Genomic DNA, 120,112 nt, shown 5'->3' on the forward strand with positions numbered 1-120,112 from the left:
TAGACCAAAACACCAACCACAACCACCACCACCACCACAACAACCAACTTGACTGCTGGTTCAGTAACATATTCACAGACATGTCAGGATGCATTCTGGAATACCAGGTTCATTTCTTGATTGGAATGCCAATCACCATAAAGTCTTCAGCTAGAGTCACTTCTTGGAGATCTAACACTGATTCAGCTTGCTTTTTTAGTTCTATAATCCCATCTGTTTCTCCTTCTCTGGCCAAGGCAACTGGTTTGTACCTCTGACTGAAGTGAGTCAGAACTAGCCTCTTCGCTTGGCACAACTTTGCAAACGTGGCTGCCATCTGTGGTGTGCTGTGGCCGTGCTCCTTCGCTTTGTCCATCTGCGTGTCATCTAAGGTTGCTTCGTGGATCAACAGGTCTGCCTCGAAGCACAGCTTCACTCCTCCATCACCCACAACCCCAGAACAGTCACCCAAAATGCAGATTTTTCTTCCAACAATAGGCTTTTTTAAGACATCTTGGGGAGAAATTGTAACTCCATTTTCCAGAACAACAGAAATTCCATTTTTCAGCTTCCCATAGGCAGGACCTGGCGGCACACCTAATGATGGAGGGAGATAACATCACATCATGGGAATGGAATTTATGACTTGTTAAGAGAGTCTGTTTTAACAGCACAGCAAATGGAAAAGGCATCCAATTCTTTTCATAATTGTTATAAATATTTTACTACTCGTGGAAAGCTGGAATATTTATACATTATTAAAAGTTCGGTGTTGGCTGTTGATATTAGTGATGCCTTAGTACTTAAAACATCTCTCAAGCACACGTGTCAGATGAGCTTTAAGCTTTAAGTCCCACTAAGACTAAGACCTTCTTACAATCAAGCTACCAGCTTTGATTCTCTGCTGTGAATGGAGTAACAGTTTCTGAGACTGCTTTATTGAACAAGCTCATGTTTGAGTAAATTTAATGAGTCCATTTAAATAATGACAAAGTACCTACAAACTGACTTAACTTAATAAAAAAATGGTTTGAGAGGATCATTTGGATCACAACATCAAGGAACATTTCTGACAATCATACATAATCAATCTTCTTTGTGGAGAGAGGCAGTTCCTCTTGTATTAATTATCTTATAGTCATCTAGAACGACATGTGACCATCACTTTGAGCAACACCTAACAAACAAACAGAAAGTGCTCACTAATTCCAGCATGCGCCCTGTTTAAAGTTTCCCAATACAATAGTATTTCCACAGGCTTTTAGATAAGAAAAAATACCTTTGGCATAAGTCACTTCTCGTCATTATTTAGTATTTTGTTTTAGTTGGGGAAGAAGGAAGAGATTCTATAAAGAGACAAATATACAAAAGACACCATCATGCTTTTTAGGGGCTCTGCTGTGGCCATGAAAAGGCAGGCAGTGATGCTGCGGGTAGAAGGGACCTGGGCGCTGCTTTGAGAGGACTGAAGACCCCCTCATGCAAGAGAACCTGGCCTAGAGGAGGTACAAAGCCTCAGAGGGGACCCAAGTCTGTCTCTGTGCGCTAGCTCCCACCTATGAGGAACCCAGGCATGTGAAACAGTTGAGGCACGGTGTTCTGAACACCAGATTAACTTAATCAAGGTTGAATGAGCAGGCAAGGTTGACAAAGAAGGAAAATCCTAAAAGTAGCTGGTTGCAGTTGCACGGGTACCAACTACAGTAAAAAGACTCGGGCCAAAGCGGTCACCGAAAACATACTTTAGAAAGAAGACCTGAAAACATAAAAGCCTAGACCTAAGACAACCATCACCACCCTGCCAACCGAGCTAGCTAGCTGAAGCTAAGACAGACTAAAATGTGGATCCAGGGAGCTGAAGAGAAAAGGATTCACATATATATGTGAGTTTTGGTCTGAATAGCATCTTTGGGCCCCACATATTTCCCTTAATAAACAAACTTTGGGCAAAAGACCTAAGTGGAGAAAATGTCAGTTTTAGGCCTGGGAGACAGGAAACGAAGGTTATTATGACACTTCTAGCAGCTTCAGCTAACAACAGCTTAATTGATGAGGAGGAGAGGGAAACAAAACAAGACAAAAAAAACCCATCACTTACCGAGGTCTTTTAGTTTCTGTGCATTGAGTTTACCTGGGCGTTTCTTCTCCACAACTGAAAACCCAAAGGAGGGAATTCGGTGAAAGAGGCGAAATGCTTTTACAACAAACTGTTCGTCATCAACCAAAAGGTATGAGTTTTCTTCTGAGTCTAAAAGGATAGTTCTTCCTTGTCCCTCTTTGGGATGGCTGTCTGTTTTATTCACATGCATAAATTCTTTTAGTTCTTCTGGAGGACACTGATCTGCTGTAGGCACCAGCTCGTGGACCACATAGGGGAAGACCAACTCTGTGTGAGAGAGTTCCATGGTTCTCCAGATAAAGTCTCGAAGCCCAGCAGGGCCATAGATTTCAATAGGCTGTTTGGTGACCACAGAGCCACTCTGCAAGCTGATTGTGCAAAGGAGGCCAGGAAGGCCAAAGAAATGGTCTCCATGAAGATGTGTGATGAAGATCTTGGTAATTCTCCCTTTTGATTGAGGCAGAGAAATAAAATTTGGAATTTTTCCAGAAGTAAAAACCCATGCAATGCTACTTAAAACACCGAAAGCCGCAAAATGAATTTGGAGTTCTATTTATCACCATAAACTTATTTCTTTATATTTTGCTACATGAGTCTAGAAGCAAGAAAGACAGCCTTTATGGTTTTAATAAGATATAACTTTTTTAATGAAACATCTTCAAATTACATAGTACTGTAGTTTTAAGAGTATTTTCCTACATTATCTTCTTGCTGAAAGAAAGGAAAGAAGGGAAGAAGGCAGGCAGGCAGGCAGGCTGAAAGAAAACGAAAGGAAAGGAAAAGAAGGGAGGGGAGGGGAGGGGAAGGGAGGAGAGGGTAGAGGAGAGGAGAAAAGAGGAGAAGAGAAAAGAATAGGAAGTAATAGAGAAAAATAAGAAAGTGTACTAAAATAGTTCACTTAAACTAGACAGGCCTCAAATGTCAAAAGCATCTGACAGTTACAATGCCCTCTACTGCCTCCTCTGAGAATAACAAACACATACTTCCAGCAAAACAAACGCTCCCCTGGCTCCGAACTGACCAATGCTTGAACCCCAAACTACCATTTAAGGACTCTCCACACTGGACGAGAGATTAACTAACCAAGAAAAAGCCTGCCTGTCTGAGTGAGTCTGAAGAGGGAGGAGAAAAAGGAAGATGATGAGGCAGGAGGGAGAGAGGAGGAGGTGGGAGAGGAAAGGGGTGAAGAACCCAGAGGGGAGGTGGGCAACAGAAGCCAGAATGTAGATCAGAGGGCGGATCCCCTATGGTGTTATATAAAGGTATGTGGGCCCAACCCTCCTCTTCAGTGTGAGCTAACACAATGTCTTTTTCAGGGCATACTGGCTTAGGTTGTAACTTGACTTAGCCAATGGTAAACTGAATTTACAGTTGGTATATGCAGGATGCCACATTAGCATTTTTCTGAGATGCACCAAGGCATTTTAAAATTAACAATCACGGAGGGGCACCTATTTCAAACATTTGATACCATAAGAGAACAGGACCAGTATACTGATACCATAAAAGAATAGGAATAGTTTATTGCAAAGTGATTTGTCCAGCAACATCAAGGCAAAAAAGTGTTCTCCAGGTAAGCCTTCCAGAGTTAATACACCAAACCCAGGCCCCGGTGGCAGCAACAGTAGATTGGGCAGAGGCTGATTTGATATCTAGAGAATCCTGACACACTCTAGAACTTTCCTCAGTATGCTCCCTTTAGTTTTCTCTTTTAAGGCCTTGCTTTTACTGTCTTTAGACTTCTTGTAACCCTTTCATTTCCCCCTTCCTGCTGTCCGGGCAGCTGAAGCACCCGTAAGTGTGACCTGAGTCCTCTGCAGACAGAATTATGATGGTTACTGAGTCATGACCTCATGCTGACCTTACAACTGCAGAGTCCTCTCCCTATATAGTGCACAACAAAGCCAACACTGAAAACCAAAACAATCTGTGAGCCCAAAGTAAGTGAGACAAATTAAGTCAAAAATTTCTTCCCACAGTTATCACAGTTTCAGGGAAGACAAACATTTCATTTCTCAAGAAACTTGATTTCAGAGGGAGAAGGAATGGCAATCGTAACAATCAAAGTTAGAAGATGCTATCAAATGAAGAAAGCAGAGTACATGAATTCCCTTGAGGACAAGGAAGTTACAGGGGTATATGTCATCCACAGAGAAGTGGAATACTAAACGTCCCTTAAGTGAGGACATGGCTATATTTACAGTGTAGGAAAATGCCTGCAATATAATTGTTCAGTCGAAAAAAAAGCAGGTTACGCCTGGTATGGTACCATTTATGCAAACTGTACACACACACAAACATACCTATAGCATTAACATATCTACGTCTATAAAAAAATTTACCTGTAAGGGGAATTCAGGCTTATTTTATGTTTCTGCTTTGTTTGAATTTTTACAATGAGCATGTATACTTTTCCTTTTTAAGTTTCTATTTATTTATTTATTTAACCTCTCCACCTAACATGGGGTTCAAACTCACCACCCTAAGATCAATACTTATATTCGCCTCTGAGTGAGCCAGCCAGGTGCCCTGCACACATACTTTTTATAATCATTTCATTACACTTTTGTAATACTTTTAATAATCATTTTTAAGGGGAGAAAAAGGAAGGCTTAAGCTCACTCTTTAAAATTATGAAAGAGGGCACCTGGGTGGCTAAGTTGGTTGAGCAACTGCCTTCGGCTCAGGTCATGATCCTGGAGTCCCAGGATAGAGCCCCACATCAGGCTCCCTGCTCGGCGGGGAGTCTGCTTCTCCCTCTGACCTCTCCCCTCTCCTGGTCTCTCTCTCTCTCAAATAAATAAATAAAATCTTTAAAAAATTAAAAAATAAAATAATGAAAGAAATAGACATGACAAACCCATACTTGTTGATCAGATGCTTGCACATGAGGACCAAGGAAGCTTAAAAGAAGTATGTTTAGATAAATAAAAAGTAATCCCTTATGAAACTCATAAAATATTATTACCCCAGGAGGACTACAAGCTGAAAGGGTTTCAACGGATCAAATAACGGTAGGTCCGTATTGCGTTGAGAGTACCGGATGAACTGAGAGTACTCCATTCCAGTCTGAGAATGGGGGCTTTTGGAATGCTATAGAGTCATAGTTAAGATTCTGTGATTACCGTCTTTCCCTCTTCTCTGAGGCCAGGAATTTTTTTAGCCAGTAAGAATTTAGCAAACTAAAGGTTCCCTTAGGCTTTATTTTATTTATTCTTTGTGAGGCTTAGCTTTGCAAAAAGGTTTACTTAAGACATATATAGGGGCGCCTGGGTAGGCTCAGTGGGTTAAGCCTCTGCCTTCGGCTCAGGTCATGATCTCAGGGTCCTGGGATCGAGCCCCACATCGGGCTCTCTGCTCGTCAGGGAGCCTGCTTCCCGCTCTCTCTCTGCCTGCCTTTCTGCCTACTTGTGATCTCTCTGTCAGATAAAGAAATAAAAGCTTAAAAAAATTTAAAAAAAAACCATATATATAATATAAAATATTGGAGAAAGGTATTGTAGCAAATAAGTGTGAGGTGGCAGTCCATAGCCCCTACCTCTTGATGTTCATGTCTCTCTACAATTCCTTCTTCTTCGGTGTGGGTGGGACCTGTGACTTTTCTAACCAGGCAAATACGGCACAGGGATACGGTGTGATTACATTAGAAGACTCCATCCTGCTAGCAGGCTTGCTCTTGAGTTTCTTTCACCCTGGCTGGCAGTAAGGGACCAAACTACCATGAAGCAAAACGAACATGATCAAGAACCAGAGGCCTCTAGGAGCTGTGCAAGTCTTGGTCCTACAACTGTATGGATTCTGCCAACAACTCTAGTGAGCTCTAAAGCAGATTCTCCCCCAGTGGAGCCTCTGATGAGATCTCAACCCTGGCCAAACATGGACTGCAACCCAGTGGGACCCTGAAGCAGAGAAACCAGCCAACCCAGGTTCAAACTCCCTGACCCACAGAAACTATGGATAATAAATGCAAATAAGACACTAACTTTGTAATCTGATATGCAGCACTGATAAGTGGTACAGGTATTAAATAAAAAGACTATCCCCACACCCAAACCTCTGGCACCCACACTTAACAGTTTCTTGTTTCTGTTTTCATCACCCCACCCCCTCAATCGCTATTGTCTAAAATGTGAACGATTACAGCCTCCACTCTTATAGGTAAATTTTTTTGTAGATGTAGAGATGTTAATGGTATAGGTATATTTGCGTGCGTGTGTGTGTGTACAATGCGCATCCCTACTTTTCTCACCAGAGGAGACTTCTAATCATCAGTTAGATCCTAGCTCTACTATTACAATTTCTGGGATGCTTTCTCTGAACACACAGCTGATGCCCCCATCCTTTGTGCTCCAACAGTATTTAGAATATAGTTCCACTGTTCTCTTTATCACATTACACTATGTCTATTCACATACCAATTTCCACCACTAGACTATGAGATCCTTAGATGTTAGAACTAACTTTATTTCAGTCATCAATGCCACACATTGTAACGAATCACAGGAATAATTTCAATAACTATCATTTATCAAGACCTAGTGAGAAGCACATACTAAGTGCTGAATACCTTACACATGCATCACCTGAAGAGTTGTTTATTAGACATCTACTAGGTATACACACAATCCTTGAGCTTACATACACAATAAACACAGAAACAACTATTTAAATAACAATCTTAGATACTGATGCTAAGAAATCAATAAAAATAGCACAAAGAAATAGAATACCTGGGATGAACAAGGAATAACTTAACCCCAGAGGTTCAGGAGATGGTCTTTGAACTAAGTTTTACTGATGAGAGACAAGCACACAGAGAAGGGATTATTAGATATAACTCTTACAACATCCCTTCTAAGTTGAGTTTTTACCTTCATTTTCACGGTTAAGAAAATAAAGCTTAAGTTTGTTTATCTGCTAAGGCTATAAGCCAAGACACAGCTGGGACTGCAACCCAGGTTGTTCTGACTCTGAGCCAAGGCTTTGTACCACTGCATTCCCTGGCCTGGTGGAGTACTCTGGTGGGCCTCTGCTCACACCATTGCCTCTGGCTGGCAAGCTCATCTTCTCCCCAGCCCAGCGAATCCCTCCTCCTCCGATAACTCAAGGGTCACCTTCTTTGAGATACTTACCCTGATAACCACAAATGAAAAAGAACATCTCACTCTCCTGAGCATCTACAACTCTTTATACCCTCTTGTGATACTTACAACTATCTCCTGGTGGAAATAAATGTGTACACTGCTCCTTTGCTTCTGGAGTATCTTTGTAATATGCCTCATGTATCCCACTCCATCCTCCACCCCCAAGCTTATATAAAATCCTTGCTCTCAACATTTACAGGAAGAACAAAAAATAAATAAAGTTCAGTGGATGTGGCTGGATGCCTGAGGGCTTTGCAAATCTGGCCAGGGCTCTAGCACTGAGGTGGGAATGCAACTCTTGGGGCTGTTTCTGAGCAAAAGGCCCAAGGAGAGCCAAGACAATGAGTAACAAATAGTCTTAATGAGAGAGCTGAAAGCACACTAACCTGCTTTAAGTTGGCTTTTCATAAGCTGTGTCTGCGTCCCCTCCCCACAGTCAAAGAGCCAGCACTCGCCCTCACACCGAAGGACCAGAGCAGAGGCACCCCGGGTTGGGGAAGGGTATGCTGCACCCGTACCCAGAAATGTCACATCCATAGACATCTTCCACCCTGCAATGAAAAGATCATCCAGGGATGATTACACATCACTGCTCAAAATCACCAAAAACATGTTCTTTTGAGATTTACTGTTATTTATGTTATCTGTAAGTATTATTTATAAATTATTCAGAAAAGACTGGATTCTTGCTCTCTTATAGTTTCCCAAAGAAACACCAAGTAAGATTCTAAGAACTCTAAGTGAGTTAAAACCACAAGTTACCACACCTTATGACTGCACACACACACACACACACACACACACACATAAGTTAAAAAACTGCCAAATCCAGTCAATTAAAAACTATAGTTGAACCACAACTATTTAATATTCTGGAAAAGGTAAAACTACGGAGGTAATAAAAACACCAATGGTTGACAGTGGTTTGGGGAGGAGGGAAGAATGAGTAGGTGAAGCACAGGTGAAAAGGTATTCTCGTATTACTAGTGGTGGAGGTATACACTGCTTTTGTGTTTTGAGAGAGTAAGCTGGCAATATACATTACCAAAAATAATGATGCTGCTAATATCAACACGTTTTAACCCACAAACCCATTTTTATACCCTACAGAACCCTATACAACCCCTTTATACCCTACAGAAATAAAGGACCTATGTACAGTGATGTTTCTGGTGGTACTTTTAAGGTGGCTAAAATTTGGAAGCCAGCTGAATATATTTCAACAGGGAAATGACTGAATATTTTATTGTACATTCAGAACTATTTGTTCTGCACTTTAAGTCAGGTCTATAACTCTTGTCTTGGAGGGATGACAATGATAAAAGGTATAGATGGCTATGGCATTATCTCATTTTTAAAATGCCCTGAACTGCTGCATTTACATAAGACAGAGAAGGTCTGTGGGGAAGAATATACACCATACTGTTAATATTGGTTATCTCAGGGGTGATTAAAATGGTGATGGTGTGAAGTGGTTAAGTTTTCTTTTAAATCTTTGGATTGATTTTGGTTGCAATGAAAAGCATTTGATGTCTTTATTTTCAATGTATTTTATATTTTATTTATTTAATATTGATTATTCAAAAGAAATGTCATAAGGCTGAACATACTTTTCTAGCTACACATCACCTAATCTTTCTTACCATTTGGAGATACAATCAGCCCTCCTACCCCCTCGCCCCACACACACCTCACACATACAGAAGGTATATCTCTCCAACCCATACACAGGTTTTAGGTAATTGCCAGTGTCCCTTCCATGTGTTACTCCACACTTTCACTTCCAAGATCAAGCCTTCCTCTGATAATTAGGTAATTTAATTTGCAGAGGCTTTCCTGTTGGATTGCAGTTTTCAACAGAGGTGAGAATAACAGAATGTAGAAAGTTAAACATTTTAAAAGCTAATAAATGCAGAAGGAATAATAAAATATAATCACTTTGCAATCCTTAACAAATAATGGATCTAGGCCACTGGTACAGAACCCTTGAGCGTATTAGAATTACCTGGAGAGCTTTTAAACCATATCAATAATTGGGTTCCATCCCAGAACAATTAAAAAGGAATTCTGCAAGTAAGACGTGTTGTAGTATTAAAAAAAAATTCTTCCCCTGTGATTCTAACGTGCAGTCAGGTTTGAGAATCACTAAGTGAAAGGCTAATGGAGAACTACAAAGAAGAGATCAGGCTGACCTAAATTCACTAGTCAAGTAGTCAATCTTAAAAAAAAATTTTTTTTATTATGAAAAATTTCAAACACAAAAGTAGAGAGATTAGCGTAATGCATTCCCATAAAACCATCACCACGCTTCAACAATGATCAGCTCATGGGGCACCTGGGTGGCTCAGTGGGTTAAAGCCTCTGCCTTCAGCTCAGGTCATGATCTCAGGATCATTGGATGGAGCCCCCCACCCCCTCACTAGGCTCTCTGCTCCGCAGGGGGCCTGCTTCCTCTCTCTCTGCCTGCCTCTCGGCCTACTTGTGATCTCTGTCTCTCAAATACATAAAATCTTTAAAAAAAAAAATTATCAACTCATGAGCAATCTTGTTTGGTCTACATCCCCCAGCAATTATCCAAGAATACCTGATTAAGTGGTATTTGGTACTTCCATTAGGAAGTTCATGCTGTCTGGCTGTCTCTCTCTTTCTGAGGTTAACAGCCACTAACGTTCATGGTCAGGATTCACTATTTCATTAGAGGCTGCCAAAAGTTGATATTCTCTCATTCATCTGAAGTTATTAGGGGCATCCTTCTGTAAATCCTGGGTAAATTATTTAGTTACCCTGCGGTGCAATCTGTACAGAAAAGGTCCAGTGACCAATATTAACACCACAAAGAAAAACAAGATCTTATCTAACTCCTGGTGTGCTGCAGTATGAGTACACAATAACCCGATGAGGTTTTCTTGCCAAAGAGTAGAACCTGAATCTGAAAAAAACTGTAATCCAAACACCAGTTTATTAAAGGACACCACAGGGATGGAAGAAGCAAAAACCAGCATGTAGGAAACGTCACAGAACAATGAATACGTTTTTTTAACAAGTAAAATACAAGGGGGGGGGATAAGAGCCATAAGATTAAATGAAATTGAAAAGATGTCAACCAAAAGTGGCATGGGTAGCTTGCCTGGACCTGGATTTGGACAAACTTAAAAAGAGAAAAATGGGATAAAAAGAGAATTGGCAGAAAAAGAGACAAGCGGGGAAACGTAAACACTGGCTGGATAAATGATAACATGATATGCTTATTAAATCGAGAATGGCTTTGTTTTTAAAAGGAGTTATTCTGTTTTACACACGTAAGCAAGTATTTCGCGAATAAAACGGTACACTCAGATCTGCTTTCAAATAATCCAGCGAGGTGAGGGTAACAGATGAAACAAGACTGATCTTATCTTCCTATGTTTGAAATTTTCCATAATAAAAAGTTTTAAAATGAGCCAAATAATAAAAACCCTTCCACCAGGTCGGGAAGGAATCAGAAGTTAATTTGCTTCATCAGTGGTCCATGTTTTGTGACATGCACCATTCGAGGCACCAGGAATTAAAAGCAACCAGACCAGACTGGGTCCCTGTCTTCTCGAACATAAAAGCAGCCGCTTGCTCTCCGGGCTATGATCCACCTTGGATCAAGTGCACATTCCGGCCGGCCCAGAAGAGAGCACACGTCCACAGCACTGTCACCTGACACTCCTCGGGCCAGTGCTTCTCGTCCCCGCTGCACACCACAATCACCTGGTGATTCTGGGGACTCAGCATCTGGAAGGCATCCCAAATGACTCTAAAGGTTGCCAAGCTGAGAACCAGTTTCCATAGAGGCGGCGCCAACCCTGCAATCACCCTGGGGTACCGGGAGGGCGGATACTGCCTTCCTCCATTTTAGAGATGAAAGAACCGTGGGCCGGGGAGAGACAAATGGAGAGGCCAAGGCCGAGTCCGGGCCAGAGGCTAGGTCTCCGACCACGTCCGAGCCCAGGCTCTCCCCCAAGTCAATGTCAGTCTCCCGAAGGAGGGGTGGGCGGCAGCAGGGGCGCGGGGCGACTGGGGGCTCCCGCCTCGGGGTCGGGGGTAGACGAGGCGCGTCCTCGCTCCCCGGCGCTCCCCGGGCCTGGGTGGTCCACGCCGGGCCCGGCCCGGGAGACTGGTGAAAGCGCGCCTGCCCGCGCGTATCGGCCCACTAGGCGGACGCCGGGCTGACGGCAGCTCAGACCCTGGCCCGCCCCTCTCCGGCGCGCCCTGTCCCACTCACCCACTCCCCGAGGCCCGCGGCAGGAGCCGAGGGAGGCGCAAGCCCGCGGCAAGGCCCAGCCGTCCACCGGGCGGCGCCGGCGCTGGCGGAAGTGCGCCGCGGGCTGTGACCGCGAGTGGCCGCTCTAGGACGAGGCGGAGGTCCGCGCTCGGTGGTGCCCGGCCAGGCCGGCCAGTGCGGTTGGGCTGGGCGCTGATTGCGGATACAGTGTTGGTGCCCTCTGGCCCCCCGTCCGCTTTCACTCGTCCGCACAATTCTCTGAGTAAGGTGGTAGTGGTCACCTGTGAGGACCAGAGCCCTCAAAGGGGAAACGTTTACTATTTATTACTTTTGTTTTCCGTGTTATGTTTTCCAGCGTGCTTCTCGAACAGTGTTGCCCCCGATACTTTGTTCCCGCATAGGTTTGTGTAATTTCTATTCTTTCGCTGGGATGAGTCTTTCAGTTTTTTAATCACTAAATCTAAACGTTTAAGCCTGCGATGCCTAAGAAAAAGCAATGTGCTTTTTTAAAAAAAATTATTAATTAAATTTATTTATTTTCAGCATAACAGTATTATTTTTTCACCACACCCAGTGCTCCATGCAATCCGTGCAATGTGCCTTTGAATCAGAGTCCATGGCAGCATTACTGTAGACCCCAAACCTCCCTTCTGTTCCACTTTATTTAGGGATTCGCCGCAAGCCTTGAAGGTGTGTTATCCTTGGGCACAGCATAGCCTGCTGGACGCTCGAGTGAAAAGCCCGGGCCTGCTCTGTGCAGAAACTGAACGTCTTGATTATCAGTAGGATAAAAAACTCGGTTTAAATTCCAACTTTAAAAAAAAAAAAAAAGCTATTTCAAGCTCCTATGCAGTGCCAAATGGCACAGATTTTTGCTGGACATACTTGAGGTGGCCAAAGCACCCAGCAGCTTCATAACAGGAATAGAGGTGCTGTGCCTATGGAGTCTTTGAAACCCCCGGAGAATGGAATCAAGAGCCATGTTGCCCCACCCCCTCTGCTTTGCCCAATAGACCATTAAGTATTTTACATTTTGGCCTCTTCAAAGTCTTCATTCAATTATTAATTGAGCTCTAGCTTTGTGGATCGTGTTGTTTTTGAGGCTGAAAGGGTTTTTTAAGTATGTCATAGTCCCTGGTTTTAGGAGTATACACTGAGGCTGGAAAAGTATGTATTGGGAAGCCACCAGCTAACAATATGAGGGAACAAATGAGAAGACAAAATGAATGATAAGAATATAGGCAAAGGGAGCTCAGTGGATATACAGTTAGTTAAGAAAAGGTGGGGCTTGAGCTAGGTCTGGTAGGGTGGGTTGAGATTTGGATTGGTGTTGCCAAAATGGAACAGTAAATTGGATTTGGTCACATGGGGTCTCACTTAGCCAGTATTAAACACCAGAACTGGAACTTTATTTATCCTGACACTTGCTTAGCTCAGAAGCACCTGGGAAGACACACATCATTCCACAGCTAGGTCCTGGTCACAACTGAGCTAGTATAGGGGTTACCCACAGCAGTACTCGCCACAGACTCCTCTACTCCAGGGCTTTCTGCCTACCCATCAAGGCTTCCTACAACTCCTCTCCTCAGGGCTGTTATATATTTATCACAAAACTTTTTGTTTATTTTTAAAACTTTCCATTATATGAGAAATTTTAAATATACATGAAACTTGAGAAAATGTCTAATGCACCTTTATGTGTAACAATCACTCGCCTTCAATAGTTAATAACATCTGGTTCATCTTGTTTCACCTGCAACCAAACCCTTCCCCTTCAAAGGCAACAAAAATGTGGATTATTTTAAAGCAAATTCCAGACACAATATCATTTTATCCATAAATACTTCTATAAGCATTTAAGACTCCTTTTTCTGGTAGTCTCAACACTGCATAATGATGGTGGGCAGTTTAGTATATAAATATAAATGATAAGTATTATTTATTTATTCATTTTTATTTAAGTAGGCACCATGCCCAGTGTAGACCCCACTGTGGGGCTTGAACTCATGGCCCTGAGATCAAGGCCTGAGCTGAGATTAAGAGTCATTGCCCAACCTACTGAGCCACCCAGGCACCTCAAGATAAGTTTTTTGTTCTATGCTTTAAAGATGTTACTTATTTATTTGAGAGAGAGACAGAGAGAGCATGAGTGGGAAGAGAGGCAGAGGGAGAGGGAACAGGAGAAGACACCCTGCTGAGTGGGGAGACAACAGGGGTTGGATCCCAGAACCCTGAGATCATGACCTGAGCTGAAGTCAGACTTTTAACTGACTGAGTCACCCAGGTGCCGCAAGGTAAGTATTTTTTTAAATACAACCATAATATTATCATAAAATGACAATAATCCTTAACATCAAATATTCATTCATTGTTTAAATTTTCCTGATCACATCTCATAACTTTTTTTTTTTAAGATTTTATTATTTATTTGACACAGAGAGAGGCAGAGAGAGAAGGGCAGGGGAAGCAGGCTCCTCGAGGAGCAGAGAGCCCGATGCAGGGCTCAATCCCAGGACCCCGGGATCATGACCTGAGCCGAAGGCAGAGGCTTAATCCACTAAGCCACCCAGGTGCCCCACATCTCATAACTTTTTGAGGCTCATTTATTCAAGTCAAAAAATAAAAATATATGATAAAAACATCAAAAGTCTCTTTTAAAAAACTTAACTACAATGCTATTATCTCACCTGATGATTTGTTGAAACACCCAATTCCTTATGAACATCATCTAATAACTGTTCAGTGTTCAGATTTCCCTAATTATTCCCAAAGAGTCTCATATGTAGGTGGTTTGTTTGAATCAGTATTCAAAAAGAGTTTACGCTGGGGGTGCCTGGGTGGCTCAGTGGGTTAAAGCCTCTGCCTTCAGCTCAGGTCGTGATCCCAGGGTCCCGAGCATTGGGCTCTCTGCTCAGCAGGGAGCCTGCTTCCTCCTCCTCTCTCTCTCTGCCTGCCTCTCTGCCTACCTGTGATCTCTGTCAAATAAAATAAACAAAATCTTTAAAAAAAAAAAAAAAAAGATTACACTGCTTACAGTATAAGTCTCTAAAGTTTCTTTCGAACATTTTAAAAAACATTTTTTAAAATTTACTCGAGAGAGAGTGAGATAGAGAGAGCAAGAGCCCAAGTGGGGAGAGGAGCAGAGGGAGAGGGAAAAGAGGGGAGAATCTCACGCGGACTATGCTGAGCGCAGAGCCCAACACGCAGCTCAATCTCAGGACCTTGAGATCATGACCTGAGCTGAAACCACGAATCAGATGCTTAACCAATGGAACCTCCCGGCTGCCCCTCTTTTAACTGTAATAGTTTCTTTTCCCTCTGCTTTTTTCTTGTAATTTATTTGTGGAAGAAATGGGGTCCCTTGTCCTCTAGAATTTCCCAAATTCTGGACTGGGCTGATTTTATCTCCATGGTATCATTTAACGTGTTTTTCTATCTCTTGCATTTCCTATCACAGGGAATTACATCTAGAGGGTTGTTCTAAGCCTTTTTAGCAGACTAATATTAGCAGAGCTTATATATATATATTTTTTTAAGTGAAGTAAGTCTTGAATTCATGCTGATTTTTTTTTTTAAGATTTTATTTATTTATTTATTTGACAGACAGAGATCACAAGTAGGCAGAGAGGCAGGCAGAGAGAGAGGAGGAAGCAGGCTCCCTGTCAAGCAGAGAGCCCGATGCGGGGCTTGATCCCAGGGTCCTGGGATCATGACCTGAGCCGAAGGCAGAGGCTTTAACCACCGAGCCACCCAGGCACCCCCATGCTGATTTTTTTCAACTCAAGTGTAAGATTATAGAGTTTTTACTTTTCTTTAATTGTATACTGATGTCACTTATATAAAAAAAAATCTTGGTTCCTAATAACATTAATGTAATTGGATTTAGCTCCAGTAAAGTAGCTCCAGCAAATCATGGATATATGACCATAGGTATGTATGGTCAAAAAACTATTTTTAGGTTACTTAAGAATTTTTTTTCCTCTGTTGTTATGCCACCAACCTGATACACAGGTAGATTCTTTTATTTATTTTACATTTTTAAGTTTTTTAGGTATTTAAAAAAATTTTTATTTAAATTATGTAAATTACTTACATGGGTTCCAAAGTCAAGATTATATTCAGGAAAGTATTACTTCCTTCTCTGCATGAATGACACTTGATTAAAAGTCAGTGTTAGAAGAACTTTGAAATGACAGCATGAAGTGCTCTATGGGCCCCTCCCCAGAAAAAACTGGTTAAAGTGATAAAAACAAAACAAAACAAAACCCACCACCAAAAACAAACAAACAAACAAACAAAAAAACCCAATCCCAAACCCTATAATCATTTAAAATCCCTGGAAATGGTCCTAAGGAAATTTAGCAATGAAGAAACTTTTTTTTTTCCCAAAAACTTTACCAAAATTTGGTAGGAACAGTGAGAGATAATAGTATTTGAACCAAGATCTGCTTCCCTCCATTCCCCTCTTAATCAGTGAGACCAAACCTCCACTCTAGGCTGGTGCGACTGACAACACAGTTCTCCCTGTCCTCCCAGCTCTCGGTCAGAGAGCTATCTTCTCGCAAGGGCTGGCACAGCAGTGTTTCTCCTGCTGCCCCCAGCTGCTGGTTGGTGAGGCTAAATTCCAGACAAGTGTTGCTAAGAGGTGGGATGGAGGCTTTAGTTTAGGCATGGCCTAGTGAGAATACAAGAGCCCTGATTACCTTGCCTTGGCTCATAAAGTGGTGGTTCCATGCAGGGAGAGGCCAGCCAAAAAGACCCGAAGTCTCTACCCCACTCCTCAAGTGCCCAGCTCCTAAATTGGTGGTGTCACTAAATCAGTAGCATGCCATTGTCTCCAGCTCCACAGCATTAGCTCAGAGATTTTGCCTGGAGGGAGAAGTCGACCAAAAATGTACCTTCCAAATGTACCTTCTCTTCCAAGATGTTGGCTTCACTTACAATAGACTGTGGAGACCTCAGGCTTAAGGGCACTCTTAAAATGAATGGCGATGGTGGTGAAAGGAAGATTGGTAGAATCATTAGACATTAAGGCTAAATTTACACATTCCATGCAATCCCTATCAAAATACCATCAACTTTTTTCACAGAGCTGGAACAAACAACTCTAAAATTTGTATGGAGCCAGAAAGACCCCGAATAGCCAAAGTGATGTTGAAAAAGAAAACCAAAGCTGGAGACATCACAATTCCAGACTTCAAGCTCTATTACAAAGCTGTAATCATCAAGACAGTACAGTACTGGCACAGAAACAGATACATAGATCAATGGGACAGAATAGAGAGCCCAGAAATGGACCCTCAATTCTATCATCAACTCATCTTCGACAAAGCAGGAAAGAACATCCAATAGAAAAAAGACAGTCTTTTCAACAAATGGTGTTGGAAAAATTGGACATGCAGAAGAATGAAACTGGACCACTTTCTTATACCATACACAAAAATAAACTCAAAATAGATGAGAGACCTAAATGAGAGACAGGAATTTATCCAAATCCTAGAGGAGAACACAGGCACAACCTCTTTGACTACAGCCACAGCAACTTCTTGCTAGACATGTCTCCAAAGGCAAGGGAAACAAGGGTAAACATTAACTATTGGGACTTCACCAATATAAAAAGCTTTTGCCCAGCAAAGGAAACAGTCAACAAAACCAAAAGGCAACCTATGGAATGGGAGAAGATATTTGCAAATGTCTTATCAGATGGGCTAGTATCCAAAATCTATGAGGAATTTATCAAATTCAACACCCAAAAAAACCCAAAAAATCTAGGCAAGAAGTGGGCAGAAGACATGAACAGACATTTTTCCAAAGAAGACATACAAATGGCTAACAGACAAATGAAAAACTGCTCTACCTCATTAGCCATCAGGGAAATACAAATCAAGACCACCATGAGATACCACCTCACACCAGTCAGAATAGCTAAAATTAACAAGTCAGGAAACAACAGATGTTGGTGAGGATGTGAAGAAAGGGGAACCCTCTTACACTATTGGTGGGAATACAAGCTGGTGCAGCCTCTCTGGAAAACAGTATGGAGGTTCCTCAAAAAGTTGAAAATAGAGCTAGCATATGACCCAGCAATTGCACTACTGTGTATTTGCTTCAAAGATACAAATGTAGTGCTCTGAATGGGCACGTGCACCCAAATGTTTATAGCAGCAATGTCCACAATAGCCAAACTAAAAAAGAAAGAGCCCAGATGTCCATCAACAGATGAATGGATAAAGAAGATGTGAGATAGATATGTGTGTGTGTGCCATTTGCAAAGATGTGGATGAAACTAGAGGGTATTATGCTAAGCGAAATAAGTCAGACAGAGAACGACAAATACCATATGATTTCACTCATGTGGAATTTAAGACTCAAAGCAGATGAACATAGGAAGGGAAGGAAAAATAAAATAAGATGAAAATTGAGAGGGAGACACACCATAAGAGACACTAAACTCTGGGAAACAAACAAGGTTGCTGGAGGGGAGGTGGGGGAGAGAACTGGCTGATGGGCATTAGGGAGAGCACTTGATGTAATGAGCCCTGGATGTTATTTCCAACTGATGAATCACTAAATTCTACTTCTGAAAGTAATAATAAAAAAAAAACCTTGAAATGATTAAAAAAGAAAGAAACAGTGGAAGTCAGAAGGCAGTGGTATAATATACTTAAAGTGCTCAAAGGAAAAACCTGTCAACCAAGAATCTTATTTCCATCAAAGCTATTTTTCAGTAATGAAGGCGAAATAAAAACATCCTCAAACGAGCAAAACTGAGAGAGTCTGTTGCTTGTAGACTTGCTTTATAAGAAATATTAAAGGAAGTTCTTTAAGCTGAAAGTAAGTCATCTTCAGATGGTGATTTAAAAACACAAAAAGCCGAAAAGCATCAGTAAAGGTGCATTCCTTGCAGCAGGTTATTTTGGGAAGGAAGTTCCAAGCAGCACATGGTCTAGGCTACCATGACATGTACCTGCGTACAAATTTCTTCCTCCTTACTTTTCACAGCTGTCTCATGCTGAATGACTATACCACAGTTTGTTTATTCCGTCAGTTCTCGGGGTTGTTTACAGTCTTTTGCTATCATAGTATGGTAACAAATAACCTTCTGCACAAGTTATTTTTTATTTCTGCAAGTATATCTTTGGCATAGATTCCTACAAGTGGGATTGATGACTCAACTGATAAATAAATATATAATTTTGCTGGATAATGCTTAAAGTACTGTTCTGGGGGTTATGTTATTTTTGCCTTTCTTTCTTTCTTTCTTTCTTTTTTTTTTTTAAGATTTTATTTATTTATTTCACAGAGAGGGAGCACAAGCAGGGGGAGCAGAAGGCAAATGGAGAGGGAAAAGCAGGTTCCCAGCTGACGTGGGAGCCCGGCCCCGGGCTTGATCCCAGGATTCTGGGATCATGACCTGAGCCAAAGGCAGACGCTTAACTGTCTGAGCCACCTAGGTGCCCCTCATTCTGTCTTTTGTTAGCAACTTACCAGAGGACATTTTTCTTCAGAGCCTCACTACCACTAATGTTGTCAAACTCTGGGATTTTTTATTTTCTTTCTTTTTTTTTTTTTTTTTTGCCAATCTACCATCTTAGTGGAGTTCAAACGTGCATTTATCTTTCATAACTGAACTATGTTGAGTATCTGTTCATAAGTTTAAGGATCATTTGACTTTCTTTCTGTGCACTTTTTGTGCATAACTTTTGCCCAATTTTTCATTGTAATGGTGGTCTTTTTCTTATGAATTCTTAGCTGCTTTATATATATTAGGGATAATAACTCTTTAACTATGATGGAAGGTGCAAATATTTTCCAGATTTGTCATTTTTCTTTTTACATTGCTTAACAACATAACTTTTGAGCCAAAGACTGTTTGAGTCCTGATTTTGCTCCTTTGTATTTGGGTGACCTTGGCCAGGTTATTTAACTTTCCTGAGCCCCTGTTTTTCCTTTGGTGAAATGAGTATAATAATTGCTCTTCTTGCCTCAAACTTTTGTTATAAAGACTAAATGGTGTTTGTTGAAAATGGTTTTTAAAGTGTTATTCAAATATGAGTCATTCCAGAGTGATAGTTGGCACATCTAATAATATAATTTATACAGGTATGAGAAAGCTGGCCTCTCTTTTCTCTCCCATTCTCATTTTAGATGTGACCTAGATATAATACACTGGTGGTCTTCTCAAATCAGTAAATGAACCAACCTATCATTACATCTACAATAGTAACCAACCTGGAATTAAGAGAGAAGGATAATGGCTCTAATCACAAATTAGTAAAACCGGTGGGTAAATTTCAGACCCCAAAAAGCAATAACAGGGCAGACTCCATGACTTTATTTTTCTCATTCAAATTATACTCAGAAACTTTTTTGTTAATCATTCAATTATTTGGAGTCATTCACTGCTTAAACCTATATAGGAAAGAGCGCTGAACGGGGTGAGGAAGAGATTTTGAAACTATACACAATAAACAAAAAACATGACCTAGTCCTTGATTTGCTCAAAGTATTGTTGGACAGGCTAATATTTACATACTTATAAGTAACTGACATCTTAATTCAATATCAATCAGAATTTTGGTTATAAGCCTAGAAATCAATTTTGGCTAATTTAAGTTGCAGACTGAAAGGAGATTAGAGAGCCCACAGAACTGACAGAAAACATGAACTAATGGTGGTAGCACAGCCAAGGTCTTGCCTCTGTATCTTCTTAGGGCACCATCTTTTTCAAACTACCACTTGATACTTGCCGTGGTTTAGGGCAGCCACGAAGTAGGGAGATAGAAGCTTTCCCCTCACTAGCTTGGGCTTCCACAAAGGAAAGGAGAACATTCTATCCCCTGCAACGCTCTACATAGAGGGGAGGTGATGAGTTCAATGGAGAAAAATAGGGAGGAGAGAGAATGCTGGGGATTCTGGGTCGCAGACTTGAAAAGGGGGAGTTAGAACCTCGCTGAGAAGTGACATCTGTGCCAAGACCTTAAAAAGGTGAAGCAAGCAGCAGAGATACTGGGAATGTCCCTACAGAGGGTCCCACAAATGCCAAGTCCTGTCTGGAGTTTGCCTGGGGTGCTCAGGACAAGAAGGGCTGAAATAGAGCAAGAGAGCAGCAGATGAAGGCAGAGAAGTAAGTGGTGGCAGTGGTGGCGGAGCATGTCAGGGCTTTTGCGGCCCTCTAAGGACATTGGCTCAGCTAGTTAGGGTTTTGAACAGAGGGACTTGCTCTGTTTTAGATGGAAAAGGATCGCTCTGGCTCCTCTGCTGAAAATAGCCTGTAGGTGGCCGGGAAGGGGGTGGGGGGAGACCAGGTGACCATGATCGTGGCTGGGTCTAGGGAGTCAGCAGGGGAGACGTGAGAAATAGTCATGTTCTCAATATACTTGAAGGTAGAGCCCACAAGAATTGCGGATGGATTTGATGTGAGGTGTCAGAGGAGATGGAGTCAAGGATAACTCCTCGGCTTTTGATTGGAGGTATTTATTTATGTACACTGGGATCCTAAAAGAGAAGACTTAGGGAGGAAGCACTGACGTTCGGAATGGCCCTGGTGGATGCTGGTGCTCTGCGAGATGGTTTCCATTCCACGGGAGAACCCCAAGGCCGAGCGGCGAGTTCCTGGTCCCCGCTAGGCTGGCCGGTGGTCAGGCCAGCTGCTCTAGTCGCTGCATCTCACTTTCCCACTTTCTCACGGAACCTGGGGGGATGGGGAGAGGGGAGCTTGAAGACATCCTCTTCTGACTGTTCTATTTCCCTATGAAACAGGAAGCAGGACTGTCTGCCCAAAGTGGGGATGCAGGAGGATGTCCGAAGTCTGATGCAGGGAAGGCGTCAGAGTCCTGGGGGCCCGCAATGCCGGCAGCGTTACAGGTTTCCTGCAAGTTAGTGATTGTGGCGAGTGAGATGGGCCGCAGCCACGCTCTGCTGCACAGGCTGTGCTCACTGTAGGGAGAGGGTAGTTTAAACAGCATCAGAGGCAAGAGGTCTGAATCCTCACTTTGCTGGTTTGGGTAGCTTCATGACTTTAAGGGCTCTGCACCTCACAATCTGCAAAATGGGGGAAATGTTAGCACGTACACCTTAGAAAGTCATTGTGAAGGTGAAATGAGAAATGAGCAAATAGATCTCAGGGCCTGAGAACAGAGCCTGGTTTGAAGCAAGCGCTCAGTAGGTATTAGCTGTTGTACCATTTTGTCCCTTTACCACAAACTCAACATACAGTCTTTCCTGACTTAGTGTTCTAGCATTCGGGTGGAATATGTATGTGGTGAGAAGAGGTGAGGAATAGCTCCTTTACTGCTAGGATTAAACTAAATGAGAAGAGAAATAAAGTAGGAAGCTGAACAAAAGGAAGGGAAAAGATGGGGAGCATGCGTAGTGCTGCACGGTGTTTCTTGGTCTAACCACAGAGCACTTCCAAGGGAGCAGGTGCTCTGGGCGGGGGCTGGGGGCTGGGCTGTTTTAAGGATTGAGATAATACTGAATTTTAAAAGTGCCCTTTATACAGCAGCCTCTAAAAACAAGGTCATAACACATTTTTATATGCATGGGAAATTTTACTAAGAAAATATACACATCTCATTACGATTTATATATCACAAGAGAAAAAACAATTCACATCATTATGGAGCATTTAGCCAGATTCCTGGAACTATCTATGGTAAGTTGATCTAGTATAATACACTCTATGCAAGGCACTTCCCCTTATACTGGCATTCCCATAAGCAATTATCACAAGTCTGTTTATTCCATCCTTTAATCTTAAATGCACAGGTAAGAAAGGCTAAGCAGCGATTTTGCAATGTGTGGTTTCCTCGAAGTTAATAATTACTGCTGGGATATTATCAAAAGGAACACAATATCCATTGCAAAAATATGGTTTTCATTTCAATTAATTTTAAAGGTCATTAGGCAGGAGTGCCTGGGTGGCTCAGTTGGTTAAGTGTCTGCCTTTGACTCAGGTCATGATCTCGGGGTCCTGGGATGGTGCACTGCATCAGGCTTCCTGCTCAGCGGGGAGCCTGCTTCCCCCTCTCCCTCTTCCTGATGCTCCCCCTGCTTGTGCTCGCTGTCAAAATGTGTCTCAGAAATTCCTTATACATATTCTATCTTTTTAACTATTCTCACCTTGTTTTGTTTTTTTTTGTTTTTTTTTTGTTTTTTTTTAAAATAAGCTCCAGACCCAACTTGGGACTTGAACTCACAATTTGAGATCAAGAATTGCATGCTCTACCACCAGCCAGCCAGGCACCCCAGCTCTTCTACTTTTTAATGGAAGAAGTTATATGTATGCATACAATACAAAAGCTATCATTGTATCAGAATATCATTGTATCAAGATAGGGAAATACATCTTACAATTCACATTGACATTGGCAGAGTCACAAAGTATACAAGCATTATTGAAACTGGTTTGGATAGAAGTGATAGCAGTTGGTAGTTCTGGAAAGATTACCAAATCTAAAGATGTTAGGCAGCTGGCTATTAAGAATCTTTGGTGGGGCGCCTGGGTGGCTCAGTGGGTTAAGCCACTGTCTTCGGCTCAGGTCATGATCTCGGGGTCCTGGGATCGAGTCCCGCATCGGGCTCTGTGCTTGGCAGGGAGCCTGCTTCCTCCTCTCTCTCTCTCTCTCTGCCTGCCTCTCTGCCTGCTTGTGATCTCTCTCTGTCGAATAAATAAATAAAATCTTAAAAAAAAAAAAATCTTTGGTGTAATTTACCAAATTCAAAACCAAGTCTTTTATGTTTACATCCAGCACTTGAAATGCTGAAGACTAATGAATAAAATACATTTATATTCTATTTGAATTACAAATGGGAACAAAGTAAAAAAAAAAAAAATCAAATAAACTGCTAAAACACATTAAAAAGGACCCAAGCCTTATCTTATAAGAATAGTTGAAGACTTTTCATCTGAAATAACCATTCTTTATTTAAGATCCAAGTAAAATCACCTTCACTGAGGTCCTTCTTCCTTGAGAGGGGCTAAGGTTATTGCTACTCACCAGCTAAGATCTTGGGCAAGGCATCTACCTCCCTGTGCCTGTGGTCTTCTGTAAAACAGGTGCAGTGACAGGAGGGGATCTGAGAATTAACTATGATGATGCATAAGAGGTGCTTAGAACAAGGCCTCGTGCTTGTCTATAAAGTTTACTTCAGCATCATTTGCTAACTGTACATACCTAGTATATTAGTGACCATTCAGTGACTCTCCAGGAATCCATTTGCTAGAATATACACTTAAAATTGGGAGAGGGAAAATAATTTTTCTAGGGCATAAAAGGACATATTGAAAACTGGGGAATAGATATCCACAAATTTTCCCTAGTCATAAAACTTTAAAAGGTGTTCTGAAGTAAGGATGACTTTCCACAGAAGTGGCAAATAAGCTTTTATTCGGGGAAAAAAAACCCCAAGATTAAATAGTCATATGAAAAAGTGTTTATTGGTAAAAACCAGTTACATATACAAACCATCCAAAGTCATCTGACTTAATTTGTATATTGTACACAACTAAACTATGAACATATTTCTATATTATAGCATATGTCTCTCTTTGAGAGACACAATTTTACTTTTCCAAGAAAGGGGGAAAATTATTATTTTAAAATCTAATCACCAGTTTACTAGAGAAGTTCCTGGCAATAATTATGCAATAAGGAAGTGTCTTGAATTTAGGCCCTGTTGAATTTATTCAAATTTGAAACAAAGCATTGAGCTTTTTCTCTGCTAATATTAAAACATCCTCATTTCAGATTTGGGGGGAAGGTGTCTGTAGTTAAATTATCTTGAATATTTTAAATATCAAATGTTACTTCATTCAGCTTGGTGTAGAGAATTCATTTCATTTTAACATTTAGATGCACATTAAAGTGCAAATCACACATCAGTTGAGAACCAAAATAGATAATGGATCTGTGTTTTCTATAAAGTCAGCAATATGCCTGCACATGAACATGTGTGGTCTTATTTTGAGTGGACATATGACATTGGTGCTATTTCATTTTTTACCGTAGTTTCTGCAAAGGGAATCCCAGTAAAGAGCTTTGTTACTTACACTAATGTTCTCAAGTGTCATTTGGGCTCAGCAGAGCTGATTCCATTTTGGTGAATCCAATAGAACCCTGGAACTGTTCAAGAATATAAATTTCTCTTTGAGGGACACTGAATGGGCTTGGGAAAAAAGCTACAGAACATCTGATGAAGGCAAAACTTTCCCACTCCCCTTACCCCATGGGCTCTGTTATCTGAGAGCAAGCAGTAAATAATGCTCCACACCCCTTAATAATTATGCTTTCATCTTAATTCATTAGCAACTCCTTTGCAAAGGAGAATGTAGAGTCTTCTTTCTCCAGAAGCTGGTAATTTTAGAGAAAGAAAAGACAAAAGATAGGGTAAGTCATATTAAAAGACAACCAATAGAGAAGAAACAAGTAACCATTTCATAGCTAACCTTTTCATAAATGAAAACTGGTTGCTAGTTTTTACTAATATGTAAATTTAAAAACAATACTTGAGAATTGAACAGTATTCTAGTTACATATTTTCAGAGAAATCTGTTTAAAAGCTCTGTATTTTTGTGCCTATGACCATCCCATAAAAACCAGACATAACAAAGGCAGATGAAACCAGTTCCATGTAAGAAGATACTTTGTTATCTTTTTCATATTAAAGAACATACTATATGAGCACTAAAAAGCTGCACACCATGCTCAGTCCTCGGTGCCTTCTCTGTGCAAGCAACCTGCGCATCACCCAGGAACAGGTAAGAAATACAGCCTCTGGGGCCTACCCCAGACCCACTGCTCTCCAGAGGAGTAATCACCTCTCCAGATGATTCGGATATCCACTTTAGGGCAGCCAGTGAGAGGCACGGGAAGTGTGCGTCAGAATCCCCTGGGAACCTACTGAAAATTCAGCTGCCAGTGCTCTGCCCCTGCTGGTCCAGGGGGCCTGGAAGGAGGAGGCAGAGGCATATGCGTGTTAAAGAAGCTTCAGGGGGATTCTGAAGCAACTTCTGGTTAAGAAACCATCCTTTAAAAAGATTTTAACCCAAATCTTTAACATGGTTGCCAAGTTAAAGTCAATAAACCTTACCCCACAATTCACCCAGTTTCTTTCACACCATGGGTGCTGGTGCCAGATTAGAACATGTGTTCTCACTTCTCCCTACTAAGCAATTTCTGACAGACTAAACCTACAGATTTTCTTCCCTATTCAAAAGAATGAAAATGACTCTCCATTCTGTCTTTAAAAATAATTACCTTCTTGCTCAGTAAAATTTCCATAGAAGATCTGAATGTTTCTTTTCCAGTCTGATACGGTCATGCCACCAACCTCTTCCCACCATGCTGGTAGCTCCTGCCTGTATTCCTGTTTTGTTTTGTTTTGTTTTCAATTTATATCCAACAGTCGTTTCTTGTTTGGTGAAATACTGGTTGGTAAATAGCACACGAGAGCAGGTGGATTTCAAGAAATACACATTATATATATATATTCTAATATATTTGTTATATATCTCATATAGTATGTGTAAATGTATCTTACTTCTCCAGATAAATATGTGCTCATTAAAACCACCTATTATCATGTGTTATTTACCGACCAGTACATTACTGGTTATATAAATAAGCAGGCTAAATGCCAGTTGGCTTTGTTTCTTTCTTTAAAGTATAATTTCCATGAAGACTGTACTAGGCATATTTACTAAGCAAACATCTTAGTAAAATTACATTAACTCAGCATGTGATTCTGCCTTCAGTAAGCACAAAGCAAAAAATAGGATTTGTAATTATTATACTTGTAATGTTTTTTTTTTTTTTAAAGATTTTTATTTATTTGACAGACAGACCACAAGTAGGCAGAGAGGCAGGCAGAGAGAGAGGAGGAGGAGGCAGGCTCCCTACGAGCAGAGAGCCCGATGTGAGGCTCAATCCCAGGACCCTGGGGTCATGACCTGAGCCGAAGGTAGAGGCTTTAACCACTGAGCCACCCAGACGCCCCTATACTTGTAATGTTAAACTAAAATCAAGAGAGTATTTTTGGGGGCTATTTTTGTCTTGACAAAGGTAACATGAAAAACATAAAACATTCATTTTTAATTAAAAGAAACAAATAGTGACCCGATTGCTTATATTATACAACAGGTTTATATAACAGACTTCTGACTTTACTCATCTGTTAAATGGATTAATCAATTGCATTTTAAAATACTCCAAATGGCAGTGCCATTTCAAGCATTCTTAAAATGTTAAATTATATCCCAAATTAGTATGAATCAATCTCTACCTATACATAGAAGGACATATGAACATACAAATGATGCCCTTTTCCCCCTATAGAATATCACATCTAACATATCAACTGTGGAGAGAAATATCAAATAATGTACACCCTTACATGTAGCTAAGAATAACTTTTTGTAGTTGATCTTCTAGAAGGAGCACTTAAAATAAGTTTTTGTTGCTTCGAAGCAATTATGTTAGGCACATAAAAAGTAATACTACTAACTCTCCAAAGGCTTTTGTGTTTTCCTTTAGAACCCTCCAATCCACAAGCCACATAAGAAAACCGGTCTTACTTGCCAATTGTTTCCCATTTTACTGGTATTAAAAATGGCATTTCCTGGTCTGTATACCTACCTCACTCATCCCCCTTAGCCCTAAATTAATTTTAGTGGTTTCAAAAAATTAAATCCATCTTCAGTGGGAAGAGTTATCACTAATGGTATTCAAAGGAATAAAGACATTCCAAAACTATCCAAACAATAAAGAGCACCACTATTGGAATAAGGGGTATAGCATCTCCAGTTAAATATGCTTCATTCAAATGTGCAACAGGACTCATTGGTTAAAAGTCACATGATGTCAGTTATAATTTATGCATTATATCTCCTCCTTCGAATTATCTAGAAATAAGTAAAATGAAAATAGGTGTTTTTCATAATAAGCAAACCTAAATTTCTAGTTGGGCAATAAAATCACATTAATTAAAGCAATTAAATTTAAGATAATACCTTTATTAAATAAAAAAGTTACACTATGATTTTTATACACTGTTGAAACAATGACTATTTTGTTTATCTCTCTAAAGACAGCGGTACTTCCCATTTCTCTCTCCTGATGTTATAGTTGGGCCTCAATTTAGGTCCAGAAAATAAATAACAGGGTAGATTTTTCACATTTCTCTAGATTTATCAGCTGGAAAGGAATTTCAGAGCATGAAGATAAAATAAGGCTGAAATAAAAGAAGTTTTAGACACTGACAGTTTGTCCTTATAATCTGGTTAAATTTAGCTTCTTAAAACTCTATACTCATATCCACAGAAGTAAATTTCTTAGTAGCCCTAAAAGAGCTGGGGAGAGAAGATGATTACTGTTAATAGTAAATAGAAAATACTCTGGCAAGCATGAACAATAGCACAAGTGAAGACATTTACAAATACATCTGTGACATCTCTTTGATGTGCTATGAGCAAGAATCAGAAGAAAAGCATCATGGTTATTTTGACTGCAGGGTGCTGATGGGCATTCACAATGTAGCCAACATGTTGATCCTCTAAGGAAATACAGATTCATGGAAAAAAATAAAAAGTCAAGCAAAGCAGTGGGGGAGAATAAAACACATGAAAAAAAACCCATAAATTTGAGATTATCTCTTTTTCTCTGGAAAAAGAAAAAAATAAGGGGGGGGTTCCCTGAAGCATGGAAAGTATTTTTCAGTGGGTGTGCTTCTCTTCCGTTATCAAGGGAGGGCTTAGTGGGGATTCTGGCCAGTCATAGACATCCGGCAGCAGGGAATCGTATTCACTTCGCCAGATTCTTTCTCTAATGTATTTGGCCTTGTCTTCAGGTTCTGGGTATCGGAAGGCCATTTTGTTAGCGTACAGGTATTCTGTGACCTGAAAAATAAATAAGATTGCTGTGTAGAGTCTGATAGTAACCGGAGAGAAAAAGTACTATTAAAACACAGTGGAATGAATGTATGACGTTTTTCTTTCTTCAAAATAAAAAAAAATAACATTACTTTGACTCATTTCAAAACATTTGGAAGCTATTAAAAACTTGAAAGATGAAATAAAAATAATCTGCCATCTCAATGTAAGTTTGATGTGTTTTAAAGTTACCTCCCCCCCAATTATTGACATTTCCTTAATACTTCAAGCTAACAAACAATTTTAAGCTCTGCTTTGTGTCAGTCAGGCAGTCCTACTTGGGTGACCCGCCTAGCCCCTGTCCTTCCCCCACTTTCTTTTCTTTTTTCTTTTTTTCTTTTTTTTTAACATTTTATTTATTTATTTGACAGACAGAGATCACAAGTAGGCCGAGAGGCAGGCAGAGAGACAGAGGAAGCAGGCTCCCTGCTAAGCAGAGAGCCCGATGTGGGGCTCGATCCCAGGACCCTGGGATCATGACCTGAGCCAAAGGCAGAGGCTTTAACCCACTGAACCACCCAGGCGCCCCCTTCCCCCACTTTCAAACAGCATGTAAGAGAGTCTACGTCCTATCCATAGCTGACAGGACTGGGGTGAAAACCTAACCTAATGCGAGCCAGGTGTTTGTGCTCTAGAATTCAGATTAAGAGATAGAGAGATTATTATAAATCAGGTGTTGGACACGAGAACTATAAGGTCAAGTAAAGTGAGGGCCGGGACCTACACATGGCAACTCACCACCACCATCATGGAGTGCCAGGCATGTTCCATGTGTTTTACATGTACAGCTCATTTAATCCTCACAACAATCCTATGAGGTTAAGTATTGGTAGTATTATCCTCATTTTACGTATGAGGACACTAAAGTATGAGGAGTAAGTGAATAATAATAGTAAGTAACAAGTTACGAGTAAGTAACTTGCCCAAGGTAGTTAAGTGAGAGCTGTGTCTCAAACCTAAAGCATTCAGACTACAAATCCCAGGCCCTACACAGTGAAGCTAGATTACATCCCACCTCATTTGGCTTGAATGGATTTCTGATATTTGTAACCAAGCTGATGAGGATAAGCCCTCTCTTAGTTTTGTTGTGAAATGAGGTAGTAGGAAAGTTTCCTCACAGGATAGCACAGTGCTTATTATATAGTAAATTCTCAAGTTATGGTTTCATTTTAACTTAAAAAAAATATTTTAACACATGATTTAAAAATTTCAATTTTGTCTTTCTCCTCCTACTCTAATTCCCATTTAAACGGTGACCACTATTCAAGTTTATTTCAGCTTTCTAAGAAAAAAATTTAACAAAGAAATGAAGGTTATTAAAAATAACACTCCATTCCAGGGGCTCAAGCTTACTGTATTTTGTGATGAACATGTATTTCAATTATTTTCTGGCCTATTATAAGAAACAGATTTTACCCACAGAAAAGGCTGAGGCAAAGCAAGAGAGATCGGAGATGCTCAGTGGCTGTGGGATGGGGTGAGGGACAGAAACAAAGCACTGCTAGTCTCCTGATCCCTTGCTCTTAAAAAGGCAAGTCTTAAGACAATTAAGGAGCAAATTCTCTACCCTGGGGAAGGGAGAAGAGGCATCAACCTGGGGCGACGCTCCTGTACCAGCCCATACGCACAGGTCTCTCTTTCATATGACCTTTCAGCTTGACACACCGGTAATCTGACTGATAAGTTCCAAAATACGTCCCAAATACAGTATCATTCTATAAATTCCAAAACCGAGCGCTGTTCATCCTAGTTCTGGGCTCTAAAATCCTTGGCTGTTTTGCAACAGTAAGGTATTTAGACCCCTTAGCCTGGCATTTGTGTATCTGGATAAGCTGGCCTCAAGAAAACTTGCAAATCCTCTCTTGTGCCATTTTCCTACTCATACTTTAGTCCAGCTCAAGTGGACTGGCTGTTATTTATTTTTTAAGATGTTATTTTATTTATTTTTCATTTTTTCTCAACTTTACTGAGATAGAATTGACAAATAATCCTGTACTTATGGAATACAAGGAGATGTTCTGATGTATGTGTACACTGTGAAATAATTCCCCCAACCAAGCCAATTGGCCTCTTCATCACTGCACATACTTCTTGTGTGTGTGGCAAGAATATTTAAAATCTACTCTGTTAGCAAATTTCATTAAGCCATGCTATACACTGAGATTTCTAGAACTTAATCCACTTATTATAGGAAGTTTGCACCCTTTGATCAGCATTTCCCCTTTTCCTCTAGTCCCGGCAAGCACCATTCTACTCTTTTTTGAGTTTCTTTTTTAGATTCCACTTATAAGTGAGATCAGACAGTATTTGTCTTTCTCTGACTGATTTATTTCATTTAGTCTTCCACGTTCATCCTTGTACAAGTGGCAGGATTTCCTTCTTTTTTAAGGCTGAATAATATTAGTGTGTGTACATGTATTTGTGTAGATATGACACTTTGAGTGTTGATGGACTTTGATTTGTTTCTGTGTCTTGGCTATTGTGGATAATGCTGCAGTGAACATAGGAGTGCTCTTCAAGATTATGATTTAATTTCTTTTGGATATATACCCAGAAATGGAATTACTGGATTATGTGGTAGTTCTAATTTTGGGGTTTTGAGGAACAGCCAGCCATACAGCTTTCCATAATGGCTGCACTAATTTATATTCCCACCAACCATGCACAAGGAGGAATCTGTTTACGTTTAATAGCTTAGTATAGCCCGTAATCGAAAAACCAACTTTGGGGCACCTGGGTGGCTCAGTCATTAAGTGCCTGCCTTCGGCCCCCAGGGTCCTGGAATGGAGCCCCACCCACATCAGGCTCCTTCCTCGGCAGGAAGCCTGCTTTCCCTCTCCCACTCCCCCTGCTCATGTTTCTGCTCTCGCTGTTTCTCTGTCAAATAAATAAATAAAATCTTAAAAAAACAAAAACAAAACCAACTTTGAAGCCAAAACTTAAAACTAAAGTAATCTCTACACTCATCATGGGGCTCGAACTCATTACTCCAAGAAGAGTCGTCACACCCTCCATTGACTGAGCCAGGCAGGTGCCCCTGGATTGGCTGTTCTTTATTTTTTTTTAAAGAATATTTTTAAAGATTATTTATGTGAGTGAGAGGGAGAGCACGTGAGAGCATGCATGCGTCGGGGGAGGGACAGAGGGAGAGATCTCAAGCAGATGCCTCACCAAGTGTGGATTCTGATGTGGAGCTTGATCTCATGACTTGAGCTGAAATTAAGAGTCTTGGATGCTCAAATGACTGAGCCACGTAGGCCCTCTGGGTGTTATTTCTTAAACACATCACCCTCTAATTTCCAATCTTCAGTTTATGAATGTTAAAATAATCCAATAACATTTATAGTCAGAGGAGTAAAAATTTTACGATCATCAGTATACAGTCAAAAGTATTATTAATAAATTCTAAATCTAATCCTGATGTTTACTAAGAAAATCTTAGTAAACTAGGGATGAAGATTATTTCTTTAAAAAGATAAAAGAATATTTATTTCAGCCAAAAGCTAGTATCACATTATTAAAATACAAGGATGCCCTTATCTACTAAGTTGCTTAAAACTGGTCTTAAGGGGGAAAAAAAGTAATACATAAAAAATGAAGAAAAAGGGACGCCTGGGTGGCTCAGTTAGTTAAGCCGCTGCCTTCGGCTCAGGTCATGATCCCAGCATCCTGGGATCGAGTCCCACATTGGGCTCCTTGCTCCGCAGGGAGCCTGCTTCTCCCTCTGACTCTGCCTGCCTCTCTGTCTGCCTGTGCTCGTGCTCTCTCTCTCTCTTTCTGACAAATAAATAAAATAAATAAAATCTTTAAAAAAAAAATGAAGAAAAAAATTACTTGCAAATGATTTAAAACTCAAAATTCCCAAAGAGTTAATTTAAAGAGTTAAGATTACTCAACAAATTAGTTATCAAGTAAATTCACAAAAATTAATACCTTCCCTATATGCCAGAAATGACAAGCGAGGATATGGAAAGAAAAATCTTCACTTATTTAAAAGAACAAAGATTGTAAAATCTAAGAAAATAAGTATAAGTGACATACCATGTTTAAAGAAGAAAACAAAAAACACTTATTTAAAAGAACAAAGATTGTAAAATCTAAGAAAATAAGTATAAGTGACATACCATGTTTAAAGAAGAAAACAAAAAAATTATATTGAAAGACTTAAGAAAAAAAAACAGACAGCTGAGTGGGAAGAGGTAGATAGGGAGGGAAGAGCCAGTACCAAAGACTCATTTTCACTAATTTAATTTATAAGTCTGATAGTTTCATTCATAGATGCAGGGTTTTCTTTGAATTCAAAAAATTGATAGAAAAATTCATCCAAAACAATACACAGTTTGAACAGATAAGAAAATACTGAAAAACCATAGTAATGGGAAACATAGTATCAAATAATATACATTATATATACCACAATAATTATTATGTAAGATTTTACTTTTAAGTAATTTTTACACCCAACTCATAACCCACAGATCAAATTGCACTCTCTGACTGAGCCAGCCAGGTACACCCATACCACAATAATTTTAACGGTACATGGGTGTCCCCAGGGGCACCTGGGTGGCTCAGTGGGTTAAGCCTCTGCCTTTCGCTCAGGTCATGATCTCAGAGTCCTGGGATCTAGCCCTACATGAGCCTCCCTGCTCAGCAGGGGAGTCTGCCTGAGATTCTCTCCCTCCCCCTGCTCTCTTTCTCTTTCAAATAAATAAATAAACCTTTAAAAAAATATAACGTGGGTTATATTCTGGTAGTAAGAAAATGTGTGATTTAAAATTTCTTCTTTGCACCCTTGAAATGTTTCAAACTTTTCTCTAATAAACTTGTGCTACTTAAGAAAAACATCATTAAGGGGCACCTGGATGGCTCAGTGGGTTAAAGCCTCTGCCTTCAGCTCAGGTCGTGGTCCCAGGGTCCTGGGATCTAGCCCCACATTGGGATCTCTGCTCAGCAGGGAGCCTGCTTCCCTTCCTCTCTCTCTGCCTGCCTCTCTACCTACGTGTGATCTCTGTCAAATGAATAAATAAAATCTTAAAAGGAAAAAAAAAATCACTAAAATTTATGTGAAGAGGTATACATTAATACTTACTTTAATAGCAATGTTAATAGAAACTTCCTGAATGTTAGCAAGTGGTGGGTAAAGTCTCCCTTGAGCCAGCTCTTTATCTGTCAGCTGATTTGTCAGAGCCTGAAGAGAAAAACAGCATTTTATTTTTAAGTAACACAGAATAAGGACCTAATAAAATGGAAAAGGAGTTTGGGGAGCAGAAAATAATATAGGTAAGATAATTCTCCTTATTTTTAGCAGGAATATGCACCGCAGAGATTAAAACTGTTCACCACTAAATAAGAAATAACCAGATTGAAAGGTTTATTGACATATTCTACTTAACACATACAACGTGTGGCATAATTACATTAGTTACTATGAAAATAAGCATGAAAATCTGTATTAATGTGAGTTCTTCAAAACTCATATTACAGTTTGGCACTCTAACAGGCCAGCACACTCCAAATAAGCCAGTATTTGTCCATTAAAAAATGAAGGTGTTACATTTTATCTATGCCGTCACAATATAGTACCTTCAGATACAGATACACAACAGGTACAGTATGTGTTATAAATATGAAAGGATTCATAGCTTAACATTCAAACATTTGAAAAATCATGATATGAAATTAATCTTTTGCAAAAGTAGAGAGCCAAATCAAAAAAGCAACAGATGAATAACTTCCTTTCCATTCATAAGGCAGATTTAACCCATTTTCTTTCTCTGCTTTTAATTAAGATCCATCCATCTTTATAATTCATCCTAATAAAAGAGCCAAACAATATTTAAAACATTTACCTTTGCAGCTTCTAGGAAAACATGATCACTGATATGCCGGGTGTTACAGAGAATAACAGCTAAAGCCACTCCTACAAAACATTTTAAATAGTTTATTTAGTAAGGTCACTTTTCAAATTATGAAAGGAACCAAACAAATTCCAGACTTGAAGCAAGTTAATGGTGACCACTAGCCCCCGATGGCCGCCCCCCCCAAATTAGCAGCCAAGAAAAAATAGAAACCTGAGAGTTAAAATCAAATCATCTTTGTTAAGTGTTAGAATTTTTACCTCCTAGAATAACTTGAGAAATATCAAATGGCTTTTCTCAATTTAGTTTTTTAAAATTAGCAAAATAACAATGCATACAATTCATCAACACTTGCTATAAGAAACATCAATTCCCAGCCCACCTCTAACCTTGCCACTTCTTGCCCTATAAAGGCAGCTACTTTCAATTCTTTTAGCTGATTATTTTTATATTTCTTTCTCTCAAACAGCTTGCTTGTATTTCTCCTGATTGACTTCTGAGTTTTAAATATCACCCACTCCTTCCTGTAGGAATTAAGTACTTGGCTTTCCTTCCCATTTCCAGCTTGTCCCTTTTGCCAGTATGGTTCGGACACCATTTTGGCTGAATCAATCAGTAGTCAACGATTAGATTATTATGACTTCATGAGTGTTACTTCCAGCAGAGCCATTATTAACACCGTGTCGTGTCGTGATTATTTCTCCTCTTCTGCAAAACTTTTGGTTTCCCCTGAAGTTACTATCCTATTCTCCTTATTTTACTTTTTCAGTACTTAAAATTATTTCACATTGGAACAGTCATTCGTTTGCCTGAATCATCCAGTAACTCAGTCACTTCATGTATTCTCTTCCTTCATCCTCTAAAAGAATCCTCTGCTGCTGCGACCATCTGCTTTCCGCCCAGATCCTGCTGTCCATCCCGGATCTGGAGCAGTCATCCTGCAAAATCCCTTATCTTCATAGGGATTCCCTTTCTTTCTTTCTGAGTTCACTTCCTAAATCCCACTTTTTCCTAGTTTTTTGTTACTCCCTCTTTTTGGTCAGACATGTTTTCCAAAAATTTTTTTTTTTTAAGATTTTATTTATCAGAGAGAGGGGGGGGGAGAGAGCGAGCACAGGCAGACAGAATGGCAGGCAGAGGCAGAGGGAGAAGCAGGTTCCCTGCTGAGCAAGGAGCCCGATGTGGGACTCAATCCCAGGACGCTGGGATCATGACCTGAGCCAAAGGCAGCTGCTTAACCAACTGAGCCACCCAGGCGTCCCTGTTTTCCAGATTGTTAAACTACTGTCCACTTATTTTTGATAGTTTGTTTGGGTTTAGAATTCTAGTTTGGAAATAATTTCCCTTCAAAATTGTGAGTTATGACTTCAATACCTTTTAGCTGCTGGCACTGTTGGTGAGAAACCAGTGCCAATTTGATTCCAGATCCTTTTTGGTGATTATCTTTTTACTGCATTTCTGGAAATATTAGGAACTTTTCTCACCCCGAATGTTCTGCAGTTTCCCAGGGATGGGCTTTGAGATGCATGACTTTCACATTTCATATCACATACGGCACTCAGTAGGAGCCCCTTCCTATCTAGAAACTTGGGTCTTTCAGTTTGGGGAAATGTTCATGAAATCTTTGATAGTACTCTTCCTTCCACTTACCTGTTCTCTCTCTCTCCAGTTCTTTTTTCTGATATTGTACTTTCTGGACTAGTCTCCTAATTTTCTTCTTTTGTTTTCCATCCCTTGTTCTCTGCTTGTTTTTTAGGTGATTTCCTCAGTTTTTTGTTTTTTTTTTTTTAAATCCTTCTGCTATCAAACTTTTCATTTTCAAGAGCTCATTTTTGTTTTCTAATTTAAAAAAAAATTCTTTCCTGTTTCTGGAACATATTATTTTCGTCTCCATGTGGTTACTGATAATTTTTAAACTTTCCTTTTCCCCACCTAATCAATCCCTGCTTCTTCCTAAACAGTTTTTTTATTTCCTGTCTATTTTAGACTCTCATGAGATAAAATGTTTATATAAGAAATTTCCTTAGTTAACGAGTAACATTTGAGTGTTTTTCATATGTAAGGGTTAGGAACCAAAAGAATGATTGGTAGCCATGAGGACGAGGATGGGGCTTGCCCACTCTGAACATCGCTGTGGTGACTTGGCTTTCAATGACCCTACTTTCTGACACCTCCTTCCTCAACTCTGTCTGGTGTCTTCCAGTCTAGAAATTCTGTTTTACAGTATTCAAAGAGTATCCCAATAGTCCTTGGCCAGAGTGGGGCACTACAATTATCCAATTAATCAAGGATGAGAAGAAAAACAGATGGTTAATAGATTCCTTATTTTAATCTAGCCTCTAGATAATAGATACATTTCAGAAAGTAGAGCATTTATTTGTTCCATCTATAGTTAATATAGTTGCTTAAATGATTGGAGCAAAATCTATTGTCCTCTTATATTTGTCTTGTCTATTCCATGTTCCTTCCGTTCCTCTTCATTCTTGACTGTCTATTTTTTTTTTTTTTAATCATTTCATTTCCTCCCTTAACAGTCTCTAACCATAGTTGGGAAGTTCTTCTAGCCTTCTAATGATTATCCTAAAATTTATAACCTGCACCCTATGAAAACTCCATGGCAATCTCTAATGTACTCTCCTGCCAGACAATGCATGTCCCTTTAACAGTTTCAATCTGCTTAACTGATAAACTATTATAGTTGCTCCTTTCAAGGAAATCCTTTTGCTCTGCCTGCATTTATAGTCTTCTCTTTGTTATTGTTTGCTGAAGCCTCACAACAATGTTCCTAGATGTGGCCTTTTATTTATCCCACAGAGGTCTCATTGGTTTCGTGTCAATATTGAGTATTGACTTCATCCATCAGGTTCTAAGACATTCTCAGCCATTGAGACACAAATATTGCCTCTGCTTCATTCTCATGTTCATCTTCTGGGACCATATAATAAAGTATATCAATTAAAGGTATGTATCTGTTTTTCTATATTTTTCTTTTTTTTTGGTGTCTTGATCATTTCTTCTGACTTTACAGTTTAATTCTCTTTAGTCTAATCTGCCATAAGCCTCATTCACTGAATTCTTAAATTTATTTTATTTTTCAATTCTACAATTTAGTGTTACTTGGCTGAATCTTTCAAGCTTGGCTTTCATCTCCATAAACACAACAAGCATATTTGTTTCATAGCACCTGTTTAATAGCCAGAAATCCAGTTTTCCTGTTGTTTCTGATACTTTTGGCTTCTGCTGTCTTGTCTCTGTACGTGTGTCTTTATCTTTAATTTTTTAACTGGAGGTTTATTTCAAAATTTGTGAAAGTAACCTGAAGAAAAGGATAGTGTCTATCTTGTTCCGTAGAAGATTTCTGTTTGCTTCTGCCAGTCACTTGTGGATGCTGGTAAGCCAGAACAAAGACTTGAGGTTTTCTAGATCATCCACACGACAGTGCAAACTAGACCCATATTCCATGGTACAGCCTTTAGGGCTACAGCACGAGAGGTTCACAAAGAATCCCACTCTTGGCAGATGCCAGACTCTGACGCTTGCCCTCCTTCCACCAAAAGCACTGTTGTTGGACTGCCCAGCCCCCTCTTGCTGATGAGAAAACACTTCATGGCGAAAGCCTTCACATACTGGTTTTTGAAGCTCCAGTTCTCCCCCTACTCTTGATCCGAATTCCCGAGTATTTTATTAGTCAATATCTTATTAGCCTTGTGACCCTGTTAAGATTTTACTTTTGTTGTTACTTCATCCAGTTATAACTGCTGGACCAGATAATTCAAACATTATCAGAGCCTTACCTTTTTTTATCAACAGACTTTGGTCTCCTGCTTTAAAGTCCATTTTTACCTCTACTATCAAGTCATTTTTACATCTGTATTTATAGACGTAAATACATCTATATTTACCACTGGTAATGGTTAATTACCATTAACCATTGGTAATGGTTACCAATTAATGGTAATGGTTAATAATAATGGTTAATAATAATGGTTAACCATTTAAACATTGGTAATGGTTACCATTATCAATGGTAATGGTTAATAATAAAGTTAGGATTCTGTGGTGTTGTATAAAAATAATCGATTGCCAAATTCCTTGTTAGTCAAATAAGATACAGAAGATGACTTTGTTAAAATGAGCAGAAAAGTATTCTTTTCCATACTCTTATGCCTTTATGCCACAGGAATACTGCTGGATAGAATGGATGGATTCTGAACATTATCAAGTTCTAGAAAGAGATCACTGGTGATGAGAGAGTTTCTATTACAGACACTAGGTCTCAAGAGCCAAGCATGGTACAATTCTAGACATGAAACAGCTACACAGGAGGAAAAGGAGGAAAATTCACACACAAAAGCACTGGGGTATTCACAGGCTAGAAGTCTTCTTTACTTTGACAACAGTTAAAATGCGCTTGTTTGATGCTAGCCTACGTACACTAAAAATCTACCTGTCATGAAATTGTAGCGCCTACTGTCAGCTCCTCAGGGAGAGGCCCACAAGAAGACAAAGGAAATTCAGGCCAAATCCAACAGTCTTTCATTAAAATGAATGAACAATTAAGGATCACCAGAAATTTATAGAAAATGAACAGCAAAAAGGAAGAAATATTTATTTATTTATTTATTTATTTTAAAGATTTTATTTATTTATTTGACAGAGAGAGATCACAAGTAGGCAGAGAGGCAGGCAGAGAGAGAGAGGAGGAAGCAGGCTCCCTTCCAAGCACAGAGCCCGATGCGGGACTCGATCCCAGGACCCTGAGATCATGACCTGAGCTGAAGGCATCGGCTTAACCCACTGAGCCACCCAGGCGCCCAGGAAGAAATATTTAAAAGAATCTTAGTTCTCAGAAGAAATTCAAAAAGATCCTGCCACCTTAAAAAAAAAAAAAGTGGCTATTAAAAAAAAGTAATTTTAGGATAAGATAAAGGTATTGGGAATAAAAAATATATTTGAGCCTACTGAACTGATGATATGTGATATCAAACAAATGTTCATTTTATGTGGTATGATGCGAGTTTTACATTTAATTAAAAAATTACTGAAAAAATTAAATTAAATTTTCTATCAACAGTAAAAAAAATTACTTTTTAAGAGATACATACTGTAGGAGTTATGAATGAAATTATATGATCGGTCTGATTATATGATCTGCTCTCCCATGAGAAAGGAATGGGTAGGGTTACATGTTAGTAACTGCTGAAATGCGGGAGACAGGAACATGGGCCTTCATTCTTTTCTCTGCTTTTGTGTATGTTTGAAAATTTTTATAATTAAAAAAAAAAAGACTTTTTTTGTTGTTGTTTTAGGTTTTATTTTAAGTAGGCTCCACACCCACACATGCGGCTTGAATTCACAGCCCTGAAATCAAGAGTTACATGAACAGAACTCCTCCACATTACAGAATTTAAAAAGGCAGAGTTGAAAATGTAAAATAAAAATTACAAGTCAAGGACAACAGAAGTATTTGACCATGGCCTAATATAAGTTCTGTAAGAGGAAAACAAATAATGGAAGGAAGGAAATAAGAAAGAAAAAAATAGTTTAAAAAATCATTTGGACTTATTAGAATATATAGTGACCTGGCCCCCACACAGATAGGCATAATAAATGGAAATAAGCCCAAAAATGGATGCATCCCAGTAACCCTCAGAAATCTAAAGATAAAGATAAAGATTTAAGTATTTTTAGAGAGGAAAAGCTAGTATGGATAAAGAAATGAGAATCTCAATGACATCAGATTTCTCACAGCAACACTAAAAGTGGAGAAGTATTTTCAAAGATCTGAGGGAATGGGCTTTCAATCTACAAACCTCTACCCCACCAAACTATCCAGTGAGAAGACAAAACAAAGACATTTTTAAGATATGTAAAAACTCAGGAGGTCTTCATCCATGCTTAATGAAAACATTTTTTCAAAAGATGTACTCCAGAAAAATGAGATCAAGATAGAGAGGAACAGTAGCAAGACAGAAACAGCACACGCGTGAGAGGGAGAACAGCACGGGTTACAAGAAGTAGTCTGCTGTGCGGAGCACCTGGGGGCTCAGTCGGTTGAGCATCTGATTCTTGGTTTCAGGTCACGATCTCAGGGTTGTAAGACTGAGCCCCCCATCAGGCTCCCTGCTCAGAGGGGAGTCTGCCTGGGATCCTCTCCCTCTGCCCCTCCCCTGATGCACATGCACACTCTCCCTTTCAAATAAATAAATCTTAAAAAAAGAAAAAGAGAAAGTAGTCTGCTGTGGAGCAGGATCCAGAAGAAATGAAGAAAGCTTGCAGGAAATGAAAGATTGATTCATGATACTTGATACTTGAAAGACTTTTACTTTGAGTTTCAAAAATTTTTTAATATAGAATTACATATTTTACTATATTTATCAAATCATACCGCTTAGACATAAATAGTCATGTAATTTCAGAATCAATCCACAAAGCACAGAAAATAACAGAGCACAACCTACATGTCCAAAAACCCTCTCTACAATGTAGAAATTTTTAAAAAAGATTTTATTTATTTATGACAGAGATAGCATGAGGGAACACAAGCATGGTGGAGCTGGAGAGGGAGAAGCAGGCTCCCCACTGACCAGGGAGCCCAATGCGGGGCTCGATCCCAGGACCCTGGGATCATGACCTGAACCAAAGACAGATGCTTAACCGACTGAGCCGCACAGGAGCCCTACAATGTAGAAACATTAACTAACCAAAATTGAGAGATGGAATAAGAACAGATACAGCTAAATACCAGATTTTTCAACAGTGGCAAACTAATAAAAACTGTTGTAAGTTGCTAACAAAAGTTTTTTAGATGCGTTATATAAAAATAAAGGTAACCTCTAGGAAAACTAAAAATAGTAACACAAATTGAAAGGTAGAGAAGCAAAGTATTAGGAGGTATGTGTACCCTATTATATTTAACAGTGGGAAGTTCATACGTACAGTCCATGGCTAGATTCAAGGTAAGGGAAGATAAGGGTATTAGTCATGATGGTAACCATCAGAAAAACTCAAAACAAACCACTCACAGTGGTTATAGCTGAGAAGTACAATAAGGAGGTACCAAGGGGACACGGGCTGCTTACACACTTTGGCTATTATATATAATGCTGCTATAAACATCAGAGTGCATGTATCCCTTTGCATTAAAATTTTTGTATTCTTTGGGTAAATACCTAGCAGTGCAATTGCTAGATCATAGGGTAGTTCTATTTTTAACATTTTGAGGACACTCCGTACTGTTCTCCAGACTGGCTGCACCAGCTTGCATTCTCACCAGCAGTGCAAGATGGTTCCCCTTTCTCTGCTTCCTCACTGACACCTGCTGTTTCTTGTGTTGTTGATTTTAGCCATTCTGATGGGTGTGAGGTGATTATCTCATTGTAGTTTTGACTTGTTTGTCCTTGATGACCAGTGAGAATGAGCAACTTTTCATGTATCTATTGGCCATCTGTATATCCTCTTTGGAAAAATGTCTACGCATGTCTTTTGCTGATATTTTAGTTGGATTATTTGGGTTTTGGGTGTTGAGTTTTATAAGTTCTTTATATATTTTGGATACTAACACTTTATCAGGTATGTAATTTGCAAATATCTTGTCCCATTACGTAGGCTGCCTATCAACTGGTGAATGGATAAAGAAGGTGTGAGCCAGGGGCGCCTGGGTGGCTCCATTGTTAAGTGTCTGCCTTCAGCTTGGGTCATGATCCCAGTACCCTGAGATTCAGCCCCGCTGAATTGGGCTCCCTGCTCAGTGGGGAGCCTGCTTCTCCCTCTCTAGCTCCCCCGTACTTGTGTTCCCTCTCTATCTCTGTCAAATAAATAAATAAAATCTTAAAAATAAATAAAAAGAAGATGTGGTATATATATACAATGTACTATTACTCAGCCCTTAAGAAAAAAAAAAAAAGGGAATGAAACCTTGCCAGTTAAAACAACATGGATGGAGCTAGAAAGTATTACCCTAAACAACATAAGTCAGTCAGAGAAAGACAAAGATTATTTGATTTCACTCATATGTGGAATTTATGAAATAAAGCAAACGAGCAATAGGAAAAAAGAGAGGCAAACAAAGAAACAAACTCTTTCTATAGCAAACAAACTGATGGTTCCCAGAGGAGGGGTGGGGGTGGGGGTGGGGGGTGGGTTAAACAGGCAGTGGGATTAAGGCGCACTTGTCCTGATGAGCACTGGGTGATGGATGGAAGTGCTGAATCACTATATTGTACACCTGAAACTAACATTGCACTGTATAACAAACTGGAATTTATTTTTGGGAATTTTTTTACTAACTGGAATTTAAATAAAAACTTAGGAAAAAAAGAGGTACTGAAGGCAGAGACTAAATAATTTTATAACATTCTGTTCCTTTTGCATTTTTATATACCACGTACTACATTATTTCTATAATAAGAACAAGCTTAATGGAAAAGATGAATAAATACATTTACAGGGAAAATAAAGCAAGCTGGATTTGCTGAATTCCTTGAGTCTCCCTATACATACGTAGCAAAATTCTATAAATACTATTATTCATTTTAATCTTAAATTCTACGTAATTTGGTTAAGTATTTTAATTTAATTACCTATTACTCTTGAATATAAATCATGGTGGCACTTACCTGGGAAAATATACACATTGTTGCCCTGGCCTGGTGTAAAGACTTGCCCATCATTGAGTTTCACTGGCTCAAATGGACTGCCACTGGCAAACAAACACCTTCCCTGGTAAGAAATGAAATAACCTCAATTTGTAACTTAATTTGGACCAACACTGAGGGAAGTCAAAACACAATTAAATGCTGTACTAAAACAGACCAATGTATTACTTGCAAACAGTCATAATTTACAATATAACATAATCTTTCATTGAAATTCTTATCAGAATGAGTTTTTATGCAGAGCACACATTCAAATAAAACTGAAAATTGTCCATCAGTAAACTAAAAAAACTCACACTTCTACTTCCTTTATTTTTTTTTTAAGATTTTTATTTATTTATTTGACAGAGATCACAAGTAGGCAGAGAGGCAGGCAGAGAGAGAGGAGGAAGCAGAATCCCTGTGGAGCAGAGAGCCCGATGTGGGGCTCAATCCCAGAACCCCGGGATCATGACCTGAGCTGAAAGCAGAGGCTTTAACCCACTGACCCACACAGGTGCCCCTTCTACTTCCTTTAAAAAGTTTAAAATGTAGATGGGCCAACAAATACCATCCTGAATAATAAAGATTGCTATAAACATCTGTGAATGAAGGGGAACATACCAAAGGTTAAACTGTGGTCACTGACCATACATCTATTAATTTTGGCTCTGTACCAGGTGTTTTGTATGTGTTCCCTCAGTTTAGCCTGCATAAAAAGCCTTATGAGATTATCATTATCTCCACCTCACTGATATAAAAAAAAAAGAATCTCAAAAAACTAGAGCTTAGATTTCCAAGTACTTTGTAAAAAGTCACGTTACAATTGTAGTAGTTAAACTTGAATCCAGATTTTTTTTTTTTTTTGTAACTCCAAAGCCCATGGTCTTTCTATTATGCTAACAATGCTCCTGTTGGACAGTTTACAAAACAGATGTATGATATAACCACAGTATTACCCCAGAAAAATACAGCATGTTGCCTTGTTAAAGAAAAATAAATCTCCAAATTTGTTGTACCAATTTTAGTACTGTGCTCAACAATGGAATATAATGTTACTAGCATACGCATTATTTCCTTTTTTTTTTTTTTTTTAAGATTTTATTTATTTATTTGAGAGAGAGCAAGCGAGTACACATGAGCAGGGCAGGGGCAGAGGGAGAAGCAGACTCCCCTACTGAGCATGACCATGCAGGGCTCATCCCAGGACCTTGAGATCATGACCTGAGCCAAAGGCAGATGCTTAACTGACTAAGCCACCCAGGTGTCCCCATGTTCAATATTTCTAGGAGAATTAGATACCTGTGAAATTGAAAAGTATCTGAAAGTAAATATTTGAATCTCTTCTTTTCTTTAAAGACTTTATTTGAGAGAGAAATAGAGAGAGAGAGAGAGTGAGAAAGAGAGAGCATAGCCCCGGGAGGTAGCAGAGGGAGAGGAAGGAGGCAGCTCCCGGCTAAGGAGGAACCTAGGGCTCAATCCCAGGACCTGGGATCATGACCTGAGCCCTGAGCCCAAGACAGACGCTTAACCAACTGAGCCACCCAGGTGCCCCCATAAATCCTTTAAATATCATCTCCCCACTACAAATCCCATCTGCTCCACTCCTCTTTGGCAAAAAACCACAAAGAGCAAGAAAACAGTAGTTCTCAAACAGGATAATCTATCTTGGAATGCTTGAGGTATGACTAAAGTAAGTCATGTTTATTTCTTTTATTTTTTAATTTTTTTTAAAGATTTATGTATTTTAGCAAAAAAAAATTTTTTTTAGAATTTTATTTATTTATTTGACAGAGATCACAAGTAGGCAGAGAGGCAGGCAGGTAGAGAGAGAGGAAGAAGTAGGCTCCCCACGGAGCAGAGAGCCCGATGTGAGGTTCGATCCCAGGACCCTGGGATCATGACCTAAGCCAAAGGCAGAGGCTTTAACCCACGGAGCCACCCAGGCGCCCCAGATTTATGTATTTTAGAGAGAGAAAGAGAGCAAGCGAGCGCACAGCGGGGAAGGGCAGAGGGAGAGGGAAAGCCAACCCTAAGCGGACTCCATACTAAGTACAGAGCCTGACACCGGGCTCGATCCCACAACCCCAAGATCATGAGCCAAACTGAAATCAAGCTTAACCGACTGAGCCAAAAGTCAGGCATGTTTGAACAGCTACCCGGATTAAGTAAGAGATGGTTTACAGAAAACCGAACTATCTCCACATAGAAGGATGGACAAACTGACATGGTACCTGAACACTGGACAGAATAATAAGTGTTTAGACATTATTTTGTCTTCTTTTCTCTAGATCTAAAAATGTGTATTCTATCAAGGGTGATTATTCTCTGAAGTACAGTGAATCCTTGGCATTGGTGGATTTAACACTCAACAGTTTGACCCTTTGGACCACCTGAAGGTCTACGATATATATGAATTTTTACTTTTACAAGACATACTTTCAGCTTCAAAATGACACAGAGTATAGAAGCTATCTAACTATGCTAGTGTTGGCCCCAGGTGACTACCCTGACGCTACAGTGTCGGGCGCTGGATCATTTTCTACAGAGAGCTATGATCATTCTCTACCTGTTCTAAGCACAGAGACTGTGATGAAACTGTGTTTCTTTGAAGATTAAAGTCAGTTCATGGTTAATGCCATCTAACATTACAATGATAATGCATATAATAATTACTTTTGTAATACCACTAATTTTAATAGCTTTATAAAATGGCCTATATAAGCTCTTTATAGGAAAAATGTTACATTCTCATCGTATTAGTAAATTTTTAGATTTAGAAAGATCTTGGGTATTTTCTCTAGAATGGCAAGATTCTACAGCAGTTCTTCTTCAGGTTTTTTTTTTCTTTCACGATCAATCAAAAATTTGGGTATTTTCTCTAGAATGGCAAGATTCTACAGCAGTTCTTCTTCAGGTTTTTTTTTTTTTCTATCACGATCTTAATGATAACCAAGTTGTTCTCATTCTGAAGTTCAAGAATTAAAAAGAAGTATTTTTCTCACTAAGCAGCAGAGGGGGTTAGAGTAACACTAAGACTTCTCTCTACTGAAAACAAAAGGACACTAAAAATTTAAGAGGTGACTGCAAATATGTAATTTATGCCATTATTTTATGTAAGACTAAGAAGGAATTTATGTAAAATTAAACTATGACACAATGCTTTTTTATCATTTTTAGGAGGTAATACAATATTGAGAAAAAATTTGCATCTCAGAACTGATAGACTACAATATATCAAACTAGCCTCCTTGTTGGATTTTTATTTTATTTTTTTTTAAAGATTTTATTTATTTATTTGACAGAGAGAGATCACAAGCAGGCAGAGAGGCAGGCAGAGAGAGAAGGAGGAGGAAGCAGGCTCCCCGCCGAGCAGAGAGCCCGATGCGGGACTCGATCCCAGGACCCCGAGATCATGACCTGAGCCGAAGGCAGCGGCTTAACCCACTGAGCCACCCAGGCGCCCCTGGATTTTTATTTTTATTCATTCTAGTAATACACAGCTCTCATGACAGTATTTATGCAAAAAATAAAATTCTTAAATGTTTGGGCCATCTTCCAGTGATATGCTACCACTGCCCGAAACATTGACGTATTTTATATTTCTAAAATGCCAAAACCTACTGACAAATTGAGTATATTCTTCAGTCATTGTATCAGACTAAGACTTAATCTTGGGGGCAAGACCATTAATTTTAAGTAGGAAAGACTGGTAAACAGGATACCATACTTTGGTAAAAAGATAAGGCAGTATACCTAAAGAGACTGATTTTCATTTATTTATTATTTTGGTATCTGGAGGCTGATTTTGTGGATGATTTCAAAGAAAAAGATTTCAATAACTATTAGAAGTTTCAGTGATTACTATAGCTTGGAAACCAGGAGTCAGAATTCATTTTGACTAAACTGAGCGGCAATATGAAGCAAAAGAAATTTAGAGGAGAAGTATGTATCAAAATAAATACTTTGGCAATGAGAATAAAAGAATGCTGAAGACTTAAGGAGCATGAATATTAAGTCTGGAAAGTTCTGAGAAGGTTCTGCTTTGGCAATGATCTAGGCTGTTTCACATCCAGTCTCCCTCTGATAACAATGAGAGAAACTGGATAAAATACATTAAAAATATCCGTTAAGAAAGCAGCAGTGCAGGGCACCTGGGTGACTTATTGGGTTAAGCCTCCGCCTTCAGCTCAGGTCATGATCCTGGGAGTCCTGGAATGGAGCCCTGCATCGGGCTCTCTGCTCAGCAGGAAGCCTGCTTCCCTTCCTCTCTCTCTGCCTGCCTCTCTGCCTACTTGTGATAAAATCTTAAAAAAAGAAAGAAAGAAAGCAAGCAAGCAAGCAGCAGTGCTATCGAAATCATGAGAGCTTGGGTGTGGGAGATGCGGAAGAGGAGGAAAACAAGATACATGTGATTCCAGCACTTGAAGCTTTCCCCCTTCGTGAGGATTGCGGATTTCAAAAGAAGCGGTATCTGTGGCTGAGAACCCGAGCAACAAAGCTATCAGGAGCCTCAAGATGACAGAGGGAGAAAAGTTCAGGGCCTGCTGGGGATGATGGCTGCTAATAAATAGCCCAGGACTTGTGATTCATGCGTGAAGGGGTACACGCTGGGAGAAAGGGTAAACCGTGGAAAGAGAGCAGGCACCCCATGGACCGCATCCGGATTAGATTAAGGTGAGCTGCTCCAGATCAACCCCCACCACAGGGAAAGGGAAGACCCCCTCCTCTAGAGCCTCAAATTAGCGCTACAGTAGTTCACCCACACCATCTAGCACTCAAGAAGGAAACAAAAAACAAAAATAAAACGAGGCTTACAAAAATACAAGACTGCATAACCAAAAAAAAAGAAAGAGGATAGAAATGGATTCACAGAGTAAGGTATTTCCTGCTATCAGACATTAACTTTCATCATGATTCATATATTTCAGAAATTAAATAACAAGATAGACTACTTTAGCAGAGAACTATAAGCTACGTAGAAAGATGAAATAAGTATTTGAAAAATACTGTTAAAAATTATGAGGTGTGGTAATGATCCCATGATTATATCTTTAGAAGAACTCTTAACTTTTGAGAGATTTACAATGAAGCGATGCAATGTCTTGAGATCTGATTAGGGTGGGAAGGACGTAGAAGAAACAAGATTGAGAAGGAGGTGGTATTTCCACAGCTGGTACTGGCATATGGGAGTTGACTAGACTATTCTACCTCTGTATATGTTTGAAATTTTCCGTAATAAAAGACATTTTTAATAGAGCGCAGAAAAAAGCATTCGTCACAGATTGGTTACCTATTCTGAAGTATATGACCTAATAATTTCCTGTTGGGTGTCACTGTAAACAAACCTTTAAATACTACTTCCTGGGGCGCCTGGGTGGCTCAGTGGGTTAAAACCTCTGCTTCCCAGGGTCCTGGGATGAACCCCACATCAGGCTCTCTGCTCCACAGGGAGCCTGCTTCCTCCCCTCTCTCTGTCTGCCTGCCTCTCTGCCTACTTGTGATCTCTCTCTCTCTGTCAAATAAATAAAATCTTTAAAAAATAAACAAACAAATAAATAAATAAATAAATACTACTTCCTGGGGTCACTTAAAGACCACTTACAAGAACAATACAGAACATGATTACATTGTGGAGATTAAAAATATATCACTACAGAACAGTGGGGAAAATCTAACTGTCCTAATGGTATATGAGCAGACACCTGTAACTGGGATATAGTCCTGGGGCAGTGTCAAAGAATTCAGAAGTACTAAACCTTAAATGATTTGGATGAAAGTAAAAACTTCCTGACAGCTGTCAGATGACTGAAAACAATGGCTTTCATGAAGACAAATACCAACAGTGAAGCTATGTTGGAAGAGTAAAAAGAATTGTTTTATTAGATGTGACGGCAAGGAAGTAGAATTTATTTATGAATTGATTATTTCTATAATATGCCATTGTAAGTCTGTTTCACTAATTAGAAAAACAGTCAAACTGAAATTCTACAAATGAAAAATACAATAAAATTAAGAGCCTAGCAATAGATTAGCATAGCTAAAAAGAGTGCATGCAACTGGAAGAAAATATTAAAATACAGTATGCAGGGGTGCTGGTGTGGCTCAGTGGGTTAAGCATCCACCTCTTGATTTCAGCTCTGGTCATGATCTTAGAGTCATGGGATCAAGCCCTGCATTGGGCTCTGCATTCAGCACGGAGTCTGCTTATCCCTTTCCCTCTGCCCTTTTAAAAGATAAAAATCTTTAAGAAAAAAGAAAAAAGAAAGAAAGAAAGACCACACAGTATGTCAACAGGATGGAATATGTAGAAAGCTATATAAGAGATACCTGAGATATGAGAACAAGTCTGACACTCTCCAACCGGAGACCCACAAGAGCAGACAGAGAATGCAGCCAACCCAGATATTTCCAACATGGGCCACAAAAGAAGGCATCAAGATACAAAGTTCTACAGTCCGAGTTGGAATAAATACAAACTCAACTACATCCATTATAGCAAAACCCAAGACAAAATAATGTATCAAAAGGAAAACAGACGTCAGGAAACAATAGCATATTATCTCCACTGACTTTTACTTCTATACATAGTAAAAACTATCCTTCAAAATGAAGGCAAAATAAAGAGATTATTAAGAGAAATTCATCAGACCCACACTCAAGGAAAGTCCTTCTGGTAGAAGGAAAATGACCCAAGATAAAAGCACAGACATACACGTCAGACAGAATGGGAAGAGAAGATATTAAAATGTATCGAAATATATCAAAATCAATTATTTTGTGTTTAGAACAAGACTGTCTTTTGGGATTTAAAATATAATTAAAATGTACAACAACAGCCCACAAGACAGAAAGGTGTTAAAATGGAGATGTATGGTAATTATGTTCCAGAATTCATACACACAATAGTTTATACAGAACTGGATTCAAGGGTGCATACTGTAATCTCTACAGTTAACTATGAAAAGAATTATGCAAGAATGTATAACTAAGGCCAATGGAAGGAAAATAATGGGACATAACCAATTCAGACAATTATGAGTAGTACCTCTGTAAGTGTATATGCTTCTTCAGCCGTGCACTCAGCCATTGCTGTAGGATTGCTTAATGCAAATATTACAGGCCTTTCATTGATTTCAGCCATGGCTTTGATTACACTAGGAGTGAAAAGTCGGCCAGCTCCTGCAACTCCTATAATACATAAGGGGGGGGAAAGCAACTTCCTTACATGTAACATAAAACAATTCTTATCAACAGCATTTCTGCAATAGGTTTAATACAACAAAACACATATTTTGTATTGCTGAGATAATGCCATAGGAACAATCTCGAATCTGAAAACAATAAAATGCTGAAAGTTTTTACTAAAATATTGTTTACCCCAAACATAGTAAATTCTAGGAAATTAAAAAAAAAAAAAGAGTATGACTATCTCCATCACTGTCTAATTAAGATAAAACTTGCTACAACATGAATGAACCTTAAGGATATTATGCTAGGTAAAATAAGCCAGTCACAAAAGGACAAATACTATGTGATTCCACTTACATGAGATACCTAGAGTAGTCAAATCCATAAACACAAAAAGTAGAAAGGTGGCAACAGGGGGCTAGGGAAAGTATTTGTTTAAGTGGTATGTTCAGTTTTGCAAAATGAGCTTTGGAAACCAGCTGCACAACAATGTGAATGCACTTAACACTACCTAATCATACACTTAAAAAGGGTTACGATATATACAATTCATCAATTACTGAACTCTACATCTGAAACTAATGATGTACTTACTATATGTTGGCTATATGTTGAATTTAAATTTAAAAAATGGTTATGATGCAGGGCGCCTGGGTGGCTCAGGGAGTTAAGCCGCTGCCTTCGGCTCAGGTCATGATCCTGGGATTGAACCTCGCATCGGGCTCTCTGCCTGCCTCTCTGCCTGCCTCTCTGCCTACTTGTGATCTTTCCCTCTGTCAAATAAATAAATAAAATCTTTAAAAAAAATGGTTATGATGGCAAATTTTATGTTATGTGTATTTTACCACAATTAAAAATGAATTTTAAAAAGTTAAAAACTTGCATTTCAAATGTTCAATTGTTAAACTTGGGTTTAATTAAACAAATAATAGGAATTCAGAAGGGATAAAAAATCATCTTGACTAAAGCAATCTACTTTCTTGACGCAATTTAATGACCTTTTCTTTAGTCCTTAGAATGTCTCAGACACTGCATTAGGCCACTGGGATATAAACATGAACACAATGCAACTTACAGTGGAGAGAAAAACAAAGTAGGCAGAAAATGAGAAAACCGGTAACAGGTGCCAAGTATGCAGTGTTACAGAAGCATGAAGAGTACTCAGCCTATGACAGGAATCTGGGGATGACCAAGCAAAACCTCAGCTGAGTCCTTTTCCAGTTCATCTAGTAAGATGACTTCTATTTAACAATCAAAATAGTTAACTTTCAATTCTACTTTAAAAACTGATATGTATGGGGCACCTGGGTGGCTCAGTGGGTTGAAGCCTCTGCCTTCGGCTCAGGTCATGATCCCAGGGTCCTGGGATCGAGCCCCGCATCGGGCTCTCTGCTCCGCAGGGAGCCTGCTTCCCCCTCTCTCTCTGCCTGCCTCTCTGCCTACTTGTGATCTCTGTCTGTCAAATAAATAAATAAAATATTTTAAAAAAAAACCTGATATGTAACAAAGAATACTAATCTGGAGACTAGAGTTCTAGTGTTCTCTGTCAGTCCTGGCTATATGAAATACTCACAAATCTTGGGCAAGTTGTTTAACATCTCAGTGCTTGTTTTTCTTATGTAAAAGAGGAATTTCTATTCAGTGTTTCTCTATAGGGAAGTATATGGACATATTTTTAGGAGTCTATGAGTTCTAAAGGAATTAAACTTTTTCAATTTTTGTTTCCTTGACCCTCCAGAGAGAAAATTGGTGGACAGATTCTTAGGTTTTCATATTGAATTTTGAGAGAAATTAGGTGATCTTCAAGATGTCCTCTTGCTCTAAGAAATTGTGTGTTATAATCAATGAAGAAGCTAACAACCACAGAAACTTACGTTTGTGACTGTTTTCTATTTAACATTCAATAGGGGTTCTACAAGAAAGTGAAAAAACTATTAAAAACTTACGGATTCAAATCTCACAGCTATATAGGAAATGAAATAGCTCCTCTTTTAAAGACTTTTACATTTTCTGGGGCACCTGGGTGGCTCAGTTGGTTAAGCATCTGACTCTTGGTTTCAGCTCAGGTCATGATCTCAGGGTCCTGGGATTGAGCCCTGTGTCGGGCTCTGTCCTAGGCACAGAGTCTGCTTGTCCTTCTGCTCTTCCCACCCCTCCTCCCCGCCCTACACCCTGCTCTCATCCTCTCTCTGTCTCTAAAATAAATAAATAAAATCTTTAAAAAAAATACTTTTTGATGGATTTTGGGGAGGGTATGAGCTATGGTGAGTGCTGTGAATTGTATAAGACTAATGAATTACAGACCCGTACCCATGAAACAAATAATACATTATATGTTAATAAAAAAATAAAAAACAAAATAAAGACTTTTACATTTTCAGGGGTGAACCCAATACCATTTTGGCATACTCTGAAGTTAGCTATGCAATGCTTTACTCTCAAAACATAACAATGCTTTCTGCTTTGTTGCCACTGCAAAGATTTGACCCTGCATAGGACTTCTTGGTTTAGTCTATCATATGACCTTGGTCTTTTTCAGGTTTTGAGCACAGCAGTCACACCAAGTCTAAAAGCAAAGCATGATCAATTGTACAGCTGCCCACACTTAAGATCACAGGCAACATCTGTTAACTGAACTTTATACATAAAGGCTATCACAGAAAAACACATTAGATGCTGAAAGTTAGATAAAATAGGTCATTTCATTTTTAGTACTCCTGCATGGTACTGATGACCAGCAACATATTGTAAAGTGATATGATGACATGTCAACAATTCTACTTACCAATTATAGCTGAAGGCCTGAGAATATTTACTGCATCTTCAAAAGTATCAGGTATATTCCCTGGGGCTGAGTGAGCAAATGGTTCCTGATGACTGTCTATTTTAGCTTTCCGCCCCTGAATTTTTGGGAAAAAATACAGTATTTTTTAGTAAATGCTTACTGAGGATTAAGGAAAAGACATCATTTTGAGTCATATATTCTTTCTAGAAGAGAAATGCCTTTTCATTCTCATTAACTTTCCTCTTCAGCCACTATCTTCCAGTGTCCACAAAACCCAGATATAAAACATAAATCCCACCTTAACCAGAGGCTTTCTAGTCCCTGTCAAAAACTCATTTACTTAGTGAAGTGCTTCTAAATCCAACACGGCACAAAGGCTTACAATCCCTTATCTAGGCTAGATGTAAAATATTTTCATACTTTAGAAATGTATTGTGGTAATATATCTAATATTAAAATCCCCCAACATGGCACCCTAAACTGAAGAAAATTTAGTATACTAAGTACAAAAGGTCAAGACTACAAATACCTCTCTGGTTTTGCTATCAGATAAGTCCAAGTCAATCAGATTTGTTATCAATTTCAAAAAAACTTTGGGATTTCAGAGCTCTTAGGATTTTAGAATTGCAGAGAGACATCATGGATTTGTACTAGCAAGAGTTCTGAAACAAGAGGAACAGGGAATTCTGGTCCAAGATAGCTGAATGGAGAAACATGCTTTCCTCCCTAAATCCCAAGCCAAAAACTATAAAAATTAAATCCTTAGTGATATTATAAGGCCAGAAGACATACCACTGACAAACTAGAACGGAGAATTTTTCAACAATTTAAAGCAGTCAAAAATATATCAAATGCAAAATCCAAGCAGGCTGAGAAATCAGTATCCTTATTTTGGCAAAAGAGGAGAACCCACTGCAGAGGTGAATTTTTCTATCAGAACTCCGGAATACCCCCAGATAAGAACTAGCAGGGTCTGGGAAAAGCAGCACGCCATAATCAGTTAGATGGGAAGTTAATTAAAGAACTGACATATAGCCTCAACAGATTCAGGTTCTCAGAACAGTGGCTTCTTATACTTGCCCCCTGAAGGACCACAGCTCTCCAATATGAAGGTTCAACAGGAAACTCTCAGAGTCTCAAAAAGGAGGGCAGAGTTTGGGTCAGCAGGGAAGTCCAGACGCCTAAAACCCATAAGTCAAGCTATTTACACACCCTAAAAGAAAAATATTCCCCGAACTAGCAGATATTCAGGGATTCACATTTACGCTAACCAACAACATATTCATTCTAGACTTGACTTGCTACAAATATAAAAAAGAAACACAAAACATATGTGAAAACCAACACCACAAAAAGAAGCACCAAACTGTGTATGTATGTATATGTATAAATATGTATTCTGCCAATGGCCTTCTAAAAGTACAAAGTTTCTAATCCTTGTATCTTAGATACAAGCAAATACAGTGGTGACAGCTCACTTGGAAGGCAGCACAGCTTCATGGTCAAGAGCACAGGCTTCATAGTCTGCTTGGATGTGTCTCTCACATCCACTACTTATGCTAATGACCTTGGAAAAGTCACCTGCCCTTTTAAATCTTAAGTTTCCTTATTTGTAAAACTTCACAGAAGATTAAACAAGATAATATCTGCAGAATCTTATCATAAGGTCTGGTATATTTTAAACTACTATTTTAAATTATGTATAATTTAAGCACTCAGATTTTTCATTCAAACACTTTTTCATTTTATTTTCTGTGTCAACAGTTGTGAGTACTAGTTAAGAAGAAATGATTTCAGAACTGAAACAAAGTATGTTGAAATAAGCTGTGTCTGAAGAGGTAGATTTCAAGTAATTGCTATATGTCATTATATAGAGCAAAAATACAACAGCACTGTGTACTGTAGGTTCAACTGAGAAATGGTTTACCTAATGTGTTACACAGTGTAAGATATAATGCATTTCTTAAGCTACTAAAAATGGTAATCAGTGCTAGGAAAGCAGGCAGGTGCAAAGGATACTAAATTAATCTGGGTTGGAAGCTCTTCCTATCCATGAACTGGCCTCAGGAAAGGATGCATGGATCGCTCTCAGACTGTTACAATGGACTATGATCTGTAAATGGCTGAGGAATTTCTGCTCAAATGTCAGATGTCCTGCTAAGAATTTAATTAGGAACTTCTGAGTTCCAATTAAAAACCTAGTTTTAGAAAGGCCAAGTACAATCTTATTTGTATGGTTACTTGATTTCTTAAGAATCAGAGAACAAAGCAAGAAATAATATGTCTGGGGCCAACATGGAGATTATGGCTTGAATATGAAGCAAGAGTCTTTATAAAAGACAGAAAGGAGACCGGAGGATTTCTGTTGAGAAGATACTGGAAGGTCCCCAGTGGTACAATCTGGACAGTCCAGTGCGATACAGTATTTTAGGAACTGATAATATTTTTAAGAAGTCAAACTAAAAGTATCATTTTAACAATATTCTTTTGCTTCTCCAAGATTTAAACACCTTACCTTAAATAACAAACCAAACTTGTCAAACATCCAAATTTTCTTTTGTGCCTCTTCTTCTGAGAGGCCATTTTCAACCATAGCCATAACTATGAGATTTGCAATTCCAAGAGCAGCCTGTCCAACAAAACATAAATTTAAAAAATAAAGACCAGGGTATAATACAAAGCTTGAATTACTTTATATATGAGGGTTATGCATTATGAGGAATATTTGGTTTATTCTCTAACAAATTACATAAATTCTTTTTTTTTTTTTTTAAGATTTTACTTATTTATTTGACAGAGAAAGACACAGCAAGAGAGGGAACACAAGCAGAGGGAGTGGGAAAGGGAGAAGCAGGCCTCCTGCCGAGCAGGGAGCCTAATGCAGGGCCGGATCCCAGGACCCTGGGATTATGATCTGAGCCAAAGGCAGACCCTTAATGACTGAGCCACCTGGGCACCCCGCAAAAGTTGATTCTTTGTGATATTCTCTCTAAACATAGTAGTTCTTTCTTTTTTTTTTTTTTTTTTTTAAAGATTTTATTTATTTATTTGACAGACAAAGATCACAAGTAGGCAGAGAGGCGGGCAGAGAGAGGAGGAAGCAGCCTCCCTGCTGAACAGAGAGCCCGATGCGGGGCTCGATCCCACGACCCTGAGAAGATGACCCGAGCTGAAGGCAGAGGCTTCAACCCACTGAGCCACCCAGGCGCCTCTAAACATAGTATTTCTAAACATATGTTAAATTACCTACTTTACAACAGAGATCTCCTATTCACACAAGATCACAACAAAATTCGAAGCTCATTATGTCCCATTTTTCCAATTCTAAAGGAGAGTTTTAGTTTTAAATGCTCAAAGCTCACAAAAACATACCTCTCCTGCTCCAAGGAATAGGACTCTGTGATCTGAGAGTGGTTTACCTATAACTTTCTGTGCGGCGAGAAGACCCGCTAGGGCTACTGCAGCTGTCCCTGTAAGATGAATAAGGATGTTTTGTAAATGATTTATTTATTTTGGGGAGAGAGAGCGCTGGCAAACAGGGGAGGGGGCAAGGGCCGAGGGCCGAGGGAAAGAATCTCCAGAAGACTTCCCACCAAGTGCAGAGCCCATGTGGGGCTCCATCTCACAGCCCAGAGAACATGACCTGGAGTCAAGATCAAGAATCAGACGCTCAATTGACTATGCCTCCCAGGCGCCCCCCCAAATAAAGATTTTTTAAGATAACAAAAGGGCAGATTAAAAAGGTTTAAAGAAGGTGGGGATCAAAAACCCAAGGTTTTCTTTTTGCTTTACCTTGAATATCATCATTGAAGGTACAATACTTTTCTCGATATTTTCTCAAGAACCTGAATGCATTATGATTTCCAAAGTCTTCAAACTGAATAAGTGTGTTCTGTCCGTATCTAAAACAGCAAAATTCATAATGGTGGTATTGAAAATATCATTATTAAAAAGCTTTCCTGTCTAATATTCCTTATGATTCCATTTTGAAATAATGTCTCAAGTCAGTCCATTTAAGACCACCGGGCAATTTTCAAAGCCTCTGAAAACTGGAGTTGAAATGCAGAAATCTATTACTCATTCAGAAAAATTTGAGGGGGAATCTATGTGATATTAATCAGTATAAACTATTTCCAAGTGCCTACAAGGTTGCCCAGCACATAAAAGCATGAAGTAACTTCCTAAAAAGAAAGATTTTTATCCGAGTCTCATAAAGTATATATCTGATATGTGTATTCTCACCATATTAGCAGTTAAACAGCAACACAGGAAAGTATATATTAAATAAGAGGTTAAAAAGTAATTTTGTAAGAGTTCACTGGCATTCAAAAAAAGACCCCAATCACCCTGGGGAGCTGAGGTAAGGGAAGGCTTGAAAAGGAGGTAAGACTTTATTTGGGCCCTCAAAGAACAAAAAGTAAAGAGACAGGAAGAAAAACAAGGTGTATTTTGGTGACCCTGAATTTTCAACAGTCAGGCTATATATTTCAGGGTTTATGTGAGAAGATAAGAAGTTGGTTATGGTAGGTTGGGGCCAGATAAGGGAGACTCTTGAATGCAAAAGTAGGGAATGGGGCCTTTATTCTGATCAGATGCTGCAGAAGTGGAGAGAGAAGAGGATCTATGGTCAGTGAATCTGAAACATGAAAGCTGCCCAGGAGTCCCAGGAACGGTGGACGTGAGCCCTGCTGTGAGCCCTGCTGCCAAGGGCGGGGAGAGCTGAGCAGTGAGGGTCTGGCAGGAGCAGGGAGTACAGACTTCCCGCAGCAGGTCAGACGACTCAGGAGAGCAAGGCAGAATGCGAAGGGTCTCACCAGTATCAGCCACCTAAGCAGGCAGGACAGAACCCAAGCTCTCAGAAATGTATCTCCTTCCATGCATCTTTATCAGAGATCAAGAAAAAACTGTGGTTCCTTTTTTTTTAATTAATTAAAGATGCTTTCATTTATTCCAACTTAACAAAAAAATACCTGTCAGTTATGGCTTTCATAAACTCATCAATCAGGTCATCATAACGTTGTGATCGATCTCTTTTCTGATATAAGCCCATGTAAAATGGATCTTTTAAGAGTGCCTATAACATAGACCAAACGCAAAAATAAAATCATTTTGTTACACAACCAGCTTAAACATATTCTATAAAACAAAAACTGCAAAACAAAAAAAATTACTAAAGTAACTTTTAAAACCTTACTACATTTTTTCAAGAAACTCTTAATAGATTTAATTTACTGTTATTTGTATAAATATTAAAAGCACAGTTTAAGATAAGACTAACTTTAATCATGAAATTTTCCCATCTTATATTATCTTTGAGAGAAGTATGTTGTAAAGCTTTTGTTTTTTAAATATGGGAGGAAGATCAAAGGCAGAAAATGGTTTTACTCACTGGATTATCAGTTCCTACATCAATACACACAGGCAGGCATCTATCAGGCCGTATTCCTGCACACGCTGTATACAAACAAAGTTTTCCTACTGGAATTCCCATTCCATAGACACCCAGATCTCCAAGACCCAGAATTCTCTCTCCATCAGTCACCACAACAGCCTTAATTACAAAAAATATATATAAATTAAAAGTTGTCAAAAGTGGGGTACTAAAAAGCATTTGAAAAAAGATTCTCTTTGTGTATTTTCACTCTCACTTTTAAAAATAAAATTATTTCTTGACTAACTTCCAAAGTAAACCAACCAAGCGGATTTAAAATTCTAGGATTTCTAGAATCTAGGTGTGAAACAAAGATGAACTAGATCTGATTTCCCTTTGTCTTTGGTTTAGAAACAGAATGTTTCTGACTGGAGGCTCAGTTATGTATCTTCACAAAAACTAAACTGGGGAGAGGCAGGCACACTTCTGATAGAGAGTCACCAGAAGAGACAAACAAGGTTAGAATGGAACGATATGCTATTCCCACATAATAACCTAGGCCAAACAAGAAACACCTTAACAACAGTGGGGCGAAGAAGACCTAAAATAAAAAATATACCTATGTACAAGGTTTAAAGTTCATACTAATGGTTCAATTATCTGGCCAAATTTTTTCTAGATTATTAGAGCTCATGATTATTCATCGAAGATTATTTTGGTGAGGAAGACATGTTATAAAGGCAAGTAAGATTATTGCCTATAACAAGCACTAAAGTCTGCCAAAAGACCTTAAGTAAATCACTAAATTTTATTTTACGAAAGACAGCCACATGGACCAAGATTTATATTTATTAAATTTGAAACTCTACAGTTTTATATTTGCTTAAGGATCTAAATCCATCTGAGATTTAGAAAAAAAAAGTGTCATAAATCCTTTCACCACCCACAAAAATGAAAGTTTTTATGGCATTTTAATGTGTTTTCTCTACCTAGAATAATATTAAAAAGGAATATAGAGAAGGCAAGAAACCTTGCCTTCAACAGTATCAACAGTGACAGGTTCACCTTGTGAACTAACTCCCATTTCGTTCCCAGGGTCGAGCTCTGTACTGGGGACCCATTTTGCAATTATTACTGTCATGATCTCCTCAGAGCACTAAATCTGCATGTATGCAAGTGCAAAATAAATCAGAGCAACAATGAAAACTATTCGTGGAAATTCAGAGGCAACTTACAAAGAAGGAAAAAAAGATTATGAAGAGGAAGGTTGTGCTATTAGTAGTACCTTAACATGATTTTCTGGCCAGTTATCCACAATTGATCTAACATGACCTCTGTCTGAGATTGAAATAAATAATCCCCTGCAACAGAACAAAAACACCTTTGCATTTCACAACAGTTTTTTGTTTTCTCCTAAGTTTTGTTCATAACTGGAATATTTAGATATTTTAATAAAACATCAAGAGACAGTATCATTTCCAAGCAGATTTAGCTAAATCACACTGGATTATTTTCAAACATTTTCAGCTACTCCAAACTGTAACTGCATTGTGCACACAGTAGCTGCAACAAAGATCATTATTAAATGACATGACTGTTTTAGTCAAGAAGAAACTCGATACACCTGCAGTAAAAAGCAGTGTAAAAATAAATCACCAATGCAGGACAGCATAATAAAGCTATATAAACTACTATTAAAATTCACCAAAACTGAAAATGTGAAATTTGAAGGAGCAGGAAGGGAAAGAAGAAAAGTACAGTAACTTCACACAAAAGAGGATGTCTCTGAAGCATTAGGAAAAAGTGAAAAGTTATTTTAAACATGCTGCATATTGTTATCCAACTGAGATAAATCTAGATTTTTAAAAAGGAAGAGAGGAAGAAAGAAGGAGATGGGGTAGGGGAGAAACACAGGTTGTAGACATGTGTGTAGAAACACAGGGTTAGGTAGGGATGAAGGCCAACAGGCCCCCAGTGCCTTCAAACTGGCTCTTACACTTGACTTTCTCACTAGCGTCTCAGCTTTGGCACTGCTATTCTAACTCAAATCAGTTTGAACAGTTCCTCAGCTGTAGCTGCATAATAGAATCATCTGATGGGTTTAAAAAAAAAAAAAAAAAAAATGCCAGGGGTCCCAACCCCAGAGATTCTCATTAAACTGACCTGGAGTTGAGATCAAGATTTACTGACCATCTTCTATGCAAAAAACACAGTATCTGTGTTGTTGCCCCAAAGCCCTGCTCTTTTTGCTTCACGTCGGTTCTGAGAGCGGGGTACACATCAGAACGACACAGGAACTTTTCTGGAACACCTACACAGGGGACAGGGGCCCAGCTCCAGACTGACTGAATCAGAACTTCTACAAGTGGGGCCCAAGCATAAATATATTTTTAGGTTTTTCCTTGTTCTTTAATCTGGATTGAGAACCACTATTCTGAATGAAAAAGAAACTATAAAAGAACTAAACAGCCGGGTTAACTTAAGGAATGTTTAACACACAATAACTGATGGTAGCACACAGGCCAGAGACTGTTCTCAAAGTGTCTTCCAGGGAACACCTGCCATACTGTCACCAACCGCGTTCATTAAAATCCAGACCTCCCCATCTTTCTCTTCTTCATTAGAATCTTAGGAATGGGAAGGACAGGAAGGTTGGCTCGGATCAGCATTTTAAGTCCCATGGGTGTTTTGTACACACATTAACATCGGAAAGCCACGAGGCTGGATGAGGGGAGACTGAAGATCGATGCTATCATGCATTGCCTGAATGTCTCCACCATTTGCATCAATATCTAAGCAGGACGTGGGAAAGGGGTGAGGACTGTTGAAAATGCTAATAGGTTAGAGGAACACGACAAGAAAACACAAACTAATTGTAAAATTTACAAAGAACAGTTCCCATCAGTTCTTCATCTGACCTTCTCTGCTGCTCTTTAACAGGCACTAGCATCCCTATTTTACGAGAAAACAGATTCAGAGGGAGAAAGTAACTTATGGAAAGACTTAAGTAGATGCCCATTCCCCTACTCGTTCTGTTTAAAATATTGAGGAACTAGAACTATTTGATATTAAAATTTGGAGAAGCTCATAAAAAAGAACAAACAATAGAAATTAAAGCCAACAAAAAAATGAGAATCTTTAAATTTGGGCAGATTGTCAAACTGTTATTAATGATAATTCTGGAGAACCTGCCACCAAAATCAAGAGCAACCCCCCCTTTTTTGTACAGAAATACATGGTTCTTCTACTAATCATAATAACTTGCAGAAGGTTAGGAATGAACGTTGCCAATTCTACTACAACAAGATATGAACATGCTGGGTTTTTATTAACCCCTTCTTGTCCAAATTAAGCTCTGATGAGGAGGGAACGGTGAATGACATAAGACGGCAATATATAAAAGAGAAATGTAAGAGCTGTTAGGGAGTGCCATTCTTCCCATATAATGATCATTTACAAATTTATGTCTTTAAAAATAAGCCTTACTTAGGTCTCCTAAAGATGTGTCCATATTGGGAGCAGGCAAGACCCACTGTTGGTGTGTATACAATTGGCATCAGACTTTCAATATCATCTTGCAGAATTCTATAAAACAACTTCTCATTTCTTTCTTGTATTCCCATTATATAGATGTATCTGAAATTAAGCACAGTAAATAATGTCTACATCAGTCAGCATTTACACTCAAAGTTTTGGCTTTTAGAATAAGAAGTTATATGTAAACATCTAAAACAGGACTCCCCTCCCTACCAGAAAACAAAACTCTAAATTATCATTATTTGACACCAAGGACAAAAATTAACAAAAATAAAAATGTACTTAAATGGTGGATGATGATAACGAAGAAGAGGGGAAGAAGGAGAACAGCAGAAACAGCAGCTAACATTCACCGAGCCCTCACTGTGAGGCAGGCTCTATACCAGGCACCAGAAATGCAAAGACCACCATGACAACACCCTACTCTTAAGAAAATAACCTTTGGGCGCCTGGTTGGCTCAGCTGGTTAAGCGACTGCCTTCGGCTCAGGTCATGATCCTGGGGTCCTGGGATCGAGTCCCACATCGGGCTGTCCCTGCTGCGGGGAGCCTGCTTTTCCTCTCCCTCTGCCTGCTTGTGCATGCTCTCTCTCTCTCTCTCTTCCTGTCAAATAAGTAAATACAATCTTAAAAAAAAAAAAAAAAAGAAAAGAACTTTCAAGGTTATTGACATCGAAATATGGAAGCAAAATAAAGTGGCATTCATTCAAATATTTACTAAATACTATGTGCCAGGCACTACTTTGGGCTCCCAGGTTGTAAGAAGTGACCCCTGTCCTTGTGGAGTCAGAATCCAGTAGGTTTAAGGCATTAGAGGGTCTATACAGAGTGCAGAGGTATCACAAAGGCAATGGTCAATTAGCACACATATATAAATAATGCCTTTTCAAGAATAAAGTTTAGAAAACTGGGAAATGTTCACTCGAAAAAACCAGTGACTGGGCACCTGGCTGGCTCAGTCAGAGAAGTGTGTGACTCTTGATCTGGGGGGTGTAAGTATGATGTTGGGTAGAGAGATAACGAAAATAAATAAATAAATAAAATAAATCAACTTAAAAAAAATAAAAAGTTGTAAGGGGCACCTGGGTGGCTCAGTCTGCTAAGTGCCTGCCTTCAGCTCAGGTCACGATCCCAGGGTCCTGGGATCGAGTTCCACATCGGGCTCCCTGCTCAGTGGGAAGCCTTCTCCTCCCACTGCCTGCCACTCCCCCTGCTTCTGCTCATGCAGTCTCTCTCTGACAAATAAATAAAGTCTTTTAAAAAATAAATGAAAATCCGTAGATGATTCTCCTACTAAAAAATAAAGAAAAAGAAAAAAAGCAACCAATCACCTTGAATTAAATATGTGTAAAATAGACTTATTACTTTTTACTCAAACTTGTCTGTCTTCCTGTTATCATCTGACCGAATTGGAACCTGAGATCCCATTCCTGATTTCTTGCTTGCCCACTCTGTCTTACCCTAGTCTAATAAATCAACAAGACCTACAGTGTCCATCAGCTAAATAGTTTTCAAATATATCTATATCCCCCTTCTACCCTCACCCTGTCCAAGCCAGCATCATTTCTCATCTGGGCTACCTCAAGAACTTTCTTTCTTTTTTTTTCTTTAGAGGTGGAGGCAAAGGGAGGAGAGAGGATCTTCAGCAGGCTCCACGCCAGCACGGAGCCCAACTCAGGGCTTAATTTCACAACCCTGAGATCATGATCCAAGGTGAAATCAAGAGTCGGACACTTTACTGACTGAGCCATGTAGGTGCCCCACCTCAAGAACTTTCTAACTAGTTTTTATACACACAATTTTGCCCCCCAACTCGAATTTATTCTTCTCTTAAAAAAGTAACTCTAGCCATTTCTATTCTCCTTGAATGTCTTCCAAACACCCATTAAATAGGCTTATGCTTCTAAAATAGTTACCAAGATCTCTGCCTACTTCCTAGCTTCATCCTCCTACTGAACTTAACATCAGTTTCTCAAACGCCCCACATCTCTTACCTTGGTGTCGCTGTACACAAGACACCCTTTGCCTGGCTCACCCTCTACCCATGCACAGTCCCATACCTACACTCCCTGAATGCAACACAGGTGGCATGCTCTCCCTTTCTGCCCGTTTCCGTCCCCCACCACACATATATACACAGATTTTCCTGTTTTCAGGTCCCTCAACACCCTAGTCCTATTTCTGCAATTCTCAGTCCACTTTCTGACTTTGTCTTTCCCCCAGCCTGGATGAGATTATGAGCTAGGGACTATTGCCTTATATAAATCTATTATTTCCAGTAACTACCAAAGTAAGTGCAATGTAAGTGGTGTGCAAATATTTGGCGAATAAATAGGGAGAAGTGATTCCATTCATAAAAGGATAATATTTTCTACGTAGCTAGTGCAGGCAGAAATAAGACCAGTAAGTAGCAAAGGGAAGGAGATGGCTCCTCAGGCTAGGGAAGAAAACAAACAATGACGATGGACTAGCTTTAGGAAACAGCAGAGACGTCAAGAACAGATGACTTATCAGGCACATGTGATTCACTTTTCACCTTCCTTTCACTTTGGTCACTCCTCTGAATGCTTCCCACTGGATCTTGTCCTCACTGAGAACTGTTACAGCTCAGAAATCCTGAACGCCACGGATGCAGTCCTCTGATCACAACCCTCCCCTCTTTAGCTAGCTCTACGATGCCGTGCCTCACAGTTCTGATGGAGAGCCCTGGCTCCTGGATCGCTTCATTTTCTCCCGTTCTATTAGGCTCCCTGCTAGCATCTTTCCCCACTCTGGCTCCACGATCAAGCCTCTCACCCTCAACAAACCCTGACCATTGTGGAACACCCCCGCACCTTTATCACGGCACTACCCTGCCACGAAATTTTCCAGCCATGAACTCCCTGAAGGCAAGGGCTGGAATTTCTCATTTCTGTAGTCCTAGAGCTTAAAACAAAGCCTGGCACATAGGAGCCCTGAATGAATATTAGCTGAATGAGTTAATGTAGCATTGTTGCCAGCCCAGCAAACCCAAAACCTGAACTACCATTACATTTCATCTTTTCTGAGGAAAAAATAACATTGCTGGGCAGGGTAGCATCAATAAAAATAAGATTATGCTATTAGGCCTTCTGGGCCTACCCAGGCCTTTAATCTGTCCTTGTTCAGCTTCACTTTTGGCTAAATGGCTATTCTAAACATTTATCACTGTCCTCACCAATTCTGTTTAATCTTGACCCTTACAAATCTTAGCCAAGACCTTCATATTCTACATCATAGAAAATCCAGGTCATCAGGTGGGATGGGATCTCACAGGCTCTGCCACACCACCTGCAGGGTTTACCCCTTCCTGTGCCTGTATTTTATCTTTGCTCTTGCCTCAGAGAATGGGCTTTTCTTTTTTCTTGTTCAAGGCCAGCCTCTTCCTCTGCACTTGACCCTACGCCCTCTATCTTTGCCTTTGACCCTATGAGCTCTACTTTGCACTTGTCCCTCTGTCCCGTTCCATTCTCTGGGATCTTGTTCTATCAGTTACCCTTTCTTCTGGGCTCATTCCTCACAACGTGAGCACCTTAAACCTCCTTCTGGCCTGAAATATACATCCCCAAATACAGTCCCCAAGCAGGACTAGAAACCCAAGTCTTGCTTTACTTAGTGCTCAGTGTCCTTCCTATCCCCTTATCTAACTTCTTGAAACAGTCTGGATTTCCTTTTGTCTCAATCATTTCTCAGTCTACTGTTCTCTTCCTTTTGCCCCATCATATCAAAGAAACTACTCTTACTTTTCATCAAAAAATAATCTCCTGTACTTAAACAAACCCAAAAGATATATTTTTCAAAGATTTTATTTATTTATCTAACAGAGAGAGAGAGAGAGAGGGAAAATAAGCAGGGGTGGTGGGAGAGGGAGAAGCAGGCTCCCCACTGAGCAGGGAACCATTGCAGGGGGCTCAATCCCAGGACCCTGGGGTCATGACCCAAGCGGAAGGCAGACACCTAACAACTGAGCCACCCAGGTGCTGACCCCCAAAAGATTTTTAGGATTTTATTTATTTATTTGACAGAGAGAGAGATCACAAGTAGGCAGAGAGGCAGGCAGAGAGAGAGGGGGAAGCAGGCTTCCCACTGAGCATAGAGCCCAATGTGGGACTTGATCCCAGGACCCTGAGATCATGACCTGAGCTGAAGGCAGCGGCTTAACCCACTGAGGCACCCAGGCATTCCCCAAAAGATATTTTAAATTCTGCCTTCAGACTGGTCTCTCTACACAGAATACCCTGCCCTTCTTTCTCATGTTACCTATCTCTTATAACATACTGTTTAAAACTCAGCTCAAACATCACTTCTCTAGGAAGCTTTAATGTACTCTTTAAACTTGGTTAGTTACTCTTTAAGTTCAGAATATCCTCTGCATGTACCTTTTCTCTGCTGCACACTGCAGTACAGGGTATGATGATGATCACAGTATAACTACTGATGAACTCCTAGAATGCAGGGCTGTGTGCTATGGGGTGGCATACACTCTGTTTCACCTGGGACAGTTTCAGTTACTTCTCTTTTTCACTCCCCTGGATTGGATGACATATTAACTGATCACCTATCTTTTAACTTACTTTACAACCTCAGTGACTAGTATAGTGACACACACAAAGTAGAGGATTAATAAAAGTTGTTGAAGAGAAAGGGTACAAATCAGATGACAGCTTTTGCTTCTAATATTCCAATCAAGGCTGAAATGTTCTGTGATTTTAGGCTTAAAAAAATAGATTTCTGAGGTGCCTGGGTGGCTCGCTGAGTTAAGCCTCTGTCTTTGGCTCAGGTCATGATTTCAGGGTCCTGGGATTGAGCCCTTGAATGGAGGGTGGGGGGGGGGTCTCTGCTCAGCAGGGAGCCTGCTCCCTGCCCCCCCACCCCCCGCCTCTCTGCCTACTTGTGATTTCTGTCAAATAAATAAATAAATAGATTTCTGCTAAATTTTACAATAGTGAACACAAATATTCAGTGAAATAAAGGAAACATAATCATTATAAAAATAATAGTCAACTGCCTAAAACACAAACTTCATTATAAGACTGCATATTTCTTATACACAATAACCATAATGTTCCCAATTTTACTGATCAGAGCATCAATAGAGAACTAAACATTTAATTGATTCTTACTTTTCCAAAGGGCCATTCAATTTTTTTAAGTTTCTATGAAATCGTAAAGCTTGAATATCTTGTGTCTCTATTTTGGGAGGTAGAAGTCCTTGAAGACCAAGCATTTGTCGTTCTTGTAATGTAAATGCCATTCCCTAAAAAGGAGAAAAGGATGAAAAATTATTGCTTAATGAGGTTGCAAGAGTGCTATCCTACAAAATGTAATTTAAATGTAAAAAAATCAGTATGATATCATTTTGCCCACACTGTCAAAAACCTGTAGGACTGGTCATGTCTAATAATGGTAGGGGTGTAGTAAAAGAGTTACTCTTTCATATCATTGCTGGAAATGTAAACAGGTTTAAGTTTTTTAAAAGACACCTTAAAAATATTTTAAAAATCTAATGCACATACACTATATCTAGACAGCCTTCTTAGAGAAATATTCATACATAAAATAAAGACAAGTATACAAAAAGACTATAGTACTGTTTCTAGTTTTCTTGACTATTACAAACTAACTAAAAGCCCATTAATTATGGAACGGTTAAGGAACCTATGGTATTTCCATACCATGAAATACCATACACTTAAACACAGATCTCCAGTTATGTACAATTACCTCCCAGACATATAGTTAAGGAAAAAAAGCAAGTTGCAAATCAAACACACTCACTGTTGACTGTGATGTTCAGAAAACCCACATAAAGTACATATACACAGACACGTCCATATGTTAGAAATGAAATTAACAGAATACAGCTTGAAAGAACATAGTCCAAACTGATGATAGAGTTACCCTCACTAGAAAGAGAGGCTGAGTTAAAGAGGGCAAAGGAAGCAATGGTACTTAGGAAGAAATTCATAAGAAAATTCATAAGAAAATCTATGTCATAAGAAAATCTTTTCCAATTTCTGATATTCAGTTGTGTGTTAAATTCTTTTCATCGAAGTGATGTCAGTGAAAATGCCAGAGTAAGGATTTCCCAAATCTTTTCCTCTATAAAAACGATGAGAACATTGGCCAAATGATCAGAATAAACTTCTTTGGAATTCTGGAAACTAATCAAAGGCTTCAGCAATCAGGGAACATTTTACTCAAGAAAAATAGCTGAGTTCTCATAAGAACAGCAAGCTTCTTGACATTTTTATTTGCCTTATTCCTATGCTTCCCTTCCCAGCTCCACAGTAGCCTAGAAAACAGCAACCATTATGAAACAATAAGCTTTGAAAAACAGAGCCTGGCAGCTACTAAAGAGAGGTTGGAGATAATTCTACAGTCCCATACTCAGGAAATTTGTCATTATTTGGCCTGTCTGGTGGTTTAGTGGACGACCCCATTTGCAAGGCTTTATTAAATATGATCTAGAGTTCACCCAGTGTGAACAGGTTTTTCTCCAGAAGAGCTTGTTGAAAACAATCGGAAGTAATTATTTAACATGGCAGCTGCCTAAGGCAGTAGATAACAGCTGAGGCAAACAATAGGCTAACCAAAAAGCTGAAAAGGAAAAGCAGAGGAACAAAATGTCCACAGGGTGGGTGGGAATTTGAAAAGCTTCAAATATTCCCAAGAATCTAGATGATCACTGGGAGCTATAGGCAATCCAGGAAAGACTTGGGAAGGCCCTTCGCTCCCACCTCTGGCTAATCTTGAGGCTCTGTGTAAGCAGGAGGTGAAGGCTGATGTGTAGTTGTAAACTGCCTAAGTACGAAAGGCACGCCCCAAAATGTACACATTGCCCTTAGGTATTTAAGTCTCTGTCTAATTACTAGTTGATGACTAAGCCAACAAAGCAGACTTTAGTGGGCATATCAAAACAAGACGAAGATTTTAAATAGTTCAAGTATACTTTACACACCTTAAAAGCATTAGTTCAGAAATGTCACTAAATAGACAATAGCAATACAAGAAACCCTTGGAGGAATATCTGGTTTCCAGAGAAGTCACATTATTGAGTATGTCCAGTTTTCAACAAAAAATTGTAAAACATGCAAAAAGACAAAGTCTGGCTCAGAATCATGAAAAAGAGTAGTTAGTTAATAGAAACTGTCCCTAAGGAAGCTCAAACACTATACTAACTAAAGACTTCAGTGATTTTGAATATATTCAAAGACCTAAAGGATACCACATCTAAAGAACTAAAGGAAAGTACAAGAATGATATCCCACTAACTACAGAATATCAATGAAGAGATACAAAAAAAGAACCAAATATAGAAATTCTGGAATTCAAAGTACAATAACTGAAACAAAAAGATTCAGAGGGATTAAACAGCAGATTTGAGCAGGTGGAAGAAAGGATCGGCAAACATAAAGAAAAATCAATTGAGATAATCCAGTCTGAGAAGAGAGAAAAAGCAATGAGTAAATATGAACAGAGCTTCAGAGACCTGTGGGACACCATCAAGTGTGCCAACTTGTGTGTAATAGAAGTCCCAGAAGGCAAGAAGAGAAAAGGACAAAAGAATATTTGAAGAACTAATGCCCAAAAGCTTCTCAAATTTGGTGAGAAACATCACCCCTAGAAGAAACACACATCCTAGAAACTCAACAGCTCCAATCAGGGAAAAAACTCAAAGAGATCTACATCTAGAAATATCATGTTCAAACTGTTAAAAGCCAAAAGAACAAACTTGAAGGCAGGGAGAAGTCACTCAACATGCACAGGTGAACTTCAAAAAGAAGAGCAGCTAAATTATTTCTTTTTTTTGTTTTAATTAATTTTTTTTTCAGCATAACAGTATTCATTGTTTTTGCACCACACCCAGTGCTCCATGCAATCCGTGCCCTCTCTAATACCAACCACCTGGTACCCCAACCTCCCACCCCCCGCCCCTTCAAAACCCTCAGATTGTTTTTCAGAGTCCATAGTCTCTCATGGTTCACCTCCCCTTCCAATTTCCTTCAACTCCCTTCTCCTTTCTATCTCCCCTTGTCCTCCATGCTATTTGTTATGCTCCACAAATTTCTTAACATAAACCACAGAGGCCATAACACAGTAGGATGACATATTAAAAGTGCTGAACGGAAAAAAAAAAAGCTGTCAACCAAGAATTTCTAAATCCTTACAAAATTATCTAAAAACAAAGAAGAAATTTAGATGTTTTCAAATAAAGATAGAGTACTCATTGTTGGCAGGCCTGTTTCACAAGGAATATCAAAGGGAGTCCTTTAGGGTGAAAGAAAGACACTGGAGAGTAACTCAAATCTACACAAAGAAATAAAGAACACAGGTAAGATCACCATATAGGTAAATATAAAAGTCAGTATGAATGTATTTTTTTGTTTGTTTGTTTGTAGCGCTTGGTCTCTCCTACCTGACTTAAAAGACAACTGCATAAAAAAATAATTATAAATCTGTACTGATGATCAAACAATGTACAAACATGTAATTTTTATGTCAAAGCAGACTAAAGGAAAGGATGGAACTATACAAGAATGGTTTTTATGTACTATTAAAATTAAGTTGGAATCAGTCTGAATTAAATTGTTATGAAAATGGTAATTATCGGGACGCCTGGGTGGCGCAGTTGGTTAAACGACTGCCTCCGGCTCAGGGCGTGATCCTGGAGTCCCAGGATCGAGTCCCACATCAGGCTCCCAGCTCCATGGGGAGTCTGCTTCTCCCTCTGACCTTCTCCTCGCTCATGCTCTCTCTCACTGTCTCTCTCTCTCAAATAAATAAAATAAAATCTTAAAAAAAAAAAAAAAAAAAAAAAAAAGAAAATGGTAATTATCATCCCCAGAGCAAACCACTAAGACAATAATTCAGAAAAAGGCAGTAGAAGAAATGACAAGGGAATTAAAATGGTATACTAGAAAATATGGTTTAACAGAAAGGAAGGGAACAATGGAGAAATAGAGGAACAAAAAAAGATAAGACATTTAGAAAACCAACAGCAAAATGACAGACATAACTTATATCTTATCAACCACTATATAATGTAAATGGATAAAAATCTACAATAATAAGGCATGGATTGGGGCACCTGGGTGGCTCAGAGGGTTAAGTCTCTACCTTTGGCTCAGGTCATGGTCTCGGGGTCCTGAGATCGAGCCCCGCATTGGGCTCTCTGCTCAGCAGGGAGCCTGCTTCCCCTCTCTCTGCCTCTCTTCCTACTTGTGATCTCTCTCTCTGTGTCAAATAAATAAATAAAATCTTTAAAAAAAAAAAAGGTATGGATTGGCAAGATGGAGAACACAATCCAATTTTATGCTGTCTACAGGAGACAGAGTTTGATTCAAAACACAATTAGGTAGAAAGTAAAAGGATGGAAAAAGATACACCATGTAAATAGTAACCCAAAGAGAGCTGGAATGGCTAAATTAATAACAAACAAAATGATTGTGAAATACACATTGTTCATAGAGAAGGACATTCTATAATGATAAAAAGGTCAATCTATTAAAAAGATGTAACAATTATAAACATATATGCATCTGTGAAAAAAGCCCAGAATACATGAAACAAAAACTGACAGAAATCGAGGAAGAAAGACAAGTTGGAGACTTCTATACCTCATTTCCACTGGAGAAAATAATAACACAGAAAATCAAAAGGAAACAGAAGACCTGAGCAACACTATAAAGCGACTAAACCTGACAGACTCGTATGGCACATTTCATGCAAGAGCAGCAGGAAACGCATCCTTCAAACCGAGTGTCCATGGAATTAAGCATAAAACAGAATCTTAAACCATAAAACAAGTCTCAATAAATTTAAAAGGATTTAAATCCAAATATGATCTCCTACCATAATGCAATGAGATTAAAAATCAGTAATAGAAGGAAATTTGGGGAATTCACAAATATGTGGGTTTCAAACAACACACTCCAAAATGACCAACTGACCAAAAAAGAAATCACAAAGGAAATTAAAGATACTTGGAGATGAATTAAAACACACATACCAAAACTTATGGGGATGCAGTGAAAGCAATGCCTACAGGGAAATTCATAGGTATAAATGCCCACACTAAAAAGGTTGAAAGATCTCGAATCAATAATCTAAGAAACTACCAGGGGAGGGCACCTGGTCGGCTTAGTCAGTTAAGTGTCTGCCTTCAGCTCAGGTCATTATCCTGGAGTCCCAGGAACGAGTCCGACATTGAGCCCCCTGCTCAGCAGGGAGTCTGCTTCTCCCTCTGCCCTTCACCTTGCTCATGCTCTCTCTTTCTCTCTCTTTCAAAATAAATAAACAAAAATCTTAAAAAAAAAATGGAAGAAAGAAAAGAAACTAACAGGGAAGAGAAAGAGCAAACTAAACCTGAAGTAAAAAGGAAGGAAATACAAAAGATCAGAGTGAAAATAAATGAAATAGATAAAAGAAAAAAAAACAACTTGAAAAATAAATCAGTGAACCCAAAAGTTGGTTCTTTGAAAGGATGTACAAAATTGACAAACCTTTAGCTATACTGGAAAAAGGAGAAATGGAGAAGACTGAAATCTCTAAATCTTTGCAACTCATGTTTCTCGTTCTAAGATTTCACCTACGGCTGGGATATATAAAAGAAGTAAAACCCAAACTTTCACCCTTACTTCCTTTTCCCACTCTAGTACAAGACTATAGTGGAAAAGCTAAACTTTATTTATTTTTTGTAATTAAATTACCCATTTATTTAAGTAAGCTCAGCACCCAATGCAGGGCATGAACTCATGACCCTGAGATCAAGAGTCACTTGGTAAGCCAGCCAGGTGCCCCTAAAATTTAGATTTAAATGAACTAATTATTTCACTTAAAGGTGACTTACCTACCCTACCGCCAAAGGTAAATGACTTGGCTACACAAGGTGTCACTGCCTATCTCCTATTGAGGTTCAAGGGACACTCAAAAGTTAGGTTGAAGGGACACTCAAAAGTGTATATTTGGGGGCACCTGGGTGGCTCAGTGGGTTAAGCCCTGCCTTCGGCTCAGGTCATGATCTCAGGGTCCTGGGATCGAGTCCCGCATGGGGCTCTCTGCTCAGCGGGGAGCCTGCTTCCCTCTCTCTCTCTCTGCCTGCCTCTCCATCTACTTGTGATTTCTCTCTGTCAAATAAATAAATAAAATCTTCAAAAAAAAAAAAGTGTATATTTGGGGTACCTGGGTAGCTCAGTCAGTCGGGTATGCAACTCTTTAGATTTTATTTATTTCTCTATTGAGAGAGAGAGTGAATGAGCAGTGGGAGGGACAGGAGAGAGAGAATCTCAAGCAGACTCCAAGCTGAGTACAGAACCCAACGTGTGGCTTCACCTCATGACCCTGAGGATCATGACGTGAGCCGAAATCCAGAGTCAGATGCTTAACAAACTGAGCCTCTCAAGAGCCCCAAGTGTCCAACTCTTGATCTCAGCTTGGGTCTTGATCTCCGAGTCATGAGTTCAAGCCCCACGTTGGGTGAGGAGCCTTCCTAAAAAAAAAAAAAAAAAAGTTAAAAAAGAAAGCATTTTATTTATAATGCAGGGTAGAAATTAAAATGATTTAAAAAACACTTTTATATAGTAAGTATTTAAGTTAGTAATTGATCAAATGCTTACATTTGCTAGCCTGGTATTAACAAGTGAAGCAAGCCCACAAAGATGACATTAGCTTCAAATGAACGCCTCGATCAATTCTTTAATGGTCCATTTTCCTCCTCCTCCATCTCCCCAGGTCACCTATCTCACCATGTCTGCCCTTTTCTCATCTATGCCACAGCAATGCCCTCCCATTTAGCAGCGTGGAAGTGTGTCTTCTTTGGCTGATCCTGAAAGATCCTCTGAACTATTTTCCTCTAGAAAATATTTCTTCACATAAGCCAATATTGATAAAAACCCATTAACTAGATTTGAATATACAGGTAAACATACTGCGAAGAAAGAAAAAGCCCCTTCTGTTTGCTTCCCTTGAAGTGTAGTTAGAATAAACCGTCAGGAATTAAGAAGTCACCAAATACCTACTTACAAAACTGCTAACTAGTAACTAACGATGCATAGTGTCAAGACTGAAAACAATATTCGACAATAGCATCATGACTAACCAAATTCTAAAACATTTCCCGAGAGGAGTAACTCACACTTACATAGAATTTACAGTGCCTAAAGTAGCTTTACAATATTCCTTTTTCTCCACAACAGTTCAGATGAAGAAACTGGGATCCGGGAGGTTGTATCTACACTGCAGATCACACAGCCTGTCAGGGTCAAGCTGGGTCTCTCTTCAGTCTCTGTGAGTCCAGATCTACCTACTGGACTGGGATGCAGCCATTTATAGAAGGCTTATGACGCATCATAGAGATTATTTGTAAAATACTCTTCCCAGTAGGAAAATGGCATGTAAAATTGTATCCTATGATCTTCAAAGTAAATATACTTTTAAGGGGCTTTGGCAAAATAAAAACAGATGATCTACTCGGACAGTAGGAATGTGATCTTTCTTTCTTTTATTAGTTGTAATGTATTGTTACTTATGCAAATAAAAAAGAAAATTTTGAATTACTTTATTAGAGGTGTAGCCAGGGGAGTTAAAAACAAACAAAAACCCCCACAGAACCAAGAACCATTAAACCAGAGCTCCAGGTACAAACTGGAAAGTGCATATTCCTACAGGACAGGATGCAGAGATGAGGTTCAAAAAATTATCTAAAAAGTTTACCAAGTGAGCATGAGGGGAGAAGGGGAAATCCAACCTTCCACATGCACAGCCTTTTGAACATTTCAAAATGTATCACCTAAATGATTTAAGTGAGTAAACTGAGATCTGGAGAGGTTAAATAAAGACCCAAAGTTTCATGGCTAGTGAATTCAAATGCACACCAGAACACCTGCTTATAACCTGGCACGATGATGTCCACTCCTTTAACGTATAAGGCCTTTTTAAAAATGTCATAAAGAATTTCAAATCTATGGAAGAGAAAACAGATTTGTGGTTGCCAGGGGCTGAGAAGTTAGCGGTGGTGGTGGGGGGGCAGGGGGCTGTGACTGTGGAATGGTTTCTGGGTTTCCATTTCAGGTGATGGAGGCACCACACTGAATGTTCTTAATGTCACCAACCTGTACACTATTACCACACTGAAAAAGCCTTAAAGACATAGTAACAGGTCTGCCTTTAGTAGACAGTGATTACAGACATCTTAAAAAATCATAATCTTAAAAGAATTCAATACTGTCTAAAATTACTATTCTATTAATTCTAGCAGCAACATATTCTTTTTTTTTTTTAAGATTTTATTTGACAAACAGAAATCACAAGTAGGCAGAGAGAGAGGAGGAAGCAGGCTCCCCCACAATGCAGAGAGCCTGATGCAGGACTCGATCCCAGGACCTTGGGATCATGAGCTGAGCTGAAGGCAGAGGTTTTGATCCACTGAGCCACCCAGGCGCCCCCACAGCAACATATTCTTAAAACATTTAGCCTACGAAATTTGAAGCACAAACCTGATGTCTTTACGTCCCCAAGGATTTCATGATCCTCAAATCAGGAATTATGTTCCCTCTTAAACATGCACAACAAAAAACTCTTCCTGATGTTTAAGGGGTTTCCAAAAATTATCCTTCAGTGAGGTAACCTTACAGATGCTATCCAACCAGCGAGATCTCAGAGGCCCAGAGCATTAGATTTACTATCTTTGCAGAAGTACTGTGATGCATTTTAGACTACCCTCCTCCTTAAAATTAATTTGCCACTTAAACTACTTTATAAATTTCTCACAATTCCCTCATAGTACATGTTAAGTAGTTTCTTTAAGGATAAAAATAAAATAAGACCAACATAATTAGCAAATATATACTATACCCATGCATTGTAAAAAACATAAAATTTTGAATGGTCCCTGACCCAAAGGAACCTGAAATATAGGTAAGAAATATAAATTCATGAAAACGTAAATACCAACAATTACTTCAATGACAACTTAAGGCATGAAAGGAAGCACACAGCAAGATGTTGATTACTTGCTACATGAACAGGAAGACAAAACTGCTATAGGGCTTCAGAGAAGGAAGCCATTATTCCAGTCTATGGTGTATGAAAAGTTGCTACAGGAGAAATGGACTTTGAATGAGTTGCATCTTGAAAAGCAAGCAAGATTTGGGGAAGTGAGGCAAAAACAAGAGAGCATTAGAATATCCCTCATTAGGGCGCCTGGGTGGCTCAGTGGGTTAAGCCGCTGCCTTTGGCTCAGGTCATGATCTCCGGGTCCTGGGATCGAGTCCTGCATCAGGCTCTCTGCTCAGCAGGGAGCCTGCTTCCTCCTCCTTCTCTCTCTACCTGCCTCTCTGCCTACTTGTAATCTCTCTCTGTCAAATAAATAAATAAATAAATAAAAGAATATCCCTCATTAAGCTTCATTCAATTCACTACTACCTGCTGAATTCTCATTCTGTCTAAGGTACAAAAATGCAAAAATAAGGCAGTCTGGGTGGCCCCTGGTCAATTTCCCTTTGTAGGCCTGAAATCCTTCAAAACATATCATACTGTACAATTAGTTATCCTCAACCCCCACTATGGGAAATAAATAGCATTGGCAAATTTCTGATGACCGTTGTTTTAAAATAAGTCACACCTTAACCTGTATGCATTATTCCCAAGAGGTAAATTTCACCCATTACAATGAACTCAGTGTATCCTCTTACAAGCTTTCGGTGAGAAATATCTTTCTAGAAATACACATACTTACTAATTACTATCTCCACTAGAAAATAAAGAGGGACTTGCCCACTGAACACAGCTTGGCCATGGAATAAAGGCAAGACTGGGTATCAATAATGCCCATCACTTCTACCCCTAGAGTATAAAGAGGGGCTGGAAGTCTCTCCACCATGAAGCAGTCCTGTGAGATTAATGGGCACAAGCACTTGTGTGCAATGGTCTGTGTCCAAGAAGCTGGGGTGGAGGTACAGACATTAGATAATAGTTCATTTTACAATTTTAACCCCATCTTCCAAGGGCTCCGTTGGATTTGAGCTGGGTAAATCTCAGTATCCCCACTGCCTGAAAGTTCTGGGTAGACTGCTATTCTAGGGATATTTTTGAGCTGAAAGCAGGAAACAAAGTCAATCTTTTTCTGGTAGTAGAATTTGAGTGGTCAAACAGACCCATCAAGTAGCTGTGATTCTTGCCATGTGGAGAAAAGTGGAAAGTCATACAGAAAGAGCAAATAGCTCTGAATAGTTTTAGTATAAAGCTACAAAATTTAAAAAGTTCACACTTTATCAGCCTAAAATATATCAAACCTTTACCAGGAAGAGAGAAAATGTTATATTAGTATTAATGTTACTAACCTTGTTTGTTCTTGGGTTCAACATGAGTGTCTTGCCTTTTTCTTTTATGTGCATATGACGACATGCTAGAGTATAGGGAGTAGCGACTATTCTTAACCGGGACAGCATCTTTCCTTTCACCTGGGGAAAAGGCAGCAGATAACGGATGAGAAACATATTACAGAATGCATGCACATTAGGTATCAGTTTTCAAAAGCAGAGACAGAAAGCTTAATTTTCCACACTTGAAAAAGCTTTATCAAAGCACATTTATGTTTCTACAGGTTGTAACCGTTGTAAAAAAGTAACTGGATGAAGACGACGACTGACTTTTCCTGATAATACGCTAAGCCCCTGGTTAGTCATCACTGTTATTTTGTATGTACTCTATACTACAGTGTGCTAAACACTTATTCTTTTTCTAAGCCACAAGTGTGGCAAGGTATGTATCTCTTGATTGTGAGAGAAAGAAAGAAATCCAGCAATTAAGAAACAAGGTAACATCTAGTAAACAAAGACATATGGTATGGTCCATGTAAATGCGTATGGGAATTTAGGTTGAAGGTCGAAAAGTGAGTTACCAGGAAAGCCTGGAACATAAACATCCAGAGGAAGAGAAGTCATTCAAACTCTTAATCTAGCTGTATAATTTTAATGTATTAATATAGTCAGTGTTTAAAGGTAATATACTAAATATTTTTTTCTTTTCAAAAAACCTGTTACTTAATAAAAAAAAAATACACAAATTGGCTACAAAACATGTTTTTGCCTTTTCACGACCATCACAGACACATGGAAATTTTTCAAAATGGAAAACTCCACATAATACATTGCACATTAAATATTTAAAATAAGAATACAATAGATTCTTCTGCATATCAATTCTCCCACCCAAAATGAACTTGCAAAGCCCATTTATCTTAGTCATTACAAATCATTGCAATTATCCCACAATAAGTTTTTTACTGGAATTTTTACTTGCTTAGAAATCAAGGTTTGTATAGAGTGCAGAAAACCATTACAGTGAGATTATTTTTTAAGTTAATTTTTATGGAAGTGAATTCACACAACAAAACTTGCCGTTTCAAAGTGAACAATTGAGAGGGATTAGAAAACCCATAATGTTGTGCAACCCACCTCTACCTAGTTCCAAAACATCTTCACCATCCCAGAAGGAAACACTACCCATTTAAGCAGTTCTTTCCCTCCTCCAGTGCCTGCAACCAGCAACCTGTTTTCTGTCGTTATGGATTTACCGATTCTGGATATTTCCTATAAATGTGGTGCATAAATGTGTCCACAAAAACAAAAAATTTATATGATTACAAGGACATCAAGAATCACGAGAAGGGGGGCACCTGGGTGGCTCAGCGGGTTAAGCCGCTGCCCTCCGCTCAGGTCATGATCTCAGGGTCCTGGGATCGAGTCCCGCATCGGGCTCTCTGTTCGGCAGGGAGCCTGCTTCCCTCTCTCTCTCTCTCTCTGCCTGCCTCTCCATCTACTTGTGATTTCTCTCTGTCAAATAAATAAATAAAATCTTTAAAAAAAAAAAAAAAAAAGAATCACGAGAGGGGCGCCTGGGTGGCTCAGTGGGTTAAAGACTGTGCTTTCAGTTCAGGTCATGATCCCAGGGTCCTGGGATCGAGCCCCGCATCAGGCTCTCTGCTCTGCAGAGAGCGTGCTTCCTCCTCTCTCTCCCTGTCTGCCTCTCTTGCCTACTTGTAATCTTTGTCAAATAAATAAATAAAATTAAAAAAAAAAAAGAATCACGAGAGATGTGGACCGGGGTGGGAGGACAGGACAGATGTTTAAAGATACAAACTTGCAATGAGAGTCCTAAGAAATAATAAGTCCTAAAGATCTAATGCTTAGTATAGTGAATATAGATAACATTGTATTATAAACATGAGACTTTTTAAGAGACTAGGTCTTAATTGTTCCAACCATTAAAAAAAAAATGATAATTATATAACATGAGAGGTGACAATATCACTACAATGGCAATCATATTATAATACATAAATATATCTAATTAATGTTAAATGCCTTAAATTTATACAATATCATAGGCCAAATATACTTCAGTAATAATAAAAAAGAATTATGAGAGATATACAACAAAATAATTGGGTCACTTTAAAATGTTAGTGAAAGACAAACACTAAGGAACTATTGCAATTTGAAGAAGACTGAGCATATGACAACTAAATGCAAAGCCTGAATAAAAAAAAAAATGCTATCAAGGACATTTATTGGGACAGCTGGCAAAACTAGAAGATATACCGTAGCTTAAATAAAAGTACTGTAAAATTTTAAATTTTCTGTATTTGATAACCATATGGAAGAGATATACTTGTCCTGAAAACACAGTGAAGCATTAAGGACCAAGAAGTATGACATATGCAACCAAAGCCTTTCAAATAATTTCAAAATAAATTTCAAAGACTGAAATGGTAGCACTGATTATGTGTTTGTGTGGTTCTTCCAGCACAGACAGCATTATTTGTCAACACTAAAACTTTGGTACCAAAAAACTGGATTAGTATTCTAGTATATTGGTTAGATAGGCAAATCTACGGTATAGTATAGAATACTTTTTACTTTAAATCAAAGACAATCTGAAAAAAAATTATTTTGTCATCAGTACTTGTGGTATGATGAGAAATATATCTTGGGGGGCTCAGTCAGTTAAATGTCTGACTCTTGATTTCTGCTCAGGTCATGATCTCACGATCCTGAGGCTGGGCCCCAAGACAGGCTCCAGGGTGGAGTCTGCTTCAGATTCACTGCCTCTCACTCTCCCTCTGCACCCTCTCCATGAATAAATAAATAAAATCTTTTTTAAAAAAAGAAATATATTTGGTTTTTGTCCCCAGTTTCTGAAACAGAGCTCCTAAAAATCTTTTGAATTTCCTGAATGATAGAGGAGTATTTTTTGTTACTCATAAGAAGACACTTTTGATCACATTTGAGTTTATGCTTATGAGATGACCTAGGGTGGACCACTGCAAAGCCTCAGATAGAGCTGGTCACCAGAAACACCAGGTAATTAGAGAGTAGAAATTTACTACCCGCCCCTCCAGAACCTCCAGAACCTCCAGAAAGGGAAGTGGGCAGGGGCTCTTTTTAACAAGATCTATTGAGCTTTCATGTTGATGAACACATCTAGGTGCTGGGGGATGGCACACTCAGGTAGGACAAGTAAGCTCTATGCCTCTCCACCCCCACCCCCATCAATACCTAGTTCTATGTATCCCTTCCATCTGTTCCTGAGTTGTATCCTTTTATAATAAACCAGCAAATGTAAGTAAGTCTGTGTGCCATTATAGCAAATCATCGAAACAGAGGGGGTTGTGCGAAGCCTCAATTTATAGGGAGTTGGTCAGAAGTATGCGTCACAACCTGGGACTTAGTATTGTCATCTCAAGTAGGGGCTGTCTTTTGGGACCTAATCCTTAACCTATGGGATCTGAAGCTATCTCCATATGGACAGTGTCAGAATTAAGTTACATCAAAGCAAACCCAATCAGCATCTGCTGAGAACTGGAGAATTGCGGAAGGGGACGGGGGAGAAGTCCCACATTTAGTGGCCAGAAGAATTGACACTTCAAGTAAGGAAGATTAAAATTTTTCCTTAGGGGCGCCTGGGTGGCTCAGTGGGTTAAGCCGCTGCCTTCGGCTCAGGTCATGATCTCAGGGTCCTGGGATCGAGTCCCGCATCGGGCTCTCTGCTCAGCGGGGAGCCTGCTTCCTCCTCTCTCTCTCTCTGCCTGCCTCTCTGCCTACTTGTGATCTCTCTCTCTCTGTCAAATAAATAAATAAATAAATAAAATCTTTAAAAAAAAAATTTTTTTCCTTAGTACTTAACTTAAGAGCAGTATTCTAATACATGAAATCTATTTTCAGTTCCTGGTGAGTTTTGCTTCTACCTAATACTGAATTTAGTCTGTATAATAAAGATAACACCACTTGTCAAATCCACCTTATAGATAATCATGATGATCAAATGAGACTATATGCAAAAAAGTATTATAATTAAAGAATGTTTAATCACTAAAATTACTTTGTTAGTGAGTGATAGAGAATAAAATAAAATGTAAAGGTAACTTTAATAGTGTCTTGAAAACAGTGGTCGTAAGTTAAAAAAAGAATTAAGGAAAAAAAAATCTGCCAAAACTAAAACCAAGGAATAAGAGATAGACAGGGAGGCTTAAATACCAGTAATAAAGAACAATGAGAGGCAACAAGATAAAACGCTGTTATGCAGGTGGGTTGGAAGGAGAACTCTCAGAATGAGTGAAGTAAAAATAGGAACCAAAAGGCAGCGTTTGATTTTTAATTGACATGTAAAATCAAGCCGCTTGCTTCCTTGACAGCTTCTGGAATACTGAGATCTGCCTCTGGTTTCTCGCCCCCCGTGTGTCTTTCACATGGCCTTGCCCTGGAACTTACTCTCTGGTGTTTACAAGCTGGACCGGGACAGAAACTGCTAGGCCACTGGCTGCTGGAGACAACTCTCCCTGGCCCCCTACTTGGGGTTAAAGGAGGTCACTGCAAGGGAGACACAAATTAGAGGTCATGACTGAGTGCAATGAGCACAAGCTCTGCAGTCCAACTGGGATAGGAATCTGGACTCAGCTCATCACCGCTTTGGATGCGGCTGTGTCACCCAGGCATTCCCAACAGCTTGTGAATTGGTGTTAGCCTGGGACACATTTCTCATTGCTGTGTGGCCAAATGAGAAAAACTGAACAATGCAACATAGTCCTTCATAAAACAAAATTCTCTTTGTTTTCCAATTCTAATTTTGATCTTCTTAGCTGTTTGGTGATAAAAACGTCTTTTCTTTTATGAAAAGATGGTGATAGTAGATTGCAATAGTTCTTAAAAGAGTCCTTAACCTTAATAGAATTAAAAGTTGGCAGTGTATGTCTGGTCCCAATTGTCCCCCTATACACACTTGCCCATCAAGTCCAAAAGTCTCAGGACTGCCTCAGAAGCCTCATTTCTCTCATCAATGAAACAAGGGAGAGGGAACTCTGGTTTGCAGAGCTGAGTAGTAAGGATGATATTTACAAAGTATCAAGCAATTAAGGCCTCTATCATCATCATAAAGAGCCTGACTACTTGACATGAAAGTTTATTCAATAAAATCCATATCCAGGCAGTTCAGCAGAGTAGTCAAAGGCAAGCTCTGGAATCAAACTACTGGGTTTAAATCCTGGTTTGGCCAATTCTTACTCTGATTTTGAGTAAGTCTGTTGCAGTTTTCTAATCACTCAAATGCAGATAATAACAGGACCTACTAAACAGTGCCATTTTAAGATTTTAATTAGATCATCTGTGTAAGGTGCTTATCAGACGAGATCGGGCGCGTTCAGGGTGGTATGGCCGTAGACTGTAAGGTGCTTATCACAGTGCCCTCTAAGTGCTCTATAAATGTTAGTTCTTTAAGCACTATTAGTAGTAGTGACAGACTGTGGTGCTCAGATGTGTTCTGAATGCCTGTTAGTTTCTGCATCAATATCTTCTACTGTGAAATCCTTGAAGCTATAAGGATACTCATGGTTAGCACTTATTTAAACTATTTCAAATTAAATCTCTAGGTCAGTAATTAGAATTTGGATGATATACAGAGCCAGGCAACATCAAATGTCATTCTGAACAACATCTACAGAATCAATATAGTATTTTTCATTACTTTTGCAATTTGTACACATTAAGCAAAGCAAATATAATATATCGCCATATAACCAAAACGATGACTTTAAAATAAAAGTTAACTTTTTATAAAATACATTTCTAGGAAATTAAATGTAGAATGATTTTGATAGTATGAATTTTGTCCTCCTTCTAAAAATGATCCTCAGTAAACAACTATAGGTTTCAATTATTATTTATGTTTTAAAATATAACTAAATTTGGGGTGCCTGAGTGGCTTTGTCGGTTAAGTATCTGTCTTGATTTTAGCTCAGGTTTCAATCTTAGGGTCATGAATTCAAGCCCCAAGTTGGGTGTGGATCCTACTTAAAAAATAAATAAATAAATGAAATATGACTAAGTTTGTCGAAAATTCACCAACATAAATTAGAATTTATTTTAGTTTAACTTAATATAAAATTTAATATAGTTAATAATAACTTATTTTTATAGGAAACTTGATACAAGTTATACATGAGCAACTTTATAGGAGTTAATTTGCAAGAGAAATTCTTAAATGGTAAATTAGGTTTTCTTTTATGAATTTTTGACGTATTTCCATAACAAGTGTATTTTAAAAGACAAAAACACCCTGTAAGATAAACCTGTGAGTAGTTCTTTCTCAGAAGTAAGTACTGAGCAAGAGTATATTTAATTCTCAAGAGAATGAAGAACTTCTACAAATGCATAGCCAACATTTCCTTAATATATGATAAAAGTTCTATCAGCATATCTGGGCTCTATGCTTAACTTTTAATTAAGTCTTTATAACTACCATAAGATAGCCAAACACTGATTGCAAATCAAAGTCCAAAGCTAATTAAAGGTCCAACATTAGAAGACAAGAGTTAAGCTGTTTTTTTCTGTATTTCTGCAAACCATGTAACATAGTATCATGTAACTTGGTTTTAGTAGTTACACAATAGATTTTACATACACATACACATACAAATACACACACAGGGGGAAGGTGGGGAGAGGAAAGTGCAGGCAAATGTTTCTTCTCAAATTTCCAGGATGCCTGGAAACTAAAGAATAAATTCATGAGTAATTAAGAGTAAAATTAATAAGTACAACATTGCAATTACTTGAACAACAGGAACAATGCTTAAGGAGCGAGTAAGCTGGAGCTGTTTTGTTAAATTGCCTGAGTTCTAATCCAGACTTGGCCACCTATAAAATCTGTGATCTTGCGCAAGTTACTTAACCTTCTTAAGCCTTAGTTTCTTCATTTGTTAAGTAGAAATAACAGTACCAACCTCAAAGAGTTATTTTGAGATGATTCATGTACAGAACAATGTCAGGCCCAGAACTGACAATTAAAACGTGCTTCTATTGTTAGCAATTGCAACACTAAAAGAAACAACAATGCTATTAACTATTCTGCTTAGAAGCAGCTGCCACAAGCATTAGGAAAATAAATCAGATAAGGAGATAACGCATTTTGTAAGGAAGCACTACTGCTAAGATGTATCATTTTGATCATGCTTCTCATCAAAAGGCAACATGTTTTCTAAAATTGTTTTTGTAACCACGAAAGAAGTCAATTCCTGGACCGCAAATGTAACACCACCACACAAGCAGAGGTGGTCATCACAGTGTCAAAGAAACACCTGCCAGTTCTGGTCTATTTATGCCATTTCACACGAATGGGCAGAACTGTCCAAACGTAGAACTTTCTAGCTTGTAGCAAACTTCCTTTAAAGAGAGGAACGAACAATCGCGCGCGCGCGCGCGCACACACACACACACACACACACACACAGCCTAATTCCTGTCATTAATTCATCCTTGCAGAAGAAGATTTAATAAAAGGTATCAAGCCACAAAATCGTTCTTTAAAGGGCGCAGGAGAGAGCGATGCTCGCGGTCTGGAAGCCACAGGACCTCATCCCAGGGCAGCAAGGGCGCCGCCCTGGGACCAGCGGGTCGAGAAACGGGAAAGTCGCGCCCCGAAACCGTGCCCGGGAAAAAGCCGCGGCGCTCGTATTGGGGACCGCCGCGACCTGACCGCTCCCCCGCCCTCCCCCGGGCTCGGGGAGCCGCTTCCCTTCGCCTCGCCCCGCCCATCCGCCAAGCGGGTCCCTGCCCGCCGCCCGCGCAAAGCCGGCGGCGGGTCCGCAATGGGGTGGGCGGGCCGGGCGGGAGGAGGCCTCCCCCGCTGCGCTCCCGGAGCCCCCGCCCCGGCCCCGCCACGCCAGGCCGCCTGCAACCGCGTGCTGCGCGGAGCCTTACCCGAAGTCTCGGCCCGCGACAGGTGGTGCTGCCGGCGGAGAGGCCGCGGCCCTGCCGCCCACACAGGCGATGCTCAGCGGCGGCCGAGTCCGCCCCCCTCTTCCCTGAGCTTCGCAGAGCTGGCGCTAGCTCAGGTCCCAACAGGCAGGGGCGGCAGACAACCGGCGAGGTAGCCAGGCAGGCGGCGTAGTGAGCCAGGGAGGCGGGCCGGCGCGGCCCGGCGGAGACTGACAGGCACGCGGACCAATGCGGAGGCGGAAAGTCGTCCCGGGGGCGGGGCTCCGGCCGCCACTTCGCGGCTGGCGCGCCCAAGTTCCTTCCCCTCCCTCCCTCCCCCCCCCACCCCCCGGCCCCAGGACCTTCCTGGATCTGGTTCTTTGAGGTTACTGTTTAGAGGCCGGCGCGCGCCCGTGGGGACGCGATCTCGAGAAATGCGAGAGGGGCCGTGTAGAGTTGAAGGAGTCCGCAGCAGACCCAGGTGACGCCCGTTGTTCCACGAAAGGAGCGGGGGCTAGTTTACCGCGGACCCCGCATCCCCCGAGGTGTCGGGGTACTCTAGGGGGGATGGCTACACGTTCGCGCGAGAAGAGGCTCTGCGCAGGCGCGGGCGGGCCCGGGAAATCCGCGGGTACCAGTCTTGAGCCCCAGGGGACGAGAGGAAGGCTGGGAGTTTAGGTCCATCAGGGACAGCGAGCGGAGACAGGAGAAGATGAAGGAGAGATTAAGAGCTGGATACAGGTCAGGTGGCTGGAGAAGCGGAATAGGTGGGACCGGGAATGTGAGGCCTCTGCACTTAAGGAACGCTTTCTATTTCTGAGCTATTTTTGTTTCTGTGCCTAGGCCTCCATCTTCTGCAGAATTCTTTGCCACTCTCCACGCCTGCTGGCACAGTTACCGGCCCGCAGGGGATTTACTAATCTCTATCATCACAGTCACCATAAATAGATGTTCAATGTCCTCTCTCAGAAAAGCACTGGAACACTAAATTGTCATCTTTGAAAGCAGCGAGGACTGTACCTTAGTACCCCTTGACCCACTCACGGTTATGACATTGGAGGATTTTTCTTCACTCTTGTTTCAGAAAAATCTTATCACCAAAAATTTTTTGCTATAAATGAGTTTGTGCACTTTTGAAAGTATGATAATGATAATTTTATTATTTTTAAAAGATTTTATTTTTAAGTAATCTCTACATCCAAAGTGGGGCTCAAACTCAGAACCCCTAGATCCTGAGTTGCATGCGCCCTGGACTGAGTCAGCCAGGCGCCCCTGCGAATGATAATCTTAAGGTGAAGATATAAAGGATGCAAAAAGAGTCAAGGAACATGGAATAAGAAAACTGAAAGTGATGGAAACGTAAAATAGAGAAAATTGAGTGGAAGTAGAGAACAGTGCATTGTCCCTTCCTAAACACTGGCAATTACATAAAATCTGGAGCAACCAGGCCACTGGGAACATCAAAGGGCGGGCATGTTTGGGAACACTGTAGTTAGATGATAAATGATAGGTATGGCTGCTATAGTCAGCACCACAGTAAAAAGGACTGTATATAAGCATCACCTCAGATAACCCTGCTCGCCAGACATTGTCAAGAACATCAAACTGAATGAGGGAAATTTCAAAAAGTACAAGCATCATAAATACTTCATTAGGAGTGGTAAAATTGTTTTGTCTTTGAAAGCCAGTTTGTCCTACATTTGAATAACCCTGGTCTGAAGCGCTGTAGAGAGCTATCATGGATGGGACTGATTTTGGTTAAATTCAGGTCATTTCATTCCTTAAATGAAGTATTTGCTACCGTCAAGAAGGCAGATACTGCTATTTGGATGGCCCACCCCAATTCATATATCCTCCTGAGACACTTCGGTGATTGGCCTGAGGCTTCCTACCCAAGACAGTAACATATGGCTATTGGGCACTTGAAAGGTAGCTTGTCTAAACTGAGATACAGACAGACTATGAAAACAATACAAAAAAAGAATGTAAAATGTGTATCTTGATTTGATTTTTTTTACTTGATTTTTAAAGTATTAGTCACACATGAGAAAAATTTGGGGGTATTTTTGGTTAAATATGTTATTGAAATTAATTTCCTCTCTTTTTGACTTTTTTAAAACATAGTTACTAGAAAATGTAAGATTTTATATGTGGCTCCCATTTGTGGCTTGCATTATATATCAGCTGGACAGTGCTAGTCCAAGAAGAACCTGTTCAAGTCCTATACATGGAAGCTGCTGGGTGGGACTTACAGAAACGCTTTTAAAAATAGGCTCAGCTGGTGTGTACTTTGGCTTTTTGCTTCATTCCACTTCTTGCCTGAAAAGTTTGAAGGCATGGCACCCATCTTTGGACCATAAGATGACAAGCAAATGGATGAAGGTATATACTCTAAAGATATTGGCAGAATTAAAGACCTTGGATCCCTGGTAGTATTGTTGAGTCACATTCAGCCTTGGCACCTAGCCTTATATTTCTTATTTTGTGAAATAAGCCTCTGTGTAAACCAACTCAAATAGGGTTTTCTGTTGTTTGGGGCTAAAAATAATTTCTAACAAATATTGTTAAAATGCACAAAGATCTTGTTTCCTGCCATAATATCTTAGTTCATACTTTTTTCTTTAGAATAGCTCATAACTCAAATGGAGGATAGCAAATCTAAAGTAGTAGTAGCAGCAGTAGGAGTAATGATAATAATAGGTTTTCTACACATCTGTTTTCAGTTATGTGGAAAATTTCCCACCAGTTACAGAGTAATGGCCACGTCATGTAACCTAGGAGCTGTATCCTTCACAGTAGTTCTCACCTGTAGAAACCAGTAGAGGAAACCTTGGGAGGTTTTACACTTTATGTCTCTATGAATGATTACTCATGTTTTCCAATTACATTTGTTTTCCTCCTCTTGTATTGTCCAGACCAAGAATATAATACACATAAGAGGTCACCAAGTACGTGTTACATGAAAGAACATGTTAATTGCTATATTAACTTTTCCATTTTGTATGTGTGCGTTGAAGAAGAGAACTTTCTTGTTCCAACTTGCCTAGTTTTAGGTTTTCCATTTCCTGGATGTTCCTTAAGAGAATGAAAGAACTTCTCCTAAAGGCAGGGTTCTCTCCAGTAAATGGAATTATCTGACAATCCTTTCTAGAAGTATAGCTGAATAAGAAATGTAGCTCCTGGGGTGCCTGGACAGCTCAGTCAGTTAAGCATCTACCTGCCTTAGGCTCAGGTCATGATTCCAGGGTCCTGGGATCCAGCCGCACATCGTTGGGCTCCCTGTTCAGCAGGGAGTCTGCTTTTCCCTCTCCCTGTACCCCTCCTCCCAGCTTGTGCTGTCTTCCTTTCTTTCTGCTCTCTCTCAAATAAGTAAATCTCTAAAAAAGAAAGAAAGAAAAGAAAAGAAATGTAATTCCAAGCAGAGTACAGATTATCTGCCAATTAAATGTCCCCCTTATGGATAACCTGGGAATGACAGAAGGAAGATTGTTGAGATTCTTAAGGACCTCTGTCTAGGTAAAGTGAAGTATGTGTACAAATTAGCTGAACAAATGCCTCAGTTCTTCAACAGTTTTTTGCTTTTGTTTTTGGTTTTTGTTTGTTTGCTTCCTTATTTTATTGAAGAGTTTGGGACACTTTGGGAGTTTGAAATAACGGAGTTCACGTACTATTGCACTCTTTTAGAAAGTCACTCCGCAGCTTTCTCCTGTCATGTAGGTACTATTAAACTTTCTCTCCCTATTGCAAAGGTCACTGGAAGGAGGAAGTGTGATAAAAAATATACAGCAGCTTTGGGGTGCCTGGGTGCTAGCGTGGCTCAGTCGTTAAACGTCTATCTTCGACTCAGGTCATGATCTCAGGGTCCTGGGATTGAGTCCTCTATGGGCTCCCTGCTCAGTGGGGAGCCTGCTTCTCTCTCCTCCCTGTTCCTGCCCTCTCTCACAATCTATATCTCTCTCAAATAAATAAATAAAATCTTTTTTAAAAAAAAACTCTAAAAATATACAACAGCTTTGTAAAGTCAAAAGAATACAAATGCAAAGTATTCTCATTCTGGTTCCCTGCCTAGCATATAGATGATGTTCAATAAATAATGATTAGCATTCATTGAGCACTTATTTGCTAAACATTATTCTAAACAATGTTCCTTATTTATACTAAGATCATTTAATTGTCTCGACAATACTATGATGTAGGTATAATTATTATTCCCATTTTACATATGGGAAATCTGAGGATTTAGAGGTTGATTCGTCTAAGAAAAAAAGGATACAGACTGTGTTGTACAAACTCTGAATATTTTTGAATATTGTTATGTACAGGTCAATGTCCTGGAAAGTCCAGAAAAAGCATTTGGCACTTTATGCCACTGCAGCACCCCCCCACCTAGGAAGTGGGAAGGCCTTTCCCACTTAAGCTATTAAAAGCTTCTTCATAAGTCAAGGACAAATTCTAATCTCACCTCTTCAGTAAAGCCTGGTGTGATGGTATGTAAATACACATTGGGATTACCTGGGAACACTTAAAAAAAAAGTCTATTCTATACTAATTAAATAAAAATCTTCTGATATGGGACTCCAGCACCCATGTTTCTTAATAATTCTCCTATATTTCTTTTTTAATTACTCATATAGTAAAATTTCCATGAGAGTAGGGGCTTATAAAAACTATAAAAAATTATTTCTTCCTCTATTCCTTTCAAGCCCTCACATATGATTAATGTTTGATTAATTAATAGGCAGGTTTGGAAATGTCAACATCTTCCTTGTTCCAAGGAAGGAGTTCTCAGAGTATGAATCTAGATCACCATCATCATAACCGTCACCACCACTACCACCATCATTTGGGAACTGGGGAACTTGTTAGAAAGGTGACTACTTGGGCCCCACCCCAGGCCTACCAAATCAGGAATTCTGGGGTGGGGGTCCAGCGCTGTGTGTTTTGACAAACCTACCAGTTGCTCTGGATACACACTCAAGTTTAAGAACCATTGTCTGCTGCCATGCGTTGATCAAGAATCTAATTTATGGGGGCGCCTGGGTGGCTCAGTGGGTTAAAGCCTCTGCCTTCAGCTCAGGTCATGATCCCAGGGTCCTGGGATCCAGCCCCGCATCCGGCTCTCTGCTCAGCAGGGAGCCTGCTTCCTCCTCTCTCTCCGCCTGCCTCTCTGCCTACTTGTGATCTCTGTCTGTCAAATAAATAAATAAAATCTTTAAAAAAAAAAAAAAAGAATCTAATTTATGTTTTTGTGTAGCATTTCCGACTGAGAAGATCTCGCTGGGAAACAAGAATGAAAAAGATACAATGCTTGCCCTGGCAGAGTCTACATTATAATATGGAGACAAAACATTTACTCATGTAAATGTAATTTAATAAACAATGTGTTGTTAAGTATTTACAGGTGAGGTGACAGGATCATGATGTGTTGGGTTTGTTTTAAATGATTCTAGGGAAGGTTGGCTGGGTGGCTTAGTCAGTTCAGTGCCAACTTTTGTCTTCGACTCAAGTTGGGATCTAAGGATCCTGGGGTATAACCCTGCGTTGGGCTTCAGGTTCAGCACAGGGTCTGCTAAAGTTTCTCTCTTCCTCTCCCTCTGCCCTCACCCTGTCACTCACTTCCCCCACCCCCTCTCTGTCTCTCTCCCTCTCTCTCTCTAAAATAAATGAATAGATCTTTAAAAAAATTATTCTAGGGGTAAAAATGGGAATTGATGAAACAAGACTGGCAAAATGATATTATTGAGGTTTGGTGATATCTTTAAGGGAGTTTATTATACTATATTCTCCACTTTTTGTATAATTGAACATTTCATTATAAAAAAATTTTAAGGCGGGGCTCCTGGGTGGCTCAGTGGTTTAAGCCTCTGCCTTCGGCTCAGGTCATGGTCTCAGAGTCCTGGAATTGAGCCCTGCATCAGGCTCTCTGCTCAGCAGGGAGCCTCCTTCCCCCTCTCTCCCTGCCTGCTACTCTGCCTACTTGTGATCTCTCTCTGTCAAATAAATAAATAAAAATCTTTTTAAAAATTTAAGGCAATATGTGAAAAATAAGCTCAAAATGCTGTAGTAGTTCAAAAGAAGCAACTGTTTCTTATACCTGGATTACCTAGAAAGCTCTGTGGACGATATAATACGAGAGCAAGTCTTGACTTAGGTAGAAAAATATCCTTAAGTAATGTATTACCTACAACTCCGCAAACTCTGATCCATAATTTTTGTGGTGACAGAATTTATTTTTTGGCAAATAAGAGTTGTCACAAAGCTATTTATGGTCTATATTTCCCCAATATAATGTAAATATTTGTGTTTATGTTACTGTTCTTACCTATTTGTATAGTACATATTCTGTAATGACGACTAATGTTTTTATGAGGCACGCTGCCCTAGACCCCACTGCAGGTAGAATTTAACATACAGTATATGCTCCTTTAATGTATTTTCGAATCCAGAATTTTCCAAGTTCTCAAGTCCAACTGGCTCCAAGGGCTTCATCCATTTGTATGATCCAAAAATGCAGTCCTTATAGTACAATGAATTAGTGGAAGGCTATGTATAGTTCTTAACTTCAGTTTTGTTGAAATTAAGCAGATAATTTATTACTTAAATGTTATAATACTCAAGCTAAATTTATTGTGCATTCACAAAGAATGTCATAACATTTTATTTGATGCCATGAGCACAAAAACAACTGGGTGAGTTATAAGAACTTAGTTTTTAAGGAGAAATTGTTGACAATGGAGGTCAATAAAGTGGTTAGCTTTAAAAATTTGTTTATTTTAGGGATGCCTGGGTGGCTCAGTGGGTTAAGCCTCTGCCTTCAGCTCAGGTCATGATCTCAGGGTCCTGGGATCGAGCCCTGCATTGGGCTTTCTGCTCAGCGGGGAGCCTATTTCCCCTCCTTCTTTCTCTGCCGGCTTGTGATCTCTGTCTGTCAAATAAATAAATAAAAATCTTAAAAAGAAAAAGATTTGTTTATTTTAGAGAGAAAGAGAGCATGAACGGGAGAAGCAGAAGGAGAGAGAGAAAGAATCTCAGGCAAACTCTGCACAGAGACTAGAGCCCGTCTCGGGCCTCAGTCTTGTGACCCTGAGATCATGACCTGAGCCAAAACCAGGAGTCGGACATTCATATGACTGTGCCACCTAGGTGCCCCAAGAGGTTAGCTTTAATGGGGGAGTTGGGGTTGGCTGAAAAGAAACAAGGGAGCATTCTATATGTCAACCTGCATGATGACTACACAGGTGTACATGTAGGTTAAAGTTTACCACACTTGAATGAGGTGCTTTACACATCTCACTGCATGAATTTTAGATCTACCCCAACCCATGTATAAAATAAACCATTTTCATTGTGCATTGCTTTTCATTTTGATGTCAATGCCTCTGAACTTGGTTGTGAATCTTACACCCTCATTTTGGGCTTCTTCCTTGGTGTCCTCCACTGGACCCTCTCAGAAAAAGCAAGGGACCATTGCTGGCTGTCCAGAGTGTAGCTCACCAGGCCTTGCAGGTTGTCAAATGACAGACAACATACAAGCCTGGAAAGAAGGCACAAGCTCTTCCAAGAAAGGTAGGTTACAAGGCAGGGGATCAGGGAAAACAAGGTGCCAAGACCCAAATTATTGGAAAAGTAGTAGGAGGAAATAGGAATAGGGCTTGGTCACTAAACAAATAGAGAAGGACATGGGTGTGGATAAGTTTGTGTGAGTCCTGTGGTTTTGGAAGCTGAGGCTGCCATCTCAGGCTTTGTCACCGGTTTGGCCAGTTCACCTATGAAGTGGGAGGAGCCTTAAAGGGACAGACTTCCAGGGCACACCTGGTCAGGTAACTTCCTTATAAAGCTCTTCAATAGGCAGCTTAAAGTGTTCTATATGCCAGTTATCTCAAGATGGACACACGTTTGCCCACCTTTCTCAAAATTAAAGGAAGATGCTTGGAAAAACATCAGGACCAATTACCATGAAAATAGAGCAACTTTATCTCATCTAAGCACAAGTGTGTTTTCTTAAGGAAAATCCATATGATTGAGTTTTCAGAGAGTGACAGAAGGTCATTCTCCTTATAAAGAGAATATATGTGGTAGACGCGTTGGTTTTAGGTTGGCACATCGTCTAGAGCAAAAGCGGATAGATTGTGCTAATCACATGTTTAGGTTTACACAACTCCATCTGCCTTAGACTAGAAAACATTAATCATGAATGCTGACTGCACCACTGGGAATTATCTTACAATAAATTAGGGTCCTTAAAAATGCAAACTCTTTAAAAATACAAGAGAAAATAAACAGTGTATTTGAAGGCATTTATGCCAGACACTGCAGAAACAAGCTTCCAGTCAGCCTAGTTTGGAAGTGACACAAGCATTTGATGCTTAAAATAAAAGGCATTTGGTATAGGTAAGTACTATCATTAAAAAACAATGCTGTTTTAAAATACAAGGAAGTACCAATGATAGTAATTACTGCTAAAAAGCAGTACTATTTTAAAAATAATTAATATAATGTAACTTATCAGGCTGTCTGCTAAAAGAGTAAACTAACACCATAATAAGCAGTAATTAATACCATAATAAGCAGTCCCTTCATTACCAAAATATCTTAAGGAAAGTTCTAGAAAATTTTGTGAAAAACAAAGAAGTTACCATCATAGGCTTATTAACAATAGAAGAATCTTTACTCCTTAAAGAAAATAACATTTTGGTGTTTATGGATAATATTTTACCTCTTGATTTTCCTCTAGGACTTAAGTAATCTGGAGAGAGTAAAATTTGCTAGTGTCATGTCATTGTGGAAGTACCTTCTTTCTTTTATGAAGGTGATTCAGTCTTCCTAATGCCACCTCTAAAATTTTCTAAGGTCAATGTTAGCTCGGTGTTACTCATTCTAAATCTTAGTCTGGCTCCATCATTAGCTATAAGCTCTTAAGAGAGGACTGGAAGAGCAGCAACATTGGCATCACCAGACTGTTAGAAAAATGAAATCTGGGTCCTACCCAGACCTACTACACCAGAATCAATCCAACACGGCCAGGTGGTTCCATGCACATTAACATTTGAGAAGCACAAAGAACCTCTGAAGTTCTAGATTATGTTAATTCATGTTGCTGTGAATGAATTTTTGTTTCTAGAAATCTATGAAACTTTATCCTCAAGAAGTTCCTGTGCCAAGGCAAATGTAGTTGCTCTTTCCTTCCTGTACTGAGAATATGTTATGTTTAAACCACGGGCAGCACAATTTTATTCTTCATTCACCAGATATGTAGTTATGGTCTAGATACCAGGTAGAAATGTGTTCCAAATAGAATGTAGGCAAGGTCTCTGTCTGGTGTCAGGAGGGGAAAAAAATCCCAGAAATGTTTGCCTTGGTCACCCAAATAGCATTCCTGGTATCTTGAGCATTACTGTACATACAGTAATAGACCCTGCACACTTCATAGTTCTTAGACCACTTGGGATAAAAATGTACCTCTGAGATTCTATCTCTTGAGGGCAGTACTGGGACATTTTTCTACAAAGTGTTCAAAATTTCTGTGGCCAAGAGAGTAGCTACCGGGCACCTGGGTGGCTCAGTCCTTAAGCATCTGCTTCCGCTCAGGTCATGATCTCAGAGTCCCGGGATTGAGCCCCGCATCGCGCTCCCTGCTCTGTGGGAAGCTGCTTCTCTGTCTCCCATTCTCCTGGCTGTGCTCCCTCTCTTGCTGTGTCTCTCTCTGTCAAATAAATAAATTTAAAAAGAGAGAGAGAGAGTAGCTACAATAGATACAGTAATTTAAGAAAGCCATGAATTAATAAATTGGGTTTGTTTATCCAATATATTTTCCTACTGGGCAGTAAATGGTGGATTCTTTGGCACAAGGGATATTAGGATCCTAAAAACAGCTTTAATATTGTTTAGTCAAAGATTTTATATCTTTTAGGACAACAAGGTGTCGTCTAACCATAGAAGAAATCTGCCAGGCATGCCTTCCCACCCTTTACTATTTGGCTTTAGACCTGCTAGTTTTCTGAAATGTTTCTCAAAGTGAATCATCTCCCCTGCCAGCTGCACTCCTCGGCTGGGAATTCTTTCACATGTCCTTTCCATGGCCACTGGTTACCTCATGAATGTCTGGGGACCCCAGGGCCTCCCTGGACATTTGACTCAGTGCTGATGTTTCACATTAGAACTTGGCCATCTTGGGGTCTGTACCAATTCCAGCAATTAACTGGAGAATTCTGTGTTAATAGGTATCCAAAGGAAGTCGAATATCTTTTCTTCTTTGCACTTGAACCAAAAGTATATTGCACAGAAGATTAGAGAATAAGGTACACCTGGGTGGCTCAGTCAGTTGAGTGTCTGCCTTCTACTCAGGTCATGGTCCCAGAGTCTTGGGATCACCCCCAAGTTGGGCTTCCTGCTCAGCGGGGAGCCTACTTCTCCCTCCATCTGCCACTCCCCCTGCTAGTGCTCTTTCTCATACAAATAAATAAACAAAATCTTAAAAATATATATAGAGAGAATAAAAGATTAGTCCTAAACAACACAACTTTGGAAAATTATATCTAGATTCCAGCTTATTAAGGGCACCAAATGGTGCAAACATAATCTCTTGTTCATATTTTTGTGCCTGCAGCTAGAAATGAACCATAAGCTTTATTCATAAAACACCAGATCAGAGTGTCTTCATCATCTTTTATTCAATGGACATTACCAACAGTCTGGTGAAGCCTAGAGACTCTTCAGAATTTTTTTTTTTAATTTATGAAATAAAGCATGTAGAATAACCAAAGAATCTAATTACAATAAAATAAGATCAAAATATTTTTTAACAATTGTATTTATTTGAGATAGAGAATGAGAGAGAGAGAGCACGATTTGGGGGCAGAGACAGAGGGAGAAGCAGGTTCCCTGCTAAGTAGGGAGTCCGTCTTGGGGCTCCATCCCAGGACCCTGGGATCATGACCTGAGTTGAAAACAGATGGTTAACCTACTGAGCCACCCAGGTGCCTCCAAAATATTTTTAAATTCTAAATTCCTGATACAATAATGCACATACTACTTTATAATACATTAAATAAAAATCTAGCAACTAGTAATATAACTAGTCTAGTTATAGACTAGTAATATAACTAATCTAGTTATAGACTAGCTATATAGACTAGTCTAATAACTAATAATGATGAATATAAATGATATTTGAAAGTATCTGCAACAATTGTAATGTGGTATGAAAAATCTGGGGCTTCTGTTAGTCCTAGAAGTTTGTTGCTTTCATCTATAATTGAACAAAATGCATGCTAAGTTCCAGTTAGAGATAGTGAAAATAAACATTTTTTTCTCTTTTTAAAAAATTTTATTTTTCCTTTATTTGAGAAAGAGAAAGAGAGTGAGAAAGCACAAGTTGTGGGGGGAGGATAGAGGGAGAACCAGGCGCCCTGCTGAGCAGGGAGCCCGATGTGGGGCTCAGCCCCAGGACCCTGGGCCATGACTTGAGCCGAACTGACTGAGTCACTGAAGTGCCCCAACATATTTTTCTCAATCCAAATTCTCCTACCACCTGTGGTTAGGAGCCCCTGGAGGGGTGCCTGGGTGGCTCAGTAGTTAAGTGCCTGCCTTTGGCTAAGGTGATGATCTCAAAATCCTGGAATCGAGCCCCCCATAGGACTCCCTGCTCAGGGGGGAGCCTGCTTCTCCCTCCCCCGCTCCCCCTGCTTGTCCCCTTTCTCTCTCTCTCTCTCTCTCTCTGTGTCAAATAAATAAACGAAATCCTTAAAAAAATTAAAAAAAAAAAAAGAAAGAAAGAAAGAAACACCCCCCCCCATACAGGACAGTTTTTACTCAAGTTCAGCTAAGAACCTCCTTCTACCTGTCAGCAATTTAGGAGTTCAACTTCTGATACTGGAAAATGATTTCCTGTAGCAGTTTCTTTTGTCAGAGCTCCAGTTTCAGGGATAAGCGGAGACATTCCCTGTCAACAGGTCTTTTGTGACAGTGAATTATACAGTAAGTTCTACTCCATTTCAATTTATTGAGCTATACCTGGGACAGTGGCACCTGGGCTTTCCTGTGGCCCAATGATTCACCATTATGACACAAACTTGGATGTACCTGGTTCGCATTGCAGAGGTTGCTTTCAACTTGAAAATTGGCCAAATTTCCCAGCCTCCCAGGTTGATAATTTAGGAAACTTCCCTTAGTCATCTTCTGCTCCTCGTTAAGAGGAATTTGTTCATGTCTCTCCTTGTGCCAGAGGCACATACTGCTAGACCTGTTAAAAAAGTAATTTACTACTGACATTCTCACTCTTGGAGTAATTGTTCTAGAATACGTTTTTGAAAACCTGCCATGAGGATTTTTTTTTAAGCATTTTACAATTTTTTTCTTGATAGAAAAATGTATCTTAGCTCCTTTTGTGAAGAAAAATGACTTGTTCATATTTTTTATTTCATCCACATTTTCAGAGTAGACATGAAAAGCAACTATCATCCTTCTGTAAGTTTGGAAAGGGATAGAATTTTATTTCACACCAGCTGTGAAAATAACATTCAAAAAACATTATGCCAACAATGAGAAAAGGGAAACTGAATATTTGGTCATGAATTCAGCCCATTCTGTTCTTATTAGGGTGGAAAGGAGAAGCGAGAAGAAAATAAGAGAGGGAACGTTCTGGTACACATTTTACTCCACCCAAATGGGGGAGCTTGACTTGTCTCCACAGTATTTAGCCATTTCAACGAAGAGTCTACAGCTTTAGGGGCGCCTGGGTGGCTCAGTGGGTTGGGCCGCTGCCTTCGGCTCAGGTCATGGTCTCAGGGTCCTGGGATCGAGTCCCACATCGGGCTCTCTGCTTGGCGGAGAGCCTGCTTCCCTCTCTCTCTCTCTGCCTGCCTCTCCTTCTACTTGTGATTTCTCTCTGTCAAATAAATAAATAAAATCTTTAAAAAAAAAAAAAAAAGAGTCTACAGCTTTGTTTGCTCCTATGAAACCAGTCCCTTCCCTTTTTTTTTTAAATTTAAATTCAATTAACATATAATATAGTATTAGCTTCAGAGGTCGAGTTTAGTGATTCATCAGTCTTATATAATACCTCTTATGGTTTCTCTCCCTCCCCAAGATATGGTTTCATCTTGTTTTATTTTCCCCTCCCTTCCCCTACGATCCTCTGTCTTGTTTCTTAAATTCCACATATGAATGAACCCACATGATAATTGTCTTTCTCTGATTTACTTATTTTGCCCAATATAATACCTTCTAGTTCCATCCATATCATTGCAGTTGACAAGATTTCATTTTTTTGATGGCTGAGTGATATTCCATTGTATATATATGCCTCATCTCTTTTACCCATTCATCTGCCAATGGACATCTAGGCTCTTTCCATAGTTTGGCTATTGTGGACACTGCTGCTATGAACATTGGGGTGCACCTGCTCCTTCAGATCACTACATTTGTATTTTGGGGATAAATACCCAGTAGTGCAATTACTGGGTCATAGGGTAGGTTTATTTTCAACTTTTTGAGGAACCTCCATGCTGTTTTCCAGAGTGGCTACACCAGCTTGCATTCCCACCAGCAGTGTAAGAGGGTTCCCCTTTCTCTGCATCCTGGCCAACATCTGTCATTTCTCGACTTCTTAATTTGAGCCACTCTGACTGGTGTGAGGTGGATCTCGTGGTGGGAACCTTCCTTATTGTGTATAGTCTGGCTTCCTTCTCCACAGCTTTATTAAAACTGCAAAACTTGCTCTTTTTTACCACAAAAAAACCTTTTTAAAAATATTTTATTTATTTGTTTCTTTAGAGAGACAGAGAGTAGAGGGGGGAGGACAGGACAAAGCACGGAGCCAACACGGGCCTCAATCCCGTGACCCCAAGATCATGACCTGAGCCAAAACTAAGAGTCAGATGCTCTACCCACTGGGTCACCCAGGCACCCCAAACCCTTTTTTAAATCCTCAACTTCCTTATTCTTCTAGCAAAATTTGCCCCAGCTGGCCTTCACCCCCTTCTTGAAACCCTTTCTTTGGCACCTGTGGCACAATCCTCTCCATCATTGGCCTCCCATTTGCCATCTCTTTCTCCTATTGCCCCATAAAGAAGGGTGATCTCTGAGGTTCAATACTAAGCTAATCCATCATGAAGGCTTACGAGTCTGGGTCGTATGCTGCAAATTTTCACCTTTGATCCTGGTCTTTCCTTCCCAAGTTTCTGTTCATTCAAAAAGCATTTTTAGAGTGTCTGCTTGCTTTCACACAAAAACTGCCATTTAGGCAGCTGTGTGAGTTCCAGGCAGGCAAGAGGAAAGTCTGACTGGACACTGAGGAGGCTGTGAAATGGACAGGGGAACCGAACGAAGGCCTGAGCTGGGACAGTGGTACAGACGGGGCAGAGGGGACAAAGGGCACTTCAGAGGTACTAGGGGGTTGAAGGAGCCAGTGAAGTGAGGAGGACCCCCCCCCCAGGCTTCTGGAATAGCTCCCTCGCAGAAACGAAGCCACCAGCTGAGAAAGGGAACAGAGGAATAGAAGCAGGCTGAGGGGAGAGATAACAAGGCCCATCTGTACCCTGTTTCCTTCAAGAACTACCAGGGTGGAGCTTTCTAGCCCGCAACTGAAGGGACAGTGCATCTGAAGCTCGGTCAGAGGTCGGCACTGGGTGGCAGATCGGGGTGTCAGCACGCACAGGTGGTGGCCGGAGCTGTGAGAGCTCAATCCCAGGAAACTGAGACCACTCCCGGGAAGTAGACTGAGGGAGAAGAGTGGACCCAGGGAGGAGCCCCGGCTGGTCCTTTGTGCCCTGTCACTCAGCTCCCAGTCACCCTCTATGGTGCTCTTAGAGGCCATGGCCAGAGTGGCAAGCGGCTTGCTCCCCAGTCTCCCTTGCCAGGTGGATGCCCTCTGGCTTCTGCCCACAGAGCCATGAAGGGAAAACAGGAAGGTATGAGGAGGACAGAATGGACTCTCTTCCTGCTTCTAATTGTTGTCATTGTCACTCAAGTCACAGAAGATGACCACAGTGCCAGCCTCAGACTTCTTCACTGACTCCCAGCCCTGGCCGATCAGAACTACCAGCATCCGCAGGCTGAGGGCCATGCGTGGGGGGTCCAAGGACCGTGCAGCAGAGCAGGGCTTCCTGAGAGCCTCTCGTCACCGGCGTCGGTGGTGACGGTCATCCTCACCTCTTCCTTTGTTGCCCAGCCCTGTGGGAGGAGCGGCAGTGACTGACCGCGCAGTCACTGATTCGGGCTCCCTCAACATTCCCCTTCTTACTCTGTCAGCTTCCCAACATCTGTGGCGCCAACAGCCCACTGAACACCCTCTCTTTGGAAGGTGGTTTCTGTTTTTCTAATTGGATGCTGATGGACACAGACCACTAGGGCAGGCGGAGGGAGACCTTGGAAGGAAGGAAACGGAGAAGGTGGGAGAAGGAAGGCAACAGCAGGAAGCGGAGTGAGAATGAGGACAGTACCTCGTGGCAACAGTGTAGCAGAGAGCCTCAGGAAGGAGGAAACGATAAGCTTTTAAAAAACGAAGGAGATGGGGCGCCTGGGTGGCTCAGTGGGTAAAGCCTCTGCCTTCGGCTCAGGTCATGATCCCGGGGTCCTGGGATCGAGTCCCGCATTGGGCTCTCTGCTCTGCGGGAAGCCTGCTTCCTCCTCTCTCTCTGCCTGCCTCTCTGCCTACTTGTGATCTCTGTCTGTCAAATAAATAAATAAAAATCTTAAAAAAAATTAAAAAAACAAAACAAACAAACAAAAAAACCCGAAGGAGATGATATGATCCAGCTGCTTCTGGGTATGCCTCTGAAGGAACTGAAAACAGGGTCCCAAGGAGGGGTTTGTACATGTGTGTTCATAGCACACAAGTGTCCATTAACAGATGAATGGAAATGCAGAACGCGGCCCATCCACACGGCGGGATATGATTCAGCTTTAGTGAGGAAGGACCTTCTGACACATGACAGGATGGATGAACCTTAAGGACATTATGCTGAGTGAAATAAGCCAGTCACAAAAAGACAAAAAGGTACGTAGAGCAGTCAAATTCATAGAAACCAGAAAGTAGAAGGTGGTTGCCAGGGCTGGGGAGAATGTGGTACAGAGTTAGTTTTGGAAGGTGGTTATGTAACAGTGTGAATGTACTTAACCTTCTTAAACTGACACTTAAAGATGGTTAAGACTGGAAATTTTATGTGACATGCATTTTACTGCAAAAAAAATAAGTAGAGCAGAGAGTTCTGGGAAAATAAAAATTATACATATCAATTTGTAGGAGAAAGGCTCTATGAGTTAGTGGAGGAGAAAGTCCGACGGCTGTGGGTTGAGGAGCAAGTGTGGGATGAGACAGTAGAGACTGACTCTTCTGGGAAGTTTGGACAAGCAGGGGAAGAGAGGTTGGACCGAGGCTAAGACGACTGTGAGGCCAAGGGAGGTCAAAGAAGAAAAGGTGGAGAAGGTTTAGGAGCTGAAAGAAGGGGGCCTTAGAGGAGGAGAGGTGACCTGTGGTGCTATGAGGGAGCAGAGGAAGATGGGACCTGGCCTTGGGGTCTTGGGCAGAAGGGATGGCTGATTCTCTGTTGTGGGAGGACAAGCAGGGAGGAGGGGGACATACTGATACATGTATAGATGACAGGGACACGGGGGAAAGCATGTGTGATGGTCTGGAGGTTTTCTCTACAACGTAGGAGGCAACAGAGAGGGACCCTGGGCAGGTGAGTTTGGGATCACAGGTCTGTAAGTACTCTCTGCAAGGCTGAAAATTTTTTCTCTGGAAACTAGCTAAGCATGAAGGTGGATGAGGTTGGGGTGTTGTCTGAGAGAGGTTACAGAGAGAAGGAGTACAGGGGAATCGGAAGTGCGGGTAAGAACAGGATTTAGATGATCAGCCACGGAGTCTAGGGTGACTTGGGGAGATGGAGAAACCTGGGAGAACTAATAAAAGGTTGAAAGAAAAGAAAAAGATCAAGGGACTGATGTTTCCAAAAGGCTTACTCCAAAAGGGAGTAAGAGAACTGGAAGCTGGGGAGGCTGGAGAATCACAAGCAGAAAGTGGGCTCTGGAGGGGCAGAGCATTTGTCTGAGATGGTAGGATTGGTGCCATTCAGGGGGACAAATGCACTGGGGGTCACAGGCCCTATTGAGGGGCTGCGTTAAAGAGTTGGGATGAAAGGCAAGACGGAGCCAAGTCAGCAGAGAACATCTCCAACTGGATGGATGTCTCACTGTGGCTCATATTTGTGGGTCCAACATCAAGCCCAGCTTACTTCCCTCCATGGGCCACTCCTCTCAACTGTGCCACTTCTGTAAATGTCACATCTCTCTAGATCCATCGTGTCATGAAGGAAATGGGTCTAGGAGTTAGGACACTTATTAGCCAGAGACCATAAATGATTCTCTCAGCATCTTATAGAACTTAGCTCTGCCAGGTTGCTCTGAAGACCAACTAAATGGGCATGTGAGAGCACCCAAGTGTGTAATTCGAAATCTGATAAATGCTCAGTAGATAACAATGGAACCTGAATATGATTATACCTTCACCCCCTACATTGAATGCATCACCAAGGAAGACCCAATCCCTGCTCTTTACGATGCCTTCCCTGGCCCTTACAAATTACCTCCCCTACCTTCTCCACTGCCCTCCCCCTCAGCTAACTGGTCACGTTTTTGTCTCCCTCCTCTTCCAATGCTCATCATTCTTACAAATGGCTGCCTAACTTATCTTTCAAAAACAGCACTGATGTCATATCATGCCCTCAGGTCAGGGCAGTGGAAGGAAGCAGTCACCTTCAAATCAAGAGTCTAGCAAATGTTATTTCTCTCATTTAGGCTCTTCATCTGCTGGGATCTGGGGAGGTGGCGTAAGAAACCAGCGCTAGTGAAAAGCCAGCATGAATTTCAGGAGCTTTTAGTCCAGAAGGGGCCTAGGATCTATCCCCTATCCAGATTTGTAGTTGGAACATTATTGTTGGGGGCCCTGAAATATTTTATTTAACTCTAGTGAACCTGCTCACTGTCTCTATATGTCACCCAACTCCTAGAGTCCTCACTGTGAGGCTCAGATGAGATAAGGGAGGTTCTGCCCTCTTCTTCCCCCTCTTATCCCTTTCCTCTGTCAAGGTGAGATTTCACAGCCCAACTCCCCAGACTCTCCATGAGTTGGCCTCATTTTTTTTTTTTTTATAAACATATAATATATTTTTATCCCCAGAGGTCCAGGTCTGTGAATCGCCAGGTTTACACACTTCACAGCACTCACCATAGTACATACCCTCCCCCATGTCCATAACCCTACCCCCTTCTCCCAACCCCCCTCCCCCCAGCAACCCTCAGTTTGTTTTGTGAGATTAAGAGTCACTTATGGTTTGTCTCCCTCCCGATCCCATCTTGTTTCATGGATTCTTCTACCCACTGAGTTGGCCTCATTTTATTCCTTCCCTATTTTATTCCCCAATCTAGATATTAATTTTCGTTTTCGGGTGTGGTAATTTTTCCTTCCCCATTTGGGCTCCAGGCTCTTTTTTTTTTTTTTTTTCCCCTTCCCAGGGATGCAACAAAGGCACTCACTCAGTGTGTCCACTCACTGAGTGAATGAATTCCTACAAATCACAGCCTTAGAGCCAGAAAGAGCCTGTGGTTTCCTAAGTCTGACATCCTTACCATTCTCTGGAGGTGCAGTAAGACTTGGACAAGTGAGTGAATGAGTCCCCTGAGAACCCGCAGTGGGCAAGACCAGCTAAAACCCAGCTGTCCTGACTGCTGGGCCAGAACTCTCCCTTCCACTGACCACACTGACAGGCCGGCCATCTGCCCACGAGCTAGCTGACTTTGGCCTTGTGTGTACAATGCTGGCCGAATCTTACTGTGTGTTGTTTTTTTTTTTTTTTTAAGTAGGCAGAGAGGCAGGCAGAGAGAGAGGAAGGGAAGCAGGCTCCCTGCCAAGGAGAGAGCCCAACTCGGGGCCGATCCCACTGAGATCATGACCTGAGCTGAAGGCAGAGGCCTCAACCCACTGAGCCACTGAGGCACCCCCTTACTGTGTATTAATCAGCACCTTCATGGCTGACTCACCAGCTGCTCAGAGAACCCTACCCCAGGGACTCACCCAAACCTTTCCCCCAGCCTTGCAGTGTTCTCTATCTAATCTCTGCCCTCATTTACTGGGGACCTTGACTGTGTTCCTCACCCATCTGGTCTCCTTCCCTCCCCTGACGCACGAGGAATACCAAGGGGTTGGTTCTTATGTAGAGGGTTAAGTAGGCGTGACACAGTTATCTAGACTAGAACTTGCTTGGATTTGTAATTAAATCCATCCCCATATGGACTAACCTCTGGACTGAGAGCAATGATTACATAAGAAATGATTAACATAATTTCCTGATAAAATATACATAGATTCAAAAAGGTGGTAGGTGGAAATTGAAGCTACCTACCTATGAACAAAAGTTGTTAAGTAAATTTTATGAGGAAATGTGTGAGGCATTGAAAGGGATATAAAAATCAATACACTTCCCTTGACCTTATGGAGTTTGTATTTTACAGAGGAGATAGAATGCATACGCCGATTACTGTAACACTAAGCGTGAGGTGACAAGCACTGGGGAGGAGGTGTATGGGAGTGCCGTGGGTCCCCGGAGTTCAGGGAGAGCATTCCAGACAGGGAAAAGCTAAGAAGGTTTGTGTAGTAGGCTTCATTTTATCTGAGCCTTCAAAGATAGCTAAAGGTTTTTGTTTGTTTTTAATGGACTATTTTTTTAAGAGCAATTTTTGGGTGGGTCTGTTGGTTAAGCGTCTGCCTTCAGCTCAGGTCATGGGTCCTGAGATCAAGCCCCACATCTGGCTCCCTGCTTGGCAGGGAAACTGCTTCTCCCTCCTCCCACTTATGCTCTCTCTCACCCTCTTGCTCTCTCTCAAATAATAAAATCTTAAAAAAAAAAAAAAAAGAGCAGTTTTAGGTTGACAGCAAAATTGAGAGGAAGGTACAAAGAGTTCCCATATAAGCCAATCCCTTCACCGGCACAGTCTCCACCATTATCCGCCATTATCAATAACACGTGGCACACTTGTTATGGTCAGTGAGCCTACATCTGTATCGACACATGACCAGCACCTGAGGTCCATAGTTTACACTAGGGCTCATGCTTGGTGTGGACTTCCTATGGACTCAGACAATAAGTAACATGCACCCCCCATCATAGTACCATACAGAGTTACTTTTGCTGCTCTTAAAATTCTTTGTACTCTTGCCTAATCATCTGCTCACCCCGCCCCACCCCATCTTGGCAACCACTGATTTTTTTATGGTTTCCAAAGTTTTGCCTTTTCCAGGTTGCCATATAGTTGGAATCATACAGAGAGTAGCCTTTTCAGATTGGCTTCTTTCACTGAGGGACATGAGTTTAAGTTTCTTCCATGCCTTTCATGGCTTGATAGCTCATTTCTTTTTAGTGCTGGTTAGTGTTCCATTGTCTGCAGGTACCCGCTGATCTACCCAGTTGCCTACTGAAGAACATCTTGGTTGCTTCCAGGTTTGGGCGATTATGAATAAAGCTGCTGTCAACATCCGTGTGCAGGTTTTTGTGGGTTTTTTTTTGTTTGTTTTAAAGATTTTATGTATTTATTTGACAGAGAGAAATCACAAGTATATGGAGAGGCAGGCAGAGAGAGAGAGGGAAGCAGGCTCCCTGCTGAGCAGAGAGCCCGATGCGGGACTCGATCCCAGGACCCTGAGATCATGACCTGAGCCGAAGGCAGCGGCTTAACCCACTGAGCCACCCAGGCGCCCCCGTGTGCAGGTTTTTGTGTGGATGATTGCTAGGTTTTTACTAGGTAGACGTGCATTCCACACAGAGGTGCGTTTAAAATCTCAGAGCTTGTTCCATTGGCAGGAATTTAGAGTATGAGAATGTAAGAGAAGACTGGCAGGTTGGGAGCAAATGTGGAAGTTGGACTACCATGCTAAGTGACTTTGTCTCTGCTTTGTGAGTAACAGGCAGTTACTGGAAATTTGGGGGAGGGAGTAAGAGTAGAGACATGACCAGAGTGTGCTTTAGAAGTGTCATTCTAGAGCGGTATCAGACATCAGGTGACCAGTTAAGAGGGTAGAGCAAGAGCCTGGACGAGTTAAACCATGAAGAGGGCCAAACACAGGACAATGGGATGGGAACAGAAAGAAAAGGGTAGAGAATAGAGCATTACAATTTTGAGAGGAAGAGGGAAAGGTTATTCTAAAGTTTTAAGACTGGTTAGTTTCAAAAAAAAAAAACGGTGTTAAGAAAATGTAAAGTGATCTTTACTGGTCAAGCAGAGTCCCAGAAAGAGAAGAGTCTTAGAAATACAAGCCACCTGCTTGAGAGAAGGCAGTTCTTCTATTCTATGAGCCTTGTACACTCTGGGCTGAACGTCAGGCCAGAAGAAAGGGGAATGGTGAGGTCTGGAGAGCTTTACTTTTGGAAACAGAGATTGGAAGCCCCTTTAGACTATGACCTTTTGAATTCTATAAACTATATGTTGTTTTCTTACAATGAACTCTTTCCTGTGCCATGGGAGTAGCTATAAAACTCTTCCTAGGAAAAGTCATTCACTTTTCTTTGACTTAATTTTGGCTTTAGCGACAAGCCTGGCATGAGGAGGGGAGCCCTGCCTTCATCCTTGGAGTTTGCAGCAAAGATGGGAGAAGATTGCCGTCTCTGAGTAAGCCCAGGAAAGAGGGAGCCTTGGGGGCTGGGTAGTAGAAAGATCTGAGACTTCCTGACTTGGGAAATAGGTATGTTTAGCAAAGACTGAGAAACCAGGAAGAAAAGCATACCTGGTTTGTGAGGAGGTGAAGGGTTCCATTATGGACAACTTGGGTTTGAGGTATTGGCTCTACGAGGACAGTCTGGTCATGGGGAGCCAGATCTGGACTAATGGGCTCAGTGGTTGAAACCAAGCTAGGGACAAAGGAAAATAAGCTCTGGATTGGGAGGGGTGGCCCGAGAGGCATTGTGTGAGCGACGTGACTTCTTACCCAATCAGAGACAGAGGGTTTGCCTACCGCCCCTGCTGACTCAGGCTAAGTTGATTTGACAAGACAGTGTCCCGGGTTGCGGAGGAACAGCCTGGCATAGGTTTCCTTGATGAAAAAGGAATTTGACTGAACAATATGTTCCAGTGATTTCGTTGCAGGAACAAATCTGTGCATTTGCAGTGGAGAAAAGTTTCTGCTTCTGTCAGTTGATTGCTCTCAGAGAGATGACGCTTACATTCTAGGGAAGGAATTAATCTGTCTTGTTGGAGTTTAAGCCTGCCTGTGGTTATAGCATCTCGCTACCTCTCACCCCCTTAAGGGCAGAGAGATGACGCTTACATTCTAGGGAAGGAATTAATCTGTCTTGTTGGAGTTTAAGCCTGCCTGTGGTTATAGCATCTCGCTACCTCTCACCCCCTTAAGGGCAGCAAGTACTCATTCAGCAAGTGGACTTGAGAGCAACAGGTTAGGGAAGAAGGAAAGTCAGGCTATAAAGTATCCCCCATAAAATGATAACACGTTCCCAGACAGCCCCTCACCCCAACCTCTGCCCCTTTGCTTAGGCATAATCCCTTTCATTCATGGGTTGGCTTTTAACTCAGATCGCTTTCATTTTCAGTTTCCTTTGTCTTGAACATTCCCTTAAAGGTCTCTTCCAGGTAGGAAGGTCTCTCCTAGATATCACAGACTTTTTTTTCCTTCTTCCTTTGCTTCCTTTCCTTTTTTTTTCATTCTTCCCTCAATATACAGGGAATCTGATTCCTGCAGGATACTCTGCTAAATGTGTTTGGCCTTACATGAACAGTCCAAGACAGCTCTGGACACCAAGGACTTTGCAATCAAATAGAGGAAATAAGATTTTCACAAATTTTACCATAACACAAAGGTAGAAGAAACCGGGAAGTAGTACCATAACATGGTCAAACACCATGGAGGAAGTTCAAAAGATTGGGAAGACTTCCTGGAGGAGAGGACATTGCGTTGAACCTTAAAAAAACAGAGGCAATTTAAACGTGCAAAAATGGGGCATTTTATCTGTATTACGTCAAATGTATACACTTAACCACTTTCATGTTTCTCAGTCTCATTTCAGAATGAATAAATCACCGATAAGAGACTTGTAAAAGGGAAGCTGTTGGGAAATAAGCATTTGAAAGCATAGCACAGAGAGAGAACTGCCCAGTTGTCAGCCGTCAGTTTGGATAACTGTCTATAGTGATGTAGTAGAAAGAACATAAATATCTTTCTGATGGATGGCTGGACCCAATTACCCTTACTTCTGTTTAATATACATTCCAATGCTGAAATTTGAGACTTTATCATCCTTGTGGATGATGAAATGGTGGATTTACTCATATCCCTATGTTGCAGTTGGGGAAGTTGGGTTTATTACAACCTAGGTCACACAGAGGAATCAAAATGATAAGTCTGGAGGACAACGGATTATCAGTCTGTGACAAGGCTGTCACCAGTCTGTGGTGGAATGAGAAAAATAAGGAGGCTGCAATGAATTTGGTATGAAACACAAGGATTATCTTTTATCCAGAGATTAAATTGCTGGTCTTAAAACAGCTTGTTAAAATGACAAGATGGTAATAGTTGGTAGGATGGAGGTATTAAAACTAAAAAAAACTTCTTCCTTGTCAAAATAAAAGGCTCTTCACTTTATGAAGAGTCCACAGAAAATCATGGGAGACAAGAGCATTTTACTGGCCTGTGAAATCTTAAGACTAAATGCTCCAAGTAATAAACTTGCTGCTTTAAGGAGCAGAGGGGTTTTTGTTGTCATTGCCATTTGCTTGTTTGTTTTGTATGTAGAATAAAATAAGAATTGAAGGGAACATGGAAATCACCTGCTTTGTGCAACCTCCTCATTTTACACACGAGGAATCCGCAGCTCAAAAACATCCAGTGGCTCGCCCAAAGTCACCTGTCCTGGTATTTTTATGTTTTCAAGTAGCCCTATTTATAGTGTTTCTGATCTCTGCATAAGTGTTCATGATAAAAAAAAGAATAAGGTCCATGAGCTCTTATCAGACAGGATGTTTATAGTAACCACAAATTATGTATAGTAAACTTTAAGACATTTTTGACATTGATTCCTCTGAGTCTAGCTGCTATTTATACATACTCATGAAATAATTGTGCTTTATTGTTCTCACTCAAGAAAGATCTCAAGAGCTTACAAGATGAGGCAAAGCATTGACCTGTCAAAATGCCCTTCCCATGCCTTCTCACCTGTACAAAAGCAAAACATTCATACCACTCATTAACTACTCTGCCCTAATAGTTATTTTGAAATGGGTGATATAACCGGCTCCATGGGCTTCAAAGTTGTTGGTTCATTTGGCTGGAATTTACTTCCTGCCTCCTCCATGTTCCACACTGTGCCAGTTCACCATGGGGATCAGTAAGACCAGCCTTGTCATCTAGAAAGTGGAAGGCTAATGGAGAAATCTCAGCGGTGGGTTATAGATGATGTTGGGGATGCGAGAGGGCTGCCATTCTTTGTGTTTGGCCTGAGGAATGACCCAGTGAAGATGGCATTTCAGGGATGCCTGTCTGTGATGTACGAAGCAGATGGGACAGAGAGGACCCAAGGGTAGGGGTTGTCATAATCAGCACATGATTACTGAGCACCTGCCCTGGCTGAGGACAGAAGGGAGGATGTGAGAATTTTCAAGGAAACAGTGCCTAGAAATTGACAACTTCGGCGATAAGGGAGATAAGAACAGTGAGTCAAAGATCCCCCCAAGTTTTGGAATTTTAGGTGATTGATAAGTGGTGATAGCATTAGACAAGACAGAGGAGTTGGGAAGCAAGCCTCCACCCTGCTGTACCCGTTTGGGTCCTAGTACAGCTTGCTTCTTCTTGGTGTAAATCTGTCTGTACTTTCAGGATCCTGTATGTCAGTGAATTCTTCTGAGAGCCGATACCAGCTCTTTTTTTTTTTTTTTTTAAGATTTTATTTATTTATTTGATAGACAGAGATTACAAGTAGTCAGAGAAGCAGGCAGAGAGAGAGGAGGAAGCAGAGAGCCCAATGTGGGGCTGGATCCCAGGACCCTGAGACCATGACCTGAGCTGAAGACAGAGGCTTAACCCACTGAGCCACCCAGGTGCCCACCGATACTAGCTCTTATATGGTAGCTTCTTTTTTTATTTTATTAATTATAGACAATTGCATCATCGAGAAGCAAAAATGATCTGTTGTCAATTTCTGCATTATCCTTTTTGACTGGCTCAGCCAGGAGTCGACAAGGTTTACATTTGTTTTGGCCGGCAGGAGAGGCCTAGAGCCTGGGTGGAGGCAGGGAAATTTGCAGCATCCAAGTCTCTTTCCAGAACGAGGGTGGCTCGCATCTCTAGTTCTATTCTTGGACATAAGAGCTGGAAATTTGGGTGTGCACTGCCTTGTCAAGCCAGAAGCCGCATGTACTGGAACGGGGCTATAACAACAACTTTGACCGTGCTCTGACTTATGACTGAAGAGATGTTGGGCCTGTTTCCAGATTTTAGGCCTGGAAAATCTTCGCACTGCAAAGCAAAGCCAGAGCATGATGATCGTTCTTTCTCACTGGCAGATATTTGACTCTGATAATTGGGCTTCCTTCAGCCTTCGTTCTATAACCCTTTGATGTGTCTTAAACGTTCTAATATAGTTAAAGAAGGACTAACAAAGCACAGTTGCATAATATATTATTCCTAATTTTTTTGAGGCCCTTATATCTAGTAAACTAGGTTCCACAAAAAAGACATTAGCTTGGTTGAAAGGCACTCACTTTCACTTTTATCAACATTTACCCCACACTGAGCTGTGAACAGCATTTCCCATATCTTGTAATTTTTGTCTCCTATAATGCTTTCTTTTATGGGAAACCCTACCACCCCAGAATTAACCTTACTCATTTGTTTCATTTGTTTATTTTATAGAACAGTCGTATACTGAATAAACGTCTTCAAACCACACGGTGATAATGCTTGAAATTTATAGGACTGGAAGTCTGAAGGTAGCCACTGACCCCTCTGCTTGAAGTCACTTTAGTGAAAGTGAAAGTAAGAGTAACTAAACGTCAAAAGTAACCAGCAACTTAGGGACTCACGTAACTGGAAGGGAAATCCCCCGCTCCTTGTGTTTTGTTTTTTCAACCCAGGAACCATATACCCCTCACATACTTTGTCTTGACATTTCCCATTGTCTTTTCTAAATAACATAAACAAAACAAGTTGATTTGTCTCTTCCATGTGGGGATATTGTAGAGGCATTTCTGAGCAATTGATATCGTAGTTATTTGCTGGCATTCATGTTAGGAGCTAAACCTTAGGTATATGGGTGAAAAGCGAAAACTTCTGGCTTGGATAACTTCACTCTCTGAGAAGGGCGTTCTGCGTCTATTTCTCAGGGGTAATAAACATTATGCCAGAATATCAGGTAACATGCTGATGAACTAGAATAGAAGAAGCACAAATCTAGCAGCACAATCGTCCAGTTGGTTCAGCCATGAGATTTATTGACAGATGGGAGCATTCTTGGGGATAGTCTTATTTTGGCACTAAAAAAAAAAAAAAAGCTATCCACTCTGTGGTACCTTGATATGTACAGCAGCCTGTGCTGGTTACTTTTATGTGTCCACTTTGGCTGGACCACAATGCCCTTGTATTTGGTCAAACGTTATCTCAAACATTTCTGGGAAGGTGTTTTTGGGATGAATTAACGTTTGAATCCTCGGACTTTGAGTAACCTCCTAGTGTGGGTGGGCCTGGTCCAGCGAAGCCCTGCAGAGAACAAAGACTGATCTCCCCTGTGGGAGAAGGAGTTCTGCCAGTAGACTGTCTTTGGGTTGTAATTCTTCCCCAGGTTTCCAGCCTGCTTATCAACTCTGCAGATTTCGGACTTGCGCCTCCACAGTCATGTAAGCCAATTCCTGAAAATTAATATATAATCAATCTCTCTCCCTTTCTACACACACACACGTCTGTTGTTTCTGTTTCTCTGTGGAGAATCCTAATATACTGCCCTAGCAACCTAATACTGTATGTTTATTATACCTCAAGAAAGCTGTTTAAAAAAAAAATCAGAAGATTACCTTCAAAATGTTAATAAGAATTACTGATTTGGAGTGTTTTAGGTTTATTATGAGGTCAAGCTCTTTCGGACTTGTGATTTTTTTTTTTTTTTTTTTTTTTTTGGTGACTGTGTTGTAGAGGCTGCTTTTAGGCAATGGGCTTGACCTATGGAAACTTGAGCAAGGGACAAGGGCCCCCAGCGACCCCCCAGCTGACAACAAATAGTCTCATTAAGTGCCCTACCTGGAACTAGCCAGAGGCCCTGACTAACCAATGGGCTACTTACAACCAGGCAGTTACCACAGAAGGGAAAATTCCATAGGTTCCTGTATTCCCACACTCCACCCTCTAGCTGTGGCCCGTCACCCCTGCCCTGTCACAGACAGTCATTCCTTAGTTGTCCTACCTGCAGCTCCCTTATGGTGTATGCAGTAAACCTGGGTCTTTTTTGTTCTGCCTTGGGTGAGTTCTTCCATTGCCCGCAGCCCCGGCAGCCACCCTATCAGCAGGCCCCCGCACACATGTATTATCTGTATAATGATTTAAGAAAAGATTTCCATTCAGAAGAATGTTTAGAGGCAAGGTTAGATAACACAGAACCCAGAGGATCTAGGGATCTGGTGGACTGCCTCAAAATACCACTTACTACAAAGACTTGGGTAAACAGAAACCAAATTATATCTACTACAGAGAGAAAACCTCAGCATACAACGGAGAGCTCACTGTATAACGACTAGGGTTGCCCCTTAGAACACGAGCAATGGAAGAATTTCACTTTTCCTACCAACTCTATTTCTGCCATTTTCAGTTATTCTTTCATTCCATCATCTAACAAGCCTTTACTGAAGACCAATTGTGTCCAAGGGTACAGGAAATACCAGAGATTGAAAACGAACAAAATAAACTCATTCTACACTCCTGTGGAGGAGACAACGTGGTACAAGGTAATAAGGACGCCCACGGGGTAAGAGAATTGTTGGTGCCCAAGGGAGGGGCTGCTAGCCCCGGAGAGTTGGGAACAAGATGAGGCCTCTGAGAGTTAATTAGAATTACTCTGTTCTGTAGTTGAGTGGATGGAGGTTCAACGAGGTTAAGTAATTTGCCCATATTTCTCAGGAATAAGAAAGGAGTGTGAATTGCATGTTCTTTCCATCATGAAGGTTCTATGGCTCTAATGCATTGTCATGTGGACAAGCAAACACGTAGAATACGCAGGAATATCTGAAGTTAGGACCCAACTCTATATACTCTGTATCATTTGTCTCAGTCTTAATTACCTTGTCGCACTCATCCATCGGTTCGATTCTCGCACGTGCTACTAATAGTAACAGCAATAGTTAGCATGTATTGTTTCCTAAGTGCCCCCTGCTATAGTCAGCGCTTAGTATAGGTCCTCTCAATCAGTCCTCATTACAGCCCAGAGAGGCAGGCTGTGGTCATGTCCCTATTTTATAGAGAGGGAAACTGAGGCTCCAAGAGTTACGGAATGTTAAGTGGCAAAGCTGAGATTTGACCCCAGATCAAATTCCAAGGACAAGTTGTTGTTGTTGTTGTTGTTTTTAAAAGATTTTATTTATTTATTTGACAGAGAAAGACACAGCAAGAGAGGGAACACAAGCAGGGGGAGCTACAGAGGGAGAGGGAGAAGTGGGCTCCCCGCTGAGCAGGGAGCCCTATGCAGGGCTCCATCCCAGGACCCTGGGATCATGACCTGAGCCAAAGGCAGATGCTAAACGACTGAGCCACCCAGGTGCCCCCACCAAGGACAAGTTTTTAACCATTTTGCTGCATGCCCAAAACCAGACAGCTGACAGCTTAAAAACTCCTTGACAGTTGCTGAATTTTTTTTAATTAGAAGAAAATTCTCCAGTGATCAAAACTATCCTCTTCAGGTTCTGAAGAAGAGCTCCTTAAGGGAGTTTCAGCAACTCTATTTCATCTAGAATATTTGTGTATTGCTGCATCCACGAGTGGGCCACACGGAGGTTCTAGAACTCAGGGTTGCCCTGAGAGACAGACGCCGGCCTGCTGCAATGTTTGGATTTGGAACCAAAGGGACCCAGATAGAGCCTCTGCAGATTCTTTCCCGGTAGCAGGCTCGGGCATTCCATGCCACAGAAGCCACCCCTGCTGCTGTTCTCTGCTCTCCTCCCTTGAAGGCCCAGACTCTCCACAGAACAAACCAGGCAACATCCACAGTGACGAGCCCCCAGGGGGGAATTGTAAGGGACGGAAGAAAGGGCAAGCTCTGTTTCCTTGGACAGTTCTGCCCCAGCGGCCTGTGGACTGGGATGCTCTTTTCCTGACCCAAGGTGGGAGTGAGCTCACACAAGAGGCAAGCACGGAGGTCCCTGGGACTCCGGGGGGTCTGGGGCAGTCAAGGCAGAGGGGAGGAAGGAGAACCAGCCCTCCGCCAAGGGTTTGATTGGGGACGAAGGTGGACGAGGCTGAGATATACCCGTATGGATCCACTAACCTTCGTGTCAGGTGGATCTGGTTTAGGGCGTAGGAAAAGATGACTTTCAGAGTGCTGATTGTTTACTGTGAAAGCATTTACCCCTTGCCTGTGCGCCAGGGGCCAGAGAGTTCAGGAATGGACCAGTCTAGAGCTAGCTGACCTAAGCTTCAGGGCTTATGGTGATATGACCTTCCAAGGCAGAGTGGGGATGTGATAAGCCCCTGCTCCAGCCAGCGCTCGCACAGGCTGTGGCAGAAGCTGTGAAGCCTGAGAGCCCTGGTCTCTTCTGGTGGGCACAGGTGTGTACCTCCTTTAGAGGGGGGAGGATGGGGTGGGGAGCCCTGAGAGTCTTGCCCGCCCCCCAGGTTGCTCACGTAACTACGGATCATCACGATGCCATGCCCTCTGCCAGGTGCAGTCGGGTCAGAAGCTATGTCGTAGTGGTCACTGCATTCTTAACACTCGATGCCTCTGCCACCACTGAGCCTGCTTGTCTGCGGCAGGCGGGGGCCTTGGGCACCTGCCGGAGGATTTACCACGTGCAGGCAGGGAGACAGAAGAGCAGATGGTGCTGGGCCAGATCTGACAAGCTCTAGTCTCCTGGGCACACACAGCACGGGACCCTCGGGGGCTCATCTTGAGCACCGAGAATTTCGATGGCTCTGGACAGTGGGGGCTCTGCCCACAGAGGGACAGCAAGGATGTGGCTTCCAGGAAGAGCAAAGCCTCTGCTGGCAGTGCTGGTGGGCTGGGGAGTCATTATAGCCAGAAAAGGTAAGCACTCAGCACCCAAGACCTGAAAAAAAGCACTGGGGACAGGAATCTGTGAGGTCATCTCGGCCTGGGGCAAGGACACTGTGCAGACCGGCCCCAATTGACCTTGATGGAAGGGTTTGGACAGATGAGGCTCTGAAGGCCGTGTTTGCTAAGGCCATTTGCACCTTCTGTTTTCATAACATCTTTTTTGACTATCATTTGGAGACTTCGGGGTCTATTTTGTACAGTAGGTGGTGGTTAAACCGGGTTAAAGATTATGAGGCAGTCCTAGTAAAAAGAATAGGCAGCCCATGGCAGGGCTTGAACTCAAGACCTGAGATCAAGAATCTGACCCCTAACTGACTAAGCCACCCAAGTGTCCCCAGTAAAAGGAATAATTTATCCCTGAAAAAAGAGCATTTATGGAATTTTAATGAAATGCTAGTCAGGGAATGTGGGACTTACAAAAGTAATTCATTTACGCCCAGAATAAAAATAGAGTGTCCCCAGATCAATGAAAAAAAATACATACAGGTCATCCTTTAAGAATCACTGAAATGTACAGTAAAATGACAAACGACTCACAGAAAAAGGAACTGATGTTTACTGTGTTTTGCCACTGGCCTGGCTCTATACCACAAGTCTTTCTTTACATGTACTCCACGTAAATCTCACAAGAGGTATTCTCTTCTCTATTTTGTGGATCATAGGCCTGACCTTTACAGCTGCTAAAATAACTGTGGCCCAAGGTCACACAGAAAATTTTAGAGCCAGGAATTAGGCATAGAGAATTATTTTAATGATCTCCAAATGAATAAAATTTTATTTATTTTGCACTAAATTGAAGGGAATCTGAATGAAAGGGAAAAGTTCACTTAAAAGATACGTAAAGGAAATGGATTTTGATTTCTTAGAAGTATGTATGGGATACCTCAGTGAAGGTAATAGAAGTCTTAGCAGATTACCTTATGAATCTTGCTTTGATAAATAGGTAAGATTTGTTTCTTTTTTTTTTTTAAGATTTTATTTATTTATTTGACAGAGAGAGAGATCACAAATAGGCAGAGAGGCAGGCAGAGAGAGAGAGAGGAGGAAGCAGGCTCCCTGCCGAGCAGAGAGCCCAATGCGGGACTCGATCCCAGGATCCTGAGATCATGACCGGAGCCGAAGGCAGAGGCCCAACCCACTGAGCCACCCAGGCGCCCTAAGATTTGTTTCTTAATAGTACACCAGTTAGGGATGCCTGGGTGGCTCAGTTGGTTAAGCAGCTGCCTTCGGCTCCGGTCATGATCCCAGCGTCCTGGGAGCTCCTTGCTCGGCAGGGAGCCTGCTTCTCCCTCTGCCTCTGCCTGCCTCTCTGTCTGCCTGTGCTCGCTCGCTCTCTCTCCCTCTATCTCTCTCTAACAAATAAATAAATAAAATCTTAAAAAAAAAATAGTACATCAGTTATTTTTGGTAAAGGGTATCCCAGGTATACTTGAAGGTGCTCAAAAAACATTTGAGTTTTAAGATATTTAAACCTCTCCCCATTCAATCTGTTGTCTATTAATTGCTGCTCTTTGTCAATAGCAAAAGTCAAACTTCAGATTCACCCTTGTCTCCTTAAGTTCCAAATTATGAGCATCAATTAAGTTTTACTACACACAAAAATATACTGTCTAGATAAAAAGGAGCATATCTAAAGTGAAGAGACAGAAGCTAATTAGCTTCTGTTCTAATTAGGACAGCACAGGAAATCTTTAGAATAGGCTTTCATTCTCTAGAGCCATCTCTTGAACGTTAAGCCTTGTGGACGGGTGCCATTGTGATGATGATCTTTAATGAATGAACAATGGCAGGGAGGCTGAACCAAACAAATGCCATTAGAGTGATGGGGAGATCCCTGGGCTGCCCAGAGTAGGATTGGGTCTGGGGGGAGATGGAATGTGTACAGAAAACGGACCATGGAGATAAGGTTGGAGAGAGGAAGTGGGGCAGAGCCTGGAAAGTTTTGGTCCTCGGTATGAGGATCCTGAACTTGATGTTGAAAAGTTCTGGAAGGTTCTGGAGGATTAGTTAGAGTCACACTGCGGGATAATGTGAAGTGCACAGAGAATGAAGTCCGAGAAATTCGTTTTGATTTTTGAATCTGTAAACTTCTCAAAAGCAGAGGCTTCATCTTTATGTTATCTATATGTTATGTACTTTATGTACATCTATGTTATACATACGTGTATAAATCACATTGTGTCCAAGATATGCACTCAAAAACTGTTCCTCAAAATTGTTTATTCAGCCCAAACCAATGAAGTGACAATATTACAAAGAAACACATGCTCAAGGCAAATTGCAAGGTGATTCTGGAATTTTTTGCAAACCTTTGTGGGAGATCTCCAAGAACAAATGACCAACAGTTGGGATGGGTTACTTGGTGGCAGTTGACCTGTACCCGGCAGTTACTCTCAATCTAGTAATTTTGTGATAATCCTAACTTTGGGTTGTGAACCCACTGAGGCAAAGAATAATGGAATGTGTGGTGGCAGAGACAACGTCCAAGACAGGGGGCGAGCTAGTCTTCTTTCCGTCCTTACCAGTTCAAATGAGGGACATCTGTATAGATTCCCCTTTATCACCTTCTCTGTGGCTCAGGTCTGTATTAAGGAAATCTGAGGCTTAAAGAACTAACTAGCTGGTTGGCTGGCTTGCTTGCTTGATTATTTGGTGTTCCAATCCAACTTTACTAGTGGACACTGAAATTAAAGTTTCTTAGAATTTTACTCCTTTATTTCACTACCTTCATCCATTCCTCTCTCTGATTTCTTTTACTCAGCAAAATGGCCCTAAGGTCCATCCCCATTGTTGCAAATGGCAAGGTTTCCTTCTTCCTTTGGATAAATACCAAGATGTGAAATGGTTGGATCATGTAGTGGTTCTCTTTTTAATTTTTTGAGGAACCGCCATACTTTTAGAAAGCCCTAAAGTCAAAACTTGGAAGACAGATAAAATCAATGATTCTTCATTTATATTTCCTTTAACACAGTCAACTCCCCCATTAACTAATTTTTAAAAATCTCATTGATCTGACAGAATTTCAGTGTTTGCCCAGCTAGCTGTCCAGAAGCCTAGATACGGAGTAGTGTGAGTTTCTCTTCATTTACCCTCTAGCTACAACACAGCTGCATTTCAAGTCACATCTCCTCAGTGTATGCCCAGACTCCCAAGTTTGAAACGTTCCTGGTTGACAGTGTCTGCTTGGATTGCTGTCAAGTCACCACAGACCAGAAAATCCTGCCACGTTCCACATTAGCACGTGGAGCTCATTCTAACTTTTACACATCTGAAGTGGAGGGGGTTGACGCCTGCATGTGCAGGGAGGAAGTAGAAGAAACATATCACAAAGGGCTTTGGTAAGATCTTGCAAGAAAGATAAGGGTTCATTCAGTATGTTGAGTTTACTTGAAATGTTTTACTGGAGTTGCTATAACTCCAAGCTGCTTTGTGAAATCACACCATGAAGACAAGTCTCATACAACAGGTCCTTTCAGGCAAACAGTAAGAAGAGGGAATGACTACTCCCTAGTTCCAGTGATTGGACAAATTCAAGCTTTGGCCATTAAATCAGTTCCAAGGTGGATTTCACAAATGCTTAGGGTGAGGTTGATCCTGGGACAGTTTTTTTTTTTTTTATTATTTATTTTGTTAGAGAGAGGGAGAGGGAGAGAGAACAAGCACAGGCAGACAGAATGGCAGGCAAAGGCAAAGGGAGAAGCAGGCTCCCTGCCAAGCAAGGAGCCCAATGTGGGACTCGATCCCAGGATGTCGGAATCATGACCTGAGCCGAAGGCAGCTGCTTAACCAACTGAGCCACCCAGGCGTCCCGATCCTGGGACAGTTTTGATAGATAATCTCTTCATGGCCTTGTATAAAGCAAGTGGAAGTAAAATTATGCTAAGTGTCCCAGGCCAAGGACTCCTCTGGAAGACTCTTGGCTGTCATTAAGACTTGCCTGACTTGAACAGGGTCCACAATGTCTGCCACTATCAGAAGTCATTCAGAAGCACTGTTGCCTGAGGAGTGACTGTGTAGTTCTTTACCCAGTGACTATCTTGTATGCAGAGAAGAGAAAGCCTATTGTCATTACAATTGAACCACAACCTCCTGCCCTCCCCCTGCCTCCCCTGCCTCCCCTGCCTCCCCTGCCTCTTGCCCCTGCCTCCTGCCCCTGCCTCCCTACACACAAACAAAATTAGTGATAAACGAAATGTCCATTTACTTGGGCTACTACTGCACTTAATTAGCTGCTGGGAAATACCAAAAAATAACCCCTTTTTTTTTTAAAAAAAGCAAACTAACTCATTGTAATTCCCATTTTGCTTCTGTATAGTTAAATTTGAGTACCGTGAATGTCTCCAACCAATGTTTGCTTTTGTTAAACACTAAAAAAATGTGCTGAAGGCTATAAAGATTCACGTAAATGGGGGAATCATTTGCTAAAAGCCCACTCAATGGACCGAGTGTGTGTGTCGTCCCCCCCCCCCAGAATTCCTATGTTGAAACCCTATGGCTAAATGCCTTTGGGAGGTAATGAAGTGGGGGGGGGGGATAGGGTTAGTGCCTTTACAAGAAGACACAGGTGAGAGCGCCCTTCCTCTCTGCCTTCTGCCCTGTGAGCACCCAGCCAGAAGACAGCCATCTGCAAACGAGGAAGTAGACCCTACCAGACCCTGCATCCCCTAGCGCCTTGACCTTGGACTTCCAGCCTCCAGAACTGTGAGAAATACATGTCTGTTGTTAAGCCCCCCAGT

At 40.6% G+C, this 120,112-nt stretch overlaps 2 protein-coding genes across 3 annotated transcripts in view; both read right to left on the reverse strand.

The window, feature by feature from the left end:
* The window catches only part of ELAC1 (elaC ribonuclease Z 1), an 11,653-nt gene extending 107 nt beyond the window's left edge, over nt 1-11,546 (reverse strand). The window contains exons 1-4 of the mRNA XM_044242956.1: nt 11,492-11,546; nt 7,629-7,793; nt 2,078-2,545; nt 1-576 (exon numbers count right to left, since the gene is read on the reverse strand). The exon at nt 1-576 is cut by the window's left edge and continues 107 nt beyond it. Coding sequence (XP_044098891.1) covers nt 110-576; nt 2,078-2,545; nt 7,629-7,785 — 1,092 coding nt within the window. The 5' untranslated portion in view covers nt 7,786-7,793; nt 11,492-11,546 and the 3' untranslated portion in view covers nt 1-109. The remainder of the gene's footprint in view (nt 577-2,077; nt 2,546-7,628; nt 7,794-11,491) is intronic.
* A 15,939-nt stretch (nt 11,547-27,485) lies between these two features.
* Nucleotides 27,486-85,267, reverse strand: ME2 (malic enzyme 2). Of its 2 annotated transcripts, none has more exons than XM_044242957.1 (16): nt 85,075-85,267; nt 77,161-77,280; nt 66,943-67,076; nt 61,752-61,901; nt 59,551-59,626; nt 58,284-58,445; nt 57,865-57,968; nt 56,687-56,796; nt 56,267-56,364; nt 55,410-55,523; nt 52,895-53,009; nt 49,967-50,109; nt 42,901-43,003; nt 34,274-34,344; nt 33,514-33,612; nt 27,486-28,388 (listed from the first exon to the last, which is right to left on the reverse strand). In XM_044242957.1, exons 2-16 carry the CDS (start codon nt 77,266-77,268, stop codon nt 28,206-28,208), a joined length of 1,770 nt encoding a protein of 589 aa, XP_044098892.1. In that variant the 5' UTR covers nt 77,269-77,280; nt 85,075-85,267; the 3' UTR covers nt 27,486-28,205. The 2 variants fall into 2 exon arrangements, with proteins under 2 accessions (XP_044098892.1, XP_044098893.1); XM_044242958.1 differs by lacking the exon at nt 85,075-85,267 and adding an exon at nt 81,592-81,654.
* Between the last annotated feature and the right edge of the window lie 34,845 nt (nt 85,268-120,112).

Source organism: Neovison vison, chromosome 3 (genome assembly GCF_020171115.1).
Source record: "Neovison vison isolate M4711 chromosome 3, ASM_NN_V1, whole genome shotgun sequence".
Classification (NCBI taxonomy): domain Eukaryota; kingdom Metazoa; phylum Chordata; class Mammalia; order Carnivora; family Mustelidae; genus Neogale; species Neogale vison.

Coding starts and splice junctions, on each gene's coding strand:
- ME2 (XM_044242957.1), bottom strand. CDS start 77,268: ATGCTGTCCCGGTTAAGAATAGTCGCTACTCCCTATACTCTAGCATGT. Junction 61,902..66,942: donor TTGAATGGCCCTTTGGAAAA/GTAAGAATCAAT, acceptor GCTTAATTTCAG/ATACATCTATATAATGGGAA. Junction 57,969..58,283: donor ATGTAGGAACTGATAATCCA/GTGAGTAAAACC, acceptor TCTATGTTATAG/GCACTCTTAAAAGATCCATT.